At 26.5% G+C, this 144,179-nt stretch overlaps 15 protein-coding genes, 1 long non-coding RNA gene and 2 pseudogenes across 16 annotated transcripts; 8 read left to right on the top strand and 10 right to left on the bottom strand.

The window, feature by feature from the left end:
* Positions 1–19,502: 19,502 nt before the first annotated feature.
* Positions 19,503–21,534, bottom strand: LOC132925628 (piggyBac transposable element-derived protein 3-like). The gene is made up of 4 exons (XM_060990005.1): positions 21,357–21,534; positions 21,054–21,263; positions 19,763–20,626; positions 19,503–19,699 (listed from the first exon to the last, which is right to left on the bottom strand). The coding sequence occupies exons 1-4, from the start codon at positions 21,532–21,534 to the stop codon at positions 19,503–19,505; spliced, it is 1,449 nt and encodes a 482-aa protein (XP_060845988.1).
* Positions 21,535–24,892: 3,358 nt separating this feature from the next.
* Positions 24,893–31,336, bottom strand: LOC132925626 (uncharacterized). The gene is made up of 6 exons (XM_060990004.1): positions 31,070–31,336; positions 30,926–30,997; positions 28,378–28,506; positions 28,149–28,283; positions 25,846–26,225; positions 24,893–25,066 (listed from the first exon to the last, which is right to left on the bottom strand). The coding sequence occupies exons 1-6, from the start codon at positions 31,095–31,097 to the stop codon at positions 24,893–24,895; spliced, it is 918 nt and encodes a 305-aa protein (XP_060845987.1). The 5' UTR covers positions 31,098–31,336.
* Positions 31,337–40,100: 8,764 nt separating this feature from the next.
* Positions 40,101–44,725, bottom strand: LOC132925625 (inhibitor of growth protein 1 homolog). Its single transcript, XM_060990003.1, has 6 exons — positions 44,369–44,725; positions 44,225–44,296; positions 43,611–43,739; positions 43,382–43,516; positions 41,247–41,464; positions 40,101–40,315 (listed from the first exon to the last, which is right to left on the bottom strand). The coding sequence occupies exons 1-6, from the start codon at positions 44,394–44,396 to the stop codon at positions 40,142–40,144; spliced, it is 756 nt and encodes a 251-aa protein (XP_060845986.1). The 5' UTR covers positions 44,397–44,725; the 3' UTR covers positions 40,101–40,141.
* Positions 44,726–45,234: 509 nt separating this feature from the next.
* Positions 45,235–47,288, top strand: LOC132925624 (uncharacterized; annotated as a pseudogene).
* Positions 47,276–48,979, top strand: LOC132925623 (uncharacterized; annotated as a pseudogene).
* A 2,322-nt stretch (positions 48,980–51,301) lies between these two features.
* LOC132925622 (piggyBac transposable element-derived protein 4-like) lies at positions 51,302–51,742 on the bottom strand. The gene has a single exon (XM_060990002.1). The coding sequence runs from the start codon at positions 51,740–51,742 to the stop codon at positions 51,302–51,304; it is 441 nt and encodes a 146-aa protein (XP_060845985.1).
* Positions 51,743–51,761: 19 nt separating this feature from the next.
* On the bottom strand, positions 51,762–52,805 carry LOC132925621 (zinc finger BED domain-containing protein 5-like). Its single transcript, XM_060990001.1, has one exon. The coding sequence runs from the start codon at positions 52,803–52,805 to the stop codon at positions 51,762–51,764; it is 1,044 nt and encodes a 347-aa protein (XP_060845984.1).
* Positions 52,806–52,841: 36 nt separating this feature from the next.
* Positions 52,842–53,654, bottom strand: LOC132925620 (zinc finger BED domain-containing protein 5-like). The gene has a single exon (XM_060990000.1). It carries the CDS (start codon positions 53,652–53,654, stop codon positions 52,842–52,844), a length of 813 nt encoding a protein of 270 aa, XP_060845983.1.
* A 3,684-nt stretch (positions 53,655–57,338) lies between these two features.
* LOC132926459 (piwi-like protein Siwi) lies at positions 57,339–68,319 on the bottom strand. Its single transcript, XM_060990817.1, has 15 exons — positions 67,856–68,319; positions 66,042–66,250; positions 65,790–65,975; positions 65,126–65,305; positions 64,483–64,638; positions 64,215–64,348; positions 63,294–63,399; positions 62,933–63,222; positions 62,606–62,760; positions 62,240–62,364; positions 61,999–62,164; positions 59,362–59,492; positions 59,087–59,256; positions 57,760–57,910; positions 57,339–57,698 (listed from the first exon to the last, which is right to left on the bottom strand). Exons 1-15 carry the CDS (start codon positions 67,884–67,886, stop codon positions 57,582–57,584), a joined length of 2,307 nt encoding a protein of 768 aa, XP_060846800.1. The 5' UTR covers positions 67,887–68,319; the 3' UTR covers positions 57,339–57,581.
* A 680-nt stretch (positions 68,320–68,999) lies between these two features.
* Positions 69,000–87,629, bottom strand: LOC132925619 (tubulin glycylase 3A-like). The gene is made up of 13 exons (XM_060989998.1): positions 87,171–87,629; positions 86,794–86,923; positions 86,475–86,692; positions 85,195–85,392; positions 84,942–85,139; positions 82,465–82,681; positions 82,306–82,396; positions 81,995–82,159; positions 80,670–80,923; positions 79,893–80,213; positions 79,200–79,340; positions 71,457–71,648; positions 69,000–69,121 (listed from the first exon to the last, which is right to left on the bottom strand). Exons 1-13 carry the CDS (start codon positions 87,627–87,629, stop codon positions 69,000–69,002), a joined length of 2,706 nt encoding a protein of 901 aa, XP_060845981.1.
* A 5,442-nt stretch (positions 87,630–93,071) lies between these two features.
* Positions 93,072–94,365, top strand: LOC132927139 (uncharacterized). Its single transcript, XR_009661663.1, has 3 exons — positions 93,072–93,845; positions 93,921–93,982; positions 94,056–94,365. It is a non-coding gene; the product is annotated as an uncharacterized LOC132927139 (long non-coding RNA).
* A 1,608-nt stretch (positions 94,366–95,973) lies between these two features.
* LOC132925618 (myocyte-specific enhancer factor 2A homolog) lies at positions 95,974–98,091 on the top strand. Its single transcript, XM_060989997.1, has 5 exons — positions 95,974–96,309; positions 96,368–96,571; positions 96,640–96,825; positions 97,750–97,840; positions 97,907–98,091. The coding sequence occupies exons 1-5, from the start codon at positions 96,256–96,258 to the stop codon at positions 98,089–98,091; spliced, it is 720 nt and encodes a 239-aa protein (XP_060845980.1). The 5' UTR covers positions 95,974–96,255.
* A 343-nt stretch (positions 98,092–98,434) lies between these two features.
* Positions 98,435–99,059, top strand: LOC132927038 (uncharacterized). Its single transcript, XM_060991492.1, has 2 exons — positions 98,435–98,670; positions 98,729–99,059. Exons 1-2 carry the CDS (start codon positions 98,508–98,510, stop codon positions 99,034–99,036), a joined length of 471 nt encoding a protein of 156 aa, XP_060847475.1. The 5' UTR covers positions 98,435–98,507; the 3' UTR covers positions 99,037–99,059.
* A 9,018-nt stretch (positions 99,060–108,077) lies between these two features.
* On the bottom strand, positions 108,078–109,331 carry LOC132925617 (zinc finger MYM-type protein 1-like). The gene is made up of 2 exons (XM_060989996.1): positions 108,350–109,331; positions 108,078–108,226 (listed from the first exon to the last, which is right to left on the bottom strand). The coding sequence occupies exons 1-2, from the start codon at positions 109,329–109,331 to the stop codon at positions 108,078–108,080; spliced, it is 1,131 nt and encodes a 376-aa protein (XP_060845979.1).
* Positions 109,332–116,665: 7,334 nt separating this feature from the next.
* Positions 116,666–122,135, top strand: LOC132926264 (inhibitor of growth protein 3-like). Its single transcript, XM_060990599.1, has 9 exons — positions 116,666–117,001; positions 117,064–117,135; positions 118,676–118,804; positions 118,863–118,997; positions 119,139–119,216; positions 120,681–120,898; positions 121,419–121,576; positions 121,655–121,778; positions 121,870–122,135. Exons 1-9 carry the CDS (start codon positions 116,974–116,976, stop codon positions 121,972–121,974), a joined length of 1,047 nt encoding a protein of 348 aa, XP_060846582.1. The 5' UTR covers positions 116,666–116,973; the 3' UTR covers positions 121,975–122,135.
* Positions 122,136–128,373: 6,238 nt separating this feature from the next.
* LOC132925615 (uncharacterized) lies at positions 128,374–134,432 on the bottom strand. The gene is made up of 7 exons (XM_060989995.1): positions 134,376–134,432; positions 131,498–131,658; positions 130,348–130,554; positions 130,178–130,256; positions 130,039–130,098; positions 128,630–128,748; positions 128,374–128,575 (listed from the first exon to the last, which is right to left on the bottom strand). The coding sequence occupies exons 1-7, from the start codon at positions 134,430–134,432 to the stop codon at positions 128,374–128,376; spliced, it is 885 nt and encodes a 294-aa protein (XP_060845978.1).
* A 3,793-nt stretch (positions 134,433–138,225) lies between these two features.
* LOC132927735 (zinc finger MYM-type protein 5-like) lies at positions 138,226–141,200 on the top strand. The gene is made up of 5 exons (XM_060992321.1): positions 138,226–139,060; positions 139,213–139,323; positions 139,934–140,044; positions 140,208–140,318; positions 140,400–141,200. The coding sequence occupies exons 1-5, from the start codon at positions 138,895–138,897 to the stop codon at positions 141,053–141,055; spliced, it is 1,155 nt and encodes a 384-aa protein (XP_060848304.1). The 5' UTR covers positions 138,226–138,894; the 3' UTR covers positions 141,056–141,200.
* LOC132925614 (uncharacterized) lies at positions 141,128–142,998 on the top strand. The gene is made up of 5 exons (XM_060989993.1): positions 141,128–141,156; positions 141,216–141,778; positions 141,932–142,593; positions 142,665–142,801; positions 142,944–142,998. Exons 1-5 carry the CDS (start codon positions 141,128–141,130, stop codon positions 142,996–142,998), a joined length of 1,446 nt encoding a protein of 481 aa, XP_060845976.1.
* Positions 142,999–144,179: the final 1,181 nt, after the last annotated feature.

Here is a 144,179-nt window from a genome sequence, read left to right as displayed (position 1 = left end):
TAAATTTTAAACAAATTAGCGAAAAAAAACGTTAAGTGGAACACTTTTTATACAAACATTATTATAATATGCTCATGCCAATAAACAACAATGAATTAAGTATATTAAATTTATTATTTATATGACGAAAATTGCACGATTTAATGATTTTCGGTGCAGTCACAACTCACGGTTCATAAAATCAATTTAAACTGATTTTGTTTTCAATATAATATAATTACTTTAAACGGAAATAAACGCAACACTGGCTTGAAACATTGTGTTGACAACTAATCTTATTCTCAATACATTAAATTGTAAATACGTTATTTAAAATACTCACGTTCTCGTAACAGTTGGCATCACACAACTATGGTTGTTAAATTATTTATTACAATTCTGCCGTCATAAGCCACTAAGTAGTAAACGTATTTTTCAGGAAACAACAAAACAGTTTTCAACACTAAATTAGTCCGTAGAGTCATAATAATAATGTTTTAAACATTAAAGAGATGGTATGTTATTGTATTTTTCATAAGGAAACTATTGAACACAAAAAAAAAGTTGTTTGATACATTTTTATGGGTTTTAATGGACTTACTGCTTATTAGCTTATATTAGTCAGAAGATGAAAAGCAGTAAGTACACTTTTATTTGGAGTTACTGCCTAATGGCTTCTGAAAAATTTGAATTTTGTTGGACATACTGCTTTCTGAATACAATAATTACTATGGAAAAAAGCAGTAACTCCAAGAGTTACCTGATCACTTACTGCTTTTCGTTCTAGTATTTGGACATACTGCTTATTTGCTTCTTGTCTTAATGAAATCATGTTTATACCGCCTTTTTTTGTTATTTTCTTATCAATTTATATGGATTTCTAATGATAAAAGCCTTAAATTTTATTGCGGGAATCGATAAAGAATTAAAATATCTATCGATAGACACCAAAAACTCGATTTCGACAAAAATGGAGTTACTGCTTAATGGCTTATGACGGCAGAATTGATAAAGTACGTGTGCGATAAGTCATTTTTGTTCTTAGTCTGCCAGCGGACGCATACAGGTGGAAATCCGTATCTCTGTGATTCATGTGATATGACATTCTCTCAAAACAGCTGTCTGACACAACACCGGCGGACGTACACGGATGAAAAATAACCGTACCCATGCGACGTATGTTATACCAGAAGTTTATCAATAATAGCGCACTAAATATACACTGGTGGACGCATACGGGTGAAAAACCGTACAAATTCGACGTGTGTTATGTGGCGTTCTCTCGTAATAGCAATCTGACTGTACACCAGCGGACGCATACGGGTGAAAAACCGTACACATGCAACGTAGTGTGTGATAAGGCGTTCTCTCAAATAAACAATCTTATCAGGCACCAGCGGACGCATACTGGTGAAAAGCCGTACCTTTGTGACACGTGATGGCTGTGTCATGTCGTTCACTCGTTATGACAGTCTGACGACTCACGATACACTCTGCGGACATGTCAGTTAATTGCACAACGTTGTCTGCTAGGCTTGTTTGACATAAATGATCCTTACAATCGGATATTATAATATGATCAATATGATTATATTTATCTAATATATAGTCAACAATTATTGCGATTTACATAAATATCTAATTATTTAATTTAGAATTGTATTTTTTCTTAAATGTAATGTATATTATAAATATAATACTAATGGCCTTAGTAGTCAAATCCAGAAATTACAAAAATTCAAGATCAAAAAAAAAAACGAAAAAAACACACATAGTAAAATTAAAACATTCATTGCTCTGCTTATATAATCTAAAAATATTAACTCATCCATAAAAAAGCTAATTTTCTTAATTAATTAATATGTGGATTACCTATATAAAGAGCATTTTTTATTTATCTATTTATAATACTTATTATTTTATCAAGAATTATATTAAATTAATATTAAATTTATTATTTATTTAAAATCATATAAGTATACAGAAAACAATATTTAATATTAATCAATTAATGAAATAATTAAAAATAACAATTTCAAAAACATTTCAAATTTTAACTTGATATATATTTAAGAGAAAAAAATTTATATCAACAGCCAATGATATTATTTAATTAAGCTTTTAAGTTTATTAGAAAAATAATTAAGTAGTGAAGTTAAATGTTTACTAGATTCAATTTTCTATCCAAAACCCCCTTCGAAATTAAAAATCGAAGCAATTGATCAATAACTTATCATGTACTCGTACACTAAAAATAACCGCATAATTGTAAAATCTATTTATTCATCCCTTCACTCAAAAGTTATGAAAAACGGGAGTTTTCACGTAAATACAATTGTTGACAAAATCGATTTTTTTTGTGTAATTCGAGAACTTGCATGTTAATATTGCCGTTTTCTATTTACTATTATTATTTAATACGTCTTATTAAAAATAGTTTTTGTCCTTCTTTTAACTGAGAGATAAATATTTAATAAATTCGAAAACAACCTTGATAATGCGTTTTTAAAATAGTTATAATGACCTATAAATCTTAAAAATATAGTATATAATTTTTAAATTTTCTTAAACTGTCATTAAATTTGCCTATACTAATCCCCTTAAAAAGCATATGTTATGCCGCCCGCGTCCTCGTATACAATTTAAAATGAATGATAAAATTCATAGTTTGTAAGATAAATTATATAAATTTGATACAAATGACACTCAGTGAAAATTAAAATCAATCAAAAATTAAAGTTAGTTAACGTTGTCTGATCTTAATTCTGAAAATAAATTTAAATTCAGCAGAAAAATGTCTGTAGAACGTACGAAACATTTTGGTTGTAATTTTAATTTTAAATTTAATATTATGATTTGAAAAAATTCATATTTTCAAGTTTGTATAACCACTTCATTAGAATATAAGATTTAATTTTTGCAAAGTATTCCGTACGATCTATAGACAATTTTCTGCCGAGTTCGGAATTTTTTTCAGAATCAAAATCGGACATCTTAAACTAATTTTAGTTTTGTCAAAACTTAACGTCTTTTGAGCTCAAATTGACGGCAGTAGCGAGGCCCCTTAAGTATACAAACCAACACTCGATAATGTATAAATATTCACAGACAGATAAGATGATAAAGATATATTATAAAATATATTAACTATTATCGAATGCGGTGAGTTTGTGTGTGGCTTATAAACAAACACACGAGTATTAGTAATGGCCTATGTTGTGCCCCTACCGAAATATATCTTCTCGGTTTAACACTTATTTGTGTAATATTATCATTGATTAATAACTAATAAAGTAATAAGTAATAAGCATAATCATTATTGTACTCAAGACCGAATTAATGAAGAAAGTGAGAGGAGAAATAGGTAATTGCTCAAGTAAAAAAAAGATAGACCTACAAATTAAAATAAAAAGATTTAAATTAAACTTATTGAACATTTAAAAAAAAATTTAATATTTTTTTATTCATCTTAAAATTATTATTATATAATTTCTGCTTTGATAACTAAGGTCATTAGTATTATATTTATATATATATATACATTACATTTAAGAAAAATACAATATTAAATAAAATAATTAGATAGATACCTATTTTTGTACATTATTACAATAATTGTTGGTTATATTAGATTTAATATTTTCTTTTCCATTTTTTGACAGTTTGTTTGAATGTTCCATTTATTTTGGCAGATGAATATAGTGTTTTGTTTTATTTGTTTTTTTATATTGATGTAATGTGAATGGATGGCTATTTTGCATTTTACTCTTTCAAATCAAAGGTTTGTTATCAATATTATATGCTGTTCTTTAAATATTGTATTGTATTGTACATATTATTGCATAAAAATATAAAATATAAATATTTATTTTTTATTGGCAAGCAAGAAAGATGTCAATATTACAATCAGAATTTGAATTTTAAGGCAATATAAAATAAAAATAAAACATTTTAAATATCATAAAAAAAGTAGGTATATAGGTACTGCAATGTAAAAACCAGATATAAAAATTATTTCAAGTAATGGATATAGTAAGTTATGGATCAGGTATTCTACAAAATATAAACATTTAATAATTTATTAGGAAGTGTAATATTAAATTGAAACACTAGTTATTACTTGAAAAAAATTAGATTACGAATTCTAAACACTTGATTACAAATAGACAGTAGTAAGTAGTAACAACAATAAAAGATTAAAAGTAACAACTATTTTGAAAGCTTTCTTACGAGTGGGGGCTAACTATACAAACGTATTGTATCGGGAGTTCGTAATTTGGGCAGAAATACGAATAATACGATTGAGAACGGTCATTATCGTCGATACCTTTTTTAGACCGTTTTGACTATTGAGAACGCTCAGTTTTTATAATTCCGTGCAACGTTGTCAAACTTTTCCATCTGAAAATCCAACCATATATTATATATAAATATATAATCAAACGTTTTATACATCGCAATCGAATCTTATGATTACCTATTGTTGTTTGAGATAATCTATATAAATACAACGATAACGAATTGTTTGCAACGAATTATCATTATATATATTCTCATATTACTCAGTACGTGGTTTTCCCTCATATTTTTGGCTAAAATAATATAATAATATGTTTGTCGTGTGTTATTATTATTATTATTATTATTATTATTATATAACTATATAAGGTTTAGATTTTAAGTCAATACAGACGTAGAACGGTGTAAATAACCACTCAGTATCTATAAACGGAATATCCAATGGCTTTAGCTTCTCATATCACAATATAATATTATTATACTCAAATATCGAAACATTCGAAACTTCTACGATTATTCTTTCGACAGTACCTATCTCAAAGGCAGATTTATGGGGGGTTACATCGCGATCGCCCCCCCCCTTAGGCTTTTATTTTGTACTACGGATATTTTTTTATAGTTATACAGTCATACAAATATACATATTAAATATTCTTATTCGCCCCCCCCCCCCTTAAACAAGCTTCAGATCCGCCCCTGACCTACCTTATAATAATCGATTTTGATTTTAGTGCAAATTACATTTACTATTTCTTACTATCTGCGATGGTGCAAATTACAAACGCAGTTTAATAATTTTGTGGAAATTTGAAATTACACATATTGTAATTAATATTTATGGTCAATTTTGGTGCAAATTGACTACACCCATTGTATCATCTTAAATTTTGAATTACTCCTATCATTGACTATTGTGCCAAGCCGACAATTTTTAGCATTTTTAGATATGGAAACATTTACTTTGTTGTTGCTTTAGTTACTGGAAATTAAAATATATATTATATATTATAATAATACAAAATCTATATTTTTTAACTTTTTTTTTATGCAACTGGTAAATTGTTTGATGGTAGTATAAAATTATAATATAAAATCGTGATCAAGTAAAGCAATACAAACTTTAAATTAATTTACAAGTAGGTATTTAAGACTTTATATAGGTACATAACCCATATTTATAGTTACTTTTAATTTAAATACTGTTAAATATTAATTGATCTATAGTTGTCCTATAATATTTTATAAAAGCCACATGTACCTTATTGGATTATTTTCATCTATTATACAGCAAAATAATTATAATAAAACATACTTTTACATTTTTTAAGCTCAATGATATAACTGTGGATACAGTTTGATTGTTTTTAAACATTTGCCAATCAGACAAAACATTGCATCTTTACGCATACGTCATACACTCATACTGTGTAAAATACTCATATTAGTACGATAATACGAGTATGTGTATAAAACTACTCTTTTGTGTACCGAATTAAATTAGAAGGAATTGCTACCTATAAGCAGGCCCATAATAATTAATATAATAAATTACCTTTCATATAATAAGCCTTTTTTTGACAAAACACTAAATCACCAGCTCTAAATACGAGCGGGTATTTAACTACGCTTCAAGTATCAAGTTTATCTTTAAATTTACAACCGGTATCTCTTATTTTAATCGCTCATTTTCAAGTGAAATTTTAAATTTTCTATACAAGATACAAGAAAATACTATAATCTATAATATGGGTATCTTGATCATTTGATAAAACAAATTGTTCAAAGTACTTAGTTTTAATACCTATCCATTAAATTTATTATATCATGAATTTCGTCAATACTTTTAGACAAAGGTGGCAATATAGATTTACGCATAGTATACACTATACACATTTCGTCAATATGTTTAATTAAAATCAATTGTATTTAGTTATGATAATTTTTAGCTTTTTGAGTTTTTCACATAATAGTAGTGGTTCATAAACTTTATTATAATACACACATGACACATGTGTTATAATTATATAAATTAAGTTTACAATAACATAATAATTTCTATTACTCTATTATTCTATTATAGTTATTTAGAACTATTTAATGATATAGATATTAATATTATTATTAAAAATATCAGTCTTAGGTATACATAGTTAAATAGTTTATACATCAAGAGAAATAATAGGTACACAATATTATTAAAAACTATAATAAACATTTTTTTTAGTAATTTTATAATAATAAGTCAATACAAAACAAGTGATAGTACCTAATAAATATTCAATAAAACAAATGTATGGTGATATAATGGCAAATAAAATATTTATAACATTGCTTAGGTTTATTTTTTTATCCAATATTTGTAAATAGTTACAAAATTTGATATTTTTATTTCGTTCAGCTTTTTTATTTGAATATCAATGAAATTTATTTTGTTTCTTATTTGTAATCGTGTATGTGGTTTAAGCTAATTAGAACTTTGTATTATAACTGCAGTTTCGGTCTGAATTATTTTTGAGACTTCGATAAATTTATATTATATTGGTAAGGGATCACGTGTTCGAAAATAATGTGTTTGAATATCGTATATTCGAACGCCTAGTGTGCAAAAGATTGCCTGTACAAAAGATTATAACTTCGAAAGGTCGTACGCACGAAATTATCGATAAACGAAACTATACAAAAATAACTCTAATTTCGTTTTCATAATATTGGATTTTATCTTTATTGATTTCGTGTGGCGAATGCATTATAGATACTGTTAAAGTTTTTCTTGTTTGTCCGTCTATCAGTACGGTTTGATACATCATCCCGAAAGTATTGAACACAGTTTATTTCGTACGTTCTTTTTAAATAATATTTTACCTATACGAATTGTGTAGGCGATTTTTCTTTTTAAACGTCTAGTTTAAACACATTTAAAAGTGTTTACGACAAGGGTATGTTGTTTTTTGTAAATAATTATTAGTTCATGTTTTATAAGAAACGACTACGATTATGTGATCAAAACAATATAATATTATATTATTGGAAATTTACAAAACGACGTGGAGCAACATTTCAGACAATAATAATTATTATAATTATTTACCTACGGTGAACATAAAAGAGACAATTGAGTTATTATTAACGTACATTCACGAGCACCAGATACGGTTTAACATCATTGCAAAATTCTAAAAAATTAAATAAAAAAATGTACTTCACACTTCAATATTATTGAGTGTGGCGGTTTTGATTATATTTTTTTAGAGTGAGGCGAATTATGTATTCACTCCTTTCATAACCAAAATTAAACAGTTCAAATGGAATTTAAAATCATAAAAATAATTATAATTATAATATATATTTATAATAACGTATAATGTACGTCGTGGGTATACAGTATATAATGTATGACAATAACAACTGATTATTTGTTTTGTTGTTGAACGTGGCACAGCCTTGGGCTGCGGGCCGACCATAATACCAAATTTATTTTTAGTAAATGCGGCGGTGATGAAAAACGAGCCTCGCGATGATCATTCATCATTGCGCATGCGTAATTCTACTTAATTAACCGTCGCGTACATACGCGTACGTGTATAATTGTTGTGCACATGTACAAACTCAGAGGCGACGGCGACGTTTAACTTGAACAGTGCCTCTTTGACGCCACTGGAATATCGCCGCTTCCTGGAATGCCGGCGTTCATTTACGCACTTACTAATTAATTCGTATATTTCTTATCGGTTAATCGATATTTTTGGTAATAAACACGAAATAATAATTATTCATATCAAAGTGAAATAAAGAAGAATTTTTCTCAAAAAAAAAAATCATAAATATGTTAAAAATTATTAGCGAAATATGTGCTATTAGTGAGCCAAGAAGTTCACTTTTGAGTATTATTTACTACAACATTTTAGGTGAGACGACGCTCTAATTGCTCTCATAACCGACGCTGGGTTCTATGAAGAATATCATAAAATGTAAGTTTTTAGTTTTACGATTTTTTGATTTTTTATGTATTTTTTATTTTCATATTAGTTTTTATTTATCGATAATAAATATCTTACATAGACGATCTATCATACATTTGACATTCGAACACATGATTTTCAAACACATGACATGCTACTAATATATTAGGATATGTAGACTCAAACTAAGTACTATGGAAAGATTTGCATGCATTGGTTGTGCGCTGAATGCTTGAACTTTTTTTGTCAATAAATGAGAAGGAAAAATTGAATCCTCTGACTTCGAAATTACAAATTATGTTGATACATGATATTATTTGAAAATGTTCGGAACCGCTTAAACATTTATTACCTTCCATTATGACTTATGAGGCAACTAGTACTACTAGATCTTTTTTGTTTACGGTAAAATTTAAAAGAGGCGACTCGTATATAATCGAGAGGCAATTTCGCAATTTGTATAAAAATTATTAACTTTTTTTACTTAGAGAGGTAATTATAATATGCACCCTTTTTAAAGTAGTAAGTTGAGTCCCGCACCAAAAATCACAGTCAATAATCATATTGAAAAAAAAACTATGTTAGATTGACAATAATCTTGTTAATATAGAACCAACAAGATTTTTTTTGTCAATTTGACAATACTTGTTGCAACTTCTGATATTGTTGAATCAATCAGTATAAATTGTTGTTCTTAGAATTATTCAAATAGTTAGGTATTAACAATAACTAGGTACTTATTGTTAATAATTAGGAATTAGGACTATAATATTGTGTTACATTTTAATTGTATTTCCTGCCATTATTTTAAATTTTTTTTTTTTTTTATTTTTATTAGAAAATATACAATCTATACCCAAAGGCATAATAAGAATATGTGCTACATTATATTAAAAAAAACATGAATAGGGTGAGGGAAGAAGCCATCCAGTGATCGCACTTCCTTTTGTTTAAATTATTTTAAATTAAAATATATACTAATATACTAACACGGTATAGTGCATTGTGTGTAAATAATAAAATATTGGTCTGAATAATAAATTGCAATACAACACTATTAAGTATGTTACAAGGAATTAAAATTATTTAAAGCTTAATGCTTAAAATTAAAAACAAAATTGAATTTACTAAATTAAAAAATTGTATATATGTACAGTTGAAAAAAGTTAAAAATGCATATTATTAATTTTTTATAACTGGCATTATTTGTCTAAGAGTGTGACATGGAACATCAAACTTGGTATTGATGGATATTCTAAATTAAATAGATGAAAACATTTAAATGTTACATGTTATGGCATGTTATGGCATGTAAAATAGAAAAAACTTTATATTTTATAGAGTCAAAAAATACAACAAATTCTTGTGGGTTCACAGGAGTACCAACTACCATAATAAAAGGCCGTATTGGAGATAATTCGCTACAATGAAATGTATTCTTCTACTTCTCAAACTGAATTTTAAAATATAATGAAGCTATTCTGTGAATCTTTGATTGAATGTTTTGTCTGATATTTTTTGCCTGTATGATCCCTAGTGACTTATTTTGATGTTGGTATAAAGATGGCATGTAATAAATAAAATATAATTGTGTTTTTCCCATATGAAATATTATAATTTATTTTTAACACAAACATAATATAATTATATTTTAAATGGTACAATACAAGTATAATTACCATCTATCTAGTCTCTACAAAATAAGATTTAAGAACAGTTTAACAATTATTGTCTGTTAAAAATTTTATCAAGTATATGCTATTTAGTATTTATTAAATTAATACTTAAGTCCAGAGATCGATTTACACATTTTGAGGCCAGGGACTTAAGTAAAAAGAGGCCTTATATAAAGTCAGAGCTGTGCCATAGGGGGGGAGGCTAGGGGGCATGGTTTAAAGGAGCGCCAAAAAAATTGAAATGCATGAAATGCTTAATGATAAATAAAATAGGGGGGCGTATATTTTTAATTTTGCCCTGGGCGCCAAATTTTAACGGCACAAAAATAAAGTTGTAAAGTTATTAATTATTTTATTCAAAAATGTATATTTTATTTTATCTATGTTTAAGTTACATGCTACACTTAATTATACTAATTTTTTACTAGGGTCTCTCGAAAACTCATCATGTGATACTTGCTTTGTTATTTCATGTTCTATTGTTGTATAGTCAGATTATTAAGCCTATCTTGAGATTAACATGATCTCAATCGAGTTTTAATGTTGAGAAAGATCGTTTGCTGCTACAATTTTTACAAGGCATGGTCAAATAGATTTGTAACAGTTTCAATATTGAGAAATGTATGCTTTATGTTCATTAATTTTAGATATTTAAGTTGGTATTAAGGATCATATATAGACTATAATCTTATCATCGCCAAACAATAACATTTTTAACTCTTAGAATTGTAGCACTTCATCAAAAAAGATTTCTTTATCCAAGTCATCAGGAAAAAGGTCCAAACATTTGATGTAGGTACCTATTTTTGATAATATCTGACTTTTTCATATTGCTTTTGAATAAAAAAACTTACCTTTTTTTCTATTTCTAAGTAAGCACTATTTTTTTTTAAGTTCAACAATTTATTTATCACATATAACATAATATGTATTTAAAAAAAATGTTTTCTGGACGTTAAGTCGATACATTGACTGTTTGTATCATCCAAATGTTTTTAGTTTTGGTACTTTCACTTTTCTTTGTCATGAATAATCTGAAGTTATGTCTAAAGTATAAGTCTGAATACTTCCTCTTCATATATTGCAAAATCTTCCTGGACACCTTGAATAAAATCAATTAATGAAATATAAAGAGGAACTATAGTTGAGACATTAATTTTGGATGATTGTAAGTCCTTGTAAATGCTATTAATTCTTTATAAAATTAAGTTCCATACTACGGTCAAAACACCAGTTTTGATTTTTAAGCTTCGAATGAAGTTGTTTGGCTATATTTTAAATTGTTAGATTTTGATTTAGATTTTGACTGATATTTTCCAAGATACCAATACTTTATTATATCCAAGCCTTAGTGCATTTACTTGATTAAGAATTATTATTAGTGAAGACCACAGATATAATATTTATAGTTTATACATACATTCTACATATACATTATTAATTTATAAATTTATATCATAGATAATATTATGACAATTTTTATCATCCTTTTTTAAAATTGTATGATTCTATAAATAAACATATTTAATTTTGCATTGAAATAATTACAAAATGTTGGTATTCAAAAAAAAAATTATAAACTAGCAAAAAGTATGAGGGCCGCTCCAAATTAGAGCTGAGTAACTAGTCAGTAGTCGTCCAGGTACTTCCCTAAATCGGGCAATATTAAAGTCTTACATCATTTTCTATAAAAATAAAATTTGTTTATATTTGGACTTATAACTACAGTTGATTCGTTTAAACTTTCAAATAACCATCGGCTTGAAGTGTCCTTTATTTTTTCATTCAATAAGTTATGATTTTCTTCAAATGTAGAGATTATTTTGGAGTAAACATTGTGTTAAAATCTTTGTCAACTTAAAAATATTATTTTAGTTGTTAAGTTATAAATAATGTATTTGTATTGTTTTCCAGTAGACTTAAATTTTTTTAGAGTAGGGGAGAGTGTGGTAATAAAATTACTAGTCTGCATCCTAACGGTAATTTATAATTGAACCAGTTATTAAATATATCATTAGTAGATGTTGAAGTTTAAACATTTTTTAAATGAAAATGTGTTGTTGCTCTCCAATTATATTCTAAATCAAGGAAAGAATAATTATTATCGTATTTGATTTTTTCAATAATTACCTACATCATTTTCTGGTTTTGCAAAATACAAATTCAATGAAGATAAATATCATAATTATTACGATCGGGGGGATACCCAAATATTAAATCTGAATAACTTACCAAAATGTAAATTGTCATTGTGTTTGGGATTAAGTGGTTTGGCCGGTGGTTTTGTATGAGTAATGAGTGCTAGAGGGGCCACTGGTTTTCAAAGTTCCCGAAGAGTTCTAATATTTTCGCATACGGCTTACCCTTAGGATTTATGTTTATATCATATTTAAAAAAATATGTATCCTAAAAATTTAGAAAATACGAGTAAAATAGAATAAATATAATAATAAATAAAAATAGTAACTTTTATGTGTTGGAAATATATCAACAATATGAACAGCAATACTATTAGCTAGGCCCACAAATATGGATGTTTTCTTAGTTATGATATAATTGATGATATTATTAACCAACAATGTTCTTAAATTGTTGTTAAATTTGTAATTTGTCTTATAATAGTCATTAATCATTAATCCAAATATATATTCATAATATTTAATATATCCAAATAAAAATTTGGATGCAATGATGTTATAAGAGATGATTTTTTTGATTTTTGCCACTTTTCTAAGTTATTAGAAAATAATATTTTAATGCCAATTAAGTAATTTTTCAGAAATTCATTTATGTGGTTAAAATTGCCAAAATTTTTAAATCAATTAGTTCATCTAAAATAAGTTATGTTGATGTAAGCAAATTTATTTAATAATTGTTATTAGAATTGCAATATAAGTGAATTATAATATTACTAAGTAATATTTGATAAGTACATTTCAAATTCCACTCTTTTAATAAGTTTTCAACTGGGTATGCGTAACCTTGTAAAAATGGAATGACTATTGTTGAAGATTGTAAATTTAAAATTATATTAAGGGGTTAATTAAAAGGTAGATAATAATTTATTATAAAATTGCTATTTTTTTAGACAAATGTTTTTTAAATATTATTATACGTGGATAAATAATACTTGTATCATTAACAGCATAATTCAAAGCATAAATACAATTTGAATCAACAACATAATGTAAATAATTCATTACTGGTCCATCCATTATTATTTTAATTGAAATACTGTAACCAAATTAATGCTAAAATACTAATCAAAGATTTTTTAATATATACAAATATAAAAATAATGTTATTATGTACATAGAATTACGGTTGGAAAAATATAAACTATCAAAAAAATTATTTTAGACGGATCATTAATCTGCCTGATGAAGTTAGTGTAATGTTAATAGGGAGTCCAGTAAATTCTTCTAATTTAAAAGTCAAACAATTATTTATAATGGTTCTATCTTTACCTACTTCAAATTATTCAAAATGTGAATTAATTTCTTCAATAAATTTTGTTAACCGTTTCAATGAACTCCATTTTATTATAACAATAAAAAACAGATGTGCCAGATGTGGTAAGAGAAATGTTGGTATGTATAGTATTTAAATATAAGCTTATACAATGTCTTTGTTTCAAGACGGTGTGCAGAGTATCAATAGGTTGTAGTAAAATATAAGCAAATTTATATGAACATTTTTTTACTAAAGACAACATAATACTTTTTTGTGATGATGTGGTACGTGCATAAGTTTAAGTTCCTTGTGTTTCCTCTCAAAGCAAAAAAACCAGTAATGTCTTGGAGGTCCTGAATATCGAGTAATAGTAATAGTGTAATAGTGTTATGAAATGATACTTAGGCTTTAATGTATCAAAATAGCCTTACATACTTAGAGCTATACTGATGTATTAGTTGTTTAAGATTTCAATTTTGCCTTCAGTAAACTTGTATGATAGAAGCATATCAATTATCTTAACAAATCTTAAATAAAATTGCCAAATGTCATAATTTCTCTAGCTGACATCTTTAAATGACATTTGTTTAAATGTTATTCAGTAATTTCAGGAGATATATTACTAACTTAAATTGGTCCATAATTAAAATTAGTTTTTTGTTAATTTATAGTGCACAAAGAAATAATCTGTGCTGTGTTAGTATAATATTTAATAATATGACACATATCATAATGACATAAAAAATATTGTGCATAATAACTACACAATAATTTTCTATGACATAAAAATGTTCAATAGAGTTTAAAATTGAGTTTTTATACATTTTTTGGCTACATCTTGTAAGTATAATTATTAGAATAATGCGTAGATGAGTTATCCTCTTCACAACGCTTATTTGTAATAGTTTTATGAGTCTTACAACACCGGCAATAATAATTGAAAGTAAATGACTTATTAAATTCAAGTATAGTATTGACCCCACGTTATCCCCTAAATTTAATCCAAGGATAAAATAAACTTTAAAGTCACTAAGTTCAATTGTAATAATTATTCCTTCATTAGCAAGGTAATTAATTTCATCAATTATTTGCAAAAAACATGGATAATTTCCAAATTCTTTAAAGTCAACTGATTTAATTAATGCAGCTAGAATTATATTTGATAGTTTAGAACCATTTTTAATAAAAGTAAAACTATAGTAAATGGCTGCAATAGATTGATATGTAGCACGAGATCCTATAGTGGATAATTTTTCTAGAAATTATCAATGTACAAAAAGTATGGAAAAACTATTTTCCCTTCATATTGAGATGCCTTTTGTTTCCATAATTTTAAAGTTTTAGAAATTCACTAGTCTGTCATAACTTGCTTGGAAATTGTTACCATGTTCGAAAAATTGTTTTAATTGGAATTGTAATGGCAAGAGAGACCTTTAGTTACTTTTTCAATGTAACAAACCTCATCACTATAAGGAACAGGGCAAATTTTATTATTAATAGTTACCTACCTGTTGAAAATTGCATAACAAGTTATTGCTTGTAAACCAATTATTGAAGTGATAATCTGTAATACAATAATTAAATGGAATGGATCTAGTATTAATCCCTAAAGCCTATTAAAATTAGAAACTAATATAGGTTCTGATATATTATTTTTAACCATACGTTTAAGAATGGAGGCTCTAGGTTTCAAAATATTTTCTGTCATCCCCAACTGACAACTGATTATAAAGCACACCACTATTATTGAAATTGTTATTAATATATAAACTAACAATTAATTTTAAAATCGATTCATACAATTCTTTTGCAGATTTTCCAAAGTTAAATGTATCTTTAAGTTCATCATAATTATTAATACTATCTCTAGTAGAATATTCTACACTTGTGGCCATATTAGATTTTTCTTGTACACAGCTACCACTTTGTACACTGGGAAATGTTTTAGAAATTACAACTATATGTTTCTTATTGACATGCCTTTTAAATTATAACAAGCAATTAAATGATTGTGAAACTATCAGACTTAAGTAAATGAATTAATTTATAATGTACAAATAAAGCTTTCAATTCATCAAAAAACATCACGATTGCAAATATAACGTATTATAATGGATACTTACCTGTTAGACAGAAATCAGAAGATGGTCTCAAACTCGGATGTCAAAACAGTAAGACACGTTACGAGTGGGAACTGAACAATGGACATGGGTTATGGAAGGTTACGAGCTTATGACGGTTATATACTTATATGTATAAGTATATTATTTTCATTTTTATTTATTTTTTATACTATACATATTAGTGATATTACGTTATTATTAATCTTGGTACATTTTTTTAATTAAATATTTGTGTTTACTCAAAGAAAAAAGGTAAAAGATGCGCAATCGTGTTACGCCCGATTTACCGACTACCTTTATTTTCGGTCCTAATAAACCGATAAAATGTCATTCGAGACCTAATTTACCAATCTCGATACGGCGTATACTCAGTGATCCAGTTTTGTTTTTAGTTAATAACCTTTAAATGTACGATGATACGTGGATATATTATAATCGTATAAGAAGTAGTACTTGTATCTGATAATGATAACAAGAGCTGCAAGAAAATAGTTAATTCAAGCTGAGTGAGAACCATTATTTTTTTGTTTACTGAATGATAGTTTTTAATATTGTTACACACCGGTGTGAAAAAAAGTTCTTATGCCCACGACTATTATGAACACGTTTTCGTCACGAAACGAGAGCAAATAATTTCTTAAACGTCGTTTTGACTATAACTTAACGTCAAAATTGTTACCTACTTCTCTTTTCTGATCGTATTGGCGATGAACAAGCGTCAACAATACTCATACTCGTCGTATACTTATATTATTTTGTATCAGTATTCAGTAAACAGCAGTCGACAAACCGTTTGCTTTTATTATTATAACATAAGCACTTCTGTGAAAGCACATTTTATGTTAAACAATACATCACTGGGTTTATAATTTACCAATGCTCTACGAAACTCTACAAAATATATTCTATGCGGTATCGAACATCTTTCTAAAATGACGTATACACACTATTAATGTACAGAAGTATCGTATAATATATCATGCTTAACCTAAACGTTCCGCACGGCCACGGATACACGTCGAAAATAGAGGGGATACTGTTTCTACAACCGTATACAAAAGAAGAGACGAAAACAACAGTTGTCGGCCATTATTATTTTAACACACATCACACACAGTAGTCCGAAGCACTAATTAATTTTTTTAATTTTAACCAGTATAATACATGGTTCAAGTGTTTTTATATTATTTTAGTTGATCGCGAGTTAAGTTATCTATCCATAAATGGGTAAATGTGTCTGTGACGAAAGTGTTAATATTTTTAAATATATTCTTAATAAGGCAGTCATGAATTTCAATCCACCTCCAACAGAATTACGCGGTGGTACCTATCAGATAACAAAGGTAATATAATTTTATAAAATTAAATTTAAGTTACAGTAGAATTAATATTAGATGATCGATATTCAACGTATATTACATCGTGCTCCCCTCCTCTCACTGAATCAGAATGTTAGAATTTTTTTCTAATAGTATTAATATAGGTAGGTATCTACATAAACGATGTTTGACCTAGATACCTGGTCTCAATCATAACACTTGAGAGTTTGTTGTAGATAAATAGGTACTCGATACCATAAAATTAACCTAACAGCGGATATAGTATGTCATTATATTATAGGTAATACAATTAATTAAATCGATTTACATTATCGAATTGCAATTGAACTCAATCCCATCAAAACATATCTGCAATCACCACATTTTCATATCGAAGATAGCAGGAATTACAACCAAAAACCAAAGTGCGTTCATGAATATACCATATATACCTACATGATACACAAAATAGTAAGCAGTAGTAAGATAATAGTTAATAATATGCACTCACGCCAATAATATAGAAAATAAACCCCTAAACGGTGTACAACTTGCTGTGTCAATGATATCCATAACATGGTCTATACCTACTGACCACTGTATACGCCTTGTCCTATATACACCTAATTTTGTTAATTTGAAATATATTTAAATTTTAAGATCATAATTACAAATTCTTGAGATTTTCGTCTTACTTAAGAATTTTCTTGTGGAGATACAAAGTTTGTTTTGCAAATTAGAATTCTCCCTTTCTACGGTAAATTATTTAGATAATTTTTCTAAATATTTCGGCACATCGAAATCAATATTTGAACCTGTAGTTATTTAATTAATTTAATTGTGTACTAAACATAATAGGCTCATTATAATGGGTTTGGGGCCGTGATAATTTGTTGTAATTTTTAATAATCCATCAATATTTATAATTTATAAAAATAGCCAAGTATATTAAATAGATATTTTATCCAATATTTCATCTATTTATATTTTTGTAAAACCAATTTTAAGGATTATTTCTTTTAATACTTATAATCATTTTTAATAACTGAGAAAATACTCGTATAAATTTTGAATCAAGTGCATCATAATTTTCCAAAATTTTTTCATTAAATAATGTACTGTTAGGAGGAAAATGGAAATAAGCATGCATGGTAAATCGCTTTGTGTGTTTCATCGATTGACACGCCCTACACATCACCCACGACATTCCTCGACGCCTTACAAAAGAATCATAACTAACACGCCCGCACGCATAGTAGTTGCCCTCCGTTTTTATGACGGATCATTGACCCTTCTGTACTCATTATTACAATAAAATAACGTTAAATTATGATAGAAAAGAGGTAGGAAAGTGGATACCGCTTTGCTGTAGGCACATTAAACATTCAGTTGATTACTATTATAGATGTGTTAAATTTGAATTCATTGATGTATCGTTGCATGTATACGAAAAACGATTTTGAGTGGAAACAATCTGTTAGTCTATATCACCAAGTATATAATATTATGATTTGTTTTTTTTTTAGTATAGTAAAGTTAAAGTCATTATCATGATCAATTGATTTTTCCCCGATAATATTGAATTTATTATAAAATTAGTATGTAATTATTAGGTAGCATACTAGTTTCAGTTACAGATTATTTTTGAGATAAGCACATGAAAAACGATTATTATAATACTAAACTTCAACTTAAGTCGATCATTGTTTTTGAAGTATAAAAATATATACCTATTTAAGAAATATTTATTTATTTTTGTGCTTCTATCCCATTATTGAGGTACAAAAGCACTAAACGAATTTACGCTTTTGGTCTATAAAATAGACGATTTGTGCTTTTGAATTTCACTGAGACCAATAATTGAGAAACCACAATCATTAGGTAACTTTTTAGTAATGAGTTTTATTAGGTAAGATTTAGCTTATTTAAAATATTATCCAAAGATAAATTCTTCTTGATATTTAAGTTATTTTTGTTCAATAGGTTTATCGGGTAAATGGATATTTAGAATGAATAATACTGCCCCAAAAGATATACGTATCAACATCATCGCCACATCAACTCAATTTTTCAAATTTACTAAATTTTATAAAAAAAAATTAATGGGTCATTTTTGCTATTTTTAGAGCATATTTGTATGGTTTTAAGGTCATTTAAAAATCCGGGCCCTAGTTATAATAAATTTATAAATTTATAACATAAAACAAAATTCAAATACTAGCTAAATAATTATATTTAAAGAATACTAATTTAAAACAATTTTAACATTTGAACAATAGCTTATATGTTGATACTTAAGGGGCCTCGCTACTGCCGTCAATTTGAGCTCAAAAGACGTTAAGTTTTGACAAAACTAAAATTAGTTTAACCCTACACTGCACGATTTTTTTTTTCCTTCAAAAAAAAAATATGAGTTTTGTGTATACTTCACTAAACTAGGAAAAATAAAAAAAAAATTTTTTAAGTTTTTGTTTTGCTGAAATTTCGAAATTTTTAAATTGTTCCATATATGGAACATTGTGCATACGGAGATGAGTATTTTATTCAAACAATTTTTTTTAACTACAATTATAATTTTTACTAAGTACATTATTTGATTTGCAATATTGATATTTTTTATTCATTAAAAAATTATAAAAACTTATAACACTATATTATTATAAAAGTAGTAGGTAAATAATATAAAAATGTTTATCATTGTGGACAATGATAATCATAAAAACAGTCATTTGTTTTATTTAAACATAAGTACACTTTGCACTTTCGGCACATAATTGAGGTTTTTTTGCCACAACCATTATTTTTGCAGCGTTCTCTCTTGTCGGTTATTTTTGGGAAATGTGCAATCATGTCCAACCGTACGTCTCTTGGTGGCTTAAATGTTTGATATCCTAGAAAAAATAATAATACTTGTTTATTTATATTTAATAATCTAAACAAATTAGACTTATCACCTCGTTTTTTTTTTTCACTTTGTTCCGGTTCTTTTCGTTTTCTCCCTCTGGTTGGTGTTAGATTTTCTCCAATTTTGCACAATGATACGGCTATTTCTTGACGAAAATCTTTTAGTGGCATATACTTTTCATCACTGTTAACTTTTTTGTACAAAATCCACGCATTAACCATCGCAACATCAAAGAAATGATAAAATATTTTAAAATACCATTTTTTAGACCTCATTCCTACTCTATATCGGGCTATATGAGCATCCAATAAATCTACACCACCCATATGTTTGTTGTAAACACCAACGATGTTTGGACATGGCACTATACTACGAATTTTGTTTTTTTTATCAAAGCGTTTGACTTCAGTTTCTGGTAATTTTCCTGATAAAGTTGAAAGTAGTGTAACGTATTTATTATCTTTCCAAATTACCACTGTAACAGCCTCTCCGTCGACTTCCGCCAAGCATTCAGAAGAAAACCCTCTAGGTTTCGTTTTTAAATATTTTTCATCCGGTAAAATGAGGCCAGGAACTCTATTTCTTCGTAATGTGCCCAAACTGTATATACCATTTTTTTTTAAGTAAACCTCAAGAGCTAGAGTGGTGTAGTAGTTGTCAAAATAGAGTTTATAGTTTTGATTTTTAGGAATAATACGTGCTAATCTGACTACAATATTCGCTGACGCTCCTAAATGAGGTTCATTTTGTAGTCTTTGATCAGGGTTATTCTCCAGGCCTGAATAAACTTCAAAATTATATGAAAAGCCAGATACACCACTCAGAACAAAAATCTTATAGCCCCATTTGTGCGGTTTTAGTGGCAAATATTGTTTTAAATAACTACGGGCCTTGGTAGGACAAATCTGCTCATCTATTGACAAATTTTCTTCAATAGGAATTGAATTGCATTTTTTTAATATGATCTAACACGGGCCTTATTCGATGAAGACGATCGTAATTTTTATGTGACACGGGCAACACGGTTTCATTATTATTGAAATGCAAGTACCTACAAATAAGTTCAAATCGCTTTAAACTCATAGTTTCCTGAATCATTGTATTTCCAAGCACACAATTCCAATAGCTTCTTGTATTAGGTAAATGTACAAGTGACATCAAAGCAACAATACCTAAATATTTTTTTAGTTCATTTTTGGTAAACCGAAATGTGTTGTTTATATTTTGCTCTACACTGTACAATAGACTCTGCTCAACAATTGAGTCTAATAGTTCGTCATCAAAAAAAAAACTAAAAAAATCTAATGGTGAAATTAAATGTCTGATTTCAATTGGCAAACTTGAATTTCCTAAAAACTCAGTGACATTTTTATTTAAAATCAAATTTCCTTTTTTCCAATTTATATCCTTATAACTAACGACTGGAGGTTGAATTTGAATATTATTTGGTGCAGTTTTAGATGTTTGAGTTTGTCTATTTTGTCTACGTGGTTGTTCAGGTGAGGTTAATGCTTCAGAGTTTATTAAAGGTATTAAATCTTCTAAACCATCTAATAAATTATGATCAAAATCGATTGTATCCGAAGGTTGTATAAATATTTGTTCAATATTTGGAGTTATAATATTATTTTGATTTTGAATACTTGCAGTGATTGTAGACGGAGCTTGTTCTATAAAATCGTTTTGACTGTAGTTATTGTCAACTATTGGATCATAATCAATAAAACACTCGTCATCAGATTCACCGCTTTCATCATCACTGTCAATAGGTATTTCTAATGCAAACCTAATTAAATCTTCGTCGTCTGCGATATTCTCCATTTATAATTTATTAAATAACCAACAGAGATTTATCACCAAATATAATTAATAAGTATGTTATTATAATAAAATAAACATAAATAATATAATCAATAGTTAAAATAATTGATTTAACTTTTTAATTATTTATATATACGTAAAACTGTCGAACGTAAACGTCGTAAACACGTACTAATACGTAATACTATTATTAATTATAGTACATACAAGAGCGATAATATTTTTTATATTATGTACTTCTTGCGCTCAATGTTCCAGATATGGAACAATTGTATTTATGTGAATTGCTATTTATAAACTCATATTAGCAGCCAAGTCAATATTATTTTTTATAGACCAGAAGATAAGCTAACCATTGGTGTTTTTTTTTTTTTTTATGTAACCTCCTTGATTTTATTTTAATTACTTTAAAAAAGGGAAAAATGAACATTTTGAAATTAGTACTTATGCCGTTTTGGAACAGGTTTATAGCACACACATACGATATAGGATAATGTTTTCTGGAAACATAGCTAGCGACATCTATACAGATTCATTAAAACTACACATTAAAATCATATCAACAAAACAAGAGCCAATATTAACGGCTTATTAATTGTTCCAAATGTGGAACATTGTGCAGTGTAGGGTTAAGATGTCCGATTTTGATTTTGAAAAAATTCCGAACTCGGCAGAAAATTGTCTATAGATCGTACGGAATACTTTGCAAAAATGAAATCTTATATTCTAATGAAGTGGTTATACAAACTTGAAAATATGAATTTTTTCAAATCATAATATTAAATTTAAAATTAAAATTACAACCAAAATGTTTCGTACGTTCTACAGACATTTTTCTGCTGAATTTAAATTTATTTTCAGAATTAAGATCAGACAACGTTAACTAACTTTAATTTTGTCTAATCAATAAGTAAGTTGTCATAAAATTCGTATCGTGAATTTTTATTATTATCGAGTTATTGACATGTGCATGCGCGTACTCCAGTCGGTACCCGCATCGCATTTCACTTACACTAATAATCATTTACAACTAACACATAGATCTCAGGCGGCTAAGATGAGATTATGAATTGCCTAAATGATGTCCCTTTAATAATAACCGTAGCGAGGCCCCTTAACACACATCAGCCATTAAACAAGCTAACACAAATCCAAAGAAGCAACAAATTTTCGTGGAAGTTCCAAAAGAAAGCGATTGTCTGACTATTTAGTGATATGGCATATAGTTTAGTTCAGTGGTTTTCAACCTTTTTGGGTCCACGGCTCCTTTTGATTTTGGATTAAAATATACGGCTCCCATACGAATAATGATAATAATAATAAAAAAATGTTTACAATTTTATTTTTAGTTAATACTACGGACGCGGTCTTTTTTGATAATAACCAATGACGCCCCTGCGAGCCGCGACGCACAGGTTGAAAACCAATGGTTTAGTTCATTGTCCAAATGATCTAAAAATATATTTATATTAAAAGCTGATGTATTATCGGGGGTATCGGAAACACGGGAAACGTTAAAATATCCCAAAAACAAAATATCCAGCGTAAATATTAATTTAAAACTTAAACCTTTTTATTAAAGTTACATATTGTATAAAGATATTAATACAATACAATTATTATCAGCATTTATAGAATAGGAAACAATTACCTAATTAAATAATTTCATTTAAGACTATTAGTTCACGACATGCGTTGAAGGTAATGATATAAAATGATACACTATACCTACCATTATCAAAATAATAAATAACACAAATTCACTTTAGACAATTTCGATTATTAGGTACTTCTAATTACAACTTTTATGATAAAGGTTAGCATTTTAAGTTATTATTTAGACGGGATATTTTTACTGTGATATTTTGTCGTAGAACCCCAGAAACACCAAACCGTTGAAAAGTCGGTTAGTGATAGAAAAAAACATTTTAGTAAACTTTTAACAGTTATAACATAAAATTATCGCTAAAACAATTTCATATAAACTACTTGCTCTTGAGTCTTGGTATCTCCACGAAAAAGCACTTATTATTAATTGTACTATATATTATGATAACATTGGTATAATATCTAGTACTACTAATAAAGTAATAATAAAATTAACAATTATTATAAATGATTCATTATATTATATATTGTAGTTTCAATATCTTTGGAATTACCCAAGAAAAAAAAATTAAAAATAAGTATTATTATGATCATTTAAGTATTTTTTGATAATAATTAGGGCTCGTATAAATCATAAAAGCTAAAAACACAAAATATACAAACATATAATATCTACAAAAAAAATTTCAAAATATAAACTTCTTCGTACAAAATATAATATACAAAAAAATAAATGTAAAATATGAAAACATTAACATTGACATTTTGGGTTAATAGGTAATAATTTAAATATGACAACAAACTGGTTGACAATTTGATATCTCATTAAGAAGACGCTTCATGTGTATGCACATTGTCTCAGTCTTACAAAATACAAAACGTACAACATAGTAAAAACTGTTTCACGCGGGCAAAAACTACTAAATTAAACAAACCAATTTTAACACTATAGGTATAGAAAGAGGAGATTTTATATTTTGTCGTTATCAGAACTACAAAAAAAGTTAGGTATTCAAGTTTGAAAAACACAAAAATAAGGGATTTTGAAATTATAAGAACTTTTTTCATATAAGTGAAATTAAAAAATTAGAAACGATTTTGCACGAACAATGTTTTCATTTTTATGGTGTGAAAATTTGTTTTTTTTAACTAGGATTACTACAACCCTAGTAGTTTTTGCTCATGTTAAACGGTTTTTAAAATGTACGTTTGTTAGACGGAGTTAAGTTGATTAGTGCATATTGGACAAAACCATTTTCCACTTGGTTTAGACTTAATACCAACACATTTAAAATGAAACCATTCATAAGGGCACTAAATCCAAAAATATAAATTATACAAATACACATATAATCATAATATATACATTTTTTTATAACTCTTATTATAATAATTACCTTATTATTATCACATCCAATCATTTTGCTATAAGCTATATCATTACATATGCAATAACGACGGCTGTCTGGATCAGTCATATTATCTCCATCAGTTAACGAATTGTTAACTATTACTTGTTTAAAATTTCTGAAAAACAATTGTTATTAAAATGTTAAAAAATCGAGTTAAGTTAAATAATTGTAGAGTAATATCAAATGATATATACATATACATCAATGAATATTTCCTTTACTCATGTGATCTTCAAGAATTTTTTTTTTTATGTTCTGTTCAAATTTAGTTAATATAGAATATATATAAATTGTGAATAAAAACAATTCTTTAAAAAAAATATATGATAGTGTTACTTTTATTTTATATTTAATACTTGCTTCGAACGTTTTTTATATTTTTTTGGACGTTGTAATTTATTGCTAATAGGCAATCCTGACGATAATGCACCTGCAGTCACTGCATTTGTTTTGTTCCGATTGTTTGCTTTAATAGATGTATTTGGTTTCACTGGTTTAGGACCTTTAACTGACTAAAAAAAATTCAATAAAATATTAATACTAAATAGAATAAATTAAATAAATAAATTAACTGATTATATTCACTAGACCTATTAAGCTATATTTTGATGATCATATCCAATATTGTATTATCAGCAAGTACAAAAAATGTAGTAATAAATCGAGTATAAAAAAATAATATGTGCTCATTAATCATTTAATTAAGAATGTAGGGATTTAAAGACTAGACATTTAATGATAACAACATTAACAATATTTTATTATAATATTAATATTATAATCTTATAATTTGTTATGAAATCAGAAACTAGTCAGAATCTTAAATATATTTAGAAAAATTTTAATTTCCATAACATGGTAATCTAACCTAACCTAAACCAACTGGTATTTTTTATATAAATATATATATATATATATAACTGGGAATAACAAACAAAAAAATTAAGGAAAAACTAGCATTTTTAAGCAAAACTAATTTTTGACAAAATCTATTTTGTAATTTTGTTGTAAATCAAAAATGATTAAACGAATGACCATATATACTGGAAATGTTGACTTAATGTTAATATTTACATGTTCTACACATGATTTAATTTTTTTTCTACAATGACAATAAAAATTATTCATTGGGTCAAAGTTCTAGAAAATTATACATCAAGTCCCCCATAAGTTGTTCTATTTTCTGTTTTTCTGTATAAAAATATTAATCACCTATGTATGCACAATCTGGTTTTCCATAGAAATTTTAAATTCTAATTTGGGCAAAATTACATACCTACGAGTTAATTACTCGATATGGTGTATGATGTTCATTATCACAATATTTTTTCATAACTAAACGTAAACTATATGTATCATTGAATTCAAATTTAACACATATGTTGTGTTCAATAACCCACTTGGTATGTAATGTATAGCATAGTGGTAACCATTTTTCTAACTTTAATAATACCTTTTTTGGAGTAACCTTAACTTTGGGCGCAGGAGCTGAAACTACTGAGCTACCATCTTCCATATGTTCCAAAGTATAGTGTAATGGAATTTGATCCATTTGAGAGTTGGTAGGAATTGCATTGACTTGTAAATCTAAACCACCTCTGCTAGAAGAATTTGAATCTATTGCAATAAACTTTTCACTGAAACTGCTGTTCAATAATTCATCCTCTACCTCTGCAATACATGAATAAATATTATTTTCATCAAAATGTATGTGTACATATATATATAATGTAATGCGGTTCTTTTTTAAATAAAAAAAGAATTGTGCGATTAAATAGATGTTTTTAAAGATTTATATAGTATCCTGTTTTGTAAATATAATATATGATACTGGTTTATTAACATTAGTAATAATTATTAAAGAAATCTCCCATTACATACAATAATTGTAATACAGTAACACAATAGATTATAATTAATTCATAAAATTAATATATCATTATCTGCAAATAAATATTCTTTTAATATATTTAAAAGATTGTTTACCTAAAAGTATTAAATACTATTTTAGACAATGATTAATAGTACATTATTGTGGAATTCTTGTTAGTATCAAAATTAAATACAAAATAAGTATTAATGACTACCAATTATAACTAATATAATATATATAAATTAATTAAATATAAATACTATTTACAATAAAAAAAAATTGACTATTTATTTTATATTTTAAATAAATAACAGGGTAGGCACATATTATACTATTTATAGTAAATTCGCTATGATCTACATTAGTAAGACAGACACAACACATGCAGGTATAACCTCTTAAGTCTAGTTATTTTTAAATCTCTCAATCCATTGTTTGTCTGGAATGAATTCATAAATATAGGACAATTATTCTAAATAATTTTAAATTAGTTTTCAAAGCTTAAGTATTTATACATAAGTATGTTTTGTCAAAAATAGATTAGGTAACTCTAAATTAAAAAGTACTGTAAATGATGGATAAAATGCAACTTAACTACTTTCATTCACTTTAATTTATCATTTTATTTTATATGAAGAAAAAACTAAATTATTAAAAATATTATATCATATTATACTTGATGAACATTATCATTTAACAAAAATAATTATAATACATTGAAATTATATCAATTTTTGTATTATGTACATACATAACAGAACTAAAAATTATTAAATTATTAAAATACGAGGATGTTAATTATATAAATAAATGTCTATTCAGGGTATGAAATATTGGAAAATTCTAAAAATATAATTTCAAGGATCTTAAATCAATAAAGCACATAAACTATGATATCATAAATATTAATGAAATATAAGTGGTTAGAGAAGTTGTAGAAAGAGAGTATGATTTCAAAAGGCATAGCCAATAAAGATTGTTTAGAAGTCTTTTAAGATGAATTAGCCTAGAGATTTTGGAAAGTATATGAAATATATAAACAAATTATTACCTGATAATAATAGAACAGATTTTATCGTAAAAAAGAAAATCAAAATATGTAACTTAACTAAATATTTGTTGTTTATTAAATTCAGAGGAAAAGTAAAAATATATTATCATATTTTATGCTGTTGATAAATTATTTGAACTATTGAAAATTTAGCTGGTTATATTAGCTAGTAAAATAGTACAGCATAATAATGAAATACAGAACGTAAAATAAAACAAAATTTAAAAACACATTGAAAAAAATCAAATATTACCCAAATATTTACAAAAATGGTCATATTTACAATATATATATAAATATATAAAAAAATTTAAATTTATACCCAAATTTGTGAGAATATATAAAATTATATTACCACCAATTTACTGAGAAATACATGAAATGATGAAACATATTTAAATTTGACCAGATATTATCAAATATTACAACTTGATAAGAATATGTGATTTCAATAAAATCCATTCCTTAATTTAAACAAATATATCTACCGACTACTATTATAATTATGTCAATCATATTTCTCAAATATAATCATGTTTAATCAATCTTTAATACTAAGATTACTAGCCAGTTAATAGTTGGAGTAAATATAATTATCAAAGGAAAATATAAAAACATCTAATAGTTATGCGAAACTAAGTAAATTAAAATATGTATATTTAATTATTACTTTTTTCAATTTGTTCAGTGATGCCCACTTCATCAGCTTCCAAATCCATTTTAAATTTATCTAAATCAATATCTAATTGATTTTTATATTTAGCCATTAATTTATGCAACTTGTTAACCAATTGAATTTTTTCATCTAAAATTAAACATTAAAATTTAATAATCCAGTAAGGTTTAAAGTTAAGGATTATTAAATCAAATTGTATTAAATAAAAACATGATTATATTACCAGATTGCTTAAGAGCTTTGTCGCCAATTTCCATAATTTTTTTAAATTCAGCATCCAAGTCATCTGTATTCATAGTATCAGCAATTGAAAACAAAACATCTACATTTTCTTTTAAATAATTCATGGTGGCTGAAATCAGACACAAATTTATAAACATAATATATATATATATATATATATATATATATTGTCACCGTCAGGCAAAAAGTTGTTAGTAATAATATTTATAATTTAATATTTTTAATTTTAAATTTATTTAACTCCATATGTTGTTTCACTTTGTTACGTTTTATATGCCAGCATAACAACTTAGTCAGCGTTAAATTATAGAGCGAGTTAAAATTTTTTAAAAATTTTAAATTTAAAAAAAAATCACTAGGCCACTTTTTGCATGATGGCAATGAGATATTGTAAACATAACTAACAATTAAATGTTTAAAAAGATAATTATTACATTTATTTTAATTTAATTTGTATTTAAATGGAATAAACTTTATTTTTCCTTTTCCTAAAAAAACAATCTTAATTAATATTTTAAATTAGATTATAAATTTAAAACAGTAATTTTGAATGTTATTATAGTACAAATAGATAAGTATTACGACATTGTATAAAATAAATAATATTTATAAATTACCCAAATGTATCATTATCGCTAATATTGATACATTAATAATGAACTTGTAAGTGCTAATTTATTAAATATTTATCAAAACCTATATTACCAATAAAATATATTAATAAGATATGTTTTTAATACAAAATATTATATAGATAGAACTGTTAGAAGTGAATACCAAACATTAATTTATAACTTATTAAGTATAGAAAGATCCTACTGTTTAAAGTGGGCTCATTAACATTGGCTGATCATAAGACTGTAGGCCAGTCTAACCTATGCAAGAAATAAAAGAACATGTTAAGAATTAACAAATAACCACATTTTAAGATCTGTGATAAAGTTAAATTGAATGTAAATTAAAATCTTTGTATACTTATATACTAATTAAAAGTACCTGAAAAGCAGTCTTGTATCAGTACCTTAATTGGTGGTTAGGTAATTATAAAAATTTTATGAATAAATGATTTTCTTGCGGTAAAGAATTGTTTTAAACAAGAAATCAATTTTTACAGTAAAAAACTGATTGAGCAATGTAGTTATTAATTATTATTATTATTATTATTATTATATTATTATTATATACCGTTATTTTTATGATTTTCCAAGTATACTTGAATATTTATTTGTTTTTGTATTATTAACATAAAAATAAAACATAAAATACCATGGCACAGTCAAATTTTTCTATACTAAGATTATAGACTGAATAATTTTTTTTTTTATACAAACAACTTATTAACATGTACTGTCCTTTTAAGCATAAATTGGAGGAATACAGTAAATTTTCACAATAAATAGATAACCCAACTAATTATAAAATACAGTATCTTTCATCAATAAATTAAAATATTATCTTAAATCCATTTGATAAAATACTCATTTTTATTATGTATAGTATAACTATAATTTATTTAATTACCTGACGCCCTGTTTTAGAAAAAAAATAAAAAGTTAAAAAACTAAATAAAAAATTAATGTTTTATACTTGACATTGGTACACTTCTTAAATCAAAAAAAAGATACTGATTGGCACTCAAAATTATTTTTTGTTTGTAAGGTATAGATAGGTACCTCTACTAAATAAAAAATTGCACAGTTAAATTTGTGACAAAAAATATTAATTTCAAAGTTCATGATATAAAATATATTTTATCATTGAAATCATTGGATTAAGTAGGTATTTACTAATATTACTAGGTTACTGTTACTAACATTGTAAAAAAATGGATCCTCGGATTAAAATATATGTAGTAGAGGCTATCTTGTCGTATGAGTTCTACCGTAGATTGCGGTCTATCGGAAATTACGGGACGCTTGTTGTAAGCGCTCTACCCTCTCTAAGGCACATGCCCAAAAAATTGAATGTTTGTGGCACCCGTTGAGACTAAAAACTGTGAAAAATATGTGTGGTACAACTCCAGACTTACTTCCAAGGTATAACTTAATAGCATAATAAAATAAATTATTTATATAAACATAATAACTATTACAGGTATCTCATTGAAACGTGGTGGAGAGGATTAAATAAAAGTGACACATTTAATGCATTTCTAAGAGACATGGCACAAGTGTTTTAGTATTTATTTATTTTATTTTATTATTTATATTACATACCTAGTTATTTTTAATAATATATTACTTTTTTTAAAGGGTTTTTGGTCGTTATTACACCACTTTTACATCGTCCATTTATTACGGGAATATAATATTGTCTAAAATAAAAGTATAGTTATAGAGTAGTACAAACGGAAGAGCGCAATCAATCGGTAGAAGATAAAAAATTAAAAAATTAGAAAAGAAAATTAATCAGCAATTAAAGCAGAAACTATTAACACGAGAAGTAAGTTTAACAATTCTTCAATCGATGTCAAATAAATTATTTGTTGAATAAATTGTGTTAATTGATAATCAATAATATTTATATACTTTTCACATTTAGGTCCAGTTGTCCAACTTCAGAAGTGTGGTCTAGAATCTCCTGCGGCAATAAATTGAGTTCTTGAACAAAACAATATTATAACATGAATCAGAGGCTCTGTCGTTTTAGAATATTTTAACTTAAAAACTTACTTTCAAGGAAGTCTTCGAAGTACATCATCGTAATGATTTTTAGAGAAGAAACAACAGCTATTCGTAGTATACAGATTAGAGTAGACTAGGTACCAAGTATGTCACGCAGAGTAATAATGCCTATTATCGTTTCCACATTCCACGTCCAGAAAATTTATGTAAAATTATAGCTGTCGGCAATATCTTAAACCGGCAAAATTTTTACTGCGGGTATAACGATGGCTTACGATAGTACTAGTCACGGTAGTAAGCAGATAGACGCCAACAAGTGGTCCGGACTCTAACCTCAAAAAAAAACAAAGATCAAATAAATATTATACGACTGTTAAAATGTGGTTTAGGAATGCACTACTAACGATGAAGCAATGGTTTGATAAGTATTGTAGCTGATAACAGGATAAACGCAAACAAGTGGCCTTAACTCTAATCTTAAAAATAATATTAAACAAACACGGGTCTATGACTGCGCTATTCATTAGCCTTCCATAACTATTAGCTATTCTGCCAAAATTACTAATATTATACATTTTCACGTCATGATCCGAAATGGGTGCGAATAATTGACCGAGTGAATATTAAGAAAGTATGTAATTCCTTTGTATACAAGACGGCCGTTAAAAAAATTATATAAATTGTATAGAGTTTATTGCAATAACGAGTATGTACAGTCACCAACGCCTTCCATCACGGATTCGATTTCAATTCATGAGACCGGTTATTAAAATAAATTAAAGGTCCTTTTCGTGGCAATGGAGAAAAAGAAAATACCGTGTCGCCTTCACAATGTTTAGTATCGTCCATCATTCGTTGTGTTGTTTATTTATTACTTTATTATTTCATTTATTTCTGCCGTGTATTATTACCAGTTTGTCATTTCGCAAACTTATGGTCCAACATATACGTTAAAGTCGTATTTACAATTTCTTTCTGCTTTCCAACCCGTAAAATCTCGGCTAAGCGTTTCCTGTGTTGATAACGAGAAGGTTATCGGTTTGAATCGTCTTCGCGCCACAATCACAAGTATTAACGCGCCAAAATATAAATGATAACAGATTAGATATTTTTGTTTGTTATCGACCCGCTAATGGGCCGTAAAAAATGTAACACGTCATCGCGGGAGACAGCCCCCGTTGTACTACGATGCATGTTATCGAAAAGCACGTCAAAAATCCACTGTGGTAATTTGTCGAATAGTTTTATGTCGTTTTCTTAAATAATATACGATGAAGATCCATTGGTGTATCACTTGATAGAAATAGTGTGGTCATACTGAATGCCGCCATTGGTGTCCTATATTTCTTAGCGGGCTATAAGATACACATTTAACTCATTAAAGGAGTCGACTACAGTAGCCAATACATCCGTATGTATGTTTATTGAATCAAAGTTATCTAAATACCGATTGTTTGTTCATTATTTTTGCTTAAATGACAATGTCATAAAAACATTAAATTTGAAATGAGATCGCATATAATTGCCATAAATTGAACCAGAATAAAGAGTAACACATATCAAACGAAAAATATTCCAATAATCCAGAATAAATGATAAATTAATGCATTTATGACTAGATTGAGAATTTAAGAAATTATTATTATAATGTATAGTTACTAAAAAGTAAAATTTTAATTAATATTAACCCGTAATATCTCGGCTAGGCATTTCCTGTGTTGATAACGAGAAGGAAATCGGTTTGAATCGTCTTCGCGCCACAAACACAAGTATTAACACAGAATAATTCTGTAATATATTTTTTGGTATTAACGCGCCAAAATATCAATGATAACAGATTAGATATTTTTGTTTGTTATCGCCCCACTACGGGCCGTAAAAATGTCGCGTCATCGCGGAAGACAGCTTTGGCGACCCACAATACCGGGCTGTACCACGTACTGTAACCGCGGTAGCGCGTCAGCCGCCGTCAGCTGCGCGCCACCTCCTCCCTTTTTTATTATATACATTCGTACGGGCCGATCGTTGTCGGCCAAAAAATATATACCTCCGTAACATCCTACAAAAAACACACCTCCACACTTTTCGGGCGTATGTCGCCAAAAAACCACCTTGTGTTTTTTTATTATTTCTCTTTGTGTAATTATTATATTTATCTTTGTATTTTTTTTTATTATATTATACGTATTATTTCGATCTAAAATCTATCTTGGTTTTTATTAATATTTACACTTTTAAAACCAAACAACCATAGATAATAAAGAATGGATAGGCCTTTTGTGCTTGTCATACGGGAATGAATAAGAGAATATTTTGAGGTTATAGTGGTCTTAACACTATGGCGACACCGATTGTCACCACTTTACTGGTCGACCTGTCCGACCGACGTTACCATTTTCGATACGTGAATTATACCTTTTATATTATATTCGTCTTCAATATTTGAATTATATTCATTTTTATATTTTTATATGTATGCGACCATTGTGAATTTTATATATGTTTTTATCGACGCGACGCAGCGATCGCGCCCCTACTCCGCGCCGTACGCGTCAAATCGTCCGGCGAAAGGTTACGACGCCTATCGCGACATAAAGCTCTTTCTCTTTGCTCACGACGTTTGACCGAGCCACATCCGCGACAGTCCGACCGAACTTTTAACCGCCGACCCGAACCCGACGTTCCGCGCCATTTTACACGTGGGTATGGACCACGACCTCGCGCATCGACGATCGCACCTTCGAGATGTAATGACCACCGACACGACATGCCCGGTACGCGCTACGACGCGCACGGTCCCGTTACATCTCGCGATTCCGCGGCGAACGAGCACTTTCAAGCCGAATCTGGTTTCGACCCGATCTCGTCCCGTCGACCAACACGTCCCCGGTCTCGCGACCCGAACTCGACGGCTTTCGCGCTCACGCGCAACCGCTCACGAACTATCATACGAACTCGCGTGCGCCACGCTATAACCGCACGCCCGAGCATCGAGCACCCGACTGGAAGGCAAAAATTGTACGCCTAGTCACACACGACTTCTACTCATGTCAACGACGTATATCATTACAATAAAAACGTCTTTCGACGCACACGCGCCCGACACCAAAATTACGTGTTACAATTATTTACCTCCATGCATGTCTAGCCTCCAAAACCTTCTACTCACGAAGTCAGATAAACGACGACATTTAGGCGGCAGATGTATTGGTCCGGTTGGCAAAACTTACACCGCAACCGCGGTAAACCATACATTTGTGCGCCAAAACACCATAGATATAATAATAATAACAACATAAAATTTATGATAAGACCGCTGTTAAAATGAGAGACATTGATAAAATTTGTCTTTCTTTCTTCTTTTGTCGAATGGTTTTATGTCGTTTTTTTTAAATAATATTCGACGAAAATCCATTGGTGTATCACTTGAGAGAAATAGTGTGGTCATACTGATAAGCTATACTAATAGCCGCCATTGGTTTCCTATATTTCTTAGCGGGCTATAAGATACACACTTAACTCATTAAAGGAGTCGACTACAGTAGCCATACATCTGTATGTATGTTTATTGAATCAAAGTTATCTAAATACCGATTGTTTGTTCATTCTTTTTGCTTAAATGATAATGTCATAGAAACATTAAGGGGCCTCGCTACGGTTATTATTTAAGAGACATCATTTAGGCAATTCATAATCTCGTCTTAGCCGCCCAAAATCTATGTGTTAGTTGTAAATGATTATTAGTGTAAGTGAAATACAATGCGGGTACGGACTGGAGTACGCGCATGGACATGTCAATAACTCGATAACAATAAAAATTCACGATACGAATTTTATGACAACTTCTATTATTGGTTAGACAAAATTAAAGTAAGTTAACGTTGTATGATCTTAATTCTGAAAAAATATTTAAATTCAGCAGCAAAATGTCTGTAGATCGTAAGAAACATTCTGGTTTTAATTTTAAATTTAATATTATGATTTGAAAAATTCATATTTTCAAGTTTTTATAACCACTTTATTAGAATATAAGATTTAATTTTTACAAAATATTTCGTACGATCTATAGACAATTTTCTGCAGAGTTCAAAATTTTTTTAAGAATCAAAATCGGACATCTTAGACTAACTTTAATTTTGTCAAAACAGTCAAAATAAAAATAAATGTAAATAAAATATTAATATCAATTAGAGATTTATAACTTAAAAATGTAATATGGCGATTGTACAGAAATACACTATAATTTTCAATTCGTCTTATGAACGTTTAATAGGAACGAAATCTATAAAACTAATGTGGAGATGAATAGATATACTTAATGGGAATAAATAGGCATAAATTTAGTACGATAAAGTCAATTAATTATTGTAAAATTAATTTAAAAGAATTAAATTAAAAAAAAACATATCTAAAGTAATTAGGCATATTTTTAGTATCCTAGCAACCGCTTAGAAGAAATATCAAACAATTATTAAACAATTAGAAAATACATATATCTATAGCTATATAAAAAAAATCGTTTAACCCCCTTGGAAGTCAAATTTTGAAAAATCCTTTCTCAGTGCGCCCCTACATTGCTTAGGGAACCTCTGTACAAGTCTCTAGACCCAGCCGGTCTGGGCGTTGATGAGTGAAAAAAGAAAGTAAATAGATTACTTTAGAGTTCAGGGGTTGATAAAGTTATACTGAGAAATGAGAATATGTTTTTCGTTTGTGGAGTCATAAAAATACATGCAACTATTGGATAGGGTAGAGTGGAATTTTTTATTAAACTAATAAATATATAATAGTACATTCTAAATAATAACACCGCTGCCACCTGACGTATTTCCTTTCCTTTGCATCTTGCGACTGTTAAACACGTATTTATCGGGCTGATTTGTGAATCTAAGCCATCCAGGACGTCACCCAAACGCATAGAAAAAAATTTCATTCAAATCGTTCTAACCGTTTAGGAGGATTTCAGTGACATAAACACATACAGTAGAATTATATATGTAAGATAAAGCATTTAACTAGATAAAACAATGACTTAAAAAAATAATAAACAAAATAACAAATGTAGCAACAAAAAATAAATCTATTTAAAAAAAGAATGGGAATCCATGTAACAATATGTTTTGAGTAGGTACTCTTGAGTGAATTTGCACTAAAATATACCAACATGTACGCCATTCGACATGGAGCAGGTATTCATATGGTAAGCTAGAAAAAGAAATTAAAATACACAATAAAATATATTAGTTTTTATATTAATACATGATTAGTACATGAAAGTAAACATTTGCATTTCATCAATTGTTAGATAAGGAAAACAATAATAAATTATACGATTTCGTTGTATTTGAAATGAATAGGAAGTGGTACCTGTCGCAGATAAAAAGTGCTGTTACAACTTTGTGCATTGCATTACATATTAAAAAACAAACAAATATGATAGCTAATGCAATATAGAGTTATATAATGATTAATGATTACTTACAATTGAGATAAATATATCAATAATATTTCTCATATAAATTTAAATAATATTTTTAAGCAATACATATTAAAATTAGTTTATCATAATATAAAGTAAAATTAATAAGTGCTTTTTCGTGGAGGTACCAAGACCAAGCAGTTTATATGAAATTGTTTTAGCAATAATTTTATGTTATAACTGTTAAAAGTTTACTAAAATGTTTGTGTCTATCACTAATCGACTTTTTCAATGGTTTGGTGTTTCTGGGGTACCACAACACAATATCACAGTAAATATATCCCACGTAAATAATAACATTAAACGTTAATATCAGATTCACATTTACATAAGTTGTTCCTATTATTTATCGAACAATTTTATAATTACATATGCACAATATTCATCAGAAACACAGTGACACGTTAATATATCCCAAAAACAAAATATCCAGCATAAATATTAATTAAAAATTTAAACCTCTTCATAAAAGTTACATATTGTAAATAAATATTAATATAATAATTGTATTATTAACATTAAAATTTTGTTTCTATAATTTCTATTATACATTTTTAAATAATTATTTTTTTGTATCGCTTGAAGGCAATCAAGATTAATATTATTTTTTAGTACACCAACTATATTTGATTATATGTATGTCCACATGTTTTAGGTATAGTTACAATATTTTATTTCCATATTTATACCTATAAAATAATAAAGAAAGGTAAAAAAAATATTTATATAGTATAGTTACCTATGTCAATTTCAATGCTTCAAGTAAACGGTAATAGATGTATTTATATCTTCATAGTTTTTTTATTAAATTTATTAGTACATATTGGACAAAACCATTTTCCACTTGGTTTAGACTTAATACCAACACATTTAAAATGAAACCATTCATAAGGGCACTAAATCCAAAAAAATAAATTATACAAATACACATATTATCATAATATATAATATATAATAAATATTTATTTAATTAAACATACTACACATCAGCTTTTTGGTTGTAAATTACCTTCAAATAAACAAGTTCTAAGGGTTTTATTTCATAATGTGCGTGAAGTCAAATTGAGTCTACGAGATAGTGCTCGATTAGTCATAGAAGAGGTTATAATATTTTGGCAAAAAGCTCGTATTCCGAACAGAGAAATACGTCATTGTATACCAAAATTAGAAGCGATGTACAACGAATGGCGAAATTTGCAAAAAAATTCGTGCAGGCGAACTGATACGCAAATAAAAAAAGAAAATATCTTTATTGATAAGTTCGAGGACCTTTTTGACATAGCACACTCTGATGCTATGAATATGATAAGTAATGAAATAGATAAACAATTTTTAAATTGTCAACGGCAAAAAGGTCGTCCAGGATCATTAATTGGAATTGATCTTACTTCACACAAAAGTGAACAAAAAAAGTATATACGCCTTCAAGAATCAGAAAATAGAAAAAAACGTGCTCATGACGAAATAAATGTATTGTGTAAGTATTTAGTAACTTATTATTTATTATTTAATTATAATAAATGTTTGCGCACAATATTTTCAGATGAAACGGCCGAGTTAATGTCGACAGAAAGCGATACCGACGATGACAATTTTGTTTTCGAGGAAACAATATGTTTACCTGGTCCTTCTACTAATAAATGGGCTTCAACACAGTTTCTCACTAAAAAACTCGTAGCTGCATTGGATAGATGTAAGGTTAGTGATAGAGATGCAACTCATTTACTTATGGCAACAGCTGAAGCGTTAGGTCAAAATGTCGATTGGTCATTAATCGCTCGTCAATACACAGAGAAGGTTCAAAACTACGTAAAGAACAGGCTATAAATCTTCGTCAAGAGTTTCAAATAAATTTGTTTAATAGTTCAGTCATACACTGGGACGGAAAATTACTTCCTTCGTTAACTTCAAAAAATCTTGTAGATCGATTACCAGTAATTATTTAATGTGGAAATCACGAACAACTACTCGGTGTCCCTAAGTTATTAGTAGGAACAGGAGAAGAACAGGCTATAAACGTGTATCAATTAATCGAAGAATGGGGTCTTAATAATTCAGTTATAGCTGTTTGTTGTGACACTACAGCTTCAAACACCGGTAGATTAAAAGGCGCATGCGTATTATTAGAACAACGTCTTGAAAAAGATTTGCTGTACTTGCTTTGTCGACATCATATTTATGAACTAGTTTTAAGAAGTGTTTTTGAAGAGAAATTTGGTTCCACCTCTGGGCCAAACATACAACTTTTTAAAAAATTTCAAGACAACTGGAGTAAAATAGATACTGTAAAATTTAATCCAGGAATAGAAAATGATGATGTTAGCCTAATATTATGAAATGATGTCCAACAACGTGTACTTGAATTTGCCTTAACTCATTCTAAAGAAAAACAGTTTAAAGCCCCATACCAAGATATTTTATTTATTCAGTGTCTGATTGAATATGAAAATATTGATAAACAAATATCAAATATTGCAATAAAAAAGTTTTGTGGTAATTTGTGGTATCTAAATCCTGAAGCAGCAGCATTTTCATTTTTTGATTCAAATATTCCTTTGTCAATGAAAATAAAAATGGTAGATTCACTTAAGATTGAAGATGGAAATGAAAATATTAAACATTATATTTCCCCGATGAATAATTTAACATTGCTAAAAAGTTCACAAATTTCTGATTTTATCAACAGTTCATCGATGAAATTTTTTGAAAGGTTTAACATTGCTACAGATTTCCTTAACCAAAACCCAGAGGAATGGTACAAAAATGTCAACTACCAAAAAGGTATATCTGTACTTAGTCAAGTTAAAGTTGTAAATGATGCAGCTGAGAGGGGAGTAAAATTAATAACTGATTTCAATGACAAAATTACTAAAGACGAGGAACAAAAACAATTTTTGATCCAGACAGTTTACGACTACCGGCATAAGTATCCTGACGCGAAACGAAGTACACTTTCAAAACACATTTGAAAATTTATAACAATTTAAAATTGTACATTATAAATACTAATTTAAATAAATTCATTGTCTAAAAATAATATGATGTACACTTTTTTTATTAATTACAATAATTTTTTAGGTATATAAAAAAAACGAAAATACACCCTCTTAAAAGAAATTTCAACCCTCTTGAGGCACGTCTTAGGGTTGAACTATCGTTATAAAATTATAGATATTATTTTTTTATAGTTTAGTTTCAAATTCGAAGGTGGCGCAGTTGAAATGTTGATCTTCAATTTTAAGGACCACCCTAATATATATATATATATATATATTTATAACTCTAATTATAATACTTACCTTATTATTATCACATCCAATCATTTTGCTATAAGCTATATCATTACATATGCAATAACGACGGCTGTCTGGATCAGTCATATTATCTCCATCAGTTAACGAATTGTTAACTATTACTTGTTTAAAATTTCTGAAAAACAATTGTTATTAAAATGTTATAAAATCGAGTTAAGTTAAATAATTGTAGAGTAATATCAAATGATATATACATATACATCAATGAATATTTCCTTTACATATGTGATCTTCAAGAATTTTTTTTTTTTATGTTCTGTTCAAATTTAGTTAATATAGAATATTATATAAATTGTGAATAAAAACAATTCTTTAAAAGTGTTACTTTTATTTTATATTTAATACTTGCTTCGAACGTTTTTTATATTTTTTTGGACGTTGTAATTTATTGCTAATAGGCAATCCTGACGATAATGCACCTGCAGTCACTGCATTTGTTTTGTTCCGATTGTTTGCTTTAATAGATGTTTTTGGTTTCACTGGTTTAGGACCTTTAACTGACTAAAAAAAATTCAATAAAATATTAATACTAAATAGAATAAATTAAATAAATAAATTAACTGATTATATTCACTAGACCTATTAAGCTATATTTTGATGATCATATCCAATATTGTATTATCAGCAAGTACAAAAAATGTAGTAATAAATCGAGTATAAAAAGAAAATATGTGCTCGTTAATCATTTAATTAAGAATGTAGGGATTTAAAGACTAGACATTTAATGATAACAAAATTAACAATATTTTATTATAATATTAATATTATAATCTTATAATATGTTATGAAATCAGAATCTAGTCAGAATCTTAAATATATTTAGAAAAATTTTAATTTCCATAACATGGTAATCTAACCTAACCTAAACCAACTGGTATTTTTTATATAAATATATATAACTGGGAATAACAAACAAAAAAATTAAGGAAAAACTAGCATTTTTAAGCAAAACTAATTTTTGACAAAATCTATTTTGTAATTTTGTTGTAAATCAAAAATGATTAAACGAATGACCATATATACTGGAAATGTTGACTTAATGTTAATATTTACATGTTCTACACATGATTTAATTTTTTTTCTACAATGACAATAAAAATTATTCATTGGGTCAAAATTCTAGAAAATTATACATCAAGTCCCCCATAAGTTGTTCTATTTTCTGTTTTTCTGTATAAAAATATTAATCACCTATGTATGCACAATCTGGTTTTCCATAGAAATTTTAAATTCTAATTTGGGCAAAATTACATACCTACGAGTTAATTACTCGATATGGTGTATGATGTTCATTATCACAATATTTTTTCATAACTAAACGTAAACTATATGTATCATTGAATTCAAATTTAACCCATCTATTGTGTTCAATAACCCACTTGGTACGTAATGTATAGCATAGTGGTAACCATTTTTCTAACTTTAATAATACCTTTTTTGGAGTAACCTTAACTTTGGGCGCAGGAGCTGAAACTACTGAGCTACCATCTTCCATATGTTCCAAAGTATAGTGTAATGGAATTTGATCCATTTGAGAGTTGGTGGGAATTGCATTGACTTGTAAATCTAAACCACCTCTGCTAGAAGAATTTGAATCTATTGCAATAAACTTTTCACTGAAACTGCTGTTCAATAATTCATCCTCTACCTCTGCAATACATGAATAAATATTATTTTCATCAAAATGTATGTGTACATATATATATATATAATGTAATGCGGTTCTTTTTTAAATAAAAATAGAATCGTGCGATTAAATAGATGTTTTTAAAGATTTATATAGTATCCTGTTTTGTAAATATAATATATGATACTGGTTTATTAACATTAGTAATAATTGTTAAAGAAATCTCCCATTACATACAATAACTGTAATACAGTAACACAATAGATTATAATTAATTCATAAAATTAATTAATCATTATCTGCAAATAAATATTTTTTTAATATATTTTAAAGATTGTTTACCTAAAAGTATTAAATACTATTTTAGACAATGATTAATAGTACATTATTAGGGAATTCTTGTTAGTATCAAAATTAAATACAAAATAAGTATTAATGACTACCAATTATAACTAATATAATATATATAAATTAATTAAATATAAATACTATTTACAATAAAAAAAAATTGACTATTTATTTTATATTTTAAATAAATAACAGGGTAGGCACATATTATACTATTTATAGTAAATTCGCTATGATCTACATTAGTAAGACAGACACAACACATGCAGGTATAACCTCTTAAGTCTAGTTATTTTTAAATCTCTCAATCCATTGTTTGTCTGGAATGAATTCATAAATATAGGACAATTATTCTAAATAATTTTAAATTAGTTTTCAAAGCTTAAGTATTTATACATAAGTATGTTTTGTCAAAAATAGATTAGGTAACTCTAAATTAAAAAGTACTGTAAATGATGGATAAAATGCTACTTAACTACTTTCATTCACTTTAATTAATCATTTTATTTTATATGAAGAAAAAACTAAATTATTAAAAATATTATATCATATTATACTTGATGAACATTATCATTTAACAAAAATAATTATAATACATTTAAATTATATCAATTTTTGTATTATGTACATACATAACAGAACTAAAAATTATTAAATTATTAAAATACGAGGAAGTTAATTATATAAATAAATGTCTATTCAGGGTATGAAATATTGGAAAATTCTAAAAATATAATTTCAAGGATCTTAAGTCAATAAAGCACATAAACTATGATATCATAAATATTAATGAAATATAAGTGGTTAGAGAAGTTGTAGAAAGAGAGTATGATTTCAAAAGGCATAGCCAATAAAGATTGTTTAGAAGTCTTTTAAGATGAATTAGCCTAGAGATTTTGGAAAGTATATGAAATATATAAACAATTTATTACCTGATAATAATAGAACAGATTTTATCGTAAAAAAGAAAATCAAAATATGTAACTTAACTAAATATTTGTTGTTTATTAAATTCAGAGGAAAAGTAAAAATATATTATCATATTTTATGCTGTTGATAAATTATTTGAACTATTGAAAATTTAGCTGGTTATATTAGCTAGTAAAATAGTACAGCATAATAATGAAATACAGAACGTAAAATAAAACAAAATTTAAAAACACATTGAAAAAAATCAAATATTACCCAAATATTTACAAAAATGGTCATATTTACAATATATATATAAATATATAAAAAAATATAAATTTATACCCAAATTTGTGAGAATATATAAAATTATATTACCACCAATTTACTGAGAAATACATGAAATGATGAAACATATTTAAATTTGACCAAATATTACAACTTGATAAGAATATGTGATTTCAATAAAATCCATTCCTTAATTTAAACAAATATATCTACCGACTACTATTATAATTATGTCAATCATATTTCTCAAATATAATCATGTTTAATCAATCTTTAATACTAAGATTACTAGCCAGTTAATAGTTGGAGTAAATATAATTATCAAAGGAAAATATAAAAACATCTAATAGTTATGCGAAACTAAGTAAATAAAAATATGTATATTTAATTATTACTTTTTTCAATTTGTTCAGTGATGCCCACTTCATCAGCTTCCAAATCCATTTTAAATTTATCTAAATCAATATCTAATTGATTTTTATATTTAGCCATTAATTTATGCAACTTGTTAACCAATTGAATTTTTTCATCTAAAATTAAACATTAAAATTTAATAATCCAGTAAGGTTTAAAGTTAAGGATTATTAAATCAAATTGTATTAAATAAAAACATGATTATATTACCAGATTGCTTAAGAGCTTTGTCGCCAATTTCCATAATTTTTTTAAATTCAACATCCAAGTCATCTGTATTCATAGTATCAGCAATTGAAAACAAAACCTCTACATTTTCTTTTAAATAATTCATGGTGGCTGAAATCAGACACAAATTTATAAACATAATATATATATATATATATATATATTGTCACCGTCAGGCAAAAAGTTGTTAGTAATAATATTTATAATTTAATTTTTTTAATTTTAAATTTATTTAACTCCATATGTTGTTTCACTTTGTTACGTTTTACATGCCAGCATAACAACTTAGTCAGCGTTAAATTATAGAGCGAGTTAAAATTTTTTAAAAATTTTAAATTTAAAAAAAAATCACTAGGCCACTTTTTGCATGATGGCAATGAGATATTGTAAACATAACTAACAATTAGATGTTTAAAAAGATAATTATTACATATATTTAGAAGGTAAATAACTAAAAAATTAGAAAGGAAAATTAATCAGCAATTAAAGCAGGAACTATTAACACGAGAAGTAAGTTTAACAATTCTTCAATCGATGTCAAATAAATTATTTGTTTAATAAATTGTGTTAATTGATAATCAATAATATTTATATACTTTTCACATTTAGGTCCAGTTGTCCAACTTCAGAAGTGTGGTCTAGAATCTCCTGCGGCAATAAATTGAGTTCTTGAACAAAACAATATTATAACATGAATCAGAGGCTCTGTCGTTTTAGAATATTTTAACTTAAAAACTTACTTTCAAGGAAGTCTTCGAAGTACATCATCGTAATGATTTTTAGAGAAGAAACAACAGCTATTCGTAGTATACAGATTAGAGTAGACTAGGTACCAAGTATGTCACGCAGAGTAATAATGCCTATTATCGTTTCCACATTCCACGTCCAGAAAATTTATGTAAAATTATAGCTGTCGGCAAGATCTTAAACCGGCAAAATTTTTACTGCGGGTATAACGATGGCTTACGATAGTACTAGTCACGGTAGTAAGCAGATAGACGCCAACAAGTGGTCCGGACTCTAACCTCAAAAAAAAACAAAGATCAAATAAATATCATACGACTGTTAAAATGTGGTTTACGCATGAACATTAGAAAAAGTACGCCGAACACGGCCGTGCGAAACGAAAAAACATGGTCCGGAATTATTGCATTCCGCCAGAATGCGCGTCGTAGCGTAATGATGATGTTTTTACATGTACAGCATAGGGAATTTATTGGTTTTTTAATATTATATTTGAAATGGTGTAACGTATGAATAATTATTATAGAACGTTTTTTTAAGACCAAATTGTTCTCGATCAAACACATGTGTTTCCAATAATATACGACTTCTAGAAAAAGAGTTATAGTTGTTTTAAAAAATACATTCTAATTATTTTTTACATAATTTATCTATATCGATATATCTCTGTGATAATATCACAATATAATATCAATTATTGTATCTTATCACGACTCATAACAATAAATGTAAAATATTATGTAGAATAATTATTATATTATGTAGTTTACATGATTATGTATTACTAATTAGTTAATAGATGACCTACTTGTAGAATTTATTAGTAATTACATAATATTTATTATATTATATGATATAATAAATATCCAGAAACTGTTTTATCCGTGGATGTCGAGAAGGCTACAAATCCCAAATTAAAATAAATTTATGACAAGGAATAATAAAAAAAAACAATGTTTAAGGCGCCCAAAGTACGATCCTAAAATCTAAATTTTATTTGTTTTAATTTAGTACTTACCTACATAATTTATAATTTGTTATTATATTTCATATTTTAGTTATTAATTTATTGTCAGGTATTGCTTTAATTGAAGACATAAAATTATCTACTTAAAATTCAATTTTTAGTAATATTTTTAATTTTAACTCATATTTTATCTGCATATTATTATTATGTTATAGGAAGTACTCCTGGAGAAATGGGCTAAAGCTATCCCACGAGCTGATAGAGAATTGCATCCTGTAATTGATAATGTATGCAAAAAACATTTGGATGAAACCTATCTTGATAGATATTTTGAATCCAACTTGCCTGATGGTTCAATAAATCAAATAGAAAGAGATAGGATAAGATTAAAAAACAATGCGATTCTATCAATTTTCCCAGATTTGCCACAGTATTTAACTAGAAAGATTGAACGAAACTAATTGAAAGAATTATTACAGAAAAAAAGATACTTTCTAATGATAATATTTAAAATACAACTGACCATATTTCTGAAACTTTTAATAATTTACATGATATATTAAAAAATATGGCATTGCCTGATGAATGGATTTTTTACTTATTTGCATAGGTCATTGGTATTGAGTAATTTAGATTCAAATTATGAATTAATAAAATAAAATATAATATGGAGCAATGATTTAAATCTAAAGGTATGGTTTTTAAAATATTAACTAAAATTAATGTCATAAATAATATATTAAAATATAAATTTTAGGTTTTTATTAAAAAAAGTTAATTAATATAACATGTACATCAGTTACATGTATTGAAGACATAACAAAAGTACTAAAAATAGTTGATGATTTTGCAATGTGTCCTGAAACTGGAATTGATAATTGGTAATATTATTTGTAGTTATTTTAATTTAAAGTTACCTATTGATGATTTTAACAAATTATACAGTTCAAAATCTGATCAATGTTGTGAGTACATAAATTTAATTTCATCGAATTAAGTGCATAATCCACACTGTACTGAGTGTGCAAAAAAAAAAGGAAATATTTTATGGATACCCAAAAAGTTTCCCAAACACAGATTAATGGAAAATCAACTACATAATCTGTTATAAAGAATGTTTTAAGAAAAAATAAACAGCTTAATCATAAAGTATGCATAGTTAAAAAGTTGTCAAGTTGACAATAATACAACTTACACTTAAACTAGTTAACCTAACCAACCTTGTGTGAAACTGTGGAAGTATATTAAATCATAGTTAGTCCTCTATGGTATTTCTAATCGATTAATATGTTATAATCTTAAATCATAATACATTGTATTGAAATTGTTTAATTATATTTATAATTAATATTAATATACAACTTTTTGCTTGCGAGACTAAAATCTGTGTATATTAAATTATATGGTTTAAATTTGTGTAGTATTAAAAAAAAACTATGCAATTCCAATCTTTATGAGTTATGAGCATATTAATCTGCTAAGCTACTAGCTAGTGGGACTGTGTTCTGTGAGTATTAAATTAAGAACATATGTTCTTCGCCTTGTATCAAAAAAAAAAAATTATAATAATGTCCGTTTAAATAGGTTACAAATTTGCAAAATAAAGTAGTATTGTTAAAACAACAATGTTCAGAAGCTACTGAAAAACCTATAAAACAAGCTATTAATGAGATGCCTGAAAATCAACAAGAAGCTGTTCACGCTTGCTTTGCAGCAGCAAAAACACAAAATGTTAAAGGTAATCGCTATAGTATAAATTGGATTTATGAATGTTTGTTGATCCGTATCAAGAGCAAAAAAGTATATGAACATCTTCGTTCTAAAAACATACTGGCTTTACCTTGTGTGGATACCCTGCAAAAGTATATACAAAAAATGTCTTTTAATAGCTTTCAACAATAAGCTACTTTTGATATTTGAAAAAAAATCTTCATCAATGAAACCTGAAGAAAAACGAGGTAATTAATTTATTGGGAAATTGAGTGTGTTGTCTATTGCAGGGTTGATTATGTACATTATTTAAAGTAACCTAAACATTATATTTAAAACAATTTAAAATTGGTGCTTACAAATTAGACTTTCAAAAATATTAATAAAATACATTTAATTATTTATTTTTATTTAAAATTTTTATTTTAGTATGACATTATTTTATTAATCTTGACAAAAAATAAATTTTACTATGATGTATAAACTTATTTGAATATAAAATAACTATATCTAGTAAAATAATTTATTATCAAAAAATAAAATCATTACAGTTTTAAAATTATTGAGGATTTAGATTGATTTAGTTACTTTTTTAAAGACACTGAAAATTATTATTATATATATTATTTATATATTGATCATTAATGTAAAATATGAATTGTATAGTTTTTTTGGTGAAAAAACGGCTATAGCAATGGAGATTATAATCGATATAATATCGATTTAAGTGATTGTGAACCAACTGTTACTTTTATACGATGTATAAGCAATTTAATAAAAGCTATGAATTCTCGTACATCAAATAATACACTTCACAATTCTTTTGAATATCAGGTAGTGTATTTGAAATATAATTGCATATTGTATAACTGTATAAGTACCACTATAACCTCTTCTTAAAAATTATGTGTACCTATTGTAATTAAAATGTAAATACATTTTTAGAAGTATTTAACCGTCTCTGTGTTAAGAGTAGTTATATACATTGTCTTAAGATGAAAATAGATTACGTTAATAGTTAGTAATAGGTACCTATATATCGACATATTCAAAATATAAATAAACTAACTATAATATTGTTTATTTAAGGCTATCAAGGATTTTCAGCTATATTTAGAAAACTGGAACAATGTTGCACGTGAAAAAAGCTATTACTTCCTAACCGATAGTACATATGAAGGATTACAGATTTCATTAAAAGCTACTATAGAAGTTTTTGATTATCTACGACTTAAATATGATTATCAGTTCCTTATGAAATCTCGATTAAATCAAGATAATCTAGAAGTAATAATTTCTTTGGCTTAATCAGTATTCTCTTATTAACATTGGTACCGATCTTATTATTTTTGTAGAGATTTTTTTCAATAATGAGAAGTTCCTGCGGTTCCAACGATCATCCTGATTCAGTTCTATTTATGCAAATATTTAGGCTAATCAGTACATAGGTACTCCTTGGTGAAGCCTCTCAAAGGAAGTAATATTTCTGGAGGAGAAATCTTATAAGTTATAGTATACATGATTTAAATACCCCAGACAATAAACGATTACAATTCCAACAATCTATTGATTATATAGTAGAAAACGGTTGTGATGATCAAGATATGTCTTCTTTAAACGTACAAATAGAACATAACTATGCAACACCTATAATTGGCAATATATCTGTTACAAATGATCCAGTATTAGCGTATATTAGTGGTTATGTAGCAAGAAAAACCTCTAGATTCACTAAATGTCCAAATTGTCTTGATTCATTGACAACATCTCAAACATTGTCAAGAGATATTTTAGACATCTGCTTAAACCATCTACAAATCTATTTAGTCTCATTAAGTCGTTGGAATCCGCAACTCTGAAAGTGGTGGCTACAGAAGAATTATCCTCAGATACTATCTTCAAAGTTATTGAAACATTTGGAGAGGTTGGATCAGCACAATTAGTTGGATGTAGTAATATGCAACATAAGCATGGATTAACATCAGCTATAATCAATTTTTTTTAGTCACAAGGATGTATTTCATTTGCTCTCGTAATAATTCAATTAAAAAATCTATAAAAAAAAAAAAAACCAGACTTCATCGAAAGTCAGCTAAATTAATTCAAATATTTTTATAAGCTCATTTTTAAAAAATGAAACAGTTAAATTACATAATAAGCTCAAAGCTGTATTAGATTATTTCACAAACCTACATCAATTATTTATTAAACATATTATTTGTTTATTGACAATGTCAGAGTAAATAACTATTAAAGTTAAGCCACTACTTAATATAATACAGTAAATTCCCGTTACAACGAACTCCAGGGGACCGAATTTTTTGTTCGTTACAATGGAAATTTCGTTGTAAAAAAAATTCGAATAAGTTCTTTATAAGCCCTGCTTTTCGGCAGGGAACTTCTATGACTTTCGTTATAACGGGATTTTTCCTTGTATTGGTATTCGTTGTAACGGGAATTTACTGTACTTCATTAATAATACATCAATATATAAAATATATCGTTAATTATGAAAGTATTTAGTGTTATAACTAAGTTATTCTCTTCTTATGACATTAAAATAATATTTTTACAGTTTTTTTTATATTTTATTGAAACTTAACATTTATAATAATACATAATATATTATATTTTATTATATATATTCAACCTAGCTGTGATATGAATTAGTTTTAACAAATCATTGTTTTTGTTTTATTATATACTTGTGCTGCATATTTGATTTTCATTTTTGAAAGATTCTTTAATTCAGCGGTGTTTTGTTAATTTTGGACATACTTTTGTAAGACTATTACATTATATTTTAAAAATACTATTATAATGTTCCCATTTAATTGGAAGTAATTATGGGTTTATCTAAAATAAATTTTTATATGTATGATTAAAAATATTTACAAAGTATTTTATTTTGAAATTTTGATAAAATAATATCACCTTCAACATCTTGTTACTAAATAATCTATTTCTAACAGGTTTTAGAAAATGTGAAGCATCCGAAAACATATATTTTTTTAAAACTGTTGTATGGCTTTTGAAAATTATCTTTTTTAGCTGACACCTAGAACAATATCAGTTACAATATAATTTTTAGTTAAATTATTTTTTTTTAATATACCCCTAGAGCAGCGGTTCTCAAAATTTTTTTTTCGCGTACCACTTAAGTATATTATCAATCAGTCGCGTACCACTGATGATTAAAAATAGAACAATAAAAACTTTACATAATTAAATTTATTAGTGTTTAAAAATTAAGATATGAATTAACACGTTCGCTGCGTATCATATTTTAGTAGCACCGACTGCGGTGCGCACGCAATTTTCGATATAAAATTTACAATGACGCCATTTGGCGTTGTTAGCACTATTGAATAATTTTTACATCATATGCTGAATGACGCCAATTGGCGGTCATTTTTTTTTATACAAGTGTTCAAATAAACAAACAATTCAAATTAATTAACAGACTGTTATGTTATTATTAAGTTTAAACAAACAAAAAAAATTATCTTTTATACCTTATTACATATTTTATATATTATATTATTAAATAAACAAAAAAGCTTATATTATTATTTTTAAACAAACAAAAAAAACTTATCTTATTATTTTTAAATAAATAAAAATCTTATTTATTATGATGAAATTTCGCAAAACATGGTTCAAGACAAATACTAGGATGATTTGGACAAGTTGGACAGAAATATGAAGTGTCTTTGCGTATTTTCTTTTCTGCGCAAACACAACATCTTTTACGAAGTGCTCTTCCATTTTTTCCTATCTCGTGTGTTTTTGGAATGTGTTTTCGTTTAGCATCTAGTCTTGGTTTTGGATATGCTGGTAAAAGTTCACTAAGAATAGATAAACGAAATTCATAGAGTGTCATACTCATCTTAGATCCGACTTGTAATTGATTGTACAAATTGTAAGAATTTAATAATAGCATTTGGATCACATGTATTCCTATCTTCTTGTACCAATGAACTGTTTTTCTCAAAAATGGATAGTAACTGTTCATTTGGTCCTGCCGATCAATACCACTCATAAATTTATTATAATTTGCAATCGGTTCTGATTTTAGTTTTTCCTGACCTTTTTTATTTTTTGCAAGTATCAAATTATTTTTGAATTCGGTAGAAATATACATAACATCCCGTTTGTCCTTCAATTTACCAACTAATACGCCATTAGAGTACATTGCTTTTGTTTCCCCAGGTTTTAATTTTGATTTTACTACGGCCTCAGGAATACGTTTTCAGTTAGATCTTAATGTGCCCGTACAGTATGTCTTTTTTTGTAATAATTGTTCAGCTAAATCGATGCTATTATAAAAATTGTCCATGTACATTGAATGACCATTATTTAATTTTTCGGACATCAGATGTAGTACTACGTTTGCAGCATGACCTTTACCTCCTAGGTCATCTAAAACACCCGTATATACAGCAAATTTTATAATAAGTCCATTTGGTTCGGTAAGCATGTACAATTTAACACCATATTTATGGCGTTTATTTTGTATATACTGTCGAAAAATAAGGCGGCCTCTCCACAATACCATTGACTCATCGAGTGAAAGCTCTTTATTAGGGTAATAAATATTATTCATTTTGGTATTGAAATAATTTATAAGAGGTCGAATTTTGAAAAGTCTATCAATAGGAGTATTTTCAGAATGGTCAGTAGGATTCTGCATACTTGATTCTAACAAATTTTCAATGAGACCCATGGATTTGTAGATTTGATATTAGCGATGAAATATCTGGTTCAGTGTTACTTAATTTTAAGCGTAAATTTGGTTCGAGATTCAGTTTGTTTCGAAACTTGTTTTTTACTTCGATCATTGAGGAAAATCCAGTTTCGCAAAGATAAGTTGTTGTGAATGGTAATAAAAATAACAATGCTATTTTAGACAGCAACGGATATTCGTTTTTTATCTTTATCCAAAACACACCCAATTCTAATTTAGTAAATTCAATTTTCAAACTTTCATCACATGACAATTCTATCAAAGACTCTTTTTCATTGTTTGTTAGTGTCTTAGGAATATCATCCAAATCCAAAATGAATGGGTTTCTTATCCAAAAAAATTCAGAATAATCTTCTTTAAAATATTCTTCAAACGTTGTTTTTAGCATTTTACAATTATGTTTTATGTTTTTTATAAGATCAGCTTCCACTTGAAGTTCATGTTCTGTCACAAATTGTTCCAAATTAGGAAAAGACTGTAGATTTTCATTCGAAACATTATTACTTATCATTTCAATTATCTTAATAAATGCCTTAATTTTGTCATTCATTGAAAATCTGTTTATTGATTTACCTTGTAAACTTAAATTTAATACATTGAGACGATTGAAAATGTCTGATAAGTATGCCAATGTTGTTATCCACAGGTTATCTGTCAATTTATCTTTGAGTTCAAAATTAGTCTCTCCTAGGAATAACTGAACCTCAGAATGTAGTTCAAATAACCTGCAAAGCATTCTTCCTCGAGAGAGCCATCTCACTTCCGTATGTAAAAGCAATTGAATGTGATCACTTCCCATTTCGGAACACAGTTTTGTAAATAAACGAGACTGTAGAGCCCGAGATTTAATAAATTTGACTACCTTTATGATTTCCTGGAGTACTAGTTTAAATGGTTCTGGCATACGTTTTACTACTAAAGCTTCCCTGTGGATGCTGCAATGTATGAAAGTACAATTTTCTGTAACCAATTTTATTTTAGTCGCAACACCTCCATGTTTACCTGTCATAGCTCGAGCACCGTCAGAACAGAAGCCAACACACTTTTACCAGTTTAATCCATTTTCAACAAAAAAGGGGTTCAACTTTTTAAATATTTCGTCAGCGGTAGTTCGTGTTGATAGTGCTTCACAAAATAAAAAATCCTCTTTAATTACAGTTTGAAATACATACCACACGTAAACCATAAGTTGAGCATAGTTTGATACATCTGTACTTTCATCAAGTTGTATGGAAAAAAAATCACTATTTTTCACTTGATCAATTAATTTTTCTTTAACGTTTAATGCCATACTTTCAATCCTGCGGCGAACTGTATCATTTGACAGTGATATCATATCAAGTTTTTTAGCTGACGGAACACCTAACATACAAGTTACCATATCTTTTGCCGCCGGTAAAATCAGTTCTTCGCCGATGGTATGAGGTTTTCCACACTTCGCTATTCTTAAGTTCGCTAAGAAAGATGCTTCCACTGCTTTTTCAGTACTACCGCTAAAATATGATATAATTTTTTTTGTGCTTATCATCTCTGACAATTTTCGAACGAAATAGTCATTTGGTTTGTTTTCTAACGTAGAATGTTTTGTAGAAAGGTGACGTTTTAATAAGGACGGTTTCATACTTTGGTTAGAAAGAATTTCAAAACAGATAACACATTGAGGCCGAGGCTCATTGCTTACGTCTATGACCGTGAATCCAATATTAATGTACTCAGGATCATATTTCCTTAAACATTTTCTTATTTTCAAAGGATTATTCACATCTTGACTTGCGCTTTCCAACTTTGAAGCAGAACTTACTGAACAGTTTTCAGACGTAGATTTATTGTCTGTTGCTCTATTTAGCCACTTATCCATGTTTTTACTTTTTTAGTACTGATATAAAATAATGTACGAACATATGTATAATGTACGAACGTAAATATTTAAAGAGACAAACTCGACTGGTTACGTTGACTAACACCAACAAACTAAACGGCCGAAGAGAACATATTTAGTACTGATATAAAATAATTAGATATATTATAAAATAATCAGAATTTATATACGTACATATGCGATAAATATCAATGATTTTATACGATATCTTATTTATTGACGTATTTCCCGTAAAATCTAACCTTTATTATCTGAGTATTAAAAAAAACACATGACGTTGTAAAATCATCGCTACGCTAAGAATCTAATATTAATTGTTTTTAATTTTCCGTCCTTTCACCACGCGACCTTCCGCGTACCACCATGTAGTCTTTCGCGTACCACTAGTGGTACGCGTACCACAGTTTGAGAACCGCTGCCCTAGAGTATTTAACATGGTACGGTTTGTTGATGCACCATCACTTGTTACACCAACCTCATGTCCGCCTGCGTTTTCAATTAACATGATTGCTTTTATTAACAGTTTTGCAATATCAACTCCTGCAAAAATATTTTGTGTATTCATTTTTATAATATTGTATTTAATATGCATTGAATATAAATACCTTTTACAGGCCCATGAGATGCAAAAACTGCTATTGGTTGTACTACATTATCTGTTAACTCTGCTACATAAAAACCAATCCGTGATTGGCTTTTTTATTTAAGTTTTTATTTGAGTTTATTTCATTTCCATAGTCCTCAAGTCCAAAATAAGTCAAGGTTCGGCTGTTTTTGCTCTATTTTTGTTTTTGAAACTTCTTTTCCATTTACTTGTATAAATATGTTTAAATCTATTCACCAATATCAAAATGAGTGTTACTTTAAAGTTGTAAGTTAATAAATTTACCTTCAATGAGCACCAGTTGTTTTTCCAATGACCTAAATAAATTTTCTTTAAATTGACCAAGTTTATAAAATCCAATTATTTCACCAATTCCCTGTTTATAACTAATATCAAAGAACCATCTGTATGGAATGTTAACCAAATTAATATTTTCTCGAGCCAATTTAAAAAATGATAAGTTCTTTGAAGGACTGGTTGTAGATGAATAAACATAAAAATTTTATATAAATATAAAAGTTATATCAATTATTTACAATACTAAATGTGTATGAAGTATTTTAGAATTTAACCTTAATTTCTGATAGAGTAGTAATAGTCTGAGCTTTTACATTATAGCAATGATCTTGTGCTACAGTAAAAATAGCTTCAGAAATCTAAAAAAAATATTTATATCAATTGTAAAACAACAACATTCAATGAGTCAAAATGAAAATAGTTAAGATCTTCATTTTTTTTGTGATGGAACACTTAATTCATCAACGTTACAATTTGATAAATTCAAACTTGTATTATCTACATTTTCAGTATAGTTAATATTTTTTGGAATAGCTCCCGGACGAAATTTTGATCTTTTAAGACATATCTGTCAAAAAAGACTTAATTATTATTATATTGAGGATTTGTTAATAAAATAAAATAAATATTTAATACTTAAGATATATTAACTTATAACTTGACCTGATTCCCGTGTTTTTATTACGTCCTCTATTTCAAAATGCATTTCACAAATTCTGGAAATCGGCTTTAATTTAAGGCCAATCGATTTTTCCCACAAATTTAACAAAATGTCATCTTTGGGAACTGAAAAGGTACTTTTATTTTTGGTTTTACAGGAAGGAACACAGCAGGTCATTTTAAATTAAGCGTTTCCTGTGTTGATAACGAGAAGGAAATCGGTTTGAATCGTCTTTGCGCCACAATCACAAGTATTAACGCGCCAAAATATAAATGATAACAGATTAGATATTTTTGTTTATTATCGACCCGCTAACGGGCCGTAAAAAATGTAACACGTCATCGCGGGAGACAGCCCCCGTTGTACTACGATGCACGTTATCGAAAAGCACGTCAAAAAGCCACTGTGGTAATTTTGTCGAATAGTTTTATGTCGTTTTCTTATAATATACGACGAAGATCCATTGGTGTATCACTTGATAGAAATAGTGTGGTCATACTGAATGCCGCTATTGGTGTCCTATATTTCTTAGCGGGCTATAAGATACACATTTAACTCATTAAAGGAGTCGACTACAGTAGCCATACATCCGTATGTATGTTTATTGAATCAAAGTTATCTAAATACCGATTGTTTGTTCATTATTTTTGCTTAAATGACAATGTCATAAAAACATTAAATTTGAAATGAGATCGCATATAATTATCATAAATTGAACCAGAATAAAGAGTAACACATATCAAACGAAAAATATTCCAATAATCCAGAATAAATGATAAATTAATGCATTTATGACTAGATTGAGAATTTATGAAATCATTATTACAATGTATAGTTACTAACAAGTAATATTGTAATTATTAATGCTTCCGGTTTATAAATAATGCATTTTTTTTTATAATATCAAACAATTTACTGTTGTTGAGTATTTCTCAAGTGTTTTGGTAAAACCAAATTATTATTTAAATAATAAATGTAATTACTTTTAGATTTAACATTTATTGGTAATAAATAAGAACATTACAATATTGTATTAAAAATAAACAAATTTAAATATCTTTTAAGTTTATTATTACTATAATAACTAATTACTACCTATTTTAATTAGTGATTATTAACAAGATTAATAGTTATTAATAAGAAATTTAAATTGTAAGTCTGTGTATCTGACTGCTTAATGCACAGATACCATTTATGAATTCATATTTTGGTATAAAATTGGATAGGTGCCTATGAATAACAAAAATACTTGCTAATACTTTTATTTGAACAATAATAAAACATTATAAATGAAAAATATATATAATAATAATAATATGGAATAAATCACTTGTTTCTGAATGCATTAATTGACTTGCTACTCTATTTGTTAAGGAGTTTTGAATTTTTTTTCCTGCAATTTTAAGCCTAAAAATCACAAACCTGTTTTATAGAAAACTTTCCAAGATTATGATATTTTGGAATATATAATTCAATTTTATTCATTTGCTATATTAAAACTTCTTAATAACATAATTTATTAAAAAATTTAATTTTTTAAAAAAAACCTGAAGTCTCTGTCGTTAAAAAAAAATATTTTGAAGTTATTACAACTAGTATAATAGATGTAGTAGGTAACAAGAATTGATCTACTTTGGGAAGGTTTCCATAATGTCTTAAACTTCTTGGTGTCATCAAGTTAAACCATTTGTCAATAATTTCAATGTACTAAGCAGTAGTCAAGTATTCTGGTTTATGGAGTTCTTCAGCATGAAGTCTTAATGTTCTAGAGAAATCGTGGTTTATAGCATAAGTAGATTTAGATATTTTCATTATTTTTAAAGTGATTTAAAAATAACTCTTGTTTGTTGAGTTTTAAGGCCAATTGGAATTTTAATAGGGTTTAAGCAACAAGCAGACATTGAATATTAAAATTAAGTGAACTAAAGCATATGCTGTGCATATCACCTGGACATTTTCAATATGTCAAATATGCACTTTAGTATGTCTTTTTAATTTTTGATATTTTTAGTATCCTAGCAAACGCTTAGAAAAAATAACAAACAATAATTAAACAATTAAAAAATACTTGAAATTTTGTACAGAGGTTCCTTAAGCAATGTAGAGGCACATTAATAATTAATTTTATTGGGCTGATTTGTGAATCTAAACCATCCAGGACGTCACCCAAACGCATAAAAAAAATTTTATTCAAATCGGTCCAACCGTTTAGGAGGAGATCAGTGACATAAACACATACAGGAGAATTATATATAAAAGATATAGCATTAAACTAAATAAAACAATGACTTAAAAAAATAATAATAAGCAAAATAACAAATGTAACAACAAAAAATAAAACTATTTAAAAAAAGAATGGGAATCCATGTAACAATATGTTTTGAGTACTCTTGAGTGTATTTGCACAAAAATATGCCAACTTGTACGCCATTCGACATGGAGCAGGTACTCGTATGGTATGCTAGAAAGAGAAATTATAAAACACAATAAAATATGTTAGTTTTTAATTAATTTATACTCACAGAACAATTGAAGTACATGTGAGTTAACATGAATGTAAACATATGTATTTCATCAATTGTTATATTTGGAAAACAATTATAAACTATACGATAATATGTTGGTTTTACTATCCCAGATTTCGTTTTATGTGAAATTAAGAGGAAGTCGTACCTGTCACAGATAAATAGTGTTGTTACAACTTTGTGCATTGCATTTAATATTAAAAAACAAACAAATATAATAGCTAATGCAAATAATGCAATTAAGATTTATATAATGATTACTTACAGTTGAAATAAATATATCAATAATATTTCTCATATAAATTTAAATAATATTTTTAAGCAATACATATTATAATTACATATAATTTATCATTGTAAAACATACCTATTGATTATCTTAACACAATTATAAGATATTTATTTTACAAACTTAAATATCATATTATGCAACTAAATTATTATATACTCATAACCTCCACGATCTTTGATTTATTATAATCTATCCACAAACTTTCATGATAAACATAATACTAATACAATATTATGCAACTGATATCAAACTTATCGATACATTTATGCAATGCAACAAATTATCAGGTCTTATAAAACATATATATTAATTATTTGGTATTTAACTCCACAAATAATGATAAAATATTTTTTTAACTATTTTTAATGCATATATTAAGAAGTAATAACAATAGCCAATAAGTAGTAATGATATTATATGTTTTTGAATAATGAACTTTGAATAATTTTTGCATATTTTTCTTTTTTAACTATAACTTACAAACCCTATTAATGACATTTTATACTCTAAACAATTTATTTACCAACATAAGAACTTTTCTATAAAACACCGCTATTTTTAACAGTTTAAAATAATTTAACAAAAACAATCGAACCATTAATTTAATATAAGAATTAAAAGCAATAATATTATTACTCTTATAATTCATAGATCTAAAATCCTATTATCATATTCCATAGGACCATTTACATTTGATATAATTATTATAATTGAACTTTTAAAGTTTTAAATGAAAAACTCAGTAACTTTAAATTAGGCTTAACAACAAACAATTTAACTAATGAGTCATTAGTAATGACAATTATTCTATCATAGATAAACTTATGTAAGTAAATATATAGTAATTGTAAATTATTAAAATTACTTATACATCTATGTATAAATAAAACTGATATAAAAACTTAATATAATATTATGAAGAATATTGTTAGATAAACACTTATGGCCTATGGATCTTCAAAAGAACATATCATGCTCAATGGAGTCCATTATTCTGTTGAATTTAATAAAAATAAAAATATCTATACTTACATAATCTCGTCAGTGATGCTAGTATCAACAATTGTCCCAATTGGAGGATTTCGATAATTTGTAGGACCATATTGACAGAATAATTTAGTTATATAATTTTTTTGTATTGTAATATATACAAAGGGAATAATATAATCTACTGCTCCACCAAAGAACTCATCACGTTGTTTCTATAAAAGCAACATTTTACATGATTGTTTTTTTTTTTATGACTATTTATGAACAATAAATATAATATAACAAATTAAACAAATTAAAAATATTAAACTACTAACCATCAATAATATAATCTCAGAAACGCAAATAGAATTCATATTAATTATTGTATCAAATTCTAAACCATCTCTATATATAAAAATCCCTTTAGGAAATATTCCATTTTTGTCTTTGAACTTGTGCATAGCTTCTAAAATAATAATAAATATAGTCAAATAAGTATATATTTTATAATGAATTTCAAAACATTGTTATAAAATTATATTTGTTATAGTTTATTTTTTAATATAAATAACACATATGTAATATATATTATATAAAGATATTTTAAGACAGTGGTTCCCAACCTATGGGCGGCGGTCAGCAAGAAACTGGGTCGTGGACCATATAATATTAACATTATACTAACATATATATTTAATAATATATTATACATTATATACATACATATATAGGTATTCTATTAGTCATTGGTGGGCTTCAAAAATTTTTTTTACAAAATTGGTGGTCTGCACAACTAAAAAGATTGGGAACCATTGTTTTAAGGAAAATGTGAGATGCAGGAATTCAGATATGAAAAAGTGACTTCAACCAGTGGCGGAGTGAACTTTTTTTTCTTATGAAACAACTACCGAAAAATACTCACTTCATTTAATTTTTACATTTTTTCACGATTTATCAATAATATAAATTAGGAATCGTAAGATACCTAATATTTACATCATTAAGTGTAATTATATGGGAGTACAAATTACAGACAAGTCTAGCCGTCTAGGTCCTGAACTCTGGAGACTGGAGTAATTGGAATACCCACCCTTATTTTTGCATGAGGCGACCGCCTCATAAAATATCTATTCACGTCGCCACTGAGTGAAAAATGACACAAATTACTTAAAACAAGACTAGAAAGCAAGATTTGATTAAAAATAAGTGGCTGTTTAATTATATTTCCTTAATGTTTCTTCATTTTTTTTACAACTATATCTTAATGCCTCATCCATATGTGTTTTTACAAGTTACTAATGTACAACATAGCAAATTTGTGTTCAGCAGAATCTATTTTATGTTATTAGCTTTAATATTAGAGCAGTTTTACCTAATATTTAACTTAAATGTAACAACGTTATCTAAATCATTAGTCATCAGTGATGACTTATTACATGTTGTATTATGATTTATTATAAAATGAAAATATCAATACAAGCCTATTAGATTCCCTAAATAATATTCTGAATTTTAGGTTTGGTAATAGATAAATAGATTATAATATTAAAAGTAATAACATAAAATGGTTTCTGCTAAATACAAAAATATGTTGTACATTAGTTAGATGGAAAAACATATATAAGGATTTACTTTTTTTTAAGGCTATGCTTAAGATTTAACCATCATGCTTTTAAAAATTTACCACTTAATACCCTATTAAATAAATAAATAAGTACAAAGTACGACTAAAAGGTAAAAAAGTTAGAAAAACTAAATATTAACAGACAATTTCAAAATCATTACAACCAGGTGAAAGTTTGCCACGGCTTCTATAAATGTAATACCTATCTATTTTGGTCATGGTTTCTACCAAGGCCACAATATTTATAACTATTATAATTTATAGAATTAGAATAACAAATTTATGAGTATAAATGTATTACAATATACACTTGTTTTATGTATCGACCAGCAACAAAATATGTAGGAAGGAAATTTATTTATTTATTTAATTTATTAATTTATGTTAGTCTAAAATTGAACTCTAATTATTTTCTTAATGTTGTACTTATATATTACATAATAATTTAAATGCTCTTAAAAAAAAATAATTTAAAAAAAAATATATATTTAACTGGTAATTAACAAACTAAAATATAAATCAATGGTTTTTAACAATTTTTTTTTTTTTACTTATTTTAACTGTTTATTGCCACTTCCACTAACCTTGCCACTCTATCCATATTTCATCCCCGATTCCTAATAGCTTTAGATCCACTCTGATTCAGTTTCTCTACTACTGTGTTTGTTGTCCACTTAGTCTTGTTCGGTCTGGTTTCCACATTATGACCTTGTTTACTATTCTACCTTTAGCTCATAAAACATATCCTACAAAGCTGTCTTCATTTTTTTAAAACACTTAGGGCCAGTTGTACTGTCTCCGATTAAACTCCGATTAGGCTTAATCACTGATAACAGATATTTTAACCGGGCTAATTTGGCCGATTAAACTGTGATTAACTTTAATCGTAGATAGTACAACTGGCCCTAACTGTATCGACTGTATCAAATTCATTAAACAATTCCCTTAGTTCTACATTCATCCTTCATTCATATTCAGTGTTTTCAGTATTCTTTTAGGGTTCTTAAAAATTTAGCTTTTTGGTTTTGCTGATCCACATGACATGTACATAGTTACAATAGGCCGAACTAGGGTTTTGTATAATTTAATTTTTGTTTTCCACTAATGATAAATGGTTGACATTAAATTATAAATATGCCAAAGTATTGGTAATCAATAAACATTACATAAAAATATAACATGAAGCTATAGTATTACTGTTTAAGTTTTCTAATATTTTTATCTAGATTTTTAAATTAATAGCTGATAACTAAGAATTTTGGAAGCAAATAAAGACATGTTTTAAGATTTTAATATATGTTTCTGTTTTTATAGGTTTTTAAAAAATGATAAACTTTAATGTACATACTACCAATAGTTGTTACAAAAAATTCTGAAATATATTCTTTACGTAGTGATTCAAGAAAACTGAAATATCTCGTATAAGAATCATCCATTGAAGCCATTACTGCACAAAAATATTTACGTTTATCATGTAAATCTTGGTAGATATCCAAACCAACTGCCATAAAGTTCTGAACAAATCAATTAAATTACTTTATAATATTTTACAATTTAATTTAAAAATATTATTTGTAAATTAAGAATACCTGCTTAGGGACATGCAGCAACCAGGGCACTCCACCTAGCTTACAATTTATTCGTATAGCGGTTTTGAAACACTTTGAATTGTCGTTGATTGTAACTTGTTTCAAAGATATTAATTGTGATGGTACTGAAATTTTTTTTTAAATTACATTAATTATGATTTATATTAACTATTTTCTACGCAAAAAAATCACAAGATATATTAGTGTAGTATATATTGTTTGAATTGGTAAAATAATAAGAGTAAGGATAATAGATATTAAAAATTATAGCTTATGCAAAAAAAGGACATGGTATACAACTAAAATAATAAATTTAAAAATAAATGATTTATTTTGATGGGTACATTTTAAAATGTATTCATTTACCTGCTGCTCCGATACATAACTTTCTATTTATTTTATTGCTAAGATTACTATGCAGTGACTTGACAACACATAAAATAAGTGTATGTACATTATTCTTTATAATGTCATCCAAATGATTCATGTATGTTCTTTGGCATGCGTCATTCATTTGTATTCTAAAAAAATAAAAATAAATCAGTATATTTGCTTATACTCATGCAGTTTAAAAGATGACTAATTGTGCAGGAAAACTATTCCCCTAGTTACATGCTGAATCATCATATTAAAACGGCAGAAATATAGTACTTTATAATTAATAAATTAAATAAATAAATAATGGAAACTAACATTTCTGGTATTGGTAGGCGAATTGCTATCAAATTCGCTACTGATCTTAGAGTCCCAGTAAATTTTTTTACTTTTAAAAAATATTTACTGGGAGTTAAAATAACCCAGCTTTCAACTTTTGGAATAACTATCATTCCTAAGAACTGTATTTCTCTAGTCCAATTTCCTAGAGGTCCAATAGGGTATATTTCTGCAAAACTTTTCAAAAAGAAAGAAGGGAGTACACGTCCAGAGGTTTTTATAAAGTGTTCACCCAAACGTAAGTTCCACGTTTTTAATGTATCTATGAACTATAATAAAAATATAATAAATAATTTAATAAATTAAGAGTAAATTTTTATATTTCAATAAATATATTTACCTTTGTTTTAGAATGCAATTTACTAAAAAATTGTTTATACTTAATCATTGTTTTATTTGGTCCATAATTTGTATACTGATTCAATTCTTTAACGAGTGTCTTATTTCTGTAATTTTCAAATAGTTAATAATTAATGAAAATGTAAAAAATAAAAAAATATTTATAAATAATATTATAAATCAAATTCTTATATGATGTCCACAGAAGAAAGATACACTTTATGACCCCAGTACCTACTCTCACATTTTTGTATTTATTTGCAGAACACGAAAGTAGACTATTGAAGCATGAAAACTAGATTTCAATTTTTGTTATATGTGAATTTTGTGTACAACACAACTTAACTTTTTTATTTAAAGTTTCAACCACTAATTTAGATTTAATTTTTATATTGGTTAGATTGTTCAAATCATTTGATGTATCAATTTATATTTAAAAAAATCTAAAATTAACTAAATTAGAGCTATTTAAAATTTAATGAAATTTTATTTTTATTTTATTTAAACCCCAATCTGTGACTTAATTATTTGATATGTTTTGTGAATTAAAATAACATACTGATTGCGCTGACTGTTAAAATATTTAAAAATGTAATACTATATAACTTCCCACTAATCTGGAGATACAGGTAGTAAAGTAAGTATTCCTTAGCCTATATATGTAAGTAGATGGAACGACGAGTTTATTTCCATTTCACAGTCTTGGTTTTTTGACAAATAGACAAAATATAAAAAATGTCCAGTTTAATAGTCTAAATTGTTTTTATGATATATTGATTTACCACAGATATAATTATAATGAAATGGGACTTTTAAGACACACTAATGTTTATTATTTTTTCAGTATAAAATGTTATTTTGAATTTAATTTAAACAATACTATTTGCTTATTAATATTATAATAATATATAACTTTAATTACCCTATAATCTCAGTAAGTTTAGTTATAATACATAATTCTGGAACAAGGTATACTGTTTTTAGTGTACCATTTTCATCATGTTTTGTAGTTTTCAACATTGGCTGTTTGGCATCTATGAAAGTTATGTTCCATTTCTAAAAATTAAAATTAATTACGAGTTAAGTATAAACTTAAAAGTACTGTATAAAATATACAATAATTCAAATAATTGACAGGATAGCAAGTATAATAAAGTACAAAAATCATATTGTAAAATAATTTAACTTACTTGTTTATAATAATCCATGTATGATATCTTTGATCCATCTTCAGTAATGAATGTAGAATAAATATTTAAATTCTCATTGACACCACAGATTTTGTACAGCTTATTATTATGTGATGTCAGAATTACAGTACCAATAATACTAGCTTTAAAATTGTTCTGAAAAAATGCACAAGAATACTTCTAAATAATTTATTATTCAATGATCTACCAATTCTACCATATGTAATGTTAAATATCAAATAAGGTTTATTTATTTTAAAAACAACAGTAGTGACAAACCTTTTTGAGCCAAAATTCTATAATCAGTTTTTTAAAAAAAAATGTACAAAAATAAAGTATTTATAAAAGTTTTTATATCATCTCTAGAAGTTAGTTATAAAATTTAAAATTGTTATAATTATTTTTTATTAAATGCAAGGTTTAAAAATTAAATTAAAATAATTTGGTGATTCTTTAAATTTGGTCAACATGTAAATTTTAGGATTGCTTTCCATAGGTTTGGCACACTTAAACTATAACATATTTTTAAAGTTAGTGTTCAAAAATATTCATACTTCATATTTTCTAGAACAGTCTTGAATGTCAAATATACTGAGTATAGAATATAAATACATATTATGTAGATAGGATTATAATTACTTACTATTAAACTAGGGACTCTATTTCTGCTATTTCCACAACTCACACGTAAGAAATCTAAAACAGTTTCTGTAGTCTCAATCTTATTTATTAGTCCAATACGTAATAGAAGTTGACCTTCAACTTCGCTAAATCCAAATTCGTAACCAGGCAAATATTTTATCCCAAGTCTTGTATTAGTTACCTAGGAGTATTAAAAAAAAAAAGTAGGTAATCGCTATGCTGTACAGTAGAAGTTGAATGTATCTCATCAATGTATGTACTAAATTTTAATTTAATGATAAATTATTTTATACAATGAAAAAAAAATTTGGGTGAAAATTGTTTAACTATTAATTTAATAATATAAGTTATTTAATAACAAAGGTTACCAAACAATAATTATTTTAAAAAGCACAAAGAATTTTTTATTTTGACTTCCCAAAAGTACTAACTAGATTGAATTTGCAACTAGAAATCTTTATCAAAGTTGATGATCAGAGCATTTTTTCTAGTAAAAAAGATCTCCAGGCCCAAAATAAAAAACAAAAAAAACATCATTGTAAAATGAATAATTTTATCTATCCATACAGATTCTAAAATATAAATTATTATTTATTAAGAATAATAATTTAATTTTTCAGTAATTATGCAATATTAACTTTATAAATATAAATATGAATATTTACTGTAGCTTCTGGATTATAGTATCTGGATTCAACCCTCATACAATTTGAATAACAAAAACAATTAAGTAAAAATTTCTTTAAAATTGGTACTCTTATCAAATCACTTTCTTGAATTTCACCAACATGATTTATAGTGATCATTACTAATGAACCATCAGGACCACCGTAATCATACAGGATAAATTTCTATAAAAAAAATTAATAAAAAAAATTATTTCTGCAAAATATTGAAAAAAAATTATAATGACTTACTTTTAGTCCATATTTTACAGGGGTGTACAAATGATATCCGTAAAAAACAAATTCCCTTAAAATGGATTTATGTTTAATTAATATTTCGTTTTGAATATTTGTCTGGATATTTGGATTGAAATGTACTCTGTATTTTTGCAACTTCCAGTCTGGATTGAAAAATAATTTGATACAATTTACTACTAAATCAACTGGTGTTCCAATAGTTCCTAAAAAAAAAAACAGTAAAAGTTGTTGATTTGTTTACTTTTTGTAGATTAAAGTGATTGTGGTAGTTAAACCTCAAATACTCTTTTTAACATTTAAAAAGTATAAATACCAGTCATAGTAGGTATCTAAATATGTACTCAAAATGAATACAACATAAAAACAATTCTAAAAAGCTGCTTGAAAAAGTTTAAAATATACAACACAAATGTTTTAACTATTATTATAAAATTAATTGCTATAGCTGTATGTTATGAATGATCATTATAAAATATATTATTTCATAAAAATGCCAAGCCTTACATTTATAAATAGTGAAATTGTGACAATTTTCATTAATTTAAAAAATAACTAGGTAAGACAATTATTTGAACCTTAGCTTAATGAGGTGACAGTGGCGTACCCAAGGGGGGAGTTTTCGGGTCTGGACCCCCCCCATGGAGGATAAGGTGCAAACCACTGATTGTATATTGTGTAATATGGTTGATATTGTATACATGTTAAGAAAATTTGGACCCCCCATTTGAAAAATTCCTGGGTACGCCCCTGTAAGGTGATGTGCATAATGTAGAATACTTTTAAGTACTATCTACATAATATATTATATATTAGCATTTTCTTTTACCTAATACTTATACCTAACTTTATAATTTAAGATATATTCACATTTGGATTATTTTATTTCGTGTATTAACTAATTGACCTTTCATTTAATTGATATTTGTTTATTAATAGAGCTCGCTATAACAAAATAAAGTTTACGGTTGGCGTCATTACAAAAAACTAGTGTAAAAACCTATGTAATGACTTAATATAAATTAATTATGTTCTCGTGAATTCTTCGATATAATATAAAGAATGATGTTTTTCTTAATTTAAGAACATATTGATGAAAACTTGGATGCATTTTCTTTTAAAAATGTATACAAGTCTTTAGTAGTCAACTATAAACCTCCTGATATTACATAAAAACATTTAAAAATTTGTTCTCATTTCTTTAAATTTATTTTTCTTAGGACTTTTTATCTAGCTGTTGAATACTTATAATACCATGTACAATGCAATGGGAAATAAATAAAACTAGTTCATTAATTAAGTAAATAATACATTTTTAATTAATATTAAATATTTAACATTTTTCATATAGTTTAAAGCTTGTTTCGATTTAATAAGTATAAATTGTATTTTACATCTGTATATTTTGCATATTTAAATGTGCATATTGTATTAGTAATAAGGTTGAAAACTATATACACTACAATTTGTAGTGTATATAGTTTTCAACCTTATTTTTTAAGCATCAACATATATTTAAAAGATATTCTATGAAAACCAATAATCTAATATTTAAGTCTAGATATCTTTGATATTACCAATCGGCAATTACGGTTCATGAGCTAAGTATCCAATATTTATTATAGTGGGCACCTACAAATATGGTACATAGTGGAAGGCTAATGACTACGGCAGCTATATTGTGCAACATAGACGGCCTTCGACCATTATAGGTAATGCGCAATACGTTAAGACACTCATCGTAAGCGGTGTGACAATAGTGTAATAATAAAACGAGGTATCTCTATATTGAAATTAACAATCATTATTACCGTCTAAGATTTCTCCCAGTGAACGGTTCATGCCAGGCACTAACGAAATAGAAAATAATGATAAGAAGAATAAACACAACTACACAACGCAACAAATGAACATACGCCGTGTCACTGGTGGCGGTGACGAAACGTTTCAGCGCACGTGAAATATTGGCATATTGCTGAAATGGCACAGTTGAACGGCAGGGCGACTGTCGCGGGTCGTGACGGTACAAACGGCGGCGGACGCGCTAACCGTCGACCATAATACGTCGTCGCACAACGACGGGCAACGCGAACGAGTAATCATGACAAAGTGAAACTTTAAAAGTACCTAACACTACATGAGGACATTTACACGACACACGCAGTCGCTCAGAAATAAGCATCGCGACGTTATGTGAGTTATCACGACAAAACGGTCAATACCACAGCTGTAGATAATACTATATTACTATAATAAAAGTACTTGGGGCCGCGGAAAGTAATCGAGCCCCCTACCCCGGAGGTCAATTTTTATATTTAAGTAAAAATTAGGTAAAATACAGGAACTGATTGCTTTTGCGGGGCCCGGGCACCAGGGCGGCAGGGTTACAGCCACGGCTGCCCCTCTCCACCCCCCCCCCGCAACAGGTAGGGCCTGATAGTACTATCTACAGCCGTAGGAAATCTATACGCGATCGCGGGAAATGATAAAATGTATTACATTATATTGTGACGATCTTAAATAATAACCTTATAATATCGCAATAATAACCTTAGCAAATGTTTCAAATGTTTAAATTATTATGATTTTTTGGGTACCTACATGTAAATTTCAGTGTTGTTAAGGAACGATTCCATTATTTTAAAAGGAATTTGAACTTGAATTAATTCCTTAACTTTAGGGAATAGGGACGTAAATATTATAATTCTTTTTTTCTTAACACAAATGTTTTTTAAAAACATTTGGAGAGAAAAATTGCATTTACTTATCATGTAAATAATAGATGAGACTACCAATTTGTATTCACACATGACTTGATGTTCTGGTTAGTGTCTAGTACTGCTAGTACTCTAGTGATTAAATGATCATGATAATTAATAACTCATGAATCGTTTATTAAAGTTACAAAATAAATTATACTATAAATGAAATGAAGAATTATTTAAACAGTGAAAGTCAAGAAATATCATCATTATTTATGAATTCAATAGTTTTAAAGCTATTTTTGGAATACAACACTCCACTACCACCAAGTGCACCCGTAGTAAGACTTTTTTCAACTGTTTCCATAGTGATGACTGTTAAACGATTCAAATTAAGTGATAATCTCTTTGAAAAACATGTAATTTTAAAATAAAATAAGGCATATACCACATATTGAAATTGAACTGTGTTTTTACTTAGGTATTTATTATACATTTTTATTATAATAAACTATAAAGTAGGTTGAAATTTGCATTAATTTTTATATTTTTAATAACAAAAATTGTTGTGGTGTTTTAAGTATATAGTACCTATAATGTATATTTGTTATTTACTATTTAAAAAATATTTGAAATAATCTTTTGTGCCCATTAATTGTATTTAAAATTAAAATATTTAGGATGTAGATATAATAAAATAATTTTATAAAGTATTAATGTAAATTAAAAAGAGGAACAAAGAAAAGAACGAGTTCCTTTTTTATAGGAATGAGGAATTGAATGAGTTCCTTTAAATATTAAATGAACGAGAAATTGAATGCATTTCTATTAATACTAGAAGAACGAGGAATTGAACAAATTCCTATATAACAGAAACTTGAACAACATTGGACTAAATTCACACTCATATTGGTCGATTTTAGGATCAGATTTATAATGTATAAATTCTTTTGGTACATTTAAATACACAAAAAACAATAAAATAAAAATTGATACATACAATTTTACATAATACATACAAATATAGATATGTACCTAAATAGGTTGTAATGCGCTTTTTTTCATAATCGATAACAAATTTAACTATAAGACAACCTAATTATGATTTATTTTGTATTACGCTTATGAAATGTATTTATTAGTAATTAGTGAAATTATGATTATAATATATACAGATATATTTTACTGATATTTATGAAATTTTCAATTCTATTTTACTTTGATAATAAAAAAATAAATAGGAAATTTAAACTTAAAAATAAAGAATTGGTACAGTTAAAATAATTTTAATAATGCTATATATTTCTTGAAATATTAAAATCATAAATTTGTAAAAAAAAAAATTAATAAAAAAGAAGCTTATACTTAGACATAGGTATGAAAAAAATGGTTTACTAAGTATACAGTAAGTATGCAAATATTATTATAAAATAACTTTTTTAGATAAGTTCCTATAATTCTATCTATTTTATATAACAAAAAAATGAGTCTATGAAAGTTATTCATATAAATAATAATATACCTACTTAAAATGGAGTACCTAATCTATTAACTTTTAAAAAGTTGTCCAGTAGACAATATAGTATTAAGGTTTCACAAAAAATACTTAGAGAAATAAATGTGTGTAGGTAGGTATTTTAAACAAATAACTAGGTACTATAATGAATTTTTGACATTAAATCTTGTCATATGATTTATTTGATTATAATTCTGGGTATGTGTGCGTGTGTGTGTATATATATGAAAGGTTAGATTTATTAATTTATACTTGATAGTTAATTATACTGTTATACTTTCTAACAGATATATTACAAAACATTTGGATTTAAAAACTAATTGTAATATAGTTTATATAAAAGGCTTAAAAATATTTTAAAGAAATCCAAAGGTTATTTTACTTGTTTCAATATTGGTAAGTACCTGGTTAATTAAATAATTAAACATGTTGTATAAAATATTTTTTAAGTCTTTGATCATTTTGTTTTTAAACAATTTTTATTTCTTTGTTACCTATAGGCTTATAGCATATATAATATATTATATTCTAGTGATTCTGTAGTTACATCATGATTCCTTAACAATTAATTGATATATTATATAAATCAAAATATGATGATAGGTAAATTTAAAAGCTCCGGTTAATTAATCAAAATCCATTTAACTTTTCCTCAAGAAAAATTTGTTTATTAATTAATCTCAATATAACTAACAATTAAATTATTTTGTTTAATTTGCTTATTTAATACTATAGTTCAATAGATATGATATAAATATAATTTAAGTTTGATTTGTTTTATTATAGTCACAATATAAATTATATTATGTTTACTATTTAGTAAACATAATTGATTAATGGTTAGTTATTGATTATCTCAATTATTTTGAACTTAGGAAAATAAGTTAATAGATAAAATATTTAATAACATACAATTTTTAATTAAATAGTTTTGTTAGCTATTTAAATATTGCATTTACCTAGATGGAAAACGTTTATTATGATGGAAGAGGTTGTCGTGACTTTGTGTGTGCGTTAAAATATTAAATAAACATAAATTCGAATATAAATTTAATAACATAAAATAAGCATTCGTTATTTTTTATAATATGTAGTGTTTTCTGTGCTAGTTGGTAATGTTTAAACGTTCAAATTTATTATAATTGATTTAAATATTACGAGCAAATTAAATGTTAAAAAACATTTGATACCTACCCGCAGTACGCATGCGACGTATCTCTTCAGATACATAAGCAGCAGCAGAAGATAGTTGATATTCGTCAGCTTCTTGTTCTGAATCATGATCACTTTCATCATGCAGAGGCCCAAAAACAATAGGACCTATATCATGAGCACTTACAATGGTTTCAATGGTTTCAAGCGGATTCTGATCCATGATTACTTCAACTAAATGAAAAAGTCACGAAAAATGTTTATAAATATTTTAATATATTTTGGTAAGTCGTAAGTATAACTCGTTCAGTTCATCATAGCACTCGGAAACCATTATGATTAAAAAACAAATAGTGTTTGGAATATTATAATGAAAAAGTAGTCTTCTGATCATTTTTTTTTAATCTTAACGATCGTCGAGTGCCAAGATAAACTGATTTATAATTATCATATAAAATCTGTCCATTTACATTATTCTTAGTCAAATATTATAATATTATAATTCTATTGTCTGTCGTAATTGATTTGGTAACCTACTAACCTACCAGTGTTAATAAACTTTGTATTATAACTATTACAATATGTAACTAATATAATTAAGGAATTGTAATGATTTTTAATAATTACCTACTTCGTTTATTTTAACGGCGATGAAAACCTGGCTTCGATAAATTCTTTTGGAAAATGATGCGTAGGTATACGTAGTCTATACTACAGTATCGGTGTGCACGAAATAAATTGATACTGACTGTATACTGCCTGCCGCCTGGACGCCCGTTTCACGGCGTTACTAGCGAGTCACCACCACAGTAAGAATGTGAATTATACAATTGGTGGGGATGGTTACTTTGTTCATTGTATTCAGTTTCTTGGAAATGTTTTCGAGACAAAATTCCAATGCCCTGTAGCATATTGGCGCCTACCCGTGGGGATGTTTTATAACAATACCAACACGTACACGACGATTCGAGTAGAAAGCAGTTTATACATGAACCGCGTACCTATACAGGGGGATTCATTTTTATTTTTTCAAAGTATTTTGTTTCATGCTCTTCTCAGATTGTAATAAACATTTTTTTTCACCATTTTATTGAATAGTGAAACCACTATAAACTTTTGAAAAATGAAAATGTTATATAGTTTTAGAAAAGCATGAAACTAAATATTTTGATAAAAAAAATTAAAAAGTTAATACTTTTTGAAATGATAAGTGTTAAATTATATAAAAGAATCACCCTGTATAAGGGTGTGATACGATTGCGCCCACCCTACCTTTTTACATGCGAAAAACACAATACGATTGACTTTGAGCAAATATAAATGACTAAAATTGTATAAGTTATTGAACAAAATAAATACTATGACAAATGCCTATAAGGCCATATGTATCAATAAAGTACAGTCGAAATTGGTTAACTCAAATTTTTAACTTCGACTTCGAGTTACCAAGTCCAACTGTATTTTTAAATAGTGTATTGTAAAATTTTTAAAAGGGCAATATCTAGGTACCTATATTATAGGCTAGAGCACAATCATGGTGTTTTTGATGAGTATAAGATGACTTATGGTTATGGATGGGATCATTCTATAAATTTGTACGACACGGAGAGCGTTACCACGACGTCATGAACCACCTGTTGGTTACCTACCTAATAAATCATATAGATAAAACCAATATTGGTAAATTCGTTAGTACTGTAGAAGCCATAATATATATATATATATACATTTCGGATGTATCCGCATACAGTGGAGATATTCGTTCATCGTGAAGGCTACCGGTAACGATACGACAGACAGCGTATAGCGATACAGAGATTTTTTCAGGTAAAAAGGTTGGGCGGGCGTAATCGCGTTTCACCACTGTTACACTATCACAAGACCAAATCGCAACCGCATTAAACAAAAAAAAAAAGAATAACACTTCGAGGTCAGCTTAAAATTATATGGTATAACTACGTTTACATAAAATGATATTATTATATTGCAGGTACCTAATATATTAAATACCAATAGAAGAGAGAATTGTTTGTATTAAATATTATTCTTATCACTATCGTTATTTTTTACAAATCTACATTCTTACTGTTATCGATTAAAATATAATAGATAGGTATAATATGTGACATCTGATATTGTAACAAAATAAAATACATCAATTTAAAAATATCTAAAAATTATGGAAATATAATCCTTGTGCTGGCAATCCGTAGCACAAGCTATTTTTTTATATATATTATATTTGCTGCATTTCAACACAACACAATTGTTTTTTCCTAACTACGGACTAATCTAAAGAATCTAACAAAAATCCAACGAAACAAAATATGTTAGAGAATTTAGATATTAAGGAAATTAAAAAGAACGCATAACGTCATTGGACTTGATGCCACACATCAGGGGCGTAGCCAGGATTTTATTTCGGGGGAGGAGTCAAGTCAAAATAATAATAATAGTAATTTAGCAAAAATTAAATTCGTAATGACGTACAGAATGCTATATTATGTACATATTATAAAAAAAAATAATTTTGTAATTCAATAGGTGAATTATATAAATATAAAGTAATAATTATTGTATTATAATAAATATAAATATCGTATAAATAAAAAAATGTAGGTATAAATATAACATAGATATAATAAATTATATTACAAATCTATCTTAACTTAAGTACCTACCAAGAAGATTTAATTCGTGGTACCTACTAATTAGTACTGTGTCATTTCTTCAACATGGTTATTATGGGTTTAGTTTATGTTTATACGAGGGTCTATGTATAAATATGTATATATACCTTATACCCTGCAGCTATATGGTATACGAATTACGAGTACCTATATATATATATATATTTATGTGTGTGTTATAACCGTATCATTTCGTAATTTTTTCCATAACATATAATTAATTATTAAGTTTACGAGTACAAAAAAAAACATCATTGTAAAAACACTAGCTTTTTCGTTCCATTTGGGTCTCAGATTCTAAACAAATTTCGTCGATGACATTTCAAGGGGGTCCGGACCTCCCTGTCTACGTCTCTGCCACACATGAACATTGGACTGGACATGTATAAGACATGAACAAAGATCACTCTACGCAATATTTGCCTTAATTAAACTATGTTATCGATTTTTTTGCAAGTTTGTTTGTTGAATATATTTGCACTGATAATGATAGGTAGTGAAACGACGAGTTTCAATATAATATCTACGTATTATTTTCGATTATTAAAATCCCTATGATAGTTAAAAACTCCGTGATAGATTGGTAATTTAAAATTTGTAATGAATTTCTAATCTATCGTTTTTTATACAAATATATACAGAAGATATAATAAAGAAAACGATAATATAAATTTACTATAGCCTACAAGTAAGTGCCTAAATTATTGTGTGGACAATGGACATAAGGCAAACAACTGCAGCTACATAGCTACACATTGTTTTGTTTCGGGAATTTCTTCTTCACGTAGGTATATTATGATTTATGATAATCGATTATGCTATATCCACCCAATTATTATTACGTCTTGTGGTTTGTTCGTTCATTTCCACTAACCCAATAGATAATGTGAATAGAAACGTAGTTCTAATACCACAAACGACAATACGGCTTAACTATTATAGCCTATAGGTACTTACTTACTAAATACTTTTTTTAAATAATCAAAATTATTGCTATATTTCTAGCTTCTGCTGATGGATTCAATACATGTCTGACTTTTATGAAACGCTGTGTACGTTGACAATAACTGAAATCTGATTCCGTTAACAGATTAACATCGGATGCAGGGTACTATGGACCTACTATTTGTAACTATAACTAAATGTTAATAAATATTTGTATAATAATTATTAATTTATTAATTTGATTAACGTCTTAATTCCGCCGAGAATGGTAATCATCAAGACGTCGGATAAAGGTCAATATTGATAATAAGTGACTTAGACTCGGGGGTTTCCAACCTACGGCTTGCATAACTTAATATTTTAGCATAATCATATTAAATTAGCGAATAGCGCGGCGGCTTAGGTCTTATATATAACTAATATACAAGATATCGCATATTCGCATAGGTTAGATATCACAGATTGTCGGCCTGTAGACTTCATTGGTAAACAAAAATTAAATTTTTATATTCTTTAATAATTAGAGAATATTTAATAACGGTAATACTAACACCGCAATACACCGTACCTATACGCATTTGATAATTTTATTGTATATTATTATGTAGGTAATTAGTATAGGTACGTTTGTCTCCTTTGGTAACACGATTACGAGTACCTACTTTGTAAGATTGTGTACGAAAATTAGTGCAACGTTACCAACGATTGAACTATTTAATACAATATTTTTAATTTTAAAATAAAACTAAACAAACAATTTAACAGTTGATCATATCATTTTTTAATAATTTATATTTTCAAATATCTAAAGATAGTAAATTTATTGTTAAGACATCAAATTTATTATTATTATTATTATAAAATATAAATATAGGTACAATACGATATTGCTAGCTTAAAATATTTACATCTCTCGTCTGTAACTATAAAGTTACAAATTATTCAGAGAAAAAATTATCCAATATAAACGTCATAAATGATATAAGAAAATTAATGTTGTTTAAATTTATATTTTAAATTATTATTATTATTACATTTTATTATTTTATTAGTACAAAGTAAATAAAAAAACAATATAATGTAATAATAAACAATTACTGTTGTAGCGGGGGCGGCGCTACACGAGGACCAGGGTTGGCAAGTGCCCCCCAACATATTTTGATTTTGCTCCTCCAGTGCTCCGGCCTATAATTTAATGTTAAAAATATGTAAATAAATAAATACATTTTAAATCATTATGTTACTATATAAAATAGTTTTCATTGCTTTAGAGTTTTTAGATGACTTAAGTTATATTATTTTAAGTTTGACTGTTATATTATATGCTTTTTTTGTCCATTTAAAAATAAAAACAATCAATTAAGTTAGGTACTAACTGCACACTTTTTAAAATCTTATACATTGATACATTAATAAATAAAAATTTATGTATTGTTAGACATAGTACATAGGTAAATAAAAGAAAACGGAGGAACTTTGAAGTCTTATTGTAGTACATTTGTAATGATAATAATAGGTATATTTTTTGATTATTTATTTAGAAATATCAGTGACGTTGAAGTCAAAAATTTTACCTACAACATTAGATAAAATGTTGACACCCATCTAGGTTAGGTTAATGTAAATTTGAACACTCAATGACAAAGGTGATTCTCTACCTATTAACTTTACCTATGACAATTGCATTGGTAACTACATATTTTGACGCTACTGAGAAATATAACATATTATACCTAAAAAATTTGTAGCAAATACTTTCCTGAAAATATTGTGTATAAAAATATTAATGGGTGATCGAGAAGCCACACATAAATGCTTCACTAGAAAAAAATTTAGTCCGGTATCGTATCGCTCGTATCATAAAAAATATAAAGCGCCACCACTGTGTGATACCTAAGTATTCGTGAAAAGAATTCATGAATATGTAAATACGTGTTATTTGTATAATAATGAAATACGTGGTAGGTATAACAAAAATTAATTTTAGCAAAAATATTTTATCAAATTAAACTACTAGAAAAAAATATTATCTATTTCATGGCACCAAAACTTTATTTTCGTAAAAAAATGTTAAAAACTTATCAGCGTCGGGTTACACTACAGGCAAAATAATCAGATGATTGGAGCGGCAAATTTGGCGTACTTAAAAAATAAAATATATTTATAATATTATATTATAATTTGAGACGGCAGCAAATTTCCTGCTTGTATGCGGCAAATAGCTTAATCCACCAATGGTACTTATAGTTGTATTACAGTTATATATAGTTGCGAATTCTACGAATATATAATATACTATAAACAATACTTATTTTGAAATTCATAACACGAAATAAATTAATAGTTAATAGCTGCAAGATAATTATAATATACGTCAGGTAACAGATTAGTTATTTAATAATTAGGTACAATGACGTTTTATTCGAGGTTGCGTATGGTTAAGGGCCAACTATAAAAGAATTAAGAAGGTCGTAAGGACGATTTGGTTTTATTCGACATTTTAGTGGTTGAGTGCATAAATGGGCACAAGTAAATTCCACCATAGCCCACAAGTACCAATCTCTTTTTAGTGCAAACTCCAACAGGAAAAAAAAAACAGATAAAATAAATTTATGTAAACTACATCAGAAAAACAAATCAAGGAACAGTATAAAATTATATCTATAATATATTGTTACAAGAAAAAACCATAATTTTTATAATAATCGTCCACATCAACCCTATCGCTCCTATTATCCTACTATACTAACTAGACATATTATAATAATTCTAAGTGCTATTGATAATTATATTTACGTTTATTTGTATCACTTGTAATTTTTATATGGCATGTCTTCAAAAACTCAAAATATTCGTAACTATTATCACACACCCGTAAAACGCGCAGGAGTTTATGACGTTTATGTCCTTCCCGCTGGACACGGGAAATGAACGGTAGGTATCAATGGTATCATTACATTGTAATATTCACGCCGACAACGTTAACTTATCAAATAAAAATATACTTTTCATTATTAAAAACAAACTGAAATAGATCATTTAAAAAAAGTGTTTCTATAATTACTGCAAAATATAAGTTAAAACCAATAAAAAAATGGAACATTTTTTAGTAATTTAAAAAAAGCAATTTAAATGTTGACTTCGTTCACTCCTGTTGTACTTGTGGAAAGATATATTCAAATTCTAATAAAAAATTTAAGTAAAAAAAATCATACAATTTTGAAATTTATTTGTAGGTACTACTTAGACATTTCTAAATATTATTCTAACCAAAAATTATTCTGGGAGTGAAAGGGTTAAAATAAAAGTTACTCGTAATATTGTTATATTTAACAATATATAAAATATAAAAACAAAAAATTAGTAAATTAATTTAATAATTAAAAATATAAAATTAATAATCTATAATAGTATAAATTTGATATAATACAACAAAACATTTTAATATAATAATCAATAAATTAATAAATTAATAATATTACTTGTTCACGTTAAAAAATTATTAGGTATACGTAATATTCCAAAAAAAATACAAAATTTAAATAAAAATAATAATTGTCTGAACAAATCAATCATACAAATTGTAATGTGTGTCAAATTATCATAAAACATATAGGTGTATTATGCTATGATATTCTGATCTGTGAACTACTTTACTCTGTCGTAAAAATTTGAACTTGAACTTGAAAGGCTCATAAAAAGTTAATTTGGCTTTCTGGTAGAATTTTTATTTATGTATAGGTTGAAAAATGTATTAAGAAACTTATATTAAATTTTCAAATCTTAAATATAAAAAAAAATTTATGAATTACAAACTACAAAATAATTTGATAATTTTCACAATTTTATATGAATTTTATTAAACGCTTATCGTGAAGTAATGTTTTTATACATTTTTAATTGAGAAATTATCAACTTACGAGGAGCTTTGCATTACATTTTTAAGCTTTTCTACCTAGGGAAATTTTAATCTACATTTCTAAAAAATAAACTAAAAAAAATTGAAAATATCCTAGGCCAATTAATAGATAAAAATTATTCGAAGTACGACATCGAAATGTTTTTTAAAAATTCTGCTGTAAATAAAAAGTGATTATATAAATATTTAGTGAAAATTTCATATATCTAGAGTTATTCATTTTTTAGTTACCCAAAATACCAACTAAATCTAATTTGCTACCAGAAACTACCACCATTTTTGAAAACCAAAACATTTGTAGGTACTGTCTAGAAGACGATGAATGATGACAGGCAGACAACAAAAAACCACATTCATCGCTCCTCTCAGAATCTAAAATTAATTATTTTGAACGTAAAATTAAAATTTGCTTTGTGTTCTACAAATGTGTGCCTGAACAATATCCAATATTACTTTTATATACTCATAGTTGTATATATTACATAAATCATTGTAGATTAATTTCTGAATTTGTGTCAAAAAAAGAAAATACGAGTACTTCAATCAATGTCCTTTACACTGCATTATTTTGGAAATAGCAATTTTCAACTATACCTAATGATTAGAGTTTTGGTTATTATAGGCTATAGCTAGTATAATATCTAATAATAACTTATGAGAATAATAGTCACTATAGTATACTAACAAATTGAAAATATTTAAGAATATTTTAAAAACATATAAATTAAACGATATTAACTACTAGTTATTTTTAAAATTAAAAACGTTTATTATGTAGATAAGTGATACCTATATGTTTTTCTTCACATAAATTGTGATACCTATTTCAAAAAATATTAGAATATATATCGATAAATAAAACGATTTGTATGGATTAAAATTTATAATATATCGTTTAAGATTATTATTTATAACAATGTTTACTACTACAATTAACTCCACTGTCGTCCGTCGTCTTCTGGGTGTCGATCCGTAGCCTTAGTGACGCTAATTTTTTATTGACTCCGTTCATCCACTGGTGGTGGTATTCAGTCGTAAACGGTGTTGGTTCAACGCCCACCCGCGAATTGAATATATTGCAGCCACGGTTTACCGTGGCCTCTGTAGAGTTGTACGAATTTCCACCGTTTGAGGCGATCATAGCCGAATCTAACTTCACCGCAGAGGCTGATTTCAACTTTTCAGGCACGATTTTCATAAATAGCCCCGTGTCGGCGTTCGAGTTTTTCTCGTAGTCCACTGTTACTATAATATAGAATTTCGGACGACAATAATACTATGTTAAACAGGGGGAGTCAAATAGTGGGTAAGGATAAGGGTAATATTATATTTCACCATGATGACCTTTTTTAATACATATATTGCCTAAAATTAGTAATTTAAATACTTTTTTATTATACCTTTTAGTATTAAATTTAGTATTTATTTTTTAAGTAACTTTTTTTTTATATATATATATACTTATTATTGTATAAAACTTTTAGCTCCCTTCTATAGGACAACAATAAAATATAATATTTACTTAATTGTTAATTAATCTTTTTTTTTGTTATGGATGGCCCGTAAAAATAAAATTTTTTATTTTCATCCAATACCTACCATAAAATATATTTCACTATACTTTAAAATCTAGTATACCGGATATTATAAAAATCAGTAATTATTAAAATAAATAAAACACTATACAGTCACTACGCATACCTTTCACGATGTCACTAAGGAGCATAGGTACCAAATTGGCGATTATGCTCGTTGACGGATTCAGCCCGGGAATGGAATTGATTTCGATCAAATAAGGAATAAAGTTTTCGGTGATCAAGAAATCAGCCCCGAACAGTTGAAACGTTTTGTCACGGTAAAACGAAATATCTGTAGCAGCCTTTAACACGGCGTAAATACTTTCGCCCATTCCGGGAAATATTAATTCATCCCATACGTATTCTTGACCAATTTTTCTAAAATATAAAATATAAGACTAAGTACACGAAAATACTTACTTAGTTATATTATACAAAATATTTATATTGCACACAATAATATATTATTATAATAAAATTGATTATTATAATAGTACTGGTGATTACTATAGAGCAGCGCTTCTCAACCTGTGGTACGCGTACCATTAGTGGTATGTGGAAAGCTCATAGGTGGTACGCGAAGAAAATCTCTCTTTATAAAGAAATTGGAATGAATCATTATTAACATAAAATATTATTTGGTTTATTTGGTGGTGTGAAGGTCTTTTGTAATCGTAATAATAAATAATAATAATAATTGTACATATTTAATTTTATTTAATTTATTTTTATACATTAAATACTTAAATCCCATCATTTTGTAATTCCTAATAAAATAAAATTCTACACATATAACATAAACGTATACATTATTAATAAGTAAAACAAATGGTCAAGTGATACGTAAAAATGTTCAAACTGTGTAGGTGGTACGCGAATATAAAAAGGTTGAGAACCGCTGCTATAGAGGAACCAAGCAACATTTTATAGAAAACATTATTTATATATTTAACTGTTGACCATGTCGTTGCGTTAATCGTACATTATTATTAATGAAATTTACCCGAATATACTATAATATGGTATATATTTAAGTATATATTATACAGGTATAGAAAAAATACTGGGGATTATTTAATGCACCTGCATACATTAATTTATGCCAATAATCAATTATAAGATATTCTATTCTTAATTTTAACAGAAGATTATAAATTCAACAGAACATCTTCCTAATTCTTTCATCGATTTTAATAGATTAAATATTTTAGCTTGACATTTTAATAATTTTAAAACCAGTGTGATCTTCTCGTATATTACATACGGTATTACATAATATAGAGTTTTTATAGTTTTGAAACTATAGAATGAAAATCGGAATAAGCATTTTTACTTACCACATATTACTTAAATCTGTATACCTACAAAATATGAGTAGCTTTCAACTAAAATTACGATGATCACAAGACCTTTAAAATCTATGTGGTAAACTGGTAATGTGATTTATACCTCAAATAGTCTTGTAGTTCTCTGTAATCCCACATGCATTCATCGGGTACTAGTGGATTCTTAAATTTTCGATATTTCATTTGCAGTCTGACATTGCTGAGATGAATGGATTCGTGCATACTTAGCATGGAGAAACTGTTTGCACAAAATCGAACATAACCCTCTCTATAAAAAAAAAAAATAGTTATATGAAAATTATTGTTTATGATATCTGATGTGCAAACGTAGCCCTTATAGTGCTCTGAGTGCTCTGACTAGTGACTATAACAAATAATACTTAATGTTCTCAAACTGTAAATGTGTATACTAACTTGTACATCCACACAACTACTGGACTCATATTGGTCACTAAAAACCATTGTCGCAAATCAATTTTACATGTATTAACTAAAAGGGGTCTTTCTAAAAAAAAAATAATAATTTTGGTAATTATTATGTGTTTATTTTGAAATACTAAAAATTATTTTTACCTATATATTTTTGTAAAATATAATTATTCCTCAAAACACCTGCTTCAGCGATTTTTCGTTTTATTGAATGTAAATCCCTAGACAACATAATACCGTGACCCGAACAGTTTGAAGAGGGTTTTATGATCCATGTGTTGGTAATTCCATCTATATAGTGTTGAGGACAATATTCTTTCACGTTTTCTAGTAAATATTTACATTTTGCATAAACATCTAGCTATATATTATAACACAGATAAAACATTAAAATTACTAATACATCAGAAATTCCATTGACAAATCAGTAGGTAGTAAGAATGTCAATTACACTTAGTGGATTAAATACAGTGCATTACGTATACCTGCGTAACTTAGATTAATTTTTTTATTAACAAAAGTGCATAGAAATATGTTTGAAATTTGTTTATTCTCAATAATAAATAATATTAATAATAATATAACAATTTTCAAATGAAAAATATACACCAGCCGATGTAAAATTAGTTTTTAAGATTATAATTTAATTCAATATAATTTTTTAATCTAGACATCTTTATATTTTTAAAATAAACACTTTTTTCTGGATTTTAGTTGAAGTTGTTTAGTGAAGTTGTTTTGATGAAAAATATATATAATTTGTAGGACCAATAGGACCATATACACCATATTATTATATTACATAATTCAGAAAAAAATAAAATATAATATTGGTATAGTAGTATAGTACTGTTTAATAAAATATAATATAATGTATTACTTTTACAGATTGCGTTCACCAGATATTTTAAACACATTTAGTAAATATACACAACTTAATCGAAATAAAAATTTAGATTTAAAAGCAATATAATATAATATTAACAACTTAAATTCGTACATACTAGACTGATAATTAACGTGTAATATAATATATTATAATTTATAATTTATAAGATTTATTCAATAAACAATAATGACAATTACTATACAATTATTATGTTTAGCACATTTTGGTTTAAAGATAATTTTTTTATATATATACAATATACATTTAAAGAATTGTAAAATGTTGGATAAAAATAATCTACAAATCTTTGTCGAAAAGAAGTGTTCTTATTAATTAATTAGTTTTAGCAACATTTACAGTTTACTCCCGATTATCCGTGGAATAGGGTGGCAGGACATCCACGGATAAACGAATTCCGCGGATAATCCGCAAAATTAAATTTTATAATAAAAACTAAATTGGAAACTGAAATTGAAAATTATTGTTACATATGTATCATTAAAAAAGATACACATGTAAGTACAATGAATGTATGTATGTACATGTATAATGAAAAATTAATAAAAATTATAAATTATTTATGTGCAAAAAAAATCAGTCACAAGTTGTTGTTTCTTTGTTTGAAAACTCTTCTTTTTAACTTGTGATTGAAGTTTTTTAATAACATTTTGTCATACAGAGTTGTATCGTCTTGTATGACAATTTCACAACCCAATTAAACCTATAATAATTTATAATGGAAAGATACAATACGCATATATTTTTTTGTATATATATAGGTATGTATGTAGACGATTTCATGGAAGACAGCGGATAATCCGCAACGCGGATAATCGAGAGTAAACTGTATGCCCTATTTTCCTAAATTTATTTAGTGTTATCCACACTATACCAATTTTCCATATCCTTTACCATCAATAAAATTCTAAATTTGTAAAAACTTATTATAGAGCAAAATTTTAAAATCTTTATAGTTTTGTAACGTTGATCGTTCCAAACTTCGTTAATAAAAAATATATCCTTATAATTGTATTTTATTACAATTATAGAGGTTTAATAACTATAATAAAGTGGAATATAAATAATATAATCATAAATATACACTACGCACAATGTTGATTGAAAAGATATTTTTTATTTTATAGAATTTGTATACTGGTGTTCGTAAACGAATATTATTGAAATCTATTATTATTGTAGGAGGCAGACATATCTATAAATATTTAAATTTGATATAACAATGTATGTCTACTGTACAAAATAACTGTGAAAAATTCTTTAAAAAATTGAAATTGCCTTTAAAAGTTAAGTTTGTCAAAAATCCAAAATAAATATTACATTAAAATAATCAATATCTATCACCCGAAACGCAATTTCCTATTTACGGACAGGAAATATGCATGACATGCGTATTTATGAAAATCAATTAAATATGCATTTTTTCCAAAATTAACAAAATATACGTTATAAATTTTCGATTTTTAAAATCGTAATTTTATGTTTGGATTTTTAGCTGTCAACTAAAAATTAAGAGGCTATAGAACAATATGCAACTCCTAAAATGTCCAAGCCCTATAGTTCTAGGTAAGATGATATTAGCTCCGGTACACCCTGATGTTTGTTGGCGACAGATAATCATCGTGGAGGAGCGAAAGCTCTCATTAAAAATATTAAATTTATCAATACTTAATTTTTATTTCAAAAGCTTATGAATAAATAAAAACGTATTTACTTCTAATTCATATGTATATTCATGATCAAATTTGGCATTGCCATCGATGATCAATTTTGTGTAATAAATCATAAATTCGTTCCAAATTTCTTTTTGACTATTAAACGCCCACAAATCTATTTCTGTACTACCAGTTATGTGCTTATTCAGAAATTTTGATATACATCGTTTTACAAAATCAATAAGATTGTATGGTATCTGGTAGGGAAAAAATATTATTTTTATACTGCTATTATTAAATTAAAATTGTTACATTGCCATTTGAAGTGAAAATTGTTTTATTATTCTCAATCGCTTTTACGATAATCTTCAGTGTGCTTACTAACGCCGTTGTAATGTAATCTTCAACAAATGCATCAGTGTCTGCATCAGATCGAATATAATGACATCTTGGAAACATCAAATTTGTCACAAAATACTTGTGAGATTCCAAACATTGTGCTAAACCATTCTATATTTCAAAATAGATATTATGAGCTAACCTATTAACCTTGTGATTTATTAATTAGCTTGGTAAAACAAAACATAATCGTTATGGACATATAATATATTTAACTGTAATACAAAGCCAATCAATTTGTTAAAGTTGTATCATTAGTATTTAAAATAAATAAGAATGTTTTCAAGTAGAAGATAATTTGATTTTTTTATTAAGACATTAGGTAGATACTACTCATAATTTATACAATTTTCCTAATCGTAACAATATATAATGTTAAATAGATAATAGATAGGTACCTACATATTTTAAAATTAAAACTAAGTCAGTGTTTTACTGATATGGGTATCCTTAACTCAAAATTTAAATTCTATAAAAATGTAATTTCACGAATATTCTAAGAATTATGTATTTTATCATTATTATTAACCATTGTAGAAACAAGTCAAAACTCAAAAGTATTGTCTAAATAAAAATGTCACGAATAACGTGAAAAAATGTATATATTTGGAAATAATAATAGTTGTATAATAAAAGTATAGTTTTAATAGGTACCTATCTGCGATCTAAGAACATATTTTTAATCGTGATGAATTAATTTTTAAAGTACCTACTTATATTAGATTTTATTATTTTTTGGTTAATATGATTTAATTAAGCTTTATGAAATAATAAAAATAAAAATTGTTTTAATTTTATTAATTTTATAATGCTAGGTAATTTTAATTATTTTAATAACCGTCAATTGCCAATAGTTAATTCATTCTACAATGGTTCTTAATTAATAAAAAGAAGTTATAAATACACTCGTAGTTTAAATTTATTTTTAAAATAATATTTAATAAGAGTTGTTTCAAAAATGTCCAGCCATAAATCTATAGTTACATGTTACTTATATGAATTGTGTGCTATTTATTTTTATTTATACGTTTATTTCATCAACGTACACGTATGATTACAACGGTGTTCTATTCGAGCATTAGTTTTAAAAATTAAAAACTTATTAATATAAAGTATAAGGTCTACTTAAAATGATTTCTCAGTTGTTAGACTAAATATTTAATGACTATTTGTAAATAAGTAGTTTCAAGTACTTTGGTACAAAACACGTGTCTTGTCATCTGACTGACAGATGTCAATTCACTTAAATTGGACCAACTAATCAATCGTTTTCTTGTGACGAAAATAAAATCCGATTTTTTATCTTTAAGTATACTCCAAGAATGCGCACTTTTAAGGCGTTCTATGATAGCTTCATTTTCATTAATTGACGATATAATCGGTGGCGATTCAATCCAATTAACCACATATGCTTTAAATTAAAATTGTACAGAATATATATATTTGTAAGATACCTACGGTATTAAATAGCTCTAACAGCTCTTTGTATATGAATATTTTTGAAATATTTACGTGCTGATTTTAAATAATGAGAATAATTTGTTGGCGGTCTATACGGATCTCGTTTTTCCACCCAACCACGATTTTTCATTTCCAGAGAAACTGTTGGAAAATATCCTAATACCGAAAATATTTTTTGATCCTATAAATAATCAAAAAAACGATATCAACATAATATAACGATAAATGTATATATTATGTACCTACGTTGATAATATTATGAATGCATATTTAAATTTTAAATATTAATAATATTACAGTCATATTACTGTCGATATCATTAAATAATACAATGATATTTAATACATTTTAAAATTATTAGTATTACCTATGTATTTTTATTAAAAAGTTTTAATTTTTTTATTTATTTTAGTTGCTACTGAACGAACCTGTATAGCTTTCAACGTCTGTCTAGTGACATTCGTCAATGTTTCTAAGTCTAATGCTGCGTTCAAAAAGGTGTAATCTAATAAATTATAGTTACAGTCTTTTAGTAATGCTTTATGAAGTTCTTCAACATAGTTTTTATAATTTAGTCGATATCTGGTATTGAGGCTATTCATTTTTAAAAGTTCTAGGTTTTGGGTTTCTTCTTTTAATTCCAAAATTTGATTCGAACCATCTTGTTTATCATTTGTTTTAGTGTCGTTTGTGATTGATCTTTGTTTTACCTCATTGTCGAGGTAAATATTCGAAATAGGATTGCATTTGTTTTCAAGAATTTCAATAGCAGTGATTTTATTAGGCGTGTCACGTGTATGGGATTTAGTTTTATCTTTTTGATTTACTAATGGTTTATTATCATTCCGAGGCATCAATGTCTTTTTTTTGTTAGTGTTAGAATTCATTATTATGTGTTATTTTGTCTTTAAAATGTGTAAATTGTATGTAGATGTTTAAAATTTATAAAATTTAAGTTATATTTAATTTGTAAATGTGTAATACTGTTATTCAATGTTGAAGAATTATATTTGTATCTATGGTGATAAATACTGAGTTGCAAAAATGATAGGTAGTTATTAGTTGTCGTAACTATTATATCATAATACTATCCATTTGTTACAATTTTTAGGCAAAGATGACGTATTAAAGTTTTAAGGACCTTCTAAATCAAAAAATTTAAGGGTACTTAATTACTTAAATTATTTTCATTTTTTATAATTAAATATGTTCATTGAACTTCCCAGTATACTTTATAATTATAAATAATCAATATCTGTGTGTTCCTACCGCAAACACACGCACATACAACACATACAATCAGGGGCATACCTAGAAATTTTTTTCGGGTAGGTTTAATATTTTTCCGCATTCATATTATATTATGCACAACTTTTATTAATAATTATTTTATTTTTCGGGGGGGGGGGATTTTAACACCTCCCCCCAGGCACCTGCATATTTTCATATTATAACTTTCTTATTACTATAAAAAAAAATTTTCATTTTAAAATATTATGTTTTTGTAATTTTGGCAGTAGGTAATTAGATATTAACACACTAAGATGGTATCATTAAACTACCTACATGGCTACATAATAATAAATTGGTAAAGTAAATAATAATGATAGATGACGAATGTTATGTCAGTGAATCAAAAATTCATTAAAATAAAAAATAACACAATTATGTAAGAAATACCTTGACACCTTGTAAAATGTATTAATTGTTCTAAATACCTATTTTATAAATACCCATTATCTAGTTAAATTGCCTACCTAGCTAATCTGTTTATGATTGCAGTTAATATATTTTATACTTTTGATTTCAACTAGTCAAGTTATTACTGTAATATTTTCCAACACTTGTTTGATTTACTGTATTGTATTTCTTTAGTTTAATATCAAATGTGTACTATAATAATTATTGTTATATAATATTGTACATATTACATTGTGTACCATAATTATTTTATTACCTATCTTTATTTCTTATGACTGTTGTAAAGTAAATCATATTGTTTAAGAACAACACCCATTTAATAATAATAAAACAATTAATAAATAAGTAAAATCATCTACTTTTAATACAACAGTTATCTATCATTTTATATGTTCTTTAACAAATATTTGAAATAAATTTAAAATTATTAATTATTACTATTTTAATAATGGTTATAAAGTGTGATTTCTAGCTTAAAACAAAAACTGAAAAGAAATTTAATTTGAAAGTAATATTTTAGAAGTTACCTAGACAATTTAAATTTCATAGTTTTTTAGCTGAGTAAGTTTCTAGAGAAAGATTCTATTCCCTGGTATTACTTTATAATAATATTTTTTTTTTTGGAAAGATAATAATATAATGTGAGTTTATTTTATTGGTTTTAGAAGATGGATTGATTAAAAGTAATATAATGACAACTCCAGATAAAAATAAACCTGATGACTTTTTAACAATATTTCAGTCTCCAATGTCTGAGATCTGTCATTCCTAAGTAAAATTTAATATGTTTTTAACATTACATTATTTTATTATATACTTAACATGTATTGTAATATATGTAATAATATATAAGTATAACTATATTATGTTATGTATGTACTAATAAAAACAATTGGTTAATATATAATATAATATAAATTAGTGTTATGTTCATTTCAGAAAATATGATTTGCATGATGCACAACTTTTATTGCCAACTCAACTATCACTAAATGTTAAAAGGTGTAAAAGTATAATTACAGACACCATAGACATATTGTCTCTTAATCATGTTAATAATCCAAAACATATTTAAAGAAATATACAAATAATAAAAGATAAATTCAAATGAAAACAAATCCAAAACCACAATCTAAAAAAAAAGGTTCAAAGACTTAGTGTTAAGTTCAAAACATATGACAATTTAATTGAAAAATTTTAAAAACAACAAAACTTGTCTAAAAGACTTTTCAATCTGGACTATAAAAAAAGTTCATTTTTTATTCAACAATATTATGTATGTAAAATGTAAATAAATAAATCAACTTAAGTTAAAACTTATAAAATTAATGTAACCAATAACTGAAGCATGAAAGTACTAATTAACTGTCTTATTATTTAAAGTTGTGTTAATAATTTGTTCTAATTAATATAAGATTTACTAAAAGTTGATTTGAATTCACTTCGAGCTGAAAAATAATATAATAATAAAACCGAACAAAAAAATCAAATAAATTTATTAAATATATTCGATCATCTATGGTAAAAGTACAGTTTTATTTTACATTAAGTGGCCATCACATCAACATTTGTTTACTCTGCCCATTCCATGCATAATATAGAAACAAAGATAATTTGTATTTCCAATTTCCACGATTATGACTCTCTGGTTCAGTTTAGAGTAAAAGCATTAATTATATATTTTATAAAGAAGAATATTTCCTGTGCATTGACTGGATAGTTCTAAATATTTTAAATGTTTTATAAATATAAGCATGTTTTAATTTAAATTTATTTTGAATTTACTGAAAACATTGCATTTTAAAATACCATTGTATAAAAAATATATGAATGTTTCAAGTAACCACAAATAATTTCTTTTGATTACAATAAAACAACTAAAATTGTTATTAATTGTTTGTTTAAATATCTAATTTCATCCAAATTTGAAGTCAAAATGTCTAAAAAAATCTATTACATCTTTTAATAATAAAAAAAAAAATTGAACCTATGCATCTTTAATAGTTTTAAATAACTATGATAACAAATAATAACAATAAATCTAGTATTAAATATCCAAGAATTTTGACTAAGTGAGTTTTTATACTAATGTTTCTGAAAAAAAAAAACTAAAAAAAAATTTTAAATGTCTATACATATCTGAAAATGGTAGTACACTTTATTTTAATTTTATAATATATATAGGTATAGAAAATACTAATTTAGTAAATTATATAAATATTTGGAGACATTTTAAGATTAACTCCAACTGCAGGGTTTAGTGTGGCTATGACAATTTTTATCCATAATATTATTATAAATAATTTATAATTAATTGCATTGTTTCTTCTAGCGTGTAGCTTGATTGATGCTAACTACTGCAAATGTCATACAATAAAGTAGCTGACATAGCGTTCTGACCTTGATCCACTCACACACAGAACACACGATTCTATGACGAGGCAAACATTATGCTTAATAGACTGTATGATATACTCAAGTCGGATAGCACTGAATATAATATTTGGAGTATGTACTTTTATAGTTTTATGTAAATAACATTTTAAGTATAACTATATATGTATTATAAAAATTATTATATTATAGATACTGCTTGAATACATTTTTTTAGTCTTATAATAGAAAACTCCATAGATTAAAAAATTAAACATATTTTTTACAACCAATGGTATAAGTAATTACATAAGTATAAAAGTAAGAACTTACGTTACTATGACAAAATTAACTATTGAAACTAACTATATTTAAAATAGTCATCATACATCAGTTATATTTGTTCTTTCCTTGTTAGTCAGTGGCGGATCCAAAAAAAATGACCTGGTCAGATATTTAAAATTAGGGCCCGTGCCTCCATTTAATTCTATTTCAAAAAAAAATAAATTGTTGACATAATACTTCCAACTCCAACTTATAAAAAAAATTGCTTTGCCAAGGGGGCCCACACGACCGGGGCCTGGTCAGACATGTCCAGGTTGCCGGGTGTTAGATCTGCCACTGGTTAAAGCAATTAAACCAACCATAAATATATTTATCAATTTAAACATTTTACACCTTTTACTGTTTTCAAAACATTCAGATTTTGTTACCTATAAACATATAGATTATACATAGTAAATTAATTAATTAACGATTAAAAATGATAAAACTTATGGTTTACATAATATCAAGTTCAAAAACCAATTAAAAACTTATTAATATGCAACTGGTTAGCTTGGGTCTTAATAAAATTGGCAAAAATAGATTATATTATTTTATTGGTATAACACCAATTGGCTTTTTAGATATAAAATTATTATAGATAATACATAATGTAAGCATAAATGTTAAACATTAAATTTCATAAATAATGTAGATTGTGGATAACAAAATAATAAATATTAATAAAAACACAATAAAATACAGAAATTTAAGGCCATTGTTAAACCTTAATTACATGTTAATCATACTTAAACATTTAAATATAATATCAACAAAATTAAATTAGTTTTGAGATTCCTCTTGGAAGTAAACAAGAGACTGATGTTACCCAAGTGTGAATATCACTGCCCTCTGTCAAATTAATTGAAGAATAAAGCTGTACAGTCTACATAGGTATACGAGTAGCTATTCAATCAAATCATTTGGAATACTCACTGTTTTGTAAACAGCTTTAATGTACTTATACAAATAACAAATCACATATTGAAGGTAATACTAATAGTAAGGATTAAGGTTAGCAGGGGTATAAAATGCTTATTCCCTAGCTCCCTACTGAAATGATTAACTTTTATTATCTATTCATACACAAAATTAAGCCCAGCTTTGATACGTACATACATGCATATGTAAATAGATTATTATTTTATGTTATGGGCAATATACTGTATAAATATTATAATATATAAATATTTGCAAATTACATACTTTATGTGATATCTAATCCTTTATACACATATTAAATAAATATTAAATTCATATAATTATACAATATATTTTGTTTTAATTAATTAAAATCAAAATGTTATAATTATTTTTAATAGAAGAATAAATATAAAATAAATATTCTAATAGGTAAAATGTAAAAATCTTTTTTTCTTAATTGTATTGCATAAAATACATTTAACTATAAAATTGTTCTTAATTCAGTTTCCTGCAATATATTATATCCAAATCTAATATTTTCCCATGCATTGAATTAACATATTAATTCAAGAACAATGAAACCTGTCTTAACGGACAAAATAATAAGGTTTCAAAAATAGAGTTTAAATACAGTGAAACCTATCTGTATCATTGTATTTAAATATGGTGCCTAAAAACAATTTGAATGCAATTAGCATTTTACATACCTGTATTTTCTATAATGCTCTAATAAACTGTTTCTTATACCTTTTATTAATATTTCTATTTATTTTCATTACTTACCACATTCGACTATTCAATGTGTGTAATAGATTTTAATACATAAATATTAAATTATTAAAATAGTACATTATTTTAAAGAATTATTCTTGGTTTCCTACTACGCTATAACGATAACGATTTGAATTAACGAATGATTATCACCCATCCAAATACAAAATTGATAACAATAATTGACTCTATCAGTTTTTTAAAAAACACGGGTCGCATATACACAAAAGCATATTTTTTGCGCGTCTCACGGCACGAGCATGTGAGAATGCGCGAGCGTTCGAATAGATCTCGTTCGTTCATGCCATGAGTTTTTACAATCGTCCGCAACTACCCAAAATCAAAATGGCCGTCCTCCACACGGCGGCTCGAATGCGGCGCACGGTGTTCTTCTGAACAACTAACAAGTACCGGTTCGCCGTGCCACCTATTCGGCGATCGCAGACGAAAGGATCCGAATGCTCGCGTACTCACGTCTACACACAACGTAGTTAGTTTTTTTTAATTGTGTTTACTATAACCAGAGCGCTCTTGCCGTCATCCGCGTGGTACCGAAAACTGAAAAAAAGTTTCACTGCGGTATCTTTAATTTTTGGCGCTTCGGGCTCGACGTTATCACGCGACCGCTTATCAAAACAATATTATTATTATAATCGTGATTTTTCAATAATTTTCGACTTTTCACACGATTTTAAAAGTTTTCCCACATTTTTTGACACCGTTTTGTTCGTATTCATGTAAAGCGTGTCTTTTAAAAGCCGTATGTATACGGTTTGTACGCCGATCACGTACGTTACGGTCACAATCGTGGTAACGAATACGGCCAATGATCGACGGTTCTTCGGACGTTTTTCTCCTTTTTTTTTCTTTTCACAGTTCCATTTCGTGTTTTTCACGTCCGATCTGTCAATATTCGCGTAATATGTGTCGTTTATAAGCCGCACGTGTGCCGTTTGTACACAAATTCGATTCGGAGCGTTTAAAATCACGATCACCGACCTATGTACAAGGTATGTATTCTATAGTTTTTGCTTAAATCCCGCTGTTTGACGTATATATTATATCAATTTATTTACGTGTTGTAGACCTATTCGTGTTGAACAAAAGTCGTGCATGCTGTCGCATCGTCTTATGACCTATTATTATAGTAAGTATTTCGTATTTCGTATTTCATTTGTATGATTGTTTATTCTTTAATTTAATATACGAACGTGTTGCAGGTCTCCGTGGAGTGGTGATGTTTGTTTCTAAGCCCAGTATTTATTTATTTATGTACACTACTGTTTTGGATTCAATAAATTGCATTATATTGTTTTGTTCTCGGTAGCTTAACCTTTACATATATCTTCAACCATGGGTTGCACTGTATAGCATAAAAGTGTTTCTCGACAATGTTTGTATCACACAGTACTGTATACATGTACTTGAGTGTATATTATAATAAATAATAACATATATGTGAATATGATAGGTTAATTTATTTAGGTGGATTGTTGAGTTAATAACAAATAATTTACATTTAATATTTATTACCGGCGTTTAAGTGTACATGAGAAATGTATACAGTGTATTTTATATCATTTATTATATAAATCATAAAAAAATTACCTTTACTTATTTAATGATGAATTAAATATTTAAAAATTGTACTTCTAATTCTATTTATATTTATATGTATGTATAGCAATAATATTCTATATTTTTGCATACCAAATAATATAAAATAGATTTTGCTATCAACGTTAGGATATTTTTCTTTGTATATTATGCAACATTTTACTTTGTGTAAGGAGATACATTTAGAATTAATTTGATAAATTCAAGTACTGTTTATTTCAATATACATAATTATTGCAGACAAACACATTAAATAATAATTTTTGTGGTAAGATTTATCTTATATTAATCAATTATGCTTCTATTATGTAATAGTTACCCGTTACTCAACTAATAAAAAACATTTTATACAGTTATTTACTACAATATTTCAATATTTATGTGTTGATTTTCTTTTTTGAATCAAATACATGTTGCATATTGCAAATGTCAAATAAAAATTTTGCTATCAGTGTTGTTAAAATTTTTTTGTTTATAATATAGAATATTAAGCACCATGTTAAATCGATAATACTCATTAGCTGTCACGAGTATGTTAAATTTGACCAAGAGTAAATAAATTATTTAATAATAATAATAATCAATAATTGTGGACAATTGTGATTTACATCAATCAGAAAGAAAAATAAATAGATACTATTTAGAGTTCATACCCGCATGAGATTTGTTCAAACGTTCTTCGAGGAGAAATGGTTCGAGTATAATTTATGGTCTCAATTGTTTACATGTTATATTATATATTTGAGTCTACAAGTTTTAAATTATTGAAAATATTTAATATATATTTCATATATATAGTAATATTTTAAGAGACTGTACTATAATGTATTTTGTTTATAATATGAAATTACATGGATCAAGTAAATTATTACATAATTCTTTAAATTAATTTAGTGCATTCTATAGTATTAGTCATATTCTGATAAATGTATGGTACGCAAGCCTTGAATAACTTAGTGCTCAAATTATAACTATCAGAAGAATTTTATTAAATAAAAAATAATTTTTCATGAGCCAGCTTTCTATTAACACCGAATAATGAATGATAGCTAGACATCATTATCAATATGTATTTATTTTTTTACATAAAAAAGCACCGGAAAAAGGTATTACACCGGATGTAAACTGACTGTTATAGTGACTATCAGAAACTTTTCCACCTTCAAAATAATACTGCCAAACTGTCGATACTTCAAATCAGTGGTACCAATGCCACGGACGTATTATTACCTCTCGACAACATCCGCCACATCATGGTTCTAGAAAACTTGCAACTTACGAGCTTATACCCATCGAAAAATCTCTCGCAGACGCAATCGGTCTCCGACCTAGGATATTCACTCAAAGCGAGTTACACCAGCTCCTAGTCTTATAATATAATCGCTAAGAAATTTACCCGTTGCCCGCCTGCAGCGCTGGGTATATCGTAAGACCGCCCAATCGAAATATTCCACTCTGTTTACGCTTTGTTGCAACCGGTTATCAACACGTTATTGTTGTTAATGTAGTGAATACGTGAATTTTTAAAAAATTTTCTATTTTTGATTGAATTTTAATTGTGTTCCGGGCTTTTTCATTTCCGTTCTATTCATGTCGTTCAAGAGCCGTGCGTGAGCCTGTTTGTATACAAAATTCGTTTACGAAAATATACCTACTTACCGTGTATGTATTCTATACATTTTGCATAAAAGAATCACGCACTTTGTCCCTTAACGAGTGTTTTAAGCCTATTGCCTAGTCGCTTCATTGTGCGTATCCTGAAGTCAAATTAAAATAATCAATTGTCATTAGTAATCGTGCATCATGGGACGCAAGAAAATTAGTATATCCAAAATCACAAACGACCAAAACCGCGATGTATGTAGTATTATTATTATAATTTATTCAATTTCTTAATGTATTCAACTTTTTTTAGGTTACATTTAAAAAACGCAAATTTGGTCTCTTGAAAAAAGCTTATGAGTTAAGTGTATTATGTGATTGTGAAATAGCGATCATTATTTTCAATAAGTCCAATAAGTTGTACCAGTACGGTAGTACAGACATTGATCAAATATTACTTAAATATACTGATTATACTGAACCATACGAATCATTGACAAACACCAATATTATTGCTGTAAAATCAAAAATATTTTAATTTTTAAAGTATAATTTATTTGTATTGATTACATTTTATAATTTTAGCAACTAGATGACAGAGACGGTTATAAAAGTTCAAAATGTGTTAATTCGTATGTTAATGATGAGCCTAATACTATAGCTCAAACCAACAATTTTAAAGTAATGTGCACTCCTAGAATTAAATTTAAACACAATGATAATATTTCTGATCTCAAATTTTTTGTGGGAAATGTGAAGAAAATAATAAATGTAAGCATTCATAATTAATTGTAATATCTACATATATAATAATATATTATTATTAGGGAACGGATTTTATTGTAAATACATATTTTTATTGAAATGAGATATTTTAAATCTGATAAAAAATGTGTACAATTTAGATTATTCAAATTAAAATAAACCCAAATGTATTTTACATATTTAGGTATAATAACATATTATTACATATTTGGTAAATAAGTATACATTTTGTACATATTTTAGTGATTTTTGATTTTTTCATTGATTTTTGACGACATTTAACACCATTCACTTCATCTACACAATTTTCTAACAACAAGATAAGTAATTTTTGACAACCAACAAATGTATATTCTATGTTATCTAAATGACATTTACATACTTATTTCCGGCATACCACTATATGATTAGTTAAATTATCATTTATCACACTAGTATGTAGGTACTGCATACACTATTGTCGATATTGGTATTGCTGGACGATAAAAATATAAAATAAGAAAATGGTACTCAACAATCGTTTTTTGGTAATATTCGTAGTCATATGTACATCTAATTTCTAATTTTTTAAACGCCCAAAGTTGTGAAAACAAAATTGAAAATGAATTATTAATTAAGAGTTTCCTACATCATTTGTATTATTTTTATTTAATATTTAAGTTTAGAAAATATTTTTTTTTTGGAATTTTTATTCCATATTTTAAGAAAAATTGCTTTATATATATGTTCATACATTGAATTTTTTATTATAATAAAATCCGTTCCCTAATTATTATTTACATACTTTCAACTATTTTTATTTTTAAAGATAAAATTAATTAGTTATAACTATTGCATTTGTATAAAGATTTATATAGTAAATATTAAATTTAACTTCTCTAAAATTGTTATGAACATTTTATTATATCTAAATGTTATTTCATTTACTAGGAAAAGCATAACAAAAATGACAATAATGATGAAGACAGTAATAATACTGAATATGAATTTATTCCTGAAAACAAACTTCCAGAAGATATGAGTATGAATCTTAATATCTATATTAAGTTCAAATTAATCAACATGAGTATTGATAATTCATTTTTAGGTGATAACGAGTTAATAATTGACAGTGATGCTGAAAATAATTTTGAAGATATAGATGACAGTTTACACACTAACATAGAAAGTTATACTCCAACCACTTCGCAGCAACAAACTTCGAAAAATAACCCAATAAGTATTATTGAAAATTTAATGTTCCATAAAATAATTATAAAAACTAAGTATTGAGCATAACTATAATTTTTGAATAAATGTTATCAATAAAAATAAAAAGAGATAGTAATATTAGGTTCTTAATAAGTTGTTATTACTAGATTTAAAAAATAAAGTCGTAAGAAATTCTACAAATATTTTTGATGAGCATCATTTCATTCAAAAATGGAAACTCATTAAATTCAAAAAAAAAAAAAACAATATTATTTTAAAACTGATATTTCTTGCTGTATTTAAATGTGAATTAATTGGGCCTTATACAATAACTTACCTATCTTAAAATTATATTTTGTATTTTTGTGCTGAAGATGACTTGTATAAAATATATACAATTTGTATGTTTCACACAAAATTCCAATTATGTTTAATTATTGTGTGCTTTAAAATACTAAAACAACTATTTTCGTGTTTTGTGCACTTTTAACTTTTGAATGATTAAAATTTTAGCTGACGATGAAATCAAAATTGAAATAACTGATGATGACATTAAAGTTGAAGATGACAACAATCTACCTGGAGAAATGAAAAACTATTCAAATCCACAGTTAATGTTAAATGTAGCAAAACCACCATTAAAACCCTATATTCACTCAAGTATTGTATAATAAATACATTTTATTAAAAATTAAAATTAATTTAATTTATTAATTAGGTTTGGACGTTATTCAAAATAAATTTCTTAAAATTCAACCAGGAAATAATGTGAGATACCGTCCTTATAATATTTTACGGACCTCTAAGAAAAGTCCTGTAGGTCTACCAAAAGAAATGGTAAAAATATTACCAAAACCAAGTTGGAAAATTCACAGTTTCATATCGCCAAAGAAAGAATCTCCAAAACAGAAACAAAAAGCTTATGAAAGATTTAATCAACAATTGCAGGACAACAATGATGTGTTAATGACTGCTGATAATAAAATAAATGATGCACAAAGTAGTTCTACAAATGACTTCTTATAATTACATGTAAATTTTAAATTTAAGTATTCCAAATAATATTTCTTTTATTTCATACATTTTTTTAAAGACTTTGTTAACAATGTTTGGTATTTATTTATATTTAATTATATATACCTAATAATATAATACAATTTAAAAATGTAGTCGTTTAAATTCTTAACTCAAGTTTCCCACTTAAACAAATGTAATTATTTTAATACTTTCATATAGCTGAACATAAAAAATGTTTTGGTTAATTATTATTATGCTAAATGTTTGTTAGGTCTAATTATTATTCTATTGAATTTGAATAGTTTTAAGAACATATTATTTGTATCACTTTTGAGAAAAACAATTGATTAGTTGTATGTATTAATATACTTAGAACTGTTTTTTTAGCTATAATTCCATAATTTTTACTGTTATATGTATGTTAAGTTTTAGTTTTATTAATTATTATTATTCAAAAATATTTTTACATTAGACAACATTATTTAGATCTTTAATTTAATAAATGTTACAATACATGTTTATTTCTTTTACCTTAAATTATATTAAGTTCTATATCATGATATTATTATATTAATTTACAGCAAATTTACTGTACAATTAAAATTAAAAAGTATTTAGAAGAAGAAAAAATTAGTTTATTCAAATACGCAATCAAATTATCAAAGAACTAGTGAGATAATAGTGTTTCCGTTCCAACATATCATTTAGTGAATTTAAACGAAATAATATGATACATAGGGCCGAATACATGTCCTATAGTCATAATATGATAAGAATCACAGTTATCATCAGCCGATATTAAACTGATAAAGTTATAGAACCAACACAGAATATTCTGTGGAACCAAGGAAGAAATATTATTGATATATAAAAATATATTTTGTTTAAATGTATTTTTATATTATTGTGAGATGTATTCACCTAGCATAAAACCTTTTTAAACGATTCTACAATCTATCGAATCTATAACAATATTTGGATCGATAAAAGATAAAGATACCTTTTTGCAAACAACAAAGATCTTAGTTTGTGGTTTGAGTTAGTAGTTTATAAAGTTTTTGCATTATTTCAAATAGGTATGAATATACGATTACCACATAAGTACCCGTGGATTTAAAAACATTTTAATATTATAAATAATATAGTATAGATCTCATAATGTGTGTGTTGTGCTGTTTTGTATTTACATTTAGGTACTTGGTGGGTATGATTACTATGATAGGAACATTGATTTGGATAACTGTATTCCATTAACATGAAAACTAATATCGAGCAATGGACGCGAGCTTATGAGTAGAAACAAAGTTATTCTGATTGAATAAACACAGTTGTTTGACAACGCAATCAATATAATTCATTTAAAACTATTACTGTTGTAAGTAGTTTCATTGTCATCCTGGCATTTAATGCCTTTATAGATAACTTACGTGTATTCAATTGTTTATTCATAAAGTTTGCCATTATTTCACATACAGGGCTCATAATTATTTAAATTCTACCGCTCGACAAGTTAAGTTATTGTTGTTTAAGTTAAGTCATGTATTGTTTACCAATCATTTTTTGTTAGGTTTTTTCATAAGTTGCCTAATATTGATACGTAATATTTCATATTTAAATTAAAAATGCAAAAAATTAACCATATTTTATATAATATATTTAAACAAAAATAATGTAAAAGGCTAAATTCCACATTAAATTATAATCTAAATTTCAATTTAATAAGATTAGTGAATTTCTTTGATGAAAACAATTTGAAAATATATTGAAAATGTTATAGATTTATTTAAAAGTAAGAGCAACAAAAATGATTAATTTTGCATAATATTATAAAGTTACTTTATTAAATTAATTTTATAATTATAAGATGCTTCTCTTTCACTTAATGATAGTTGAAGGAATTATTGATTAATTGATTGTATACAAATTCTAATCCTACTGATGAAGTATGATAAAAAAATAAGCAATTTTGCATCAACTCTTTTTTTTTGTATTTTTACAATTGTATTGTCAAGCTTATAAATCTTAGTTTGCGTTTAAACTTTTGAAGAAATGTAAGACGCTGAAGTACCAACCACTGTATGCGGTTAAAAAAAACTTTATCAACTGTCAATTACCATTAACAGGCTATTGCAACGGTTGTATTCCTTGATACTTATGTTATTATTGGTTGTTGGGAATTGTGTTTCTTATTATGCTGATATTAAGAGGGGGGGACGAAATGGAAATTTTACTGACATTTAAAAAATAGTGCCTTGGTACAATGTGTAAATATTTAATTTATTTAATTCTAGTAAATATGACTGAAACTTAAATAATGCTGCGACCTGTAGATGAATATATCCAGCCATACAACACAAAATGCCATCAATAGATGAATTCTATACTTACACTATTCATATCATCACACCTACCTATAATTCATCATTTTTGCTAATTGTAACAATTAAATTGCAGATTATAAAAAGTATTTTTAAAATAAATAAAAAAATGTATAGTGTAGTTTATGATCATGAAAATGATACTAAGGTAGTAAGGAGGTTAGTAATAAACTAGCACATTGGAAATATATTATATATATATAATTATGTATACTATATCATATTATATTGTCAAATATTAATTTAATTTATTTTATTTAAAGTTTTGAACTCAGTCAATCACTTTTTTATAAGTTGCTAGTCACTTTCGGTCGTTTTATATTACGTTTTAGTGTGGTTAATGGTTATTTAGTTTAATTAAGTACATTTAATAGCATTTTTCTATTAGAAGACTGCATAAACATCACTGTTGTTGTCAAGACTAATTTCATGAATACACTTTATATTATAATAAGCTTATATGTATAATATTATATCTATACACTATAGCAACATTAAACATAAATAATTATCACAATTTTCTAATGTGTACCATTCAATTTTAAATGTCTAGTTTTTATAGAAGCACTCAAAGTCAACATTCAAATGTTTGCAATTATAGATGTCCATCTTACCTAATGAAGGTCTCACCACCTCAAATGTGCTCAAACTTCAATCCAAATACTATGTTATTATTGCCCAAAATATGTAACAAGTATAGTGTGAGAAGAAGAAACAGCAACTCTGTTACAAACATCATCAATTATGATGATGTTTTGTCTGTGAAATCCACAATGGAACTCAACAATACTACCAAAATAAAACCAACTAGTAACAAAATCAAAATTACAAACAAAGTCACTAATGATTATACTAGCTTTGCTAGTAGTAGTCGCGAAAGCTTTGGAAGTTTTCAACAATCAACCTATCGTAATTTCAGATACCCATCTTACCTGATGAAGGTATCCCCGCCTCAAATGTGCTCGAACTTTGACTCAAACAACATGTTATTATTGCCGAAAATATGCAATAAGTATTATGTGAGAAGAAACAGTAATTCTGTTACAAACATCATCAATTGTAATGATTTTTTGTCTGTAACATCTACAGGGGAACTAAACAACACTAACTCAATGAAACCAACAGAAAACAAAATCAAAATAACAAACAAAGCTACCACTGATGATACTAGCTTTGACAGTGAGAGTCGCAATGGATTTGTAAGTTTTCAACAATCAACAGCTTATAATTTTAGATATCAATCTTCTTTGGTGAAGGTCTCACTGCCTCAAGTGTGCTCGAATATTGAAAATATGTTAAAACAACAAAATAACAAAATGCATGATGTAAAAATAAGCAGCTCTATTATGATAGATAATAATAAGCCTTGTCTTGATGAGGTGTGTATAAAATCGTCTTTAGAGGATATAAAATCGACAAATCTAAATGATAATACAATTAAAACAAATAAACTTATTGGTGTCAATCAGGATAACAATTGTTTGACTTTAAATACCAGTGATTTAAAAATAGAAGGTGTCATGAAAACAAAAAATGGGTTAAATTGTATTTTTAATGATTGTGATGAACAAGAAGAATTTTCTAAAGAAGAAGATGTTAATGAGGTTAAATTGATTAAAATATGTAAAAAATGTCATAAGGGCTGGAATGTTGACAATTTTGATTGGAATAAAGTTTCAAAAATTAATAAGATTAAGTTGTTAGAAATAATCAAACAAAATTCAAAAACTGAAAAGCCTATTCCATCTTTAGAAAATTATACAATTATTAATAACTCAAATCAAAATTTATCTATCAATAAAACAAAGTGTATAGACAAGACAAAAAACAATATCTCAATTTAAATATTATGAAAGTTCTCTAACATTTTGATTCAACAAACTTCAAAATATTTATGTTTACATGCCATGTTGTATTGCTATTATTAAATATAAATTTCAATATGATAACAAATAATATAATTTATAATGTTTAATCAATGTTAATATAATGAGTATAAATAGTATAATGTAAACATATCAATAGGTAGGTAGATATTATAAATTATTTTTAATGCATTAGTGATGGTATTAAAGAATTATTTATACGGGGAAATTAATGTAGGAAGACTATTTATTCTTATAATATACTTAAATAATTTAATTTATCTAATTGTTTTGAATAAATTTCATTTTACAATAATGAAGCATTAATTAGACAATGAAACTAGAAATTTTTTTTAAATTCTGCATTGTGAAGTAAAATAATATATTAATTTAAAAATATTTTGTACATTTTTTTAAAATCTAAATTATACTTTTTGTGTGTAAAAAAACCTAGGCATTGTTAACTATAAATTATTGTAATAGATATTGTTCAAAATGTATTTTTTGTTCATAATTATGATACCAGTATAATTTAATTTTTATTTATTTATTTAATAATATTAACATGCATTAACAAAATTTACAATAAATTAATAACAATGATAAGGTATAAAATACAGCATAAATAATAAAATATAGTTATAGTTATTCTTTTATATAGGTAATAATTTTAAAAAAAGTGATGTCATTAAATAAAATGATGTTATTTGGAGTTGGTAGAGACAATTCTATTAAATAATATAAGTATGTATTAATGAATTAACCTTCTTACTAACTCTTTTTTATTAAAAAATAATTGATTTTAATATACCTCTATAAATTTACATAAATATTCTAATCTAATACTCTATTATTATTTATAGGTGTTGCACTATTATAACCTTTAAAAACTGTATTTTAGAATTATATTGAATTTGTATTCACATTTTGTTTAAAACAAAATATTATGTAACTGCTGTGATGGTTTGAGTTATAAATTCTTCAGATCTATGTACCTATATATAATTCATTTTAGTAATAATACAAATAATAAGATGTCACAGTACTTACGTAAATACATAAAAAAAAAATAATAGTCATTGTATTAATTGTAGATATTTTGTATTAGGTATTGTATTAATGCAAAACTAGGTGATGCGTAATGTACTAATGTATATGTATTTATTCTTTTTAATCATTTATGATTTATCATTTGTGCATATAATTTATTGTCTATATATACTATATATATATACCATGCACACACTCTAGTTTACTACCTTCTTATGTATATATGATGATTTAGTTATATGATAAATTTACTTATAAGTAAGATAATCTTACTTATATAACACACTTAAAAGAATATTTTTATTGTTAGAAGTATAACATATTATAATGAACTTATATTAAACCACTCGTTACACATAAATACATGACCATCGCCAAAGACATAATATGTTGGAAGAGTGCCGTAGTAGGGATCCAACAGATGGTCAATAGGTAAAGTTCACTTACATCATCTTTGTCAAATGTTTGGATTACTTTAAAAAATGTATCAAAATGGTCACAATAATATGCCGCTGCGTCCAACCATGTACCCCAACGATGAACGAGTAATAATTGGTTGAGGCAGTAAAGAAATTTCAGGAGCAATAGTTTGAAAAGCATTTATTCTTAATGGAGACTTTAAAGATACTATTTTACCAATAGAAATTAAATTATTGACTTTTGAAAAATGTTTACGCACTTCCTCTGAAATACGACGCAACCCGTGTGCAATGCAGCTGATATGAATCATTTTAGTAAATAACAATTGTAAAACTTTTGCTGCCTTCATCATATAGTATATACGGTGCAACATCCGTGACAAATAATTTAACTTTTTCCCGGTAGGTATATTTTATCAGGCCAAAGAAGTAAAAGAGAATCTTCAAACAACTTACATATGTTTTGATGATTGGTTTTTTCCAAAATGTCGGATGTAAGAAGAAATATTTGTCCTGGTTCATTTATTTCTGATGTCCCGATAATGACATTGGCAATATATCGACCCTCCACGTCAGTCGTTTCATCAATGTTTATCCAAATTCTATTATTATTTATACAGACATACAGTCACGGATTTTCTGAATTGTTTTACTATAAATTTCAGGAACGTAATTTTTTTTAATGTGAATTCATCTGGAATATCATGTTTTAGGTATTTGCTTAAAAATTCACTAAATGCTAATTATTTTTAATGAAGTTAGTGTTATGCATAAAAATGCATAACACATATCCTCATGAAAAGGTATTTTTTTTTGTAATATTTGAAACAAATTGTTGTTTGTTAATTGTTGATAACGATTCATCTTTGGAATTTTTGATATGTTTGAAGCAATAAAAAACGTCGATCACCGTTTACCGAAATAGTACACAATGTGCAGTATAAAACAATTCCATCTGTAGTAAAAAATTTAAATTCGGAAACAAAATTATGTAGTTGCGACGATTTAGAATTTTTCGGCATTTTGAAATAAACAAGTATATTACGTTAACTCACTCTGGCCGAAAACGATACTAACGAAACGTGGAACACTACTGAAATTAGTGAAATTGTTCGGTACCGACTCCGCCGGCAACGGTGTTTTATATATATTTTTGTCGCGGGACAGTGCCGATAAGGCGAATAAGGCACAGTAATCGAAATGTCTAAAATCTAAACATATCCCACACTTCCGCAGTCCCGCAGATACAAGTGAAAACCGGCTATTCCCGTTTGACGCGAATATTACATAGGCCTACGTCGTGGGACATTTTGATCTATTTATATCAATCGTGCCGAGCCATTTAATATAATATGATAAACCTCAAATATACACTAAAAGCATGATGAATATAGAAATATGACCAAACAAGTAAAAATCGAACAAATATGCAAAAATATGCAAAATTAAATTGATAAATTTGAATTCTTTGAGCGATGAAACAAATGTCTATCTCACTCCGCATTAATTTGGATGTAATTAAAAAATATGATAAATTCATAAACATCCGCTCCCTAGTTATCATCAAACTTTTAGTAAAAAGATTTGTCTTGTTAAATTTAAACTTTCAAATAAATTGAGTGATTTATTATATCTACCAACTTTAGTATATGTAGCTAACAAAAGTCAAAATTATACACATGAAAATATAACATAACGTATACATATATATTTTTTTGCCATAGTATATCTTCTATTCAGAGAGTCTAGAAATAATGGTAATAAAATCATTTCTTTTAAAAACTTTTGTAACTATCCAACTTATTATTTTTTTAATTTATATTATTTATAATATAATTTAAAATGTATCTAACATATTAAACGTCTAAATATATCTCGGGTTACCATACATAGGTCTTCCATACAATCGAGTATCGATTATGCAAAGGGCGTAACACGTTTCCACCTAGTGTACATTTTTATTTGCTGTCCTACTCCTTTTCACGAAAATAATTTCTATACCATTAAAAGCTGTAATACCGAAAGCCTATTTAAAAAACCGAGTAGCTTTTGAAAAACAATATATTAGGTACAAATGTTAATGAAATAATTTTTACAGCACTAATAATATAACCCTGTACCAGTAAAAATATCGTTAGTTTGTCGGATACGTATTATATCAATGTATTTATTTTTTATAAATAAAATAACTCAATAATCACGATAAACGGACGTCATAAACGTACTGGTGTTATTAGGTTCTAATCGTATTTGTCCAATAAAATAAATAACAATATATTATAGTCATATGCCGATAATAAGACCTTCAATTACTATATTGGATAAAGATAATTGTAAAATTTTACATCAATAATATAAACTATTTTAGAAAAAATTTTTGAATGTTATACAAACATAATATATTAACCAGCAAAATTATAATCCTATAAAGTTTAAAAAAAAAAATGTTAAAAATGCATTAGTATGTTAAAAAATGTTCAGATTTACTCTTTCTTTAAAATATGACGATATTATATGCAAAACTATGCAAATTTAATTTTGTATTTAAATTATTCACTTCATAAGAATAATTTACATCTTACCTAGAGCATTCTACGAGCATTATAAAAAAAAAAAACATATGTAAATGTAAGAAGTCCCGAACGGCCGAACCAGCCGAACCCTCACGGCTACACAGTACACATAATCAGTGGCGTAGCCAGGAATTACCTGAGGGGGGGGGGGGTTTAATGACTTTTTTTTTGCTCACCTCTAAAATATATTGTTCAGGAGTGGTAAAACTAAATACGCTAAAATGTACCGAGTTATACGCTTATTTATTAATACATTTATTTTTGATTAACTGAAGCTGAATAATTATATTTATTTATGTTAATATTAAACACGCAGTACACACTTATTGACTTATTAATATAAACAAGTAAAAATATAAAATAAAAAAAACTTTAAATTTTAATATTAATGTTTATATATTTTTTCACATTATAAATTACAAACTATAGCAATCTTATTTTCCTAGAGTCTTTGGAAAAGTCATTAAGAACTTCATCTGTTGTTAAAATAATTTCACGATGAATATTTAGTAGTGCTAAACTATTTAATCTGTTTTCTCCAATAGTATTTCTAAGGTATGTCTTAAGTCTTTTTAACGTAGAAAATGACCTTTCACTGCTTGCTGTAGTTACGGGAAGTGTAGCTATTATTTGGAGAAGTTTATAAGTAGATGGAAAAATGAGTGGGTTACATGCTATAAGAGCTTCTATTTCATTTTTCGGTTTTTCTGCTCCAACAAATTTTTGTGTCCATATCAATACTTCTCCAATTACTGAATTTGAACTTCATTGAAGATCTTCATTATACTTTTCTGTCAAACTTTTTATGTTTTCTTCTCTATTTGGCAAATTATTGTTTGGTAAGAGACAGCAAAAATTGGTAATTAGAGATTTATGTGCAATGAACCTATCATGAAGTTGACTAATAAAATTATCTAAAAATGGAATAAACAATGATATTTTATAGTATTTGTTTGGACAAGTAATTTTTACATTAAACCGATTTTTTTGTATGTTTGTTAAACGAGGTAAAGTTATTTCAATATCAAGTGACATACATTTTTCTTTCACTTTCAAAAATAGTTTCTTAAAATCCTCATCTGCATTATTTTTGATATTTTTTAACACATCAGATACATTATCTGCCAGAGACATGGCTTCAATTAAATCTATATTTTTAATTTGAAGAAGTTTACTAAGAAGTAAACTTATGCTAAATACTTTTGCTAGCAGATGTGTTGCCAAAATAAATTCAGGTTGCTTAATAGCACACAAAAGTTGATAAGCTCCTGATGACGATTCTCTGTCTGGCCATGTAGAAATAATCGGTAATCCATCAATAACTGCATCAAATAATTCCATAAAAGTAATTATGGAGTCATGCCGATCGACCCATCTTGTTGGAAAAAGTAATTTTAGTTTAGTAATCTGTGATTCAGGACATACACGTTTTATTGATTCTAACATTACATTTTGTCGTTTAGGGTATTTAAAAAACACACATACTTTTTGTATGGTACCAGTACAGTTTCGTATAGATTGAACGTTACATGTGTCGGATATTGCTAGATTTAAACAATGTGAGGTGCAATGAATGTAGTGAGCAAGTGGATATTTTTTGGTAACGTGGGATTGTACACCATTAAAGCATCCACTCATGGTAGCTGCACCATCAAAACCTTGGCCTCTTAAATATTTCAAATCAATACCAAGTTTATCAAGGGTATTTAAAAGTGTGTTTGCTAAACCCATACCTGTAACATCAGTAACAGGAACAAACGTTAAGAAATCTTCTCTCATTTGCATTGAAGAAAATTCAAAATAACGTACACACAGAGAAAATTGCTCAATTCCCGATATATCGGCAGTTTCATCTGCTAATACAGTGAAACATTTAGCAGCATTAACTTTTGAAATAATTTGTTTTAATATTAAATTTGAACAAGAAGTTAATATTTGGTTTTGGATATCAGCACTAATATAACTTGCATTTCCCTGAGCAGTTTTTAAATGTTCAGCTAGATTTATATCACCAGACATAACTTTAAATCGTAAGAGTGATCTAAAATTACCATAATTTTCAACAGGAGGATTGTCACAATTTATTGGACCTGAGTCTCGATGACCACGCAAACTGCAAAGGTAGACCTTGACGGCCACAAAACATAACAGTTTCAATAATTGGTTTTAATTTGGCGCGGTTTTGTTCTATCTCAGATTTCAATTTTTTATCCAGTTGTATTAAAATAGAATCAGTAGTTTTATTAGACACTGACATTAAAAAATCAAACTTTAATAATGTCATTTTATGGTATTTATTGTTATCGTGTTTATTAAATTCTTCTATTGCATGTTTCCAATTTGAAAACGGTGTTAAAACAAATTTACCCAATTTTTGACTACCCGAACCACCTCCATGTTCATTAAAAATTACACAATATTTACATAATGCGCCATCAAACATTTTTGAGTAAGCAATCCAAGTCCATTTGTAAAGCCAATGATGTTGGAATTTAAGATTTCTTTTATTGTTTGTTGGATATTTATAATTTTGTTCAGGAATCCACAATGATTGCAATTTGCAATATTTCAATTCGTCTAATAGATTCAATCTTAAATAATAAACAAACTTATTAATAATTAAATATTTCAAATTTATAAATATTAATCATTCTACATATTTTCTAAATGCAACTAATACCTAAAATAAACAAAACTAGGTATACCCTAATTTTGTATAATATTCAATATAGGTAGTATAGTACTAAAAAATATTAAAATTTTATTTTAATAAAGCTCATTTGTAAAAGCAGCATGCCATTATATAATTAGCCATTAGGTATTTACAAACTGAATTTAAATCAAGCTAAATAAAGCTGAAATTTATTTTAAAAAGTATATATACAGTGTACCTTACTGGAAACTAATATAAATCATAAATGTATGTCATTATATCAATTCCCTAATCATTTAACAGTGTACACACAATTAAATGAAAAATGCTTTACTTAAGTTATCAGAATTATGGATCACCAAAAATCTAAAATATAATTAAATGAGTTTTATCTAGTTCATTGTTATTACCTATTGTATTCAAAATTGCATATTAATTTAAGTAAATCAAATAATATTGTGTAAGGATTTAATATTTAACTATTTAATACTTACCCTTTCAGAAAAATTAACAAATAAACCAATATCATTTGTTGACTTTGCTGTTTTATATTCATCCATATTTACTATTGATACTGGTGTGGACTAAAAATATAAAAGTAATTTAATATTTTAAACTATGACAGAACATTATGTTTTAATATAATATAATATTTATAAACATCTTACAATTGAACAATCTGCATTTGTATTCAAATTAATATTCAATTCTGATGAATTTTTGTTAATCACTGTAGCATTTGTATTGTCAGAAATAGCGACTAAATGAGCATCCTAGATTATAATTATTAATTAGTTACAAAAAAAAAAAATAATTATAGATATTTGAAATTTAAACTCATGTATTAGGTAATATATATATTTAAAAAAAATGATTTTACGGGGTGCCACCACTGGGTGACCTCCCCTCCCGACAATCAAATCTCATCCAATTTACTTATTATATAACATGTACACTGTACAGATTGTAAATATATTAAATTTTGTTTCAATAAGAAAAAAAAAATGATAAAATACTTACATCTAATGATTCAGGAATTTTTTTTTTAAAAAACTGTAAAATAGTTTTTGATTGTCCTTGTTCTTGCTTGAGTGCTTTTCTCTTCAGATTATTCATAGTGATTATTTTGTTCATATTATTACAACGACACTGTTTCACTCATGACAAAATAAATCTATTTTTTCATGGTTTCACTTTCGCAGTGAGACGGACACTATCGTATATGGTATAAAAGAACAACTGATAAAAGTATAAATAGAACAATATTACCCGTCACCGTCGTTGGGTCGCCTCATACATACACGCCATAGACATAAACATATTATGTTTATATTATATAATTCAGAGTAGATGTGGGATCGCTCGGTCGTCGGTGCGATAAACACGAGACGATCACCGAATAGCGTCCCAAAGCCGTACATAGAAAATACTAAAATAATATTAATAAAAATAAAAATAAAAGTATTAAAATCATACAATAATAACATTTTTTTTTAAGGCCAAGGGGGGGGGTTGAACCCCTAACCCCCCCTGGCTACGCCACTGCACATAATATTCTAAGTTCGAATTTATTAGAATTTCTAACATATTTTAAATTATCTAAAAATATCTATCTAGGTACTAGGTATCTTTAACACTTATGAATTATGATATAAAATAGGTAGTACTTATGGAAAATTAATTTTGTTCAATTCGTCAAATTTGCAGATTGTTAAAAAGTGGAGCAATTAAAGTCATTTTATTCAATACAAAAATAAACAAATTTTAACCTCGCCTCTTATAATAGCTTTATTAAACTGCCTGTCCTAAGTCTTAAGTGAATAAAGTGGAAAGGAAATTTGTTTTAATATTGATATTTTGTCATTTTCAAATGGACAGTGCATACATATTTTTAGACGTAATTGTTAACCAGATTTAGATTTTTATTACATTTGTCCAACATATTACATATAATAATTATTATGATACCTATAGGTTACTCATACTACCACTACTATCTATATAATTAAATATTTGTATACGTGGTGTAACCGGTTGGTATTGTTATAGTGACATAGTAGGTAGGTATATAGTGTTGTAGCCTTGTAGGCTTGTAAATATGAATAATGAATGTAAATTTAATTTCTATAAACTTATTAAATAGGTAAATATTCGCTTCAAACAAAATATTTTATTAATCATTATTATTTTTATTTACGCGTACCTATACAAAGTTTTAAAAATTTATTTAAATATTTATGGTACTTATGTTTATAAATGAAACCAGACCAAACTATATACATAAATAGGACTAAATGTTTAATGTATAGGTGTAACAACGGTCATTTTAAAAAACGAGCCAAACACAAACTAAGTACACTCTGTAGGACTCGGGACCTCGGGTATTTTAATAGTTTAATGTATTGTTACATACCTCTCTATGAATCATTTATATAATATATAACACATTTTATACAATTAATGAGGCAATTAACATCACAAGCATACTGATGTCAGAATGAAAAGTGTAGTGGACATACTATGTATTTTTATTTTTAATTAAATTATTTAAGTATTTTCACACGTCTCTTCTTGGAAAAGTCGAAACTCTATGACCACGGATAGGGATACGAATCGACAAGAATACTAAATTATACAACGGACCCCAAAATCCGCCTTGTAAAGTCAAGTCTGAAGTCGCCATCATCACGACAAACACTCTTAATAGTTAATGTCGTTAATGATGAGATTATATAAAAGAGAGACAAGAGCAAGACTTCGACCGACAGCGGTATTTGAGACATTCAAAAGCATCTCGAAACACTACTAAAGTACTAACGGTCTTAAATATCAGTACTCAAAGTCAGGTCATAACACCACTCACCACCTAATAGCTTTCTATTGTATTTTATAAATGAATGTTAAATAAATATAATATTATACTTAATACATCACGTTTTAATTCCTGCGTCGATGCATGAATCAATGAGTCGGGACGTATGGAGGTAGGTAGGTACCTAACAGTATTTACAACGAGTCAACAAAGACTATGAGTCTATGGCCTCAATTCATTGTATTGGCTAGTCACTAACATTATAATATAATATATATAGATATATAAATTACAAACCCCAAATAAAAATCTGAAAAACACAAATTGGATTTGAAAATAAAATAATGTGGTTAGTAGGTAAAGTACCTACAATACTGCTCTTTCCCTAAAACCATGATGCTATTTAACAGATAACAGTGAATGGTATTTTTGTGTTTTACTTTGAATGTTATAAAATGGTAGGTATTAAGGCATTTTGGTTCACTAATATATTATAGGTATCTAGCTATAATGATTATGATTATTTGTCCGATGTCCGATCGTAGTAAAGTAGTACAACTAGTACGACACAATTGACATTATTTATGACCGAACTTATAAAATGCTATTGAAAAAAAAAAATCCTGCATAGACCACACACATGCATAAAAAACTTGTATTCGGCAGTTTCCAATATAAATCGTTCGATCTTGAAACCAGTTTTAAAAAGTAACTGTATTTGATTTAAATAAATAAAATATATTGTCTGGCGAGAGTATTTGTCCAAAATTAGAAATAACAGATATTCATTAATTTACAGCTTCTATATTATTATAATAGTAGCTGATAGATATGTGTAGCCGTGTAGGTATTAAATAAGAACGTAAAATAATGAAATAGTAATAAGAAATCTAATTATAACAGGTAATAAGTATAATCAATATATTGTATGTTTATTCACTAATATTGTGTAATCGATATTGACAATGTTGTATAACTACCTACACAACAAAAGTTATTTCTTTGATATTTTATTTCAAATATTATAGGTCAAAACTATAAAAACCATAAGATGATTAGCTTAAAGTAAAGTTATATAATATAACGCTAAAGTCTGATGAATAATAAGTGTCTCTCGTTTTATCGATGTGTTTCATCCACTATTAACAAAAACAAGAAACACTGATGTATGATATAATATATTAGAAGGTATTTAATAACAATTTCACATGTGAAATGCATTTCAAGATTCAATTTTCAGTATGTAGGTATCTACCTCGAACAGAGCGCTATTAAATTTAAAGGAAATATAATTTAGTAAATAAGTACTTTGTGATTATGATTATTATATAATAATTAAAAATATGTTAAAGAAAAAATACAAGAATGGCATTTATTTTTTATTATTATAACTGGCCTAGTAATAATTATTTTTATTGTACTATTGGACCTACTAACTGCCAAGCCACCAAGAACCAGACTTTTACCAGAGTTTACCAAACTCTAGAATAATATATAAAAAAAATATATTAATAATTTATTTAAAAACTAGTATAGGTGCCTTTGGTAAAAGTAGGTAGGTTATAATAAATGAATAAAATACATTTTTTAAATTATTAAACGTGGTGACTATATTTATCATGAATTACTGGCTTCTAGAAAAAAACTAATGTACTACATAGGTAATCAGTATAATCTACCTAAAAATGTTCACTAAATATCTAACCACCAATATATAAGTCGATTGTTTCATTATCAAAATACTGTAGGATCATTTAAACAAAATAATGAAAAAAAAATTAAAAATAAATTTAATGTATTATATATAAATCACGAATATTAGACATTTCTGTTAAAAATAATATAGATACTTAATGCTTATAGCAGAAAGAAATTTAGTAGATAGTTTAAGAAAATTAGTACTTAATGTATCTAAAATATTCATAACGTTTGAAAAAATATAAATGTTTAAATATGGATAGTTGAAGCTTAAAACAAAAATCATTTTCATCTTTAAAAGTAGATAGGTGCTAATAGATAAGTTCGATTCGAAAACCATAAAATATTATTAAGTATATGTGTTAGAGAAGTGCTGTCTTCGGTTTTAATAAATAAAATAACTGTACTTTTATCAGGTACCTACTAGTAAAATGTAAATCTTATTTACTGTAAGACATTATCTCTGTAGTAGTATAGTCTACAAAATAATGTACAATACATACACTGACACTTGTGAGCAAGTTCAATGCATTCCGTGAAGGACGCCCTTGTATATAGTACCGGTTTTTACCTACTTACCTACTGAATAATGCATTGAGATTAAACGATAATACTCTTAAACTGACGACATCATCTCTCTATGTATATAGGTATTATGTTATAACATAATATAAATGTGCGTATGAGCAATACGCTCACTGAAAAGAATAATATATACATTTAATGTAGTTACGGACAGATATATAAGGTAGGTAGTTATTTATGTTGAAACGCATTAGTGCTAGGTAGATTATTGAGCACTTTACATTTCAACGATTATCTTGATTTATCCAATATCGATATATTTTAAAATGTGTTCATTGTGACGCTTTTAGACGGAAAACCACACTGCTGTCTGTTAATGGTTGATAAAATAAAATAAATAGATATAGATACGTAATCATATAGGTGTGCTATAAGTAAAATTATCAGTGTCTCGTTTGTAAATAATATGTAATGTGTACATTTTAAATCACAAAAACTAAATATTTGAAATTGTTGAATCGGTGTATAAAGCGGTACCAACTTGTTGCGGGTGAATCTTTTCATTTAAAATTTAAAAGTTTTTTGATTTTCTTCATCTAAACATTTTTAAAAATTTGGAAAAATAATGAATCGTTATTATAATATAAGTTTATAAAAAACGTATCTAGAAAATCAATTAGAGAAATAACTTTATTTCTAGAAAGTAAAATAAATAATTATATAATATCTAAAAATATATAAGCTTAATTTATAAAGAAAAAAATTAAAAACTTGTATTGAAAAGGAATTTTTTACATTATAGTTAGGAATTGGATTTATTTATAGCTACTATAAAATGAATAAACAATGAAATAAGTCAAAGTTGAACATCGAATTGTGGTCTTTATGCTCAAAATAAATTCCAAACTTTAAATATAGGTATCTTCCAAGCGGTATTACAATATTACTGGATTATCTGTATAATTGTTTGTTTTGCAATATTTTTAATTGTTTTTCTACAATAAGAAATATTATAAAACGTCAAAAGCAGCTTATGTGAAATTGTTGAATGCTTATTATTATTTGTTATTTTACATTTTATTTCTGAGTTATTATGTGAAAAATCAGTATATGGTTTAAGTCTGGTTTAAGAGTTACACGATATTAAGAAAAAAATTAAGGATTATTATTATTATTATTTTTTTGATCACTATGGGTCCGTTGCAAGTTGTAAAGAAAGTTCCTGTTGTCCATTAAAAAAGTTTCTATTCACAACAGAATAATCGTAGAAAAAATAATTTTTGTTACACATTTTTGTACGAATATTAATATTTGTGGATAAAATGTAGTCGGATTAATGGTTTATGGTCTAGAAAAGTAAGTATATATTGAATTTTTATATTGTGTAATAATACAAATTATGGTAACATTCATAAAAAACAATAATTCTATCTAGGCACTTACTAAATATAGACAACACGTCATAATGTATTAGTTAATTTTGAATTTTATATTCTGGCGGCTGTCCAATGATAAGGGCAATTCGATAATAGTTAATAGTGGCTGCCAAAGTCCACGATGATACTAATAAGTATTATAATAATGAACTTTATCGGCAAGTTCATTGCACTATGCACTACCTATATAAATGCACGACTGACAATAATTTATCGGAACATGGAAACAGTCTTCGATTGTACCTATTACCTTACTACCGCACACCTATTTGCAATTTGATAAACATATTAATATTGCGAATTTTATTTATTAATCAGTATTTTTTATTGTTTACAATAGCCTATCATTAGTGTTGTAGTATCACTTCAGAAACGGTGGAGCCACGTTTTTTGGTTCAGTTCATTGACCGTTCCGATAATAAAAAAATACAGGATATTATATAATATATACAATCTCGTTTTTATTAAGATCAAAATAAATAATAATATCGTTTACTCCGTTAATCGTAGTTATTTCTCGTGACTTTAATTATCATCATGTTTTATTTGGAAGATTTTCTGGAAAGTATGTTCTTGACTTTAAATTGAAAACAATCGTAAAATTAACGTAATAATTTTTTGTTAAAGAACTTGAACTCTTACCGCAAGAAATAAAAAATCGCACAGCAGAAATTGGAAATTTGGACTCGCAAGTAGAAAGTATGTAATTAATTATATTAATAATAATTTATTAGGTTTTCATTTATAAATTAAAGGAGCTATTAGTTTCAGTTTTAAATGGCATAACTTAAACATAATATATTTCACTGCACTATTGTGCTTTATTTTTTCTCATAACTGCAACAAAAATTAAATATTCAACGCCAATAAAAGTTGTGGGAAATTACCTTTTTCTGCTTCCGCAGCCTGGAAAGTATTTTCTTTCAACTAGAGTTCAAAAGAGTACATTTTCTACTTGCTGGGCTATAAATAACTGTCAAATCAGATAATTATGAATGTTTATAGAACAGACATTTCTTTATATCATCATAATAATTGAGTGATTTTAACTATTAACAATTAGCAATTAATATTTGTGTAGTATCATCTACTAAACATGCTACTATAATGACACTATTAAAACAAAAAAATTGACATTGTACCTATCTGACGAGAAATGTAATGAAATATAATGTAAAATATATTAGCACCTCTAAGTATTTTATTATTTTGTATGTTATAATGGTTTATTTTTGTTATTATAATATGTTGTATTGTTGTATGCAATATTGTCATCAGAGTATGTGCTCAAACTGTTCATAATAAATTAGTAGATTATAGTTTTTGATAATTTTAAAAAGTTAAAATATTTAAAATTTGTTAAAATGATTACAAAACAATATTAGCAAATAATACAACATTTAAAAATAAGTATCAATGCATTGTGGAATCAATTATTTTTAATAATCATTCATAATTTATCATTAGTTCAAGTACTATAATATGGATCTTCCACAAATAAAACTTACTAAACTATATGCTTATAACGTAATGGATTTAATCTTAAATTTTGGTACTGATGTTATTAATTTAATACTGCTGAGTGGTTACAGTATAGTGTATTTTTATTATTATTTTTATTTTTTTTGATTATTTTATTACCTATAAATCAGAATAATATTGAGTTACATCTAACATTAATAATATAAAATATCTAGTTGAATATTAATCTAGTTTTTATACATTGTTTTAATGTTTTATTTAATATATTTAAAATTGATAGTGATTCATAAAAACTTATGATAATATGGAATTATTAGTAATTCAGTACATTATAAATTAATTATTTATCTAATTTAACATACATAATACAGTATATAAATATATAATATATTTTTGTAAAATAAAGCTATTTATTTAAATCTAATTCTTGTTTATAATTCAACAATAGAATTTGTCAGCACATATTATAATGTAAAATTAATATGTCTAATCTTTTTGTCTATTCTCAAGATTTTAATTTTAATGGATATAGTTTTAATTCTATACAATTTTTTTAAATGAATAATAACCTCTGTCCGTTTAAATTAATTTACAAAGGTTTGTTATGATATAAATTATTGTTGATGTGGCTTTAAAATAAATATATTATGAATATCAATGTAATGTATTGCCGGAATAGAAAAGCAATATTTTAATTAACATTGACTATTAGATATTGGCAAAATTAATCATTATATTATTATATACTTGATTTCAGATTCTATGAACAGTATAAAAAAAAACGTAGATATTTTATTTTCTAAAGCTGACACTATGAATCCAGATGATTTGAAGGAAAAATTTAATGCACTTATGAAAGAAGGCGACAAAGCTCTTAAACAATCTGGTAAACTTTTTTTAATGATGCATTTTGATTATTTTATTCTATACATTCTTTATTTTAGATTCAAAACTTCAGATTGCTAATGAAATGCAAAATCTAATGAAAAAATACATAAAACGATTGGATCTTGAGTTACATGGATTTAAAACTGAATTGGAAGCTGATAAAAGCGGAATTACTGAACTTATAGAAAAAAGTAATAATTTAATAAATAAGATTTGTTTTGTAGTTTGTAATGAATTATTTTTAGAAAATAAAAATTATATCTATTATTTAATTATGATAATTAGTTTTAAATTATATATTTTTGTAATATAAATTTATATTTTATTCTTAGGAATTTTAGATTCAGATCAAAGCAATACATCCAATTATAAAGAGAATAAGTATGAAACAAACAGATATCTTTTTGGAGGTAGGTAGTTTATGCATTTGAAAAATCAAGCTACGTACCATGTGTGTTTCTGCCAGTTCCTGTATTTAATGATACTACCTTTTTATATTTATTTTTTATCAATTATCGTGTAAACATTTGGATATTTTAAAAACAAAATACTTATTGACAATGTTTTATTTATTTATAAATTGAATACATTTTTATTTATATGATTTTGCTTTATTCATTTCAAATACATTTTTATTATTTTGCCTAAGCTAGTTATATAATTGTATACCAATGTAGAATTATATATTATTTTGATTCAGTAGCCAATCATTTACAATAAAAAATAGTGATGGAAATAATCGCACTAAATAATTATGTGATTTTATTGGAATCAACTGTTATATTTTGGTTAAGAATTTTTATGCTCTTATGAAAAGTATGTATATTATATGTAATCTTGTTATTAATTTCTTTTTTTTATTTGACTGTGCAATACTGTTAAAAAAACAGTATTACTTGTTACCTAATAAGTGTGAAAATCAGAGGACCTACTCAATTTTGGTGATATTAAAATATAGTCAAAAACTCAAGGGAAATAATTTAAAAATATATATAATAAGGTTATATATTAACATTAAATATAATTAAAAAAGTTATTTAATTTAAATATATTAGTAATTATTTTGTTTAATGGAAATATTATAAAAATTGAAAGAAAAAAAATATACAGTACTTGATTTATTTAAAAAAAATATAAACATAACTAGTATTATACTATTCTATCTTTATAATCTATCATACAGGTTTGGAAATAAATTTTATTCTATTTTATGTATACCTTTTGACCTATTCATACTTTAAGAACTGGTTATAAACTAAATTAACACAAAGCTTACTTGTAAACAAATTTTCTACATTTTTGATTATATTTATTTAAGTTACACAAAATAAAAATAAATCCTTTCTAATATTTCAAATTACCTATGATAAATTGTTTGTGTTTTATTTGTTTTTTTTATAGGTAATTTTTTTTCACTAACTTATACATATTACAATTCACTTTCCAAGATATTTAACATAAATCTACTTATATTTATTAATTAATAAGTATACAATTTATTACTGCAAATACTTCATTTAATTGGGTCCTAAGAATATTTTTGTTTTTTGTTTTGTTTTATAATATAATTAACATTTTTTATGGATATTAGATAAATAAATAAATTTTTAAATAACTCACTTGAGTTAACTTGTAATTTTTTTGTCATTAATAAAAAATACTTATTGTTTATGTAATATTTTCAACTTGTATGTGTTATATTTAAATTTAGTATTTTAGTAAATATAAAATTACTAAAATACAAAACTTAGATATATAAATCTACCGATAACGCATAACCTTATCTGGTATTCGTGTTATGTTCACTTTAGATAATTTTATATTTAAAAGTTAACAGTATTAAATAATCATTATCTTTGGTTTTGTTATTGTAGAAATAGAAGAAGTCTTAAATAGTGTTAGCAGTGTCAATCAAAAATTTATTGAGGTAGCTTCGAATGTATCTAGTAGTGAAGAATTAGTATCATATTTTCAACCTGATACAAGTTCTGTTAATTCTCAAATGGCTCCATTTCCATTATCCTTAACTATGGGATCTGGCTGCTCAGCATTTACAGCAGTTGGGCCTGAAGCTATTGTTTCTTCTCAAAAGGTATAATGAAAAATTTCTTTAGAAGAGCTTTTACTATTTTTCCTTAACATAGTTAGAAGTGGTTTAAAATATTGAATAATACATTAGCTATTTTATTTTTAATATAAAAGTTATTAGTCTAATTTAATAAAAAAATTATTTATCAAACATTGTAAAAAATATTAGTTTAACAATATTCTAAAATGTAACTTAACTTATGACTTAAAGTGCCTTGATAATCGACTTTTTAATTAAAAATATATTTTACATCCTGAGTAAATTAAGGATAGCTATTTGTATTACTAAGGTATATATATCAAGGCAGTTTCCTTCATTTTTTATTTACCAAAATGTAAAATATTTGTAGGAATTATTAATTACTAATTTAGATGATACGCAAGGGACGTTTACAAACTATTAGTGGTTGTTAGTTTGTTTTAAATACAAATAATCCTATATGCTTATATATATTCTCCAAAAATAAATTTGTTTGTCTTTTTCATATTTTTAAATATAAATATTCATATTGTATCTGTTTCAGTTGTCTTGTAGGCGTAGGTCATCAAAAGAATTTTTTGATGCAATCAATCATGACCAAATTAAAGACAAATCGGATTTTTTATTAAAAGCATTTCCTACTAGTAAAGAAACCGCAGAATTTATTAAATCTAGTAGTAACCAAATAAAAAAAAATAAAAAGTAAATACAAAAATATTAACATCTACCTATCTCTGATAATTTTAATTTTGATCATTTTTTGAAAAATTGTATACTTAGAGAAGGAATTGTATGTAAAGAAAAATCAATTGATGAAGATAAACTAATTGATCCTAATGAACCCCAATATTGTTTATGTAATCAAATAGCTTATGGTACAATGGTGGCTTGTGATAATAAAAAGGTATGTATAATTGTGTGAAAATAAATCTAGTATATTATGGCAATTTATAAAAATATTTAATATTCTAAATAATTCACATTTCTTGCTCTAGTGCCCACATGAATGGTTTCATTATGAATGTGTTGGTATTAAAAATCCACCACATGGAAAGTGGTATTGTCCTAAGTGTATCATCAAACTGAAGAGAAAAAGATAAAAATTACGTACAACCATATTATTTTTTACAATAGTGTTTTTACAATTGCTGTAAAAACATAAACATATGTATTTTTATGTTAATATTTATAAACATAGTTGTCCCCGTTCTTTATTGTAGGAATATTTGACTGCAAACAAAATATACAATTCTGAAATTCATTTTTATTGCTAATTATTTTTAATAATTTATAAACAACTTAATAAAAATATAACTATGTAAAATTATTGAGTATTAATTTTTAAATAACTATTGTTCTATGTATTTGTTATTTAAGGTTATGAGGTATGCTTTAAAAAAATTACAGAAATAGTGGTTTATACTTTAATATATATGTGAGTAGTGTCAAAAAATAAATTATTAATACGATTTACACTGTAAACAGTGTAAACTTAAGCAGCATTATTATCATTATAATATTATAAAAATCATTAAAGATTATTTAACAATGTTAAAAAATACTATTAATTTTAAAATAAAATTGGTTTTTACAAGGTGTACCCAGCTGTATAATAGTTAAATAAAAACTCAATAACTAGGTAACTTTTCATAGTATAAAAATAAAATTGACTCACCTTGAGTAAGAACCCTTTAATCCCTGTATATATTTGTATAACTACATTATACACGTAACATCATAACTAGGTATCTATATAAGTTATATGCTAAAGTAATAATACAATTTATCATAGGTAAGTATTATATATCTTATGCAAATCGGACATAATAATAATTGATTGGTCGATTGTATAGCAGGTCAACAACAATCAAGGTCTTCAAATACCATTATAAGTTTCCATCAAATATCACACGTAATCATCCATTACAGTAGTTTTGTAGTGAATCAGGGTTGTAGTAATCAGCAGATCTTCGAGAAGTCCAATATATCATTGAATATGCTATATAAGCACTGATAAGTTTTATATACTATCAATTAAAGGTGGAAATAAATAATAAACAAAAAGATAGAAAGAACAGCTATTAATCTACGTTTAAAATTACTGCACATACAAATTAATGTTTATTGATTGGTATGTTGGATATAAGTGCCAAGTCTTTAACATGTAATGGGGAACACATTATGACTGGATGATCAACTTATTTAATAGTTATTTATTTTTATGTAAAAATTGTTTAATTAGTTGATTTATTGTATGGGTGTTAAAATTGTACATAGTTATAATTAATTAAATTTATTGGGATATAATACTTAATATTTCTCATATAAATTACTCCAAAGAAGAAGTAGATAGACCAACTTTTATATTGTTAATAAAATTATAAATAATCTAATACATAAAAATCTCGTGTCACAATATTGAAAATGTTTGTTATCAAACTCCTTTGAAACGGCTTGACCGATTTTCATGAAATTTTGTTTGTATATTAAGTAGGTCTCAGAGAGTGATGTAAATTATTTTTCATACCCTTAGGTGTAAAGGGTGGCTCACCCACAAATATTAAAAAAATAATAATAATAATAATCATGCGTTGCCGCGGTTACTAGAATATTTTTTTATGTGTGTATTTTATCGGCGTGTAGATATGAATGGTTCTGAGGCGTAAGACACCGACAGAGCTCAAGTATATTACCTCTTTATTATGTTTAAAGGCTGTGCGAATATTTAATCGATTATTCGAATAATAAATTATTTGTAACGAATGATACATAATCGGTTAATCGATTGAAAAAATGCAACTAGACGGTACAGTTATGTAAAATTGATATGTTAGAGATATCATCTATACACCAAATCAGAAAACTAAAAATAGTTTTTATCCTTACACTAACGATTAGCATTGTTAGCATTATAGGCAACCAAACTTATAACACGGGTGCATTTTGTACGAGCGTAGACCGTTTGTACAAATTGACCTAAAATATGGTCTGTTTGGGTGAATAATTATATACCGATTACCGTTTGGGCTAGGGTTTATTCAACTAAAAATCCGTATGAAAATGCTTATAATATACACTCAACAGTCAACAATTAATTAAACAAAATCATACAAAATATAAATAATTAATAAAAAGTCCTATTTAAAAAAAATATATTGGTATAGATATTAATAATATTATATAGGTAGATAGTAATCTACAGTCAAAAAGTTATAAATAATATAATTAGTACATTTTAAAGTAATCTATTGGCTTTATATGAAAATGTTCATAATAATAAACATTCAACAATTAATTATTTACATTTTCGATAATAGTGATTAATAATGATTAGCAATAATATCCGTACCTGTCACCAGGTTTTTACCTTGCATATAGGTAAAAATAATTTCACTCACCCAAACGGTACCTACAAATGATAGTCGCCCAGTCTATGGTCAAAATTATTACCTACCTTCGCCCAAACGACCACTGCCCTTTTGTACGGGCGACGAAGTACATGACGACAGCTAGTATTAAATATAAAAAAAATTATTATAAAAATATACTAAGCACATATCTCTAGCCACAGTATATGATCTGCTTGCCAGTTTGTTTGGAGAAACCTGTAGTTTTTCTAAAATGAGATAAGTATAGGTACTTATTACATACTGCTTAGTAACATAGGTTAAGTTAATTAACATAGGTACCTATAATATATACATACTTTAAGTAGTTCTCTGCAGTACTAAGTATTTATATCACTGTTCATAATTCATTAATTTTAAAATTCATGTATAATTTATAATACCTACATCAATATTCATACATAGTCAATTTAATTGTTTATAAGCATAGTTTATATTTTAACTCAATTATTTTGTTTGATTTTCCATTTTAACCTGTTTATCGAGTGTACCTTTTGGTTCAAAGTACTCTTTATTAGAAGGCTGCGTTTTTATATGAGTAACAGTTTGAATTAAAAGGTCGTAAAACGAATACTTGTGATATCCACTACATTTTTCATTACACGTTTCAGTCGTTTCAGTTAATGTTTGACATTCGTCGGGGTATGGATTTAATTGAGAACACTCTAAAGGTAAAGATAACATGTGATTAAATTACTGATACCTACCTACTCAATAACAGTTATTAAAATTTAAAAACAATCACATAAAAAACTTACTTATATTTAAAATTTGGCTATTCATTATACTAAATTAACTTACCGAGTAAACACATTTCAGCACAATCGGATTCTTTGTTAGGGTCACGATCATGATAATATTTAAAATGTAATTTATTTGCATGAGTGACAGTTCGTTGAATATTTTTAAAGCTCTAAATGTGAAATAATAAAAATAATAACATAACATTAAATTTGTATCTATATCTTAGGTATAAATGGTATAATATTAATATTAATATTTTAACATATTGATAATATGGCAAGAATCGATAATGCGAGTATTTTATGTGTAAACGAAATTTTCCCTACAAAATTAACGGTTATTTTTAATAATTTATAGGTATGTCTATAAAATTACATTAAGTGTATCAGTAATCTATTGATATGATTGAAGCTACCATTACCGTACCACAAGGTATTTAAACTATATTAATCTGATGCTGATGGACTTGCAACTTGCAATAGGTATCTAAAATAAAATTGAAAAGTAAATCAAAATGAAATAATATTTTTTTTTTCAAGTAGGTAACTAAAGAGTGGTAGCCGGTTGGTACCTACGGCGAAATATTTTTCTTTAATAGGTACCTACATTTTTATTTTTTATACCATTGCAGTCGCATATTATTATGAATTCCATCCAATATACATATTGCTAGATAATATCTAGTTAAATTTAATTAAAAAAAGTGGGCAAGTGGGTATCGCTCTGCTGTATAGTAGAGATGGAGAGTAGGTCACTGGTCACTGATCGTGTGGATGTGTTAAGTTTGAATGCAATGACCGGTATCATTGTATACGAAAAACAATTCTGAATGGAGATGATTTGTCAGTCAATAATAATTAGTTGGATATATTATATTATTACCTATATTTAAATTGTAATATATCGTTAATTTACGCGATTTCGTAAAAAATTAAATTTCATACGCTCAAATAAAATGTTTTCTATATTGACAATGGAATTTTTTTTTACAGTTACTTGAAGGAAAACTTATGGATAACCTAGTATTGGATTTTTGAACCTTAAGTATAAATCACAAAAATTTTATGAATTTTCAACTTCAAAATTCTTTGCAAATTTTCGTGATTTTGATATATTTTGTAAACATTTGAACTTTAAATGCTTATAAACAAAAATTGTGACTAACGATTTTTGATTTATTTTTTACTACGATAAGTTTCAATTATCTATAAGTGGCTTAAAAAAGGTCAAAATATTTTGAAAATGTATTCATTATTCATTGTAAAATCAATACATCACTCCGTTCAGAATCTAAAATATGGTAACTTAAATAATTGTAAATGGAAAAAAACACATTATATGTACAAAAAAACACGTAAAAAAATATAAACAAATTTATCTAAAGATTAAAAAAAAATATTATACGTGACTAATCTAGTAACAAATACAGAATGGAGTTTTGACAGATTTACTAGGATTATGGTTGATACATCAAATCCGTTAAGTAGTATTAATGAGTAGGTACAAGTATCTATTTTATGCACCTACCTATTTATGAAATGTTAAATTTCGTTTAATATTTCAAATTCACTTACCTTTATAAACTGCATCATGCTTATATATGAGGACAAAATTATAGACAAAATAAAATTATATTTTATGTAAAATGATGAATTTGGTTCCTTATTACGCACAAATAGGTATTTGAGAAGTTGTAAAATACTAAAATGTAAAATACGATATATCAGTATACTACAATATTACGTAGATACATCAAACATTATTTGTGTAGGTGTATTATAAATTTATTTACTAAGTAGGATCAACGACTGACAATAGATATTCGAATTGAAATTACGTGTCTTCACCTAGGCCTTGAATTATATCGATCACCTTGTGTATTTATAATCTAGTATCTATCTACATCAGATATATAACTATATAATCAGCCAGATACATTTAGATATTTTTTATAGATTTGATTAGAATAGATAAGTTAAACCTTTGGTAAGTAGTCACGAACTAAGATATATTGTATATATGTATCTTAGTTTGTGCCTCTATATAGTCATGGATTTCTATATAATACAACTAATACAAGACAAGATAGGTAACGACGAATAAAATCAATAAAAAATAATCAAAGACCGTCCTCCATGTTTTGGGTTGAAAAATGTTCCATGAATATAAAAATAACGAACAATTATTTTTTTATTTATGTAATATATATTGAAATAATTACCAAAGATATTTTCCAAACACAGTAAAGGTATCATGTCAAACTGCAAACCGAAAAAATGGCGAAACAATTTGATTGCTTATTCAATATAGGTATACCTACCTAGATAGTATAGAAGTCAGTGGGTATAGTACTATATAGTAGTAGTATTTCAGTAGGTACCTATACAATATAGGAGTATGGATATAATTATTATAATATTCTTACAGATTATCAAATCAGTTCCAGTTTCCTCTAAATCGTGTCGTTTTATTTGAATAATATATTTTTACCTAGGTATATCATTTTACTATATGTCTATATGGAACGTGACATGACACGGCGTTGTGGAAACCCAGTTTCAGTACGATTTCTATATTATAATACATATTTTTTTTAGCTTCCTTGGTGGTGTTTTTATGTGCTTTTAATATACACATTTTCATAAACGTACCTAGTCGTAGTTTTCTATAACAGAACAGTAGCCTCTATTTTTTATTACACGTCTCTGGTATTCTGTATATCTTTCTAGCGAAGGTTATATACTTATACCAACCTACCTATACTTAGTGGCCATTTACGTAGTGCCTATATAAATAATACGTTGTTTTTTTTTTTAATTGTATTAGGTATACATTTTCATTTTCCGATCTTCATAGATATCTACTGGCCATTATAAATTAGCTAAGGCCTGACATACGGTACCTATGCAAAAATAATTTTTTTAAATCTTTATTGTACAACAACCGCATTAATGTTCAAGGGTAAAACATATTATAGATACAGTTTATTGTACTCGCTATATAGTATATGGGATTAAAGCATTTTATTCCAATTAGATGGGTACTGTATGATTCAATAAGGTAAAAATCCAAGAATAAAAAGATTAAATTAAAAAAATTAGATTTACTAAATAAATAATTATAATATTTCAGTTCACATCATATCTCAACTGAATGTTTTACATTTTAGTTATAAAAATAAATTATTTGAGACAAAGCGTATTACACAGTGTTACAGAATTACATTTAATAGATCAATATATAAATATATTTTTATTTTTGTTTAACTATCTTATTTTATTTTTAATTTATTTCGTTGAACATGTTTTTATTGAATTTTGAGAGGTTGTGAAAAGATCTTCGATATATTTAATCTCCACCCATTCTAGTTAACAGATCAGCATTTATACTATACATGCACTTACAACAAGACGGTAATTTAAAGCTATCATAGTAAAATTCTTGAGAACCTTTAATGGTCATCAATCTTTTGTAGATATATTTTTGTACACATGTTGAAGTGTATCCTAATGGTAAAGTTTCATCAAATGCGCATGGAATGTCAACACCACTACAAATTATTAAATTAATTTAAATTATTAAACATTGTTAATTTGATACTTACATACATTTCTCCACCCGAATTCCTTGTTTAAAACTGTCTTTGTCTTCTGATGGATCTTGTATAATATAACGCCATTCGTTTTTTATCGTAAGACCGACTTCTGGATATATAGTTTCTGTCTAGAAAATATTTTAAGTTACCTAATTAAAAATTTAATGTTGAATTTTTCAGTTGTATGATGAATGATGATAATACCATTGTACAAATACACAAATATATTTTAAGTCTTGACTTTAGGAATAACTTTTTATATACCTATGGGACATTTATATATAATATTCTATCTCTTTACAAAATAGTGAAAATGATATGGTTAGATTATATTATAGGCTAATGTAAAATAAATCAGATATAAAAATTAACTTAAAAAGTCATTATGAAGTTATAAATTGAAACAATTCATATTTATCTATGTAATTTGTTATTTGTAAAGATGTTTGTATTTCAATGTTTGATTATCACGATATTACCTATGGGCTATAACTGCTATGAGTGACCTAGGTTTTACTTCAAATTGGCGAATTTCTTTTTCAAAGCAAGACAAAATATAACTTAAACAGGTGTCAGATTATTAGTTGGAAAAGCAAACTAAATAGACATAGATTTAGAAATTGATATACAATAAATAAAAATAAAAATAAATTTTTTTATTGACCCTAAAACTAGTACTGAAATTCAAAGAATAGAGAGATAATGGTGGAATTTAAAAACCATTTTTGATGAACTTAAAAAAAATTGACTATGATCAGTAAACTCAAAAATCCAATTTGAACCTTTTGTTGGGGATACAATTAAATACATAATGTAAGAAGTAAAGACAGTTATCGACAAAATAATAAATATTAGAAATGATTATTAGAAGCTGATTATAAAATAAAATAAAAATATTTTTACATTATTAATAATAAGCAGTAGTTTAGCCAGGATTTTAAAATGGCCGGGGAGGGGGCAAACCCAAAATACTAAAATAAACATACTCAAAAATTAACAATAACACTTAATTTTTATATTAAATTGATACAGCCAAGAGGGGCATGGCCCACTGCTCTCTATGACTACGCCACTAATAATAGGTAAAATGTACCTACATGTATAATCAATGACATTATGTTTACCTAGTGTAAAAATAATACATTTTCCGATGTACGTATTGCGCTGGTTAGTATCATATTGAATTATTGAACTACTTAATAGGTACCAAATTATTTGTTTAGTTTCAAATTTTAATGATTTTATAATCATTTATTTTTTATTGTAAGTCAATTGAATTCATTTAGTATAGATGCATAATATACTATTGTATACTTAGTATTTAAATGACATGACTACACGTACTTGTACTTATAAAGTTATAAAATAATAAAAAATACTTCGGGGAAAATAATATTGGTAGATAGGAAGGTACTTACTCTTGCCTGACAGAATGATTGAAGTAGACTATCTGATATTCTCGGTTCGAATTCATCTACCTTAAATATAAATACATTATTATTATTTATAAAATAAATAGACAGATAATAGTATCATAATTTGGAATAATGTTTATACTTCATTTACAGCATCTGTATCATAATAATAATTAGTTGACATAAACTTGCTGGCTTTAAAAAGATTTAATAAATCTTCCCTAATCGTAAGAAAAAAAACAAACAATTTGAGATAGATTAGTTGTTAGGTTGATATTTCAAAAAAATAAAATAATTTTATTTGGAGTTTACCTTGGATAATTATCAACTTTGATGCAATAATTGTCATTTAATGAACATTTCTCAATTACATTTTGTTCAGGTATAAATTTGTCAATTGAAACCAATGTAATTTTCGTATCAATTGAATTTGGATCAAAAATTGATGAAGAGTTTGTTAAGCTAGTTGTTGGCAAAACTATAACTTTTATATTTTCAATATCAACTACAGGTTCATTTCTAAAATGTATAAAATTATTGTATAAATTATTTTGATTTTTGTCTAAATTTAATATCTTGTATAAATACCTATATAAAATACCTATTAAGTTTATTGTGTTTAAATTAAAAACAAAAAAATCTAAAATATTATTCCACATTTATATTTTGTTACAATTTATTATAGTTATTTCACAATATTATTAATGATGTATATCAGGTATAATTTATACCACATGTTGATGTAAAAGTTACTGTTAAGTAAAAATATTATCCACACTCCCTCTCGAAAAAATTCCTGGCTTACTTGGTGCCAAAAGTTCTGGTGAATTTAAAGTATATGTGATTCTTTATACTAATATTAAGCATGGTATATTGTATATACTCACCTCGTACTTTGTTGTATATTGGTATATCAAAGGGTTTTTCGGAATACCTTTATACTTATATTTAGGACCTGGATTTAAATGCCTTACAAGCTACTGAACATGCTCAAAAAATAGCAAAAATGTACTAAAAAAATATATTTTAATTACAGTAATAGTCCAATTTTCTACATTTTTTTTTCATTTTATTGATTTTCAATTTTTATTTTATACTATGAAATTTGAACATTTTTAAAAGGTTTTGAGCGTTTATCGGTGAAAAAATCACTTTTGAGACTGAATTAATATTTCGAAAAATTAATTTTTATTTAAAATGCATATGTATATAATATATGAACTAAAAAATAGTTAGTCAAATATTTTTATAAATGCTAAAAAAAAATCAAAATTAATGTATAAGTTTTAATGCTCTGAATTCTGATACATGAAGCGGATTTCATATACTTGAAAAACATTGCCGACTAAAAAAATTGCATTCATATCCGTACCTACTTATGTTATACATATTAAAAATTAAAATATTATATTAAAAAAAAAGCCTTAATAGGATTATAATACATATGTATTCGTTAACTTACTTTTGATCTTCCCTATAACTTGAAGTCGTGTATATGGTTGTATTATCTTCATTAACCAGACTTGTTATTTTTGTTATATTCCTAATTGGAGACTTTAAATATTCTTCCCAGCATGAATCATTCTCAGAAGTGTATTCTGCTATGGAATTAGGCTGCCGAACCTATAAAATGAAATAACAGTGAACGTCTTTTACCATTATATATCAATAAATGTAAAATAAAAATTATTTATTTAAATGAATAAGTTTTTTGAAAAGCATTTTTAACAAAGAAAACATTGTTGCAGATGAAGAGGTTAAAAAAAAATTCAAGTCATCAAAGTTCGGCCTCTAATTACTAAAATTTATCAAGATGATTATCGTTATATAGATTCTATAACATTTAATTTAAATGCAATAAGAAAATAAAAATATATATGTATGAGGTTTGTAATATTAAACATTATAATTTATCTACCTATTATTTTTTTACAAGAATTTAAACAAAATTTAACATATTTTTCGTGATTTCCAAAATGCATAACATGTACCTAGGTATGCAGATTAGCATACTGCATATGATTTCGCATCAGTGGCGTAGTCAAGGGGGGATAAAGAGGCTATACCTCCCCCATTGGCTGTATTTTTTTTTATATTGTTTTGCAATATTTAAATTTAATTATGGAAATTGTCTTATACATTTTAATTATTTAAAATAGTAAATACGTTAACGGAAAATCAACGTTAATATGTAATCAGTATTTTTGTTTTGTTTTGTTTTTGATTTTCAATAATTCAAGTTAAAAGTGTTTATTCCTCCCTATAAAAAAATCTTGGTTACTCCTCACGCATCACAATGTAATAAAAACATTTTGAAAATTCAATAAATTCATTGGTGTCATTACAGTTATCAATATAAAGGGATTAAAGTTTTAACCAGCCTAAATGTGTAGGTAACTTACAAAAAAAAATTATTTATATATAGATTATAGGTATATAATGATATTTGTACATTACCGTGATAATGAGAGCCTGTATAAATATCAGCAATGCCAATTTGGTCATTTTGTAAAAAAAATGTTAATTGATTGTAAATGTGTAACAATTATTAATCGATATAGTTTGTTTTATTATTAATACACTTACACACAACCGGTCAGTTTGATTGTTATTATAGTACTGGCCATTGAGAAGCACTGGTCAGGGTACTCGTTTAATATGCTACCTACCGCTATTTCGTTAGTGTAGTATGCCACCTACCGTAAAATGATACCTACTAAAAATAAAAAAATAAATAATTATAATTTATTAATTTATCGTTGTAAAGTACTATATAATATTTTTATATACGTCATTATATATTATTACACAATATAAATTATATATTATTTTTCCATCATCCCAGAAAACTTCTAATAAGTCGTGTTGCGTATTAATGGACCACCCTACTATTCTTCTTTAAATTGTCGGTCTAACAAACCTAATGCTCCTCGGGTTTTAATTTCGTATTTAGTTTTGACATGTCTCCATATACACTCGATCGTATGAGTTTGTGCGCCCGTTGTAGGATCAACAAAAACTCGGAATGATCGGTTTCACGATGATAACCTATATCTTTTGAAATATTATATGGTCGCCATTGATCTGAATAAATAATTGATCCTAGTACTATTTCATTTTGTATTATTGGTAATAACTAATAAAGTTGCCTTATCTCTTGTTTCCACTTTAAAAAATCTTCGTTCTAGAATACCATCAATATATTTACAACACATACCAAAAATCCATGGATGCCTTAAATGCGAGTACCGTAATTTTTTGAGTTGAATGATGATCATCAATATCGTCAGCATCACTTGATACATTGTCATCTAAATTTATCGTAATGAATCAAATTTTTTTTCTGCAATACAATGAAATAAAATAAAAATAACTACGGTAGGTAGCATACTACATGCATACAGTTTTTTGGTAGATACCGTTTTGCGATAGGTAGTATATTAAGCGAGCACCCTGGTCAGTGGTCTAGTGCCCCAATCCCAAAGCCACTGCAGAGAACTGGGGAGTGGGACTTTGGTGGCAATATTCATGTACCTACCTATTTATAGGGCAAGAACTACTAGCCCAAATTAAACAATCCAATTTTCACACTATAAAAAGAACAACATTGGCTGTGCAATATCATTTTTTGAAATGGAATATAAATTATCAGTGTATTATTAGGAAAAATACTAGAAAGGGAACTCAAAGGATGTTGGATGAACGAGCATTTCACATGAAATTAACCATTACATTACTGTGGGGGAGGGAGTAAATCCCCCACGCCCTCTTCATACAAAACAATATTAAATTTATTCTAAAAAAATATGTAAAAAGAAAAAACATTTATTTATTAATAATTTTTTTTAAAACTTCAAATTAGTGAATAAAAAAAAAAACTATAAATTTAAACTAAGAATTTAATAAGATACATAAATATTAAGGTATACGAATTATCTTATTTTTTTCATACAAGGTTGGTACGAATGTACAAATTAATATTGTGGCCTATTTTGCATCAGAAAAACTGACAATTTTCAAATTCACTAATAAATGTTGCGTTACAACGTTCTGTTTCAAATAAATAGAAGGGGTAGGTACGCCAAAAAAAATAAAATAAGGGGATAGTACCCACGTGGCACCTCCCTTCAAATTACACATTGTAAATAATTCTCAAAATTGTAAACAAAATATTTATGTAAACTATTATATTTAATAAACAAAATTAACATATATAACAAATTAATTACAAATTTATTTCTATATAACATTTTATAAAAATATTACCTATTAGTATTTATGTAGAATTATCTATATTGTGGAATTGAATTCATCTGTATGAATCACGAGTATGAAATTACTACAGTCAATAGTTCTGCATGTGGCGTTGGTTGAATATATGTCAATTTTTTCTTCATCTCTGCGTTGTTTGAGATTAAACTCACCATGTTTTAATGAAATAATTTTTTAAAACACTGACGATAAGCCGATAACCGAAAAAGACATTCGAACACAATGGGACAGGTGCAGCTAGACTGATTTAATTTATTACTTTAATACTAGAGCTCGGAAGTTTATGACCTTAAAAACATTAAAAAATAACCTAAAAATATATAAATATATAAATATGACATAGAAATGACAAAAAATGTCCTTAAAAAATGACCTAAAAAATTACAATTATTTGTTTTAAATTAATAAAAATATATTTTTTTTAAATTGTACTCTACTTTATTATAAAATTCTATAAACACTTATCAACGCTTACAAATTACTCAAAATATGACATAAAAATGACAAAAATGTCCTTAAAAATTAAAATATATTTATATATTTAAATATAGTAGACGTAGACAAGCACTATGCGACGTTTTAATTTTCGGAATTTCGAAAATATTAGGAAAAAATAATAAAAATTAGGCACAATAATATTCATTACAACACGACAACGACGACTGTAATTAGTGAGATAAAATTTAATAGGTACTAATCTTAGTCCGTGGTAATTTCAAAGTTTTAAGTAAGTTATCGGCATAATGGCGGACAAAAAACAATAAGAAGTAAACTAATGTGAAATCAGTCAAAACGACTAGAAATGTGGAAAAATGACTTAAAAAGTAAAAAACACCAAAAAATGTAAAATAAAAATTAGTTGTTCAAATTCACATGCTAATAAAATACATTTGTAGTCAGGAGAGCATCGTTTAAAAAGTTCCAAAAAAAAAAAAAACTGCAAAATGCATCAACTTCCGAGCCCTATTTATTACGTTCGACAAATCGAAAGAGATCTTCTAGACTCCAGTACGATCGAATAATAAGTATATCTGCCAAATTGCCTATTAAATATCAATAAATATTAATTAATAAGTTTTCTATAATTGTTTTGTGTTACTGTGCATTCTATATATTTTGTAAATAATATATAATAACAATGAAAAATTACTATTTTCCTTAACAGATTTGATATAATGTTTAATGGGTTAGATTCATGGTGGGAGAAATGTATTTAAGCGCAATTAGTCCATGCCCGTTTTCTATGTATATTATGGATAATGAATATATTACTATTACCTATTAATAATGTATCGTATGCATGAGAGGTGATCAGAAAAGAAAAAATTACAAAAATGATCTTTTAATGACATAAGTATGTAAAAAATTATTTAAGACATTCAATGTCACAAGAGCATTTAGAAAGTTTAATGTTAATGAGTATTGAAAAAGAAATGTTAACTAAAATTAACCCCAATGCTATTATTGATAAGATGGCTGCATAAAGTGTTCTATTAAAAGAAAAAAATGTATTAATAATTGTGATTGAATAGTTTTATATTCAAATAAAATAATATTAGAGTAAGAATTATATAGACTTTTTTATTAATGTATTGCGAGCGAAGCGATCAAAAAATGTTTGGGCTCTTTCGTTCTGGGCCCTTGAATTCAATTCCCGGTAATATAAAACAACCCTATCCGCCTATGATTATTCGCTAGCGCTTTTTATAACAGTTATCATATTCATATATCACTGTTATCATGTTGACAACGTATTTTCAAGCACTCATAAATTATAAGTTATAATAAATGTAAAATGAGTTACAAAGCATATACAAAAATATAATATTCTGGTTTAAAATCGAATCGAGTATGAATACTTCTCAACCTCTGTTGTATACATTTGAAATGTGAGCTTCAGCCCTCCCTAGAATTTTTGGATAAATGTATGTGTTTATAAACATATCAGAATTAATTTTATTTTTGTCTACAATTTAAATAATATATATTATTATTATTATTATTATTATTATTATTATTATATCATTCAATATAAGGTATATTTTAGTTACAAAAATTATTTATTTGTGCAGGCTTGGCTATTGTGGCATCTCAGTTGCACAATACATTTTTTGATTGGCACTATAAACTACATTTTGTGTACAAGTGTACAACATAGTGCTAAGTAATAACAGCATAAATCAAATAGCCTCTTTGAGTACCTACGTAATTGATTGATTTTATGAGTAGGTAAAGGTCTTTACTCTTTCTTTATCATGATTTATATTATAAAATCAAAATAAATTCGATTGCAGTAAAACTGTAAAACTTCATTTGCCACTTATAAGTAATAATTTGAATTTTGGTTGGGTACAAATTTTTATTTTTGACTGGTTTCATGTTACAATTACTATAATAAAAAAATCTATAGTTTGCCCTTTATTGCCAACTGTTGTATATGTAGGTACATATAAATTATAATGTCGTTTCCATAACAATTTTGTTGTTACAATTTGATATAGTCGTAAAAATGTGAGTACTACAAGGACGCAAAAGGCAAAACTATATTTATTTTTCTCGAGGCATTGATACAGAATATAATTCTATGATCAATGTAATCTACTTTATAGCCAATACCATTGATTCTTCATAAAATGGAAAAAATATTAATTTTTATTATAACCAATAAAAACAATTATTATAGGCAGTGGCGCCGAGTTCAGTTAAAAAAGGTGGTTCAATTCTCACAAAATATCACCCACCCACCTAAAATTCATTATTCAAAAACTTAAGAAAATATTTAAAACACAAAGCCTACTAAGGTCTACTAGGCTACTAAGTGCCAGTTTTACCAAATTATATAGACCTAGTCACTCAGGTACCCACCCTCAATTTTAGGTGGTGCATTTGCATATAAGACCATATGTTTGCACCATAAGTACGTACTCAGTGCCACTGATTATAGGTACCTACTATTCAACAATGTCGTATTTAGGAATTTTTTGTGTGAGGATAAAGCATTGATTCACGTACGTGGTACATTAAAGCGAGGACTTTGTCCTACACAAAATTTTTTTAACGTGTATTTTGATAAGTTAAGAAATATAATATAAGGTACAAAAAAAAATACTTGATTAGCGTAGGGTCTAATTTTCATACTCGAACTGACGGTGTTACAATACATTCATTAGGTCTCCTGTCGTATACCCGAATATAATTGTTATTTTAGACTATTTAAGTATAAAGATAGTTCAACCATCTTAAAAAAAATCAAATAAATCAAAGACATAAATATTAAATTCGTAATAAAATTTAATTTGACAACTATGTTGTAGTATGTGTACAAGTATGTCTAATGTCTATGTAATCATGCGTAATTTTACAAGTTATTCATTTTATATGTATCTAATGGGTCAATAGGTATCATGGTACAAAACATTATTTATCATATTATACGAAAAACAAAAAAACAGGAAGTTGATTTCCGGGTATCTGTTTACCTACACCGATACAGTTGAATTGGGTACAACACGATTTTTAATTGAATTAATTATTGTCAAAGTTTGAGCTTGTGTTTCTTTTAAAACTGATATAACTACGTGTGTTGGAGGATGGGGGCTATAAAACTGACCATTGTACGTCCTATGAAAGCTCTCTGGACCATTAGTAGTTCTAAAAAATAATTATAAAAACTTAGAGATTTTGAATTTACTAATAAAATTAACATAGGAAGGAACAAGAATTTAATTTAAAATATTTTAAAACCATACCTTGGATTTACTGAGGGTTCTTGTGCCCAAAGATATGGTGGAAATAATGAATCAGGTGCAATATATGTCGATACTAAATAGTCTGTAAACAGTGGCGGGGTGAAGAGGTTTTTGAGAGGCCATGGCCTCTGAATTTTTGTGGGTGGGTGGGTGGGTAGTATAGGTAGCCGGTGGTTTAGGACTTTCAATTGTATATAACCCATAATAATTATTCAGGGATTTTAAATGCCTATACGGCTATACGTCATTCCATTTTATCGTTAAAACGGTTTAAATAGACAGTAAAAACTAAGAACAATAAATAGATTAAGTTACTATGAAATATGAATATGATTGTTGTCAGCTAATAAACAACACGAATACCAGAATACACGATAACACTAATAATTATTTTCATACTGGTTTCTCTACTTGGTCATTCTATAAATACATTTTAGGAATAACCCTAGTATCATACTTAATACTACTTACCACCACCCGCAAATCGATAAACACGATAATAATAAGAATTGTTTGCCATTATGGCATTATGTAATATGTATTTATTTAATTCCATGATGCATTCTCGTCGTGGTCTCGTGGAATAATCATTATTTACCATATTATTTCAGTTAATTTAAGTTTCTGTGATTTGTATTTAGTAGTTACGTACTCGAAGTCACTATGGCTTATTCCACTATTGTTTAAGTATGAGTTGTATTTGTGTAAAGTGTAAATTAAATTGTTAAATTTTCATTAGCTAGTTTTTACCTCAATTTATGAAATTATTGTTTCGTTAATATTGTTATATATAATCAAGTTTTTAATTGGACATTTTAAACCATATTTTATTATTAAAATGTCAAATGAAATATGTAATGTATGTAAAAGAAAACGAGAAACCCTAAATGCGACCAATTGGACTCGACATATTATGTCTTGTAAAAAAAAGAGACTTTCATCAGGTCAAAGTATAATGTCATTCTTCAAACAGAAGCCTTCTACGTCTACTGATATAGTTATTGGTAAGTTATAACTGTTAAAATTTTTAAATGTATACTGTAGTGTTAAACTCAGAATTTATTTACTTTTTAGTTTTGTTATAATTATTATTAATTATTGCCTATTATAAATGTTTACAATTATTAAAAGGCAATTTTTAAATTAATTTTTATAGTTGAACAAGAAACATTAAACACCAATTCAAATTCCGTGGCATCACCAAATCAAACTTTTGATGAAGTCATTAAAAACATTGAAGTTATACATGATAATTACATAACTGCAGGTGCTTAAAAAAATTGATTTAATTTAATATTTAGTATTATATTATATTGTAAATATAGATTTTAAAAAAACAGAATGAACAAATTATTAAAATTATTTTTTAATATAGACAATATTATAATAAATTGTATCATGATAAAAACTATATTAGCACAGAATATAACAATAGCCTAAAAAATAATATAATAATAATAATATTAGCCTTGTATATCTATGATTAATAGATACTATTTATTATCCACTTTAAATCTAAAGATATTTTTTAATTACCTTAATTTTCCCTTTTTGATTATTTTTTTATGTAGAATATATTATGCATAATATATTGATATGTTACCTAGAGCTGTAAGCATGAACATTTTTTTTTATTGCAGTTTTCAATTTTTTTATTTTTGTATAGGAGTTAGATATACCGTATACGAATAGGTAGTGGTAGGTGTATGCTGTAGCCACGTTTTCAACTTTGTTATTAATCAACATAAACATTCAATTATAGCTTGTGTTTTGTTACATATAACCAATATTAAATTAATATGTTTCATATAAAATTTTAATGTTTTTAAAGTGAAATAATTTAACATAATTTGTTTTTAATATTGTGAAATATTTAGGGTTTAATGAAAAAATTCAAACTGACAACTCAGATATGATGGAAATTGAAAATAATTTATTGCCAAGTTCAAGTATTGCAGTACATGTAGATGATGCACCCAAAACAGAGGGTATTTGTAATATTTTTACTAGTTATTTTATTATAAAAATTGTAAATTAATTGTTGTATATTTAAACAAATATTATTTTAGTATTTACAAATGATATCATTGTACCTATTATATTTTTTGAAGAATTCATAAAACAAATAAATTTCATATTATGTATATTTAGGGTTTAATGACAAAATTCAAACTGACAACTCAGATGTGATGGAAATTGAAAATAATTTATTGCCAAGTTCAAGTATTGCAGTACATGTAGATGATGCACCCAAAACAGAGGGTATTTGTAATATTTTTACTAGTTATTTTATTATAAAAATTGTAAATTAATTGTTGTATATTTATACAATTATTATTTTAGTATTTGCAAATGATCCAGCGTCTATACCATTAGTTATATCGGATGAAATGTTGCATTATTATATGTCCCTTGGTCCTTGTCAGCCAAATGCTAATGATTTATTAAATAATACATTTCCCAAGACATATGAAGAAAGTGGTCATATTAGGTCATTTAATGAATGCTATTATTATAAAAAAAATACTGATGGACAGCTTATACATAGGTATTGGCTATCATATTCACCATCTTTAAATCGAATATTTTGTCTAACCTGTAAGCTTTTTGGTTTACCTGATACAAAAAAATTGTTTTTAGTAAAAAATGGATCTAATGATTTTAAAAATATTACACGGACTTTGTCAAACCACGAATCTTCACCAGATCATATGCAAAGTGTAATAGCACATGGATTATATATAAGAAATGACCGAATTGATCTGAAACTCATTGAAAATGCAAATCGTCAGGTGGCTGACAATCGAGAACTTTTAAGACAGATTATTGATGCCCTTATTTATATTGGAAGACAAAATATATCTTTAAGAGGTCATCGTGAAGGCATTGATTCAAATAACAGAGGAAATTTTTTGGAATTAGTTAAACTTTTATCAAACAATCATGGTCCTTTGAAACGCCATATAGAACAAATTGAAGGTAAAAAAAAAATCGACTAACTTTTTTGTCTAATGTCACCCAAAATCATTTATTAAACATTATATCAGAAGTAATAAGATTTAAAATATTAAATGAAGTTAAAAGATCTGGACAGTTTGCTGTGATAATTGATACAACGACTGATGTTAGTAATTTAGAACAATTCACATTTATTCTTAGGTATGTAAACGAAGAAGGTCTTGTTCAAGAACGACTGGTTTCATTAGTAACTGCATCAGATGCAACTGGACTGGGTATGTTTGAAGTATTTTGTGAAATAACTAACAAATATAATATTGAGTGGAAGACACAATTGATAGCTCAAGCATATGATGGTGCTGCATCTATGCAGGGACAGTATTCTGGTTTGAAAACCAGAATACAAAATGAAAATCCAAATGCCATATATATTTGGTGTTGTGCGCATTTATTCAATCTAGTAGTGGTTGATACATGTGACTGTTGTATTGTCTCAAAACGTTTTTTTGGTGATATTGGATGTTTTGTTGAGTTTATGAGGGCTAGAAAACGAACAGCTATTTTTGTTAAATGGCAAGAACAATTATATCCTAATGATCGTTTACGTCGAATGAAGCGATTTTCCACTACACGATGGACATCTCATGACAGGGTATTAATTGTTATTAATGAAAAATATTCTGCACTATTGGAGACATTAGAAGAAATTTCTGATGCAAATAATTCAGACCGCGAAGCTGCCTCAACTGCTGAAAATCTTTTAAGTAAAATAACATCATTTCAATTTATTTTAATGATGTTATTTTTTAGAAAATTATTTGCCATCACGTCTGAAGTGTCAAGATATCTACAATCAAAGGAAATTGATTTTGTGCAGGCAATTAATTTAATAGATATTGCAAAAAATCGTTTAATAGATATGAGAACAGAACAAGACTGTAAAGATTTAATTGACCAGGCAAAATTATTTTCAAATAAAAATGATCTTAATGAAACAGATTTTCCTCAGGTAAGACCGAGGAGAAAAAAAATTATGGCTGGAGAACAAGCTAGAGATGAGCTTTTATCTTCACCTGTAGATAATTTTAGGACTGGGGTTTTTTATAGAATTTTGGATACAGTAATTTCATCTATTGAAAATCGATTTTCTGAATCTAGAAATATACTTAAAGATTTTACATTACTTTCACCTGAACGTTTAAGGTTGATAAAGAATGAAAACGATTTACCTAGTGATGCCTTTAAAGCCATTTCCAACTGGATTTCAATAGATCTCACTCAACTAAAAATTGAATATGTTACATTTAGTAAAAGTTTAGATAAATTGCTTAATGGTATGAATATAAACATGATGTATCAAAACCTTAACAATCATACAAGTGATTTTGATTCGGAGAATGATAGCGAAAACAGTGAAAATGATGTTGAAACTTCAGAAAATAAAATAACTTGCCTGCAAATCCTGAAAATTTTATCCAGTTATGACCTTAGAAATGCATTTCCAAATTTGTTTAAAACATATAAAGCACTTGGAACCATTCCTGTATCTTCAGCATCTGCAGAAAGAAGCTTTTCTAAGGTGAATTATTTGAACTAATTAAAATTCAACAAATTATTCAATAATAAATTATATATTGTGTATTATTTTAGGTAAAGCTTATTAAGACTAGACTTCGGTCAACAACTGGTCAGAATCGGTTGGAAAGTTTGTTAATGTTAAGCATGGAGAGAGATGTGCCAATAAATCACCAAGAAGTTATTGATAAGTTTGCTCAAACATCAACTTTGTTAAAAAAAAATTTAATGTTTAAATAACAAACTTATATACTTTGCTGTTATATATACTTAGATAATTTTCATCTTACATTTTTTTTTTTTTTTTTAAATAATTTATATCCTATATACTTAACCTCATTAATTTTTCTTTAGTTGTATGAATAAAAGCAATTTAGGAAATAATATTAGTGAGGCTGAATATTTCTAAAGAATTTACTATAGAAATTACTTTTACTTAAGTATTAAATTTTGAGTGTCCATGATTTTTTAGATGGGTTTGACACCCCCTCCCCCATCCTGTGATGAGGTTTTTATTTTACAGGTGGTGGGTGTCCCAAATCTTGTTGGCCTCATTGGTAAAAAAAGTTCACCACGCCACTGTCTGTAAATACATGAGCTTTTTCTAGGTTGGGGCATTCGGCTATTAATGCTAAAAATACATCTTAAATTTCGTCACTGGGTAAAAACGGTAAGCTGAAAAATCATTTTAACCATTGTACCTATCTATCTTATCGGCATCGCCTAGGCGTGGTGTAATAGCAAAAAACCCTTATATTAGTACTATTTGATTATTTTTAAAATTATTATTTAAAAATTTGTTATTAACACCAAATCTGACAACATCGCAAAATTAAAGTCGGGTAAAAACGTTCGCAATCGTGTCACCGGAAAAGGTCCGTTCGCAATCGTATATTACCCAGTTGAGTTGATTCCCGGGTCATTATATATTTTTTTCAATACTTAGTCAAATATTCAGCCTATTAGCGTAATCCAAGGGATACCACCAGGAGGTTGGCTGACAATAAGTTTCTCAAAAATGTCATTCTTTTTAGTTTTTTCATATTTTGAAAATCATTCAATTTTTATTTATCAATTATTCATTGCATTATATTAAAATTTATTATTTATTAAAAAAATTATTAGTAAAAAAAAAATAGTAGTTAGGTAGGTAAAAATATTCAAAACATATAAAAACTGTTATTTGATAATGAGATAACCAATATGGCAGTATACATCACTTCTATCAAAAAAATTTGTATTTTTTGGTTTGTTATGTATTTTCTAGTCCCACTACTCTTGAATTTAATATTTGGTTCCGACTGCACTTTTAACAGCTCACACATACTTCGTAATGACCCGGGAATCAACTAATTCATAAAGTAAGTCACGGGAATCAACTCACTTACTGCGATAAATCCCGCCTGAAGTAATTGAATTGTGATTAGATAAAATATTATATATGTGATTATTATAAACTCTTTATCATAAATATAAGTATATTATCATTAGTGTTATTTTATTATTTAAATTCCAAATTTTGTTTCATTTGAATACCTATGAGTAATTTTATGTAAATAATAAAAAAAACTAAAGAATATAGAATTAATG

Source organism: Rhopalosiphum padi, chromosome 3 (genome assembly GCF_020882245.1).
Source record: "Rhopalosiphum padi isolate XX-2018 chromosome 3, ASM2088224v1, whole genome shotgun sequence".
In the NCBI taxonomy this organism is placed as follows: Eukaryota; Metazoa; Arthropoda; class Insecta; order Hemiptera; family Aphididae; genus Rhopalosiphum; species Rhopalosiphum padi.
This window is presented reverse-complemented; position numbering and strand designations above follow the sequence as displayed.

What these genes read in the sequence shown, in the direction of transcription:
- LOC132925628 (XM_060990005.1), bottom strand. Translation starts at nt 21,534, where the DNA reads ATGGAGAATATCGCAGACGACGAAGATTTAATTAGGTTTGCATTAGAA. An exon ending in TCCGTCTACAATCACTGCAA is followed by an intron (nt 21,264 to 21,356) that starts GTATTCAAAATC and finishes ATAATTTATTAG; the next exon opens with ATGGTTTAGAAGATTTAATA. An exon ending in AAGTGAAAAAAAAAAACGAG is followed by an intron (nt 19,700 to 19,762) that starts GTGATAAGTCTA and finishes TATTTTTTCTAG; the next exon opens with GATATCAAACATTTAAGCCA.
- LOC132925626 (XM_060990004.1), bottom strand. Translation starts at nt 31,097, where the DNA reads ATGATGTACTTCGAAGACTTCCTTGAAA. An exon ending in CTTCGAAGACTTCCTTGAAA is followed by an intron (nt 30,998 to 31,069) that starts GTAAGTTTTTAA and finishes GTTTTGTTCAAG; the next exon opens with AACTCAATTTATTGCCGCAG. An exon ending in AACATCATACACCATATCGA is followed by an intron (nt 25,067 to 25,845) that starts GTAATTAACTCG and finishes AATTTTTTTTAG; the next exon opens with TCAGTTAAAGGTCCTAAACC.
- LOC132925625 (XM_060990003.1), bottom strand. Translation starts at nt 44,396, where the DNA reads ATGATGTACTTCGAAGACTTCCTTGAAA. An exon ending in ACTGGACCTAAATGTGAAAA is followed by an intron (nt 43,740 to 44,224) that starts GTATATAAATAT and finishes GTCTGATTTCAG; the next exon opens with CCACCATGAATTATTTAAAA. An exon ending in CACTGAACAAATTGAAAAAA is followed by an intron (nt 41,465 to 43,381) that starts GTAATAATTAAA and finishes CATGTATTGCAG; the next exon opens with AGGTAGAGGATGAATTATTG.
- LOC132925622 (XM_060990002.1), bottom strand. Translation starts at nt 51,742, where the DNA reads ATGCAGAATCCTACTGACCATTCTGAAAATACTCCTATTGATAGACTT.
- LOC132925621 (XM_060990001.1), bottom strand. Translation starts at nt 52,805, where the DNA reads ATGACAGGTAAACATGGAGGTGTTGCGACTAAAATAAAATTGGTTACA.
- LOC132925620 (XM_060990000.1), bottom strand. Translation starts at nt 53,654, where the DNA reads ATGGATAAGTGGCTAAATAGAGCAACAGACAATAAATCTACGTCTGAA.
- LOC132926459 (XM_060990817.1), bottom strand. Translation starts at nt 67,886, where the DNA reads ATGAACCGTTCACTGGGAGAAATCTTAGACG. An exon ending in AAACTTACTGAGATTATAGG is followed by an intron (nt 63,400 to 64,214) that starts GTAATTAAAGTT and finishes TGAAAATTACAG; the next exon opens with AAATAAGACACTCGTTAAAG. An exon ending in CTGAGATTATATTATTGATG is followed by an intron (nt 59,257 to 59,361) that starts GTTAGTAGTTTA and finishes TTGCTTTTATAG; the next exon opens with AAACAACGTGATGAGTTCTT.
- LOC132925619 (XM_060989998.1), bottom strand. Translation starts at nt 87,629, where the DNA reads ATGAATTCTAACACTAACAAAAAAAAGACATTGATGCCTCGGAATGAT. An exon ending in GACACGTGTTTTGTACCAAA is followed by an intron (nt 85,393 to 86,474) that starts GTACTTGAAACT and finishes TTTGAAATATAG; the next exon opens with AATGGTTTAGCACAATGTTT. An exon ending in TTTTCACTTCAAATGGCAAT is followed by an intron (nt 85,140 to 85,194) that starts GTAACAATTTTA and finishes TTTCCCTACCAG; the next exon opens with ATACCATACAATCTTATTGA.
- LOC132925618 (XM_060989997.1), top strand. Translation starts at nt 96,256, where the DNA reads ATGGGACGCAAGAAAATTAGTATATCCAAAATCACAAACGACCAAAAC. An exon ending in ATGTGAAGAAAATAATAAAT is followed by an intron (nt 96,826 to 97,749) that starts GTAAGCATTCAT and finishes TTCATTTACTAG; the next exon opens with GAAAAGCATAACAAAAATGA. An exon ending in CAAACTTCCAGAAGATATGA is followed by an intron (nt 97,841 to 97,906) that starts GTATGAATCTTA and finishes ATTCATTTTTAG; the next exon opens with GTGATAACGAGTTAATAATT.
- LOC132927038 (XM_060991492.1), top strand. Translation starts at nt 98,508, where the DNA reads ATGATTAAAATTTTAGCTGACGATGAAATCAAAATTGAAATAACTGAT. An exon ending in AAAACCCTATATTCACTCAA is followed by an intron (nt 98,671 to 98,728) that starts GTATTGTATAAT and finishes TTTATTAATTAG; the next exon opens with GTTTGGACGTTATTCAAAAT.
- LOC132925617 (XM_060989996.1), bottom strand. Translation starts at nt 109,331, where the DNA reads ATGTCTGGTGATATAAATCTAGCTGAACATTTAAAAACTGCTCAGGGA. An exon ending in TTTGAAAGTGAAAGAAAAAT is followed by an intron (nt 108,227 to 108,349) that starts GTATGTCACTTG and finishes TTCCATTTTTAG; the next exon opens with ATAATTTTATTAGTCAACTT.
- LOC132926264 (XM_060990599.1), top strand. Translation starts at nt 116,974, where the DNA reads ATGTTTTATTTGGAAGATTTTCTGGAAA. An exon ending in TACTGAACTTATAGAAAAAA is followed by an intron (nt 118,998 to 119,138) that starts GTAATAATTTAA and finishes TTTTATTCTTAG; the next exon opens with GAATTTTAGATTCAGATCAA. An exon ending in CTATTGTTTCTTCTCAAAAG is followed by an intron (nt 120,899 to 121,418) that starts GTATAATGAAAA and finishes TATCTGTTTCAG; the next exon opens with TTGTCTTGTAGGCGTAGGTC.
- LOC132925615 (XM_060989995.1), bottom strand. Translation starts at nt 134,432, where the DNA reads ATGAAGAAAAAATTGACATATATTCAACCAACGCCACATGCAGAACTA. An exon ending in ATGCAGAACTATTGACTGTA is followed by an intron (nt 131,659 to 134,375) that starts GTAATTTCATAC and finishes TTCATTTTATAG; the next exon opens with GTTCGGCAGCCTAATTCCAT. An exon ending in AATCATTCTGTCAGGCAAGA is followed by an intron (nt 128,749 to 130,038) that starts GTAAGTACCTTC and finishes AATATTTTCTAG; the next exon opens with ACAGAAACTATATATCCAGA.
- LOC132927735 (XM_060992321.1), top strand. Translation starts at nt 138,895, where the DNA reads ATGTCAAATGAAATATGTAATGTATGTAAAAGAAAACGAGAAACCCTA. An exon ending in TGATAATTACATAACTGCAG is followed by an intron (nt 139,324 to 139,933) that starts GTGCTTAAAAAA and finishes TGAAATATTTAG; the next exon opens with GGTTTAATGAAAAAATTCAA. An exon ending in TGATGCACCCAAAACAGAGG is followed by an intron (nt 140,045 to 140,207) that starts GTATTTGTAATA and finishes ATGTATATTTAG; the next exon opens with GGTTTAATGACAAAATTCAA.
- LOC132925614 (XM_060989993.1), top strand. Translation starts at nt 141,128, where the DNA reads ATGAAGTTAAAAGATCTGGACAGTTTGCT. An exon ending in AAAGATCTGGACAGTTTGCT is followed by an intron (nt 141,157 to 141,215) that starts GTGATAATTGAT and finishes ATTTATTCTTAG; the next exon opens with GTATGTAAACGAAGAAGGTC. An exon ending in CAGAAAGAAGCTTTTCTAAG is followed by an intron (nt 142,594 to 142,664) that starts GTGAATTATTTG and finishes GTATTATTTTAG; the next exon opens with GTAAAGCTTATTAAGACTAG.